The sequence below is a fragment of the Danio rerio genome, chromosome 18 (genome assembly GCF_049306965.1).
Source record: "Danio rerio strain Tuebingen ecotype United States chromosome 18, GRCz12tu, whole genome shotgun sequence".
In the NCBI taxonomy this organism is placed as follows: domain Eukaryota; kingdom Metazoa; phylum Chordata; class Actinopteri; order Cypriniformes; family Danionidae; genus Danio; species Danio rerio.
Window position 1 is genome coordinate 19932408 of NC_133193.1, and position 144179 is coordinate 20076586.

The following is a 144179-nucleotide window of genomic DNA, read 5'->3' on the forward strand; positions in this document are numbered from 1 at the left end:
TAGAATTTGACATATCAAAATGAAACATTTTCCAGTACATTAATTTATTTAAACATAATACATTTTTAATAAAATAAGCGTACTTTGTTTAAAATGTAGCTAAAAAAATAAACATGGAACCAAACTGGAACCATGTGGGATGGAAAGGGGAATATTCAGTTTGATTCGTATAGTTAAACATAAACAAAAAATGACGTTTTATGAACATTCCATATGATGTTTCCAATAAGTCATAAAAATACCATTTCTGAATGCTCAATTAAATTTTATTCCATTCAATAATTTCTGATTTTAGATAGTGTAAAAACTTTTTTTGTTATATAAGCATTAAAGGGATAGTTCACTTAAAACAGAAATGGCTGTCATCATTTACTCACCCTGCATTTGGGAGTTTCTTTGGAAACTCCAAGTACTGGAAAGCAGTATCCCTCAACATCCATTGTGTTTTATACAGATGTCAATGGCTGCTGGCTTTTTTTGTTAGAAACCCAATAAGGTTTGAAATCATTTGATAGTAATTAAATTGTGAGCAAGCTTTCCTTTTTGAGAAGAATTAAAAGGAACATTATTTATGAATATTATAAATGATTGCTGAAAGGTTACTTCTTAATGTTTTCTGAACAATCTAAAAAATAACCAATCTAAACCAATCTAAACTAACCAATACCAGAAGGCGCTGAACTAATCTTATTTTAAGTAAAATGTTTGCTCACATCTTTTGTCAGAGCTCTTGCCAATGTTCTGAGATGGTTTCCTGTTAACGGCAGTTGTGTCCAGAAAATGACTGGCTAAATAAATTGACCCACTGCCATACTGTCTCCACTCAACCATCTCAGATTGTTTATAAATGATGGTGGTCCATCAGAATATTGCACAACTAGTCATCAAGAACCAACGACACCTATATGAATGAAGAAAAAGCAATCAAGCATCACTTTTAAGCAGATCCAGAGTTTTCCCTTTGCCCAAATTCCCAGTAAACCCCATCCTCCCACGCACATTACTAATTGAATCCCAAAATTGACTGTGGTTCTGTGGCAGCAAGCTTGGCGCACACATTCCCTTCTACCAATTTCTTGACAAAATCCAAACTCTGAAGCGCCTCGTCTCACAACACAATGGACAATAGGCATATGGGCGACCAGCACATACTCCACTTTTTGGCGTAGGACTGCTTTTGTCGTGGCCACAATGGCCCTCTTGTTTTGTAGTACCTATAATCTCTTTTAGGGGAATAATCACTTGTCGATGGAGCCATCTTTGCCTGTCCTAACAAAGGCCAGAACCACTCATGAACCAAGAAGACAAATGAGAGGGACATTCCGAATCCCCCACCCAACCCATTCATAAAAATGAAAATAGCCAAAACACCATCTGTCAACCCAGATTACATCACATCAATATGGAAAGCCCCCCAAAGGAAGAGTGGGGAATGCAAACTTCCAAATGTGCCACTAAACGTCACCAGGTTACAAGCACTCTCTGAAATATCTCAACCTTCTTTATGTCCTCACATCTTCACCAGGGAAGTCTCTTCAATTCACGAAAGAATTTCGAGTGGGCAAAACATTCTAAGGATCCCATGAATTATGTTATCCCACAGAAGACCCCCAATCAACACAGACCCCAAGATGATACTCTATCCTAGCATCCACATCTATGTTTATTTTGAAATGTAATAGTTGACCATTCACTGGTGTTGCATGCAAGATTTGGATTACAAATTACAACTACAATTGACTTCTGGTGGTGCAGTCAGCAGTAATCTGAGGTTACTGCAGTTGCAGTTTTACATTTGCAAAACACGAAACTACCTGTATATGCAGTGCTCAGCATAACATGTCCAACCAAGACATAAAGTCTTCCCCATTTTGAAAATGTATTTTTATCATTTTTTTGTGAATATAGGCAATGTCTTTTGGTGCATTTAAACAAAACAGATTCATTAAACATATATTTATTAAAATATTATTTTAGTCACCAAACATACTGAGAAATTGAAAGATAATACAATTCAATTCAAGCAAAAAATAAAAAATAAAAAATTAGAATTACAACCTACAAAATTTCAACACATTTTTTTTTGCTTTTCTTGATTTTCCCTCTTTTAAATTGGCATTTTATATTTTTCAATAACATATACAGTTGAAGTCAAAATTATTAGCCCCCCTGAATTATTAACGCCCGTTCCCCCCCCCCCCCCCCCCCCCCCCCCCCAATTTCTGTTTAACGGAGGGAAGATTGTTTTAGCACATTTCTAAACATAATAGTTTTAATAATTCATTTCTAATACCTGATTTATTTTATCTTTGCCATGATGACAGTGCTCATGCTACGTCAAGTAAAATAATGACTTTATATTATTTGTTATTTATTAATAGTGCTATTAAAGTGATAAGCAGAGCATAGGTGTAGCGGAGACCACCGGTGTCGTTGACAATTGTGGGTTTTGGCGAGAACAGGACATAACTCATTCAAATTAAATAGTTAGGATAGTTGATCTGTGTTTTGGTTCACTGACTGCAGGCAATAATGAGAAAATGACTGAATGATGATTCATAGAGTGAAATCCTCTTTTGACACAAATAGGAATTTGCACGATAAGATTTCATATTTAGTCCTGTGACGGTGCAGAAATTGCTCAAGATTTATAAATAGATATTGAGATGAAAGTGAAATGAAGCTGTTAAGTAGAACACAGAGTAGGAGCCAAACAAAAGTGTTACATGATTAAAGGGACAGATCAACTAAAATTCCACCGTTCTTTCTGTTAAATACAAAAGACAATTTAAAGAAGGTTGGAAACTGGTAATCGTTGACTTCCATGGTATGTTTTTTACTACTACTATGGAAACCACTACTATCTTTTGCGTCCAACAGAAAAAGGTTTGCAACCAGTGGTGTAAATAGCGAGTAAATCCTCCCTTAACTATCCCTTTAAAAAACTGATTCATCAAGTTAAAGGGCACCGACTTTACCCCTTTTACAAGATGTTACAAGCCTTTTGTGTCTCCAGAATGTGTCTAAAGTTTAGACGCAAATACCCATCAAATGATTTATTATATAATGTAGAATTTGGCTATTTTGGTGTCTGATAAGTGTAGCTGTTATTGTAGTCTGTGGCTTTAAATCCAAATGAACTGCTTCTCCCCGCCCACTGCACCCACATGTATGTCTGCTTCTGCTGTGTTACAGTAGATAAACAGCAGTCAGTGATAGAGACAGACACGGATGAAGCTGAAATACAGCCCATTAGTGAAAAATACCAAGTAAGTTAATTTGAAGTATTTGTGGTAAAGTTTATTCAAGCTTTTCTGAAACAATAGCTTCGTTTACATCTATTTTTTATGCGCATTTAAGATAAAAAAAAAAAAAACAGTTGATGGAAATGCCAAGATGCGCATACATTTAAAAAAAAAATTTGGTTATGCGCATAAGCGAGTAGAATAAACATTTTTTATTCAATAAGAATAGATGTGCATGAACTGCGATGGAAACACTTTACTGAATAAATTCTAGTATGCACATTAAAATGTGATTTTGTTATAAGAGATCATGTGATGATGAAAATGTGTGTAAATGGATAAACCAGCAAACTGAGCACACTGTAAAACATCTGAAATGTTGATTTGGTCATTTAAAAAAAACACTTTAACCATTTTAGTATTAGAGTTATTATAATTTCAATGACCTCCAGAATCAAGAGCGTCTGTGCTCTGCTTCTGACACCTTCAAACGCCACCTTGCGTTCACTGTGTGTCAGGGTTGCCTCGTGAAGTCATTTATTAAATGAAAAAAAAATTGACGCAGCTTCTCAACCCACAGCAAATTCTATTTTTACTTTTGATATTTGCCGCCAGTTCATCAGGAAGTGACGATTTTGTTCTCTTAGACTCGTTGAATGGAAACGCTTCTTTATTCGCACATCTTTTATGCGATATTCCAATTTTGCACAAGAAGTTAATTCGCATTTTTGGATGGAAACATAGCTAATGAATCACACACAAATGCCATCTACAGTTCACACACACACACACACACACACACACACACACACACACACACACACACACACACACACACACACACACACACACACACACACACACACACACACACACACACAAGCGTGTTTACTGACACCATGTGGCCATGGTAATTTTAGCATTTAAGAATTACATAATGATTTTACTGTCTTTATTACAAACATGCTGTTTTAGAAAAGTTTTAAACTTAGAAAATTAATTATTGAAGTGCAGATGATCACCGAGTTGTAACATGTTTTAATCCATTTCTTTGTAAATGAATATTCTGTGGACGTGTATACATGACATTTTAGAAACATGGCACCAGTCAATAATTTCAGAAGGCAGGGAAAACAGCCCTCCTATGTCACGTTGCAGTGGGCCTCAAAATCACTGGGATTTGGGTCCTATTTTAGCATCAGGAAATTTTTTAAAAGAGACTAGGTTTATAGCACTCCAATATGACTGGACGCACTATACATATACACAGTTATGTCCAAAAGTTGATTTTCATCATAGGTGCCCTTTAAAGTAGTGGCCATGCAGCAATCTGAGAAAACTGTACCTAAAGTTTTTTTTTAAAGCTTTCTACACAGTATTTGGTGAGCCTAAAGAAACTAAATGCTTTAAACTTTCATCTTTTAAGTGACTAAAACTGAATAACAATTTTAAGGGATTGTACACAACATGACTCATCGTCATGAGAAAGATGCATGATCACTATTGGGCTTCCACCAAAAAAAGAAAAAAAAAAACAGCAGTAAAAACCTGCTTTGCCTGTGGGCTCAGTTACAGACAAACAGAGAGTCTTGTGACAGACACGGAAATACAGGACAAAGTAAAAAAAGTTTATTTACAAATTCTCACACTTTGACAAAAACAGCACGATTTCTTTTTTTTGGGGTTGTGGATATTTATGGCCTTTCCACAAAAAAGCAAGTTACAAACCACAAATTTGCTGTTTCCACGTAGAGACAAAAACTAAAGCTATTTTACAATTTCACTGTTTTTACAAGAGTGGAAACATCTTTTTATGCTTTGAGAAATTATTTAAATACCCGAGACACGAATGATGGAACGGTTTTATGCAGACTGATTCATACAGCAAAATGTGGATTGAGCTGGATTTCGTTCGCACTGTGGTATAACTACAAAATTAGTAATAGACTTTTATCCACACAAATAAAATTCATTCTTGTATATGGGCTGATGCATGAAAGCATACTTCTGAAAAGATTTGTATCTATGCAGCCACTCAGTATGAACTAAAAAACTGAAACGCTTTGTACCGAGTACAGTACTGACAGTCATTTCAAGCAGGACCGGGTCATTGACCACTGGGACTTTGACAGCTCCCATCTGGCCCCAGTTAAAGGGGGAACTTCCTTCAGCAGTCACCAGATTGCAGCTCCTATACTTGTGGTAGGAAAGTTTGATGCCCACAGCCATGGGAAGCCCGGAAAAACAATTGATTTTCTCATGGTGCGCCTGCCAGATGTGAAGATCCTAGAAGGCATAGCGTGTTCGGATGTCTTCCAGTTTCTTTGACACTTCTGGAGGTGTACGGTCCAACTCCTCAGAGACACTCTTCTGCTTATGAGGATCCATAGAGTTAAACTGCTCACACAGGTCTCCGTCAATCACATTCTGGAAACACACAGAGATGGATACAGTCATTCAGAAAAATTACCAACTTATGCTATAAGTGACTCAGAGTTATGGTACATTGGTAAAAATGTCTTTTAAAGGATACTACATTTATGTAGCATTCATGTGCTATGAAACTCTGATAATTCTGCACTGTACATTTCTTTTGCTTACTTAATGTTTTTGTTAAATTAAATTATACAAGTTGAAATGACTACAAAAGTTCTATCAAACCGACTAAAATATAAAACTCTTAGTAAAAAGGTTAAGTAAAACCTAAATGTAGTTGAAACCCGATTAACTTTAAGTTAAAGTAACAAAAACAGTTGTAGTCATGACTGTCATATCATTTACCATGTTTTTAATTTGGGCATGACATAAACATTGAAATGTTCTTATTTAGACGACACTTATCCAAAGCGAATTATAAATGAGGATAAAAGAAGTTAATTTAATACACAAAACAGAATAAAAACAACCAGAATATATATAGTAGTTGAGCTGTTTTATTATTATTATTATTAACATTGAGCCCTTGTAACAATGTGTTTGTAGGAAAGTGTCTAGCGCACATAGAGAAGACAAAGAAAAGTTTGTTTCTCTTCAAATTTTCCAAATCACTTTTTGTTGTTTAGGTAATTCTTATATAAAATCATAACCAAAATATGTAAAGAAATGGGTAGGAATAAACCTGGTGTCAGAAAAGCACTTGGTTGGACATGTAAATAGGATTAAAGTCGCGTTTTATATTGTGCCAGAACAAGCTGGATCCGAACCTCTGAAATCTGATCAGGCACCTCATTTTACAGATACCGCTTTGGTATGCCTTTCCTTGTTCTGAATACTGAAAGAAACCCCCCAAAAAATGATGTATAATGACTGTCAACTTTTAAATTACTTAAATTATTTCTGAGTAAATTTTGAAAATGGAACATATTCCTGATCAATTCTACAAAGTCAGGTGCAAGTGGATCATTTATTAAAAACTAGTTAAACACCAGTTAATATTATACCAGTGTGAAGTGTAACTGTGTGCTGGTTTACCTTGACAGGGAAATAGTATGAGCGGAAGCTGAGATGATCTCGACCACACAGAGGAGGAAACTCTGAGCGCATGTGCATTTCCAAGTGCTGGAAGAAATCGTGATCCTAAAGACAGATGAGACCAACACATTTTATTCTCAATTCAAAAACTTTGCATGACCGCAATTTTAATTATGATAAGCTTGTATTCTGCTAAATATTACAGTGCATTTGATAAGTTAACTGAAGCTGCATATTCTGTTGGGCTGAAGTTAAGCAATTTCCTGAGGCCTTCACCTCTTCTGCTTAAGCGGTTTTAGAAGAGTTGAAACACCACTGAATGTTAACATTATTCCTAAAGGCTGATTTATACTTCTGCGTGAAGCACACGCATATGCTACGGCACAGCCTATGCGTTTGATGCATAGCCCTACGCCGTGGCCGTCGGCGTCACTGACGTGCACCTCTCAAAAAATGCAACTACACATTGTAATGACACGTAGCGCAAGCTCTGTGATTGGTCGGCTTGGTAGCGCTGATGAGTCAGGGCGGGACTGAGAGCTGCGCCAGCCCGATGAAGAGATTGTTTACAAGTGTGGAGTCCTGTAAAGGAGCTGAGGATGGAAAGTTTTGTTTTGTGTTTACCTCATAGTTAAAGTTGTTGCATGTCTGCCGGTTTCTGCCTCAAAATGACCAAGTTGGAGCCATTTGTACATTCAGGAAGCGTTCAGAAAAAACAAAACACCAGCGAAGAAACTCGACACAGAGAAACATTAACACCTCACTGCCAACTAGCATTTCGGAAGTGTTAATGCAGACCAACAGTGACAGCGAGCAGAGGTATAAATGCACAGCTACGTGCGCTGCATGTGCCGTGGGTTACGCCGGTCACTTGACGCAGAAGTATAAACCAGGCTTAAGTGATGCCTAGCTATTCACTGTTTAAGGAACTGTACCTCATGAGAGGTGAAGGGAACAAGGATGCCAATGCCTCCAGATAGTGTGGTGTACACCAGAGACTCGGATCCTCCAGGGATGAGTGTGGTTTTCTGGAGCGACAGCACAGTCTCTCCTATGTGATAGTTGATGATGATCTCAGCCTGTGATTGGCAGGGAAGAAAAATGTCAACAGATGTGGATTAAAATTAAATCATAGTAGTCCATTTAGTTGCCCATCACGGGCAAGCAAAAACACGAATAACACTTTTTGAAGAAAGCAACTCACTTCCTCATACTAATGGCATAGTTCACCACAAAACAAATGTTATTCAATATATCATCATATCTGGGCAACATTGATTATTATATATTATTTTCATGCAGATACCTAAAATTACATTTAAAGTTTAAATGGGTATTCACCCCAAAAACAGTTATGCAAAAAGCACTAATATAGCATGGCAGAACCATTCAACCAATCCTAATCATTCAACCATTCTGAATAAAAAGAAATACATTTTCTCTTGACCCCATTGAAATCCATATTTTTTCCCCCAAATTGCATTTTATCCCCAGTAAAATTTATTTTCTGGGCTTTTAATAGTTAAATGATTTTGACAATTGAATTAAATGGTAATTAAAAAAAAACTAGGCTTGGTCTAATTCAAGTTACAAAACCTAGAATTTTAAACTAGTTTACCACTGCATTTATTGCAAACCTCTTTTACAACTATTACATTTCTACTAAGTCTATAAAATGATTCAGCTTTTCAAAATTATGATTCATTCCTGGTAGCCTGAATACAAGAAAGATGTTTAATAGTTCCACAACCTTACCAATGGTATTTAATTACAACTACCACTTTATGAAAATTATTGCATTATACAGTACAAATAGGCCTGTATTTTAGATACAAACTCTTAGTTAAACTAAACATATTATGGCGAGTTGTTTTGAAAACTTTCTTAGATACGACAATAAAAAAGATCCTGAAGTGACACTGGAGACGCTGCCCTCAAGACACTAGCATCAATGCTCAAGTATGTGTGTAGCAAATGGATTTTGCCGTCTTATCTAAGAAAGTCTTTGTGTGTGTGGTGTAAAACAGAATTAGATAAACAGTATTACACACAGATAACCCCTACTTGTTACTTTGTGCAAATCTTATGCAAACACTTTTAAAAGCAATAAACATGACTCATTGTAATGCCTGAAAATAGCTTTCATGTAACTAAAACCCAAAGAGAAACTTACAACATATGCTCTTTAAAGGACAAATGTGCTTAAAAAGAGCATCCTTATTTATCTTAATTTTATCTGATGCCGAACAGGTGGAAATGACACTAATATCAGTGATCAGCTAACTAATATCAGTTGATAACGGATCTGCTTATGATACACTTTGCACCCCTAGGCAGGTTCCACAATATGTTTAGTCCACCACAATCCTGATTACACATGCTTTAGGCATGTCCGTCAGAGCTAGACGCAAGTCATTGGTGTGCAAATAGGGACTTTCCCTTGTTTCCACCTAAACATTTCCATGCTACTAATCTGCACATAATGATCTCTGGCGAGAGGACAAGATTTGCTGCTGAGGTTTCAGAACCAGAAGCGGAGAGTGGACGCAAGCCAAATGTTCTGGGGTGCAAGTCTGAGTGTGAGCAAGGAGAACAGCAACCGCAAAACCAACCAGACAGACAAAAACAATGCAGGAACAAGTGGTTAGGACAGCTCAGTGCCAAAGGTCAGTTTCCGGGACCTGTGGGAAATGAGAAATTGAGGGTAGTAGAAACGTATACCTTCTGTGAAGCTCCGTTAAGCAAGCCTCTGTCCCACAATGCTTTGTTCCCTGTGGGGTCCTCATCAACATCATCGCTGGTGTTTGGGGGAAGGCGAACCTAATAAAGATTTAGCATACATTTAGTATGCCAATGCATGCCACTTTCATTCTCAAATGCATTTACTAAAAAATACAATGTTAAAATGTAATTATTTACAGGGGTATATTTTTACGTTTGTTTTGGTGATATTGGCTTGACAAACAGACTATAGAGCACACTGGTCTCAAAGGTTTCAAAACAAAGCAGGTGGCGACACTCACAACGCAGATATTTCCAAACTTATCCGCTGAAGCCATTGTGTCATAATCAAGCAGACAGGCAGTGGTGATCCACCGAGGATAAGTATCGTCAGCAAAGATGATGAGTTGGTTCTCATTGCGGCGATAGCGCACCCAGAACAGACTCTCCTGAACATCTGAAACAATCACACGCTGGCCGATAGTGTGGATGCCTGTCACTAAATTAGGAACATGCTGCAAGAACAAGAAAGAGGTTTTGGTCAACATGGCTCAGCAGGTTGTTCCTCTATTCAAACATAAAAATAGTCACAAAAAGAACTTTGTGTTGGTTTTTTTTTTTTTTCCATTTTGTGTTTATTTTATCAAATATGCTTAGTCTTCATGGTACATACCTGTTCAGGTCACTTATGATGAATACAAATTTCACACAAAACTTAAAATATATTTAAAGTGTTCAGAGCAGGTGTGTTTAATTAGAGTTGGAACTAAACTGTGCAGAGCTGCGGCCCTTTTGGAACCGAGTTTGAAACCTGTGGTTCAGAGGGTATATTATAAGGTTTTGAGGAAAAAATACAAGCATTTAAAAAAAAAAATTCTGACCAAACCAACTGCATTCACTCTGACTTGGCCAGAAAATGCACACAAGTTGTAAGAAATCAAAAAAAGAAGATTTGTAAACAAACTTTTCTTGGTATAGTAACAAAGCTAGAAACTCCAGTATATTATTTAAGTATTATTTTGAAAAAATACACAAATGACACATACTTTTCTTAAGGAAATCTACATAGTGTTTCAAGTTTTTTACTAAACCCTGTTATATACCTATAACACATTTGAAAAATACATGTATTGTATGAATTTTTTTTTGGATACTCAAAAGCTTTTTTTTTTTTTTTTAACAGCTTAACGCTGGTTGCCATTCACTACCATTATATGGACAAGCACAACATATCTCTTTTTAACATCTAAAAATGAAGTGCATGTTTGAAACAACAGCAGGATGAGTAAATGATGACAAATTTTTATGTTTAAACTACACGTTTAAACAAATCAGTCAGCTTTAACTTAAACATGTACAGTAAAGTCTCCAGCAAATAATGACTGCCAAACATTGTGGTCTGAACTTCTGTTTCAATGTTTTTCATGTGGTTATGCATCAACACCAAGCTGAAGAGTTGTGCGTCATAGACGTTACCCTCACATTATTCAATTCTCAAAGAAAAAAAAAAAAAAAAAAAACTTACTTCCTCTGAAAAAGAAGTGATCCTCTAAAAGTGACTTCTCACCTTGTTTTCACACTTGCGGAGAAGTTTTTTCTTTCCCAAATCATAGATGCGCAAGAGCTTGCCCACTCCAACCAAAACCCGTCCCTGAAATGGAGCAATAGCCAGGGGCACGTCCTCCACAGGGGTCTGTCAACAACAAATCAAAATGATTCATTTTCAAATGCATCACTTCAGACTTAAATGAGAAAAAGTACCTTTTAAACATGTGTCTTTGATACACAGCATGGACAAAGCATCATTAAACTGGACCATAAACATTAATACAAGGCATTTTGGGGCATGGCCAGGACAAAAAACGTGGTAAAGTGGTTTAATTCTGTAATTTGCTATGCTTAAACTGTGCATTTAATGATTTGTGGGAAATTCCACATTCCAGAGCCCCCATCGTGCACATGGGACCAATCAGTTTGATGCAAAGTAATTTCCTGTTCCACTCACCTTGTGCAAAAACTCCAGCTTGTCCCCACCTCCAACTATCCGATAGGTATAAATATATCCTCCGCCAACAGAGCGTGGATTGAGTATCATATCTCTTGCAACACCCACCAACACGTACCAGTCATCTCCTCCATTCAGAAAGCGGCAAATAGCCACACTGCAAGAGACACGCAAAAAGGAACTAAGATCAGAAAAAGATGAACTTAACTGTTAATGTGTTGCAAATCTAAACATGTGGTATGGCTGCACAATATTTTGTTTCAGCATCCATATTGCAATGTGTGTATCTGCAATAGCCACATCGCAGGATGTTCAATGCTCAGTTGGGATTATAATTAAGGTGCATAGTTCAGAAAAAGTGATATGTGAAGTTTAAAATAAGAGTGACAGTTGATTATTTTCATGTGTCTTTAAAGGTTCACGAAACCCTCGAGTACTTTTTTTGAGATTGTAACAAACTTGTGTGTGTTGAGCATAAGTTAAGAATGTTAGCACCTGTTAGCTGTAATTGTGGGGAAAACTGAATAATTTTGAGCTTTTGTAAGCTAATTTCAGCTTCCGGGTTTAAAATGATTTTTGGGTTGGGATCAAAATCAGTGACGTAGGACAAAACTGCAAGAGAAAAGATGGTTTGAAAAGATGAGTCGGTTTCTCATTATTATTCATAGCGGGGTTTTCTTATACTATGAGAACAGTCTGCTTCTTAATTATTCATGACTGCACATGCTTTCCGAAGGCTAGACAGAGCTGCCAGCGCCAAGCTGTGAGACACAGACCCACTGCACACAGTATTTAGCCATTCATACATGTTTGCTTCCATGATCCACGGTGTTTGTTGCATGTTTTTCTCTGCAATCCTGTCAGGGCCGATATAGCAAAGCTGTTTGTGTGCAGCAAGCATTTTTGTCGGGAGAGCAGTACGAGAATTGGAGAATGGCAGACGTTGTCTTTTATTAGGAGTTTGTTCACATTTAGACATCGCTGTCCTGCTGTTTGCCTTTAGACAGGGCAAGTGTCTCATTTTGTGAGCTAACTGACAACAGTTGTTCGCTCCCCTCCTTCTCCCCTGCTGGACACGCCCACTCCTGCCCTTTGCTCATGGAGCTCCACGCCCATTATTATGCATCTTTTGAAAAAATTCTGAGGTAGACCTGAACCGAAAGTGGGGGGTGTCATGGCCCTTGAAAGCCTGTGACAGAGCATTTTTAAAATTTAAAGTATTCAGGCACAATATATTGTACAATTTGTAATTTATTGTGAATTTGATTAAAATATTTATACAATGAAGACTTTGAAGTGTTATTTTTCATTGTTATTCAATTTCTGCACCATTCAATTTCTGAATACAGAGTCCTTGAAAACCCATGTTTATTTTACTTTTCTTTTGCTCTACTGTATTTTCTCTATGAGCTTGTAATTTGTTTATTATAATTTATGCATGATTCACTGTCCTATATAATCATCCCAATCAAAGTATATGAATAATCTTTTCAAACAATTCTAATCAAGTCATCTGGTGATCCTATTCATACGGCAACATATGTTTCAAAAACAAAGACAGATTTTACCAAGTGTGCAGCCCTAATTTGTGTTCAGAACTTTGATATATAAATATTTTTTTCCCGAATTCAAATGCAAATTGTATACACACCCACTGTACCCATGTTGTGCCCTTTAACTCATAATTCAGCCTTCTCACCTGAAAGCTGCCTCATTCTGCTCCAGCTGCACCAGGTCCAATGTGTTGCCCTGGATGGGGTTGATCAAGCGTACAAGTGAGGCCCATTGCCCAGAGCCTGCTTTAGGTGCCCCAAAGATGGCTTCTGGCAGATTCTCATTCAAGAAAGCTGCTGCCATTTCTGCTGCCAGCTCCCTTTCATCCTCTCCTGCTGCCTCCACCATTTCCTGTAGAGCAGAGATAGAATTTTACATTTCATAATACACTATACAGACAGCGTGTACACTAATGCTGAATACTTTCCAATTTTCACTCACACACAAGAAGGTAAGCAGTTCTTAAGTGACAGATTCTGTCAGATAGTTTTGATGACAAACGGTTCAACAGCAGCTAGAATTGCTCACCAGTAAAGCACTGAATAGGTAAGGATCTGTATCACTGTATACAGCGTCCTGACCTTTAAGAGAATTTGGACTTTAAGACAGCTGTAGTCAGTGAATCTTAGATCAAGAATAGCAGCAATTAGCATCAGATACTAGATGTCCTGTAGGAGACTAGTGAAGATTAGGGGTCTAATGGAAAATGTATTCATTCTGAGCCATCATGATACAGGGTCACAGTTTGGGTCAGATTATTGACATCCTGTGAGAGTCTAGTTCTTGTCACTTGTCTTGATCTGTGGAAGACTAGTCATGTCCTGTGGTTGAAGATGCCGTGAAGTCTTCACACCAAGGGCAGAACATTTCCTACTTCTTTTTAACAGCAGTAACTTTCAGAAATGTCTGTCATCTTTCTGCACTTTAACTCCTGCTTATAATATATCCAGCTGCAGAATATGATATGATCATTCCCAAGTCACATCGCAGGATATTGAGTTTGTATTAAAACTTCGAATTTGCATGCGTTTTCTGATACCTGTGATTGTATAATGATTTTAAAAGCATTCATAAATAGTTCCATTTGTGACTTCATAAACGATTAATTATATTATTTTTATCGTTCAGTTACTGTACTTGAAAACAGTTACACTCGGAAAACGATAAAACACTTTTCAATCTTTTTCTTGATTGTATTTAAAGATTATTTAAAAATTCTTTCCAAATCGAGATAAAGTATTCTGGTGAAATTGTATTCATATGACAATATACAATCAAAAATATATCACAATGTTAGATTTTGCCAATATTGTGCAGCCCTACTCCTGCTCTTATTTTGATCACTGCATCTTTCACAGAATAATGAGCTTTGCATTATCTGATAGCACCACAACTAAAACTCCTACCAATTTGCAATCAATAACACCATTTATAAACACTTTTTCCTTTAAAATGTTTTCCAATTTTGGTCTCCACTGTAAAACCTGGAAACATTCTTCAGGCATTTAGTACTGTTCGGACACAAGTGTTCACAAGCTCAGGTTTAGGTCACAGAGTTTGAATTTCTCCAACCAATTCTGTGGGTTTTTAGAGGTCAGAAAAGTTCTTCCACACCAGAACCACTAAATTATTTTGTGCACCAGGGCATTGTCATGCAGGAAAAAACATGACATGCGATGGTGCCACAAAATTGGAAGCACAAAACAGTCCAGAATTGCATTGTATGTAGCAGCATTATAATATTTCTTCACTGCAAAGAGCCAAACCAAACCCCTTAATTATAAAGGGCCATCCACAAACGTTTGGCCACACAGTGTATACAAGAATCTTTTTGAGACAATATGCAGTTAAACAAGAGAACGTTATGTTAAGCAATATGCTCAGGAGCAGTCATTTTACAGGGCAGTAGCCGACTGTTTATTTGACTTGAGCAGACTACTAGACACACTTAAACTTCAGCTGTACTACATCAATATGATTTAACTGTGAGGGACCACCACAAAAACCACGACCTGTACATTTCACAGCACTTGTCATTTTTACGGCTCGTCAACATGGAATTACCCTTGCAAACATGTGCCATGATGAGGCAGCCGCAAAAGACATGACGGAGAACTTCGGACAAGAAAGTAATGAAATTCCTTCTCAGTCTGTGATTAGATTGGGAAAATTAGTGCATGAGTCAGGCAGGAGAGAAAGAGGAAATGACAGACTGAGATAAGGCAAAATTCCAGAGGAGATAGACAACAAAAGCGCTGTTTTTTTTTTTTTGGTGAACACTGCCCTGTGAAGTCCAGTCTCACTGACCTCAGCCATCTGCTGCTTGCGCTGGGCTTTGGTGGCTTCAGTGTAGGCATTGTGGTCGGTTTCGATCAGGATCAGGTTGTTGGTCTCTGGGTGGATGACAAACTTGCGAGGCGTGTACTGCAGTGGGAAAGCAACCTGGTTGAAGACGGCACCCAGTTTCTCAAGAGCCAAAATCCTGAGAAAGTGACAGATGAGAGGAATGATTGGCATGCAGGAGTATGATTAAACATTATGGAACAGATTAATTATTAAAGCACGGAAGCAAAAACCTCCCATTTCCTGGCTTCAATATTAAAATACCACCCAATATTTTGTTTCATAAACCAAATCACTTTGATAGAAAAAAAAAAAAACAAGAGATCTCAAACTACAAAAGGAATGACTAACGCAGAGTTTCAAAACAATCATAAAATGTATCCCTAATTTTACAGCAATATAAAACTTTATTTAGATCACTTCATGACTAAACAAAGCAATTCTGTCCAAAAAAAGGTGCCAAGCGGCAGCTGGCCAGTAACAACATTGAAGGGAAGAGAGGCCCACACTTATGGAAGTTAACCACCCTCAAACTAAAGTCAACATTTACTCACCAAAATGTTAAGTAGAGCTCATATTTTATGCCAAAATGTAAATAAAAGGAAGTGAACGATTTTCAGTTAGATTTTACAATAAGGTTGAATGCCTTTGATTAAAATATGCAATGCTGAACTAAGCCTAAGTTTACCATTAGTTCACATTAAATAATCCATTAACCAATACATTAATATATGATTAGTTAACATAAACAAAGATTAAGTAACGAGTAACAGTGTTGTTCATTTTTAATTCATGATATCTAATGGATAAACTAACACAACCATATGTAGTGATAAAAAAGTTTATACATTCAAGAACATTTATTTTATATTGCGGGTCAGGGAAAAAAAGTACAAATATTACTTGAACATCTACTAGAAAAAACTTAAAAGGGTCACGAAACACCAAAACACATTTTTTGAGCTGTTGACAGTCGCATATGTGTCCCACACTGCTAAAAACACTATTAGGACACCTATATTTCACTAAAAAGTGTAAATTGGTTGTTTTTGCGTTATTTCAAGCAAATTCGTACTTCCGGTTTGAAACGAATTTTTGAAGCTGCGTCACGGTCATGACATAATAGCCTGTATTCCATCGTGCAGACTGGACCCCTGTGCCAGAGTGTGATGCATTAATGCATGAGTAAGGCTTGGTTCAAACCAATCAGCGCGCTCTATTGTGCAACTTCATTAATATTCATTACTGTCAGAGTGTAGACGACAGAGACGCCACGTTGTGTTGGCAAAACAAGCGTGAAGTGTTGCTTTTATAGTTTGCTGCCATTAAGTTTCGTTTTCATTTTCTCTCTGTGAGAGCTCATCTGGATCACGTGTGGATTAACAGTGTACGCGACGCTTGACAACAATAACTTACGTGTCTAAGGAGGATTATTGTTTACCTGAGAGCTGTTCTCATCTCCAAACGCTGAGATCCGGATTCGCTTGTAGTCTCCTCTTAATAAAGACGCGGCTCTAGTTGCTGGTGATTGTCCTGTCTCTACAGATTTGGTAAGTGAGCGACCAGTACTCTTTGTTTATTCAGTTTGTTCGTATCGAACTAAGTTAACTATTGCACTGAGTGCAAACACGTTAGCACCGCATTTAGTGACCGGAATAACACACGCGGCTTTCTGACGCTACCTGCCGTGTGCATCTAAGTTTCCAGAAAATGCAGTTTTTTTTCTCTCATTCGCCGTGCGGTATCAAACATTGCATGAAAAATACACGCTTAGAGCAGATCCTCGAGTCAAATATCTTGTTTGTCGCGAGGGGCATGAATGAATTCCCTGAATGAAAGAGCCAAACTGCAGTTAAAGTCCACCATTTAATAATTTGGCAAATAATTAGACTACAGATGTCTATGTAGGTTAAACACCATCACTTTCTCCTTTGTGTATTTTGACTGAAACTCGCGCGTGCCCAAATAGACACTCCCACATCCTCCCACTTTAGTTCCTCCGACACTCCCCCCTAAACAGAGCTGGACACGCCCACTTTTCTGACTTTTAGAGGTAGAGGTGTGAAAACACCCTGCTGAAACGAGGGGGTTTCATGGCCCTTTAAAATAATATGCTAGACAGTAAATGGTCCTAAAACTATGAAGCTTCACAAAGTTAAATCATGTACTATTCGCTAGGGCTGCATTATTCTGGCTAAAATGAGAATCACAATTTTTTGCTGAAAATAAAAACCACAATTTTTTCACGATTCTATAAATGTAAAATAATGGGTAATAGGAGTAGGCTATCATTATTGTTCTCTAAAATATATGATAAACAACAATAATAATATAAGGCTCATGTGTATGTCTACTGTTGGTTAAAGCGCTAAATTTTGTATAGACTTGGAATGGTGGACTTGAATAGACTTTGAATTTGTCCTGGTCATTAATGCACAGTAAAGTGATGACATCAGAACACAAATATTGAGAATTCTAAAGTTGAATTATTGTGTTTCACACATATGCTTGCAATCTGTCATTGACAACATTATTAATACATTTTTTTTCGCTGGTAAAAGGAAACCTGTCATTATCAGATTTATTTATTGCATTATATTTAACATTATACAGGCTAGAGCAGTTATACTGACACTGCTACACATTTATTAATTGCAAAACACTCTAGGTTCGGTTTCACTTTTACTGCTTAGTTTGGTTTATATGTCGCGACTGCTGGTACTTTGAGAAAAAAAAAAAAATACATGCAAATCATACTTCTCACATGGCTCCCGAACAATCGCTCAGTGCAACAAGCTAAACATTAATTTAGAACTTTATTTCCTGTTATTCACATCCTATGCAGGTTCTGTTCACTAGAGTAAACTTCATTAGCTGATGCACGCATCCTCTCTGGTGAACGCAGAGTTCAGTCTGCCCACGTGTGATTTCACGGCCTCGAATACACCATTACATGAGGACAGAAATTACATTTTTAGGTGAATTATTCTTTATAAATACAGTCAGACTTTTTTTAACATCATTTGGAGGTGTCTGTGTTGCTGAGCAATGTACATAAAAAGAAGTGAAGTTTTGTGCGACCACTTTTAGCTTCTCTCCTGACCTTGAAAACATAATTGGCTAAATCATAGAAATGCTGGATTAAGATTGTGAGTAGTGTCGATTCGAGATCCGTTTCAATTAATCTTGCAGCGCTACTATGCACACAGTATGAGTTGGTGTTTACCTCAGTGTGTTGGTGGAAATGGCAACGATACCCTCAGGACACTGCTCTGAAGCAAAGCCTGAAGCATACTCCAAGGTTTCGTATGACAGTGGCGTCAAGTGGAATCGAGACTGGTATGAGTAACTCAGCCAGGAACGACTGGACATGGCCAGAACCTACAGAGTTAAAGGGTGCATTTTAAGATCTAACATTTTGTAGACTGTGGGACGCTGCTGTAGATATTACACAGAGATGTGACTCACAGCTTCTTGGCCCTGCATCCGGACTCTAAAAAGCTTGACAGGACGAGAGCCGAGATACCGAGTTCGAGTATCAGACAGGTCCCCAGTTACTGGATCCAACACAGTACGCAATAACACTCCGTTCTAAAAAACAAAGAGGTGATTATGGTTAGTAAGCAGCAATGGAATGTACAGGAAAGTCATGTCACTCAGTAACAGGAAAAGACTAGCTATTTAATGGCCTTGTTCCAAATGATAAGTGATCTTGTGATGTTAACAGTGATCAAGCAAAACCTGCAATGTTAAGGCTTTGAAGAGATGCTTAGAAGTATTTTTTAATTAAAGTTATATTGAAGTAACTGAAGGAGTGACCACATGTTCAGTTTAAGTTCAAAGTATATTTTATCTTTAAGCTAATGTGCAGTTAAATGCACAAACTTGCAAAATTTATTCAATTTGACCGTATACACGTTTATATGCTTACTGGTTGAGAAAACGGTTCAACAAGGTTTGAGATTTTCAAAACGCATTGCTATTTAAGCAATTGTGAGCATACTTCAACAGCAGCTAGTGCTATAGGCTAGTTTTAATCACACTAGTGATGGAAAATTCAGATCATTTTACTGACTCAAATCTTACGAGTCTTGTTTATCGAGATGAACAAATCTTTTGAGTCATTCAGTTCAAAATGCTAAAATATTATTAAAATGTTAATTGCTTCCAAATCCCACATATTCAACGAGCTAAAACATTAATTACACTACAAACATGTCCTAACTAGAATGCTATAAAAAAGACAATTATTTATTGTTTATCTGGGTCTTTTGTCTATGATTGACTATAATCAAGTTCACCTCTTCTGACATGTCTTCAAATTGGGTCGTTCCTTCACATAACACTGACAGTCCCAAATAAGTTTACCAATGCACACAGTCGAAAGGACCCATAGTTAGTTCAACTTTTGAGTCTTCAGGTTGAGTTGTTAGTTATTTGACAGCATGTAATATGATGACTTAAAACAGAGAACTCAAGAAATAAATGGAATCAAAACAAATAAATGGAATCCAAATAAATGGATCAAATCTTTTTGCAGCTCTGACAGCATTTGATTAGCTTGTTTTTCACAAGACGAATAAACAACTTAAAGACTTGAAAAAATAAATAATCATATAACCCACCTGCACAACTGTGTGCATGCAAAAATAAACAAATCACTCCCGGAGAGGACTTATCGCTCTCACATCGCATAAAAGATTTTTTCAAAATTAACGAATCGTTCGAGAATGACCCATCACTAAACACTCATAAGACAGAGTGATTGTGCATTTAGCAGAGTCATGAAAGTTGGTTATGTCATAAGATTAACGTAAGCAGCTCATTATGAACACTTGTAAATTAAGGTAAATTTTTCCTAATTTTAATAATAATTATTTCACGATCAAGTGGTATATGAGGGGAATTTAAATGCATGCAAAGCATCGACCACAATCTGCTGTTAAAAAGTAAACTCAATCAATTCAAGAAATTATAGCGATGCTCCATTTAAAAAAGATGCAATGTCAAACTATTTTTCACCACAGCTGTACAGTCATCATGTCTGTTTTCAGTGCTGCCATCTTGTGGTCAAACTAAGTCATGCAAAATCATAGCGTGTGCATGTTGTTCTGATGATGATGATTCACGCCATTCCCACTGCACACGGGCTCTCACACTTTATAAAGATCAGATTGTAAAATAAAAAGGCTCAATATTCTTATCCAATAGTTGTTGAATTTAAATAGATCTAAAACCAAACTGGCAGTCATTTGCAAGAAGGTTTCTTACCTGCAGGCCAATATTAAGGTACAAGAAGCCAATGGTGCCCTTTTCTCCCAGCTCATCCTGTTTTTCCACTCCACCCATCTCCACAATACAAAGAGACTCTGGCTGGGCTGGAAGAGCCTGCATACTTAATGGCTGCAAACAGTCCTGTGCAACAAAGACATTACACACTTGACACAAAGGACCATTAAAGAACGCGTTTAGTGGGCACAGTGACTGAAGTCCTTGTTTGATACCCAAATCAGCTGACAAATGCAAGAAGAGCATATTGTTGCTTACGGATGGATCCAGAGAGATGATGCGGACGGTATTGTCCACCAAACCAACAGCCAGGAAACGGGAACGCTGCTCACCAGGGGGCACATTTGCCAAACTCATGCACACAACATCAGCAGACATCTCCTTCCTCTCTGTGTATTCATTCAGCTGTCCAGACTGTCAGGATAAAGACAAATATTGAGGAAAAAATCTAATTTTCACACAAAATATCATATCATCAAATATAAAAATTCAACAAACAATGCAAGATCATCAACATACCGGATCCATCTCAAAGTAGACCAGTTCTCCGCCAGTCAAAGCAATCACCACCTGTCTCTGATTGACAGCACATCGAATGATTGTTTTCTTTCCCGGAGTCTTCCATTCATTCACTCTTTTATCCGCGCGGATGTGACGGATTCCATCAGGGTACACCTGATACAAACAAATCAAACAAAAATGTTATTTGCATAAGTGTTTTTTCTATTCTTGTTAGGGAGAAGAATAAAAAATTAAAAAGCTTAACAAACAACAAAAACAGAATTCAATTGCATATTGTGCTGAAATGTAGGTCAGAGAGACATCGCTCACTTGAACAAGTGCATCTTCCCCAAGCAACGAGCAGGACAGGGTGGGTGTTGTTCCCAAGAAACCAGAATCTGTCACTTCCTCCACAGTCTCACCAATCGATAGTACCAGGGTGGCATTGACGAAGGAGACAATGATGTAGGCATCAAACTCATCTGTGAACAATAAAACCACAATGCTTAAATGGTTCTTTGGTTGGAAACCAGTGCTGCATATTAGCTCATATGAAACCATAGCAGCAAACAAAACAAATTATGTATACATACACTACATGACAAAAGTCTTGTCATCTATCTATAATAACTTCACTTAAAGTTGATCATTTAATATCAGAAGTGGCTAATGTGAAAGGTAAAGGCCTCTAGATAATAGTTATTTTACCAAAATAAAATATGATCATGCCTTAATTTTAAAATTATTTAATTATGACAGTAAGGTCTGACTTTGCTAAGACAAAGGTCTTGTCACTTGACATAAATAAATGTACAGTATAGAATAAAAAGTCATGGTGCAGTTGAAAAAGAATTATTATTGTGTCCTATGAGCTTGGAAAACTGCATCCATACATCTCTGCAATGACTCAAATAACTTATTAATAAAGTCATCTGGAATGGCAAAGAAAGGGTTCTTGCAGGACTCCCAGAGTTCATCAAGATTCTTTGGATTCATCTTCAATGCCTCCTCCATATTACACTCGACATGCTCAATAATGTTCATATATCTGGTGACTAGGCTGGCCAATCCTGGAGCACTTTGACCTTCTTTGCTTTCAGGAACTTTGATGTGGAGGCTGAAGTATAAGAAGGAGCGCTATCCTGCTGAAGAGTTTGCCCTCTCCTGTGGTTTGTAATGTAATGGGCAGCACATATGTCTTGATACCTCAGGCTGTTGATGTTGCATCCACTCTCTCACATCTTCTCTCACACGCCCCCATACTGAATATAACCCCAAACCATGACTTTTACATCACATAACTTGACAGATTTATTTCTGTGAGAATCTTAGGTCCATGTGGGTTCCAATAGGTCTTCTGTAGTATTTGGGATGCAGTTCAACAGTTGATTTATTGGGAAAATCTGCCACTTTTCCAAATGATTCACTACAGGTTAAGTTTTTTATTTGTTGTTCTTAAATTTGTAATTGATTGACAACAAGACTTTTGTCAGGTAGACTATGTGTAAAATATATGTTTGTCTTGTGATGTTGTTATTCAACAATTTAGTTTTAAACACAATTCTCAATTTTTACATAAACCATTAATTTTATGCTGTTAATCTGCAGTGAGTGAACAAGGCTCTGTTGAGAATGAAACCGTAACTTAATATTCGCTTGCTTCTCACAGACTGAAGTCAAAATGAAACTGATGCTATCAGACACTGGTACACAGACCACAAAATAAACTTTGCAAAGCTCAAGCTGCGTGCAGAGGCCAAAATCTAACAGCAAAAATCACATGATTTCAGAGAAATGTCTGGCAGTGACAGTTCCTGAGAGCCCAGCTTACACCTTGCCTGCCAAGCAAATACCAGCTGAAGCCGTTGATTCAGTAAAAAAAAAAAAAATGAATTGCTATGCAACCGCTACACATGAGAGCTTGCTGAAAACATAGTTTGTTTTTCAATAATGCATGAAAACTCTAACTTAGTTCAAAGGATATCTCAAACAAAATGTTAAATGATTCTCCATTTACTGCTTCACATACTGCTTGTCGAGTGCAAAATATGATATCTAGAGAGAAATAACTAAACTAAAAGAAAAAAAATTTGATAGCCCTTGACATCCATAGCAGGAAAAACAAAAACAGGTCAATGGCAAATAGTTTCCAAGATTATTCAAAAATTATTTGCCGTTATACACAGAAATGAACTGGTTTAGAACATGAGGAGGGCAAGTTAATGATGACATGTTATTTATGAGAGAACCATGACTGCGTTTAAAATTGTATACTTCCATACTATTTAGAACACTAAAAACAGTATGCAAGTGAAGTAGCATTTCTGAATTCATGATATTCAAAAAAAACATTAGGCATGAACTACCCGGACGCCCTACTATTCCCAGCAAGATTATGAAATTCGCATTCAATGGAGGTGCTATCCTATAATGCAATGCGAGAGAATTCATGAATGGGAGTGACGCAACAGACACAGGTAGGTCAAGTGATAATGACAAAAAGCAAATGTAGCACATCAAAATTTCATTCATACCACTCACATTCATAATATATAGAATAGGCTTGGGCGATATTACGGTATTATGGTATACCGCGGGATCTAAAAATAGCAACGGTGTGAGTTTCAATACCGTTATACCGTCATAAAATATTAAATATCCTTTATTTAATGCCTACAAAAACGTATGTGTGGTTGCCAACACGGGACAGTGTGGAGGAGAGAGAGAGAAAGAGGGAGGGGGTGAGGGAGAGGGTGAGAGGGAGGGGGAGATGTCCTGCAGTATGGGAGTTTCGACTGAACAGAAGGGAGACGTGGTTAATATGAACGAGGGGTCTGCATTAGAGCTGAAGATCTTTGACCGAACCCGGCGAGACCCGAAAAAATCCAAATCCCTGCATTAAAATCCATCCCTGCAAAGGTGAAGCAAATGATGACGAAGTAGTAAAAAAAAGAGAATTTTGACGGCGGTCAAGTCAGTCACTAGTTCAGAAGGAGCGGTTATTCCAGCCGCAGGTATTTCGCGGTCGCTCAAACACTGCGTATTACGGTAGAGCCCTAAACCGCAAGCTGACAGGTAAAATGACGAGGCCACTCGCTACCCTGAAACTGCTGTCATAGGAAATTAAATGGATGTTCCTGACTAGTAGAAGATGAGCAAACAATCCTTCCCCAAAACTTGCAAAATCAGCCGGATCAGAACTCTGCATCTCGACCTGTAGCCGCAGGAAAGGGTGTTCAGCTGCTGGAGCCCGTGAGCGCGAGACTGCGCTAAAGCCAGTGGATTTAATAATGTTCCTCCACAAACACACGTAGCCTAATCTTGGTGAGTAAAGGGTTTAAAATTATAAATAAATATTAATTAAACCATATAATCATAATGTAGACAGAGTATACAGACTAATGGTGGCATTATTCTTTTAATATTCAGCTTCACCGCCGCCCTAATGCCAGATTGTGAAGAGAAGTGGAGAAACACATCTTGCACAGCCTTTAACTAAATTTCGTTATTGCCAAAATACCCGTCATCATTTAGAGTTTATTTTAATTTGATTTGTTAAGCAAGATTTCTTTTCTTAATTGTGTTAGCCAATTTAAAGGCAAAGTGTTAGAGTGCTGAGATGTTACGATGTTTCAGAGGACTTATTTTATTTGTTCCAACTTCCAAGTGGCCTATAGTCTACGTTTGTTACGAATAAATGATGTTAAAACATATAAATGACTCATTCTTGAAAAAAATGCAATAGAGCTGTGTGCATGAGCACATTTGAATAATGTCGGGCTGTAAATGGGTTCCGGCTTTATAAAGCTGTCAATCAAAATGTACCTGTCGGACTCGGGACCTATCGGGTATAATTTTTATGGCCCGATTACAGCTCTGCATTCCCGCTGCAGTAACGCGGGAGCCGGCCAGATTTCTTACGGTGTGGGAGTAAACTTCTGAATAAATCGCGGGAGAGATGTGTGTCTGTGTGTGTGTAAGAGAGAGAGAGAGGTGTTGTGCGTCGCCCCCCCTCTCCCTCTCTCTCTCTCTCTCTCTCTCTCCCTCTCCCCCTCTCTCTCTCTCTCTCTCTCTCTCTCTCTCTCTCTGCCCGCAAGCCTAAGGTCGCATAGAATGTATTCAGTTTCTGAATGGTTTAGGCTCAAGCCAACAGTTTGGCGACGCTGTCTGAGCCTTACGTCATAATTTTTTTTTTATTACGCCGGTAATACCGGGGTAAAATATGGAGGCGGTTTGACGGTATCAAAATTTGGATACCGCCCAAGCCTAATATAGAACATACTTTCCTAATGGCCCTGTAGTAACTTCAAATTCAAATGTAGTACCTACTGAACTAGTTTGCAAATTTGCACGCAGCTAATGTCTTTAGCACCTTACAAAGATTTAAAAATTTGGAAAGCTCAACAAAAACACTTTCTTTGGTGAGTGCATGAAGATCAGATATCACAAATCTCTCTTCACTAAACAATCAGAGAAGAGACATGAAGATATTCATCATTTCTGGCACAACCAAAACATCACTCCAACTGTTCCACATCTAATATGAGGAATAGTATATGTAGTAAAACTTTAACCCTTTATTGAGCGAAAAACAACAAATAGTAACTTTGTTGACATTTTTTACAGTGTGCAAGTATATTAGTTATATGGTTTGTGTTTATGCTAGTTTTACATGAACATTTACCTTCAACATGTCTTCTGACGGTCCACACAGCATTGGGGTTACCAGGGAGTTCTGAAACAGCCATTTCCGACACCTTAAAAAAAAAAAAAAAAACAGTACCATTTAACACATCAATATATTAATAGTCTCTGGAAAACCTAGAATAAGAAGTGTAAAACCGCAGAAGCTGCAGAGGATGCTGTGGGTGTCACATTTCCATTTTGCAACCCTGCCTGAAAAATGCAACTCCAAGCAACACAAACCTCCAGTCCGTGTCTCAAAACCCTCAATGTAGATCTGGGTCCTCTGCCACACGCCACATACAGCTGCGGGGTGTCTTCATTAGCCAAATCCGCAATCTGCAATAAAAACGTAAATAATAAATAATAATAATAACAACAACAACAACAGAACACTGCTTTCAGGGGGGCTACATTATGTAAGATACTCAAGAAATGTTAAAAGCAGAAAAGGAGGGGAAAATTCTAAAGCGTGTACATGCTTGACTACCCATATTTATGACTAAACTGAAGAATTTGGTAACAAGCAGTTCAGTAGTGCATTCATCCAAGTAGTGATTCATTCCCAAACATCTGCTGTCGTATCAAATTATAATCCAGCTTCCCAGCAGTAGTTTTCCACTAATATATAACCATCAGCCTTAATTTATTAAATTAACTGCAAAATACACATTTACAAACCTGGCAGGACATGATGGGTGAAAGACTTTCTTGCTCGTCCACCAGCACTAGGTTTTTAAGGGGACGAGGTTGGAAAAAGAAGGTGTCTCCCTCCTCCAAAGGCATGGCAGAAGAAAACTCTGGTTCTTCATCATCATCACCCAAGTGGGCAATCTGATACAGGTAGCTAACAGAAAAAAACATATTATGGTAACACCTCCAACGCTGCTTAACACACTGTGCAGATTACTAATAAGCTCTGGACTAAACAGAACATGAGAACTATGGGTAAAGTCAGACTACATAGGTTTCAGGTAACTGAAACCACAACTCCCACATCCCTCCCTTTTTTAATCAGCTTCTATCTAAGCTACTTAAAGCACTGAAACTTGGGGAAATGCCATCAAATCAGAAGTATTCCATTAGTCTTAGATGAATGATAGATTATGCAAGATAAGATTTAAAAAAAAAATAAATAAAAAAACTTACTGGTTTCCAAACTCTGAAGATACAAATAAGAATCCAGTCTTCAGAACACACATTGCTGTGGCCACTGGGATGGTGTCAAAATATTTCATCCTAATCTCTGTCACCTAAAAGATGGATAGAAAGTACAAATAGTACTTCATATTATTTCTTCTCATTTTCTTTTTGAAAAAAATAAATCCACAAACACTTTCTTTGATAAGTGCATGAAGATCAGATATCACAAATCTCTCTTCACCAAACAGTCAGAGAAGAGACATGAAGATAATCATCATTTCTGGCACAACCAAAACATTACTCCTTATGTTTCACATCTAGTTTAAAAAATAGTAAATGTTGTCAAACTTTAAGCTAGGGCTGGACGATATGGCAAAAATTTATATCACAATATATTTCTTAATTTCGGTCGATAAGATATAATTCCGATATCAATATAAACGAAAATAAAAAGCCAGGAAAAAACTGCCAAGAACGCACACAATAGATGTCTGTACCTACAAATGTCTGTAAACTGAATATGCAAAGTCTATAATAACTGCGGGCTCTTATAAAATTTTTTTCAAAAGTAAAAAAAGTACAAAAATTAATTAATGAATGTTCACTTTTTATTTGTATTTAGCCTTTACAAACAGATGAGTATATTCATAGTTCTGGTTGCTTTTCATCTTGAACGTCCTTTAAGGGTTCTATCTGTCTATTTATATTTGTTCTTATACATTTTATATAGTCTATTTATAAAGACTAATAGTTTATATTATTTTATATAACACACTTTGATTATTTAACAAAATAATACCTCTGTTAATCTCATTCTTTATATTTCATCAGCTTTGCAATAACCTGATACCTGATAAATATGTTTGTAAATTTTATTTTGTAAGTTTGCTCGAGTGCTAGTGCAGCGAGTTTGTGTGTGTGTGAATTTGGGTATGCGCAAGAATCAAATTTATATATATATATATATATATATATATATATATATATATATATATATATATATATATACATATATATATATATATATATATATATATGTATATGTGTGTGTGTGTGTGGGTGCATGCATGCATCAAGTTTATATGTATATGCGCAAGTTTTATACATGTTTGAAGTATAGTATAGGTTTATATGCAAGTAATTTATAGGTGTATATGCACGTGTTGATAAGCGAAGTTTGATTTAAATCCTACTCGGAGGGCGCAGTTTCATCTCTTGATCAGGCTCATTATCTGATTTACTCCGGTTTAAAAAAAATATGTATATGTATGCTTGACTGCCTCTGGCACTTTTAAGAATACATGCGTTATTTAGTAGGCCACTATGTCATTACTTATTTTTGCTGCTCATTGTGCGGGAAACAATAATCACCAATCAATGAGTGATTGTAAACGTAAAGGCGTTCCCCACACAAGCTCCCTGTCATCTGGCAGCGTAAAGCCTTCAGTGATTGACAGCTGATATAGTGCCAATATAATAGTCTTCTTGCAGATGTGGCTATAAGCCTCCCGGCTGTTGTCAACTACTAGGCCAGTCTTTAAATCTTGCGTCCTCCAACCTGAGGTCCGAAAACTTGCATTTCCCTATGTTTTAACTTTTTTAATGAATCAAAGGCGAGCTCGCCTATATGGTTGGCAGCAAGCCAGCCGGTTATCTACTGGTTTGCTTCAGCGCGCGCGAACTCGACCTCACACGACAGCGCTAAGGTCCTACTCTCAGCATATAAAATAAATCCACGCAAAATTAAGAATAAAGGTCTGCACTTTTATCTAAAAAATGTATCTAAAAAACTGGGCTCGAAAATTGAATACCCTGTCAGATGACGTTTATTACTTTTCAATACTTTTTAATAGCCTTAATTTTGGCTAATTTCATTTACTACCTTTAACTACCTTTTAAAACCCTGCAGACACCCTGGTTCATCTTAATCAGGCGTGTCCAAACTACGGCCCGCGGGCCATCTGCGGCCCGCAATCAGTTTTGTCGCGGCCCGCGAGGCTTTTTATAAATATCAATAGAATCTGGCCCGCTATACAAAAATGAACGTAATTCAATAAATAACCACCAGGTGTCGCTATTACATGCATTCAATTAAGCAGCAGTTCTTGATATGATCTATCTATCTATCTATCTATCTAATATTTTTTCTTCTGGAGAAAGACTTATTTGTTGTATTTCGGCTAGAATAAAAGCGGTTTTAATTTTTTTATGAACCATTTAAGGTCAAAATTATTAGCCCCTTAAGTCTTCAGAACAAACCATTGTAATAAAATAACTTGCCTAATTACCTTAACTTGTAACTTGATTAACCTAGTTAAGTCTTTAAATGTCACTTAAAGCTGTATTGAAGTGTCTTAAAAATATCTAGTCAAATATTATTTACTGTCATCATGGCAAAGATAAAATAAATCAGTTATTAGAAATGAGTTACTAAAACTAATATGTTTAGAAATGTGTGGAAAAAAAATCTTCTCTCCGTTAAACAGAAATTGGGGAAAAAATAAACGGGGGCTAACAATTCTGACTTCAACTGTATATATATGTATATATATATATATATATATATATATATATATATATATATATATATATATATATATATATATATATATATATATATATGCGTGTCTGTGTGATGTGTGTAAAATTTGGCCCGCGACAACGTTGTTTTTTTTGCATCTGGCCCTCGGCCCAAAAAGTTTGGACACCCCTGATCTTAATGCACTACAGTTTACCAATAAGAATTTCTTGTAAAGTGCTACCTATTGCACATTATTATTCTGATAGATTGTACATTATTATTTGCAATTACTCAGAACATGTATATACAATAAGCAATACCACAAGTATTTTGGCTTATTATACCAGTTAAAATATTTTTTGCAAGCTTAGGTCAATAACATAATATCATATATCAGGATAAAATATTCAGCAATTAAATCAAGTTTTTTTATTAGGCAGATTCTAAGTATAGCCATATATAGACATAGATAAATATGGATGTATTCTGGGTCCTGTAACTATTAACCCTTTATAGTGTTACTGGGGTTATGACAAGACTTTTGAACTTGAATTAAATGTGTGTGTATTTGTTTGTCCATGTTTGACTGTCAAAAGGGGCACATTTGTGTTTAGCCAAAGTGAGAGGTGATTCTGTCTATTGTGTGAAAGCTGCAGAAGAACTGCTACAGTGTTTGTGGTGAAGGAAATTATGCATCATACGACCACTATGTTTAAGACAGCCTGTCGCCTATATTTGAGCTGCTAATTTTAAGATGAGAACAAACTCTTTGTCAGCAGTTGAAGAGGAAAAGAAAAATCTTTGCCATTAGCAGTGCCAATGATAAGTGACCAAAAGATCAAACCAATAAGTGTTACTGATGCACAAACAAACCGCTATCTTGGAAACAGTAGAAAATCTTTTGTTTTAAATATATTTGATTTCAGCGCATCAATATACATTGGGCATTTCTAACACACATGGCAAAATAAATAAATGTTCTATGTCGCCGTAGTTTACTATGGCAAGGGAGGCTAGCGCGGGTATTTACAACACTCCAACTACCTAAAAACGCAAAAACTTGGCACACAGAAAATGGAAGTGAACTCTCACTGTGGCCCATTTGACCTGCTGGCATGACTTTTCCTTTCCTCTCGGCTGTTAAAGCAGTACTTGTGGATATTAGCATAGCGAGTTTTCTCCACCACGACTATCATGGATCAGCTGTGATCACTCCTGCTGTTTATTAATGTCATTTATCGGTGAACAGCGCAAAAGCGTTAGAGCAAATCGCAGCCTTTTCTTTTGAGCGTGTGACCAATCACAGGGGTGTGAGAAAGAACTCGCTAGACAGGACTCAATAAGCGAGCTGGATATTTATATTTGTTTATTTTCTATAAATGCTCATGTTGTTCTGTGCATGTACTTGAGTTTTTAAAGGTACAGTTTATATATCTGACCGTTTGTATTAAAAGCAGTGGTCCCCAACCTCCGGGCCGCTGACCGGTACCGGTCAATCTTCCTTCTGCACCTTCAAAGGTCTTTATGTGTGAAAGGGGCTTTTGTCTGCCATTACCCCTAGATGGGACCATCTCGTTGCAAAGAAACAAGCTCAGGGCTCCCATTGATTTAGCGTTATGGATAGTTTTTGATGTTATAATATGTTATATTGTTGGAGCAATGTGTTAATAAAGTTATTACTTTCTAATGTTATAATAGCATTGTAATGTTGGAGCAATGTGCTAATAAAGTTCCACATGAGTACACAGTAGATTCATGTTTATTATTATTATTTCATGCCACACACCCACACTTGTTTATAGCCTAGGCTGAAAGTTTCCAGATCCACCTCTAACTAAAGTTTTATTGCACTTTTTCCAAGTAGGACAGAGTTCTAACTTTCCACGTTAGAGATAATTCACCCAGAAATGAAAAAGTGCTCACCATTAGGTAGCTTCAAATCTATATGACTTTCTTTCTTCTGTTGAACACAAAAGATACTTTGGGGGGAAAAAAAGCTGAAAACCTGTAGCCACTGCCTTCCAAAGTGGGAAAAACAACTACTATAAGTCAATGGTTACAGGTTTCCAAGATTTCCAAAATAGCTTATTTTGTGTTTATTAGAGGAAAGAAACAAGTAAAGGGTGAGTAAATGAGGACAGAATTTTCAGATTTTGGGTGAACTATACCTTTAAATAGAATGTAGCACAACTACATAAGTTTAAAAGCAAACATGATTGAAACTCTGTACAACCATAAAGTAAATGAACAGGTGACAAATAGGTCATTAGGCCGCACTCACCATTTCCTCATCGGTTTCCAGTGTAACCTTAAAGATGTCGCCCTGTTCAGTCTGGGCTAAAAAGAAAAACATAGATTTGGTCTTGTGGGTGGCAGAGCAGACAAAGATCATGCCTCGCTCAGGGTCATCCAGGTCATTCTGAAAGATGTGGAAAAAGAGAAAGGCGCTGTGGTTACATCTCACATCTGCGTTTAATTTATTCTGCAAACACAATGACTAGAAACTAAACAACCATCGGAATGCAAAAAGGAATATTATGATCAGAGGTCTTTATGCGTCTCCAGTCAAATAGTCAGAGAAGAGACATGAAAAGCTCATCATTTCATTACTAAGAACCTCAAAGCAATGATTAGTGTATGGTGCTCTTAATAATAATAATAATAAAAATAAATAAAGTAACTCACTCTCCTGCGTGGGATTGGGCAACGGATGTCTGGCTGGTCACCGAAATTTTTGTAGGTGATATAATTCTCAGAACAAATGAGCACACCACTGGGACCATCCGAACCACCGGGAACTACAATACACATGGAGAGAAGTCTAATTAACACAAATTCAATCCTCTGAAAGAAAAAAAGTTCTTTATGTATGCATGAAAATCAGATATCAAGACAATCTCTCCACCAAACAGTCAGAGAAGAGACATGAAGATATTCATCATTTTGACAGCACAGTAATAAAACATTACTTGTAATCTACAACTTTTCTTTCAGATGTTTCTTAAAGTTTATAAAATAATTGTTACATTATAATAGCATTTACTGACACTTAATTAATATAAAAACCTTACATATTTACAGGAGACCAAGTGCTGAATGACAGAAGAGCTCTGCTAAGGTTATTGCAACATGGAATCTTGTAAATCCCCATTTAGCACAATCTATTTTGACATTCTGAAAGTTCAGAACCTGTGATGAGGAAGTTGCCATGTTCCTCCAGAGCCTCGCTGTACTTGCGAACCACATGGTTGAGACCCAAGTCCAACTCATAGAAGGTCAAAGTCTGCTGTGTGTTTGCTGCTGCTTCTCCAGTGGGATCATTATCTGCTTCCTGCAAAACCATTTACCGCTATTGGTTAGCCACATACTTCATTCAACTAAGGGTATTTGTAAAACTACAAAGTTTTTTTGTAAATATCACAGCACTGACCACATACAAATACACAGATAATAACTAATTCATAAGTGTTACTAGAAGTTAAGAGCTGTGTTTTATTCAATTACCAAAAAAAAAGTAATTTTCAGTTTTCATCTTGAATTAACTTTATTTCAGACTAGATTTTTTAAAAATAAATAAATTCACAAAACAAAGTAAGATTTTTCTTACTTTTTACTCACAACTCAAAACTTTTTTTTTTGTTGAACACAAAATAAAACATTCTACAGAATGCTGGGATATTTTCAATGTCAACCTACAATTAACAATCTTCAAAAAAAAATTCTTATTTTGTGTTCAACAAAAGAAAAATGGCTTTTGGATGAAATACACCCACATCATTATCATGGTTTCTACACATTTCACAAAGTCAAATTTAAGACCATTATGAATTAAATTTTAGACTTATGCTGGACTTTTTTTTATTATTTCTTTTTAAAAACTATAATTAACTAAATCTATGCAAAACAGTCAGTCCAGGTGTCCAGTGTCCTTACCATATATGGACTATAAATACACAGAGAACTTTTAAACAAACATTTTTGTAAGGACGATATTTAAACCATATTGGTAAATAGAGTTTTATTAAAAGCTCTATTGAGATTGACTGTTGGTGATTGAATGCATGTTGACCCGATTGTGTAGCTTTTTATGGACAAAAGAAATTACAAAATGTTTACAATTATTTAAGACCCATGATTCATAATTTCAATGAATTTAAGACTTTGAGGTCTTAAGTTTTGTTTTTGAAAGTAAGGACATTAAGACCCCGCAGACACCCTGAGGATTCATGTCTTTTACTTAAACTATTAATAATATAACTTAAATTATCTTTATTAGAGTTGTCAAAAATTTTGACTTTGATACCAATTGGTGTTTAAATTTAAAAAAACTTTTCATTTCCCACTAACAATAGAGTGCACTCTTAAAACACTGCTGATTGGCTATTGTGTCCATGTATTTAACAGATATGATGGTAATTGGCCTTGAAAGTTATTGGTTTACCACTCTTTACCAATCAGATGTTTAAGTATGTGCCCAAATATTAGATTTTTAACATTTCTGCACGATTTGACAATACTGATCTGAAGTCATTTTGTGCCCCACTTGGAATCTTTGCTCAGCCTACAACACAAAGCACTAGGTTTATTAATAACAACACTGACCTCATAGTCCATCTCCAGGCAGGCAAACATGGGGTTCTCAAAGCCCACGTCCACACCAACCACATGGTAGACAAGTGTATTAGCCTTGTGAGCCTCTAGAGGGGAGGAGATGGTAAGGCGAGCTGCTGCATCTCTATTCAGGATGTAAACCAACTTCTGTTTCTCTGTGGCACCTGGAAAAATGAAAGGTGAAGAGTGAGAATGGGAGATTGGGCTACATAAAAAAAAAAAAAAAGTACTGCAGACTTTACTACACACAGATAGTATTACCTATCATTACAGCTCTTCCCTTAGGATCAACAGCAAGAAACTGCCCAGGCACAATGCGTCTGCAGCCACTCTTGCCAAAGGTCTCCTGGTGGATCTTTTCAAACATGTTCTTGGAAGGATGGTACTCCAGGATCACAATACGACCAGAGTCACTGCCCACCACAACGTAGTCTAAAAATCAAATCCAAATTCCAAAGTATAAAATACTGATTTCCATTATATTTTTAAATGATATACATTTGAAAAATGATATTCAATAAAACAGCTTTAAGATTAACCAAATCTCCAAAAAACTCAAACGTAGAAAGAACTGACTGTACCTTCAGTTCACACTACAAAAAGTATTGCCTGATTTTTGGGGGAAAGTCTTCAGGTATTTTTCTGCAGTTTTTTCATTATCAATAGACCCAAATCCCTTAACGGCACTGTTTGGAATCCTGCCAGAATATGTTGAATTAAATTCATTACAGACTAATATAGGGCTGTGCGATTTGGTGAAAATATCTAATTGTGATTTTTTTGACAGATTTTGCGATTTGATTTTGTAGTGAAGCTTCAGCTCAATAATCTGTAAGTCGTGGCAACAATTCTGCGACAGCTCTTAAAAATGACCCGTTTTTGTTTGGTGTCTGTGACTTTGAAACCAAAATATTCCCATATTACCAATGCTGTTTTTTCTTTCATACCAATTTATTAATAATGCTTCTGAAACAGCAGACACCATGATCCTACTTGTCTGCATTTTCTTATTTGCTTTCTTTTTTTTTTTTTATTATTGGCGTTCCGCAAAGTTCAGTAGTGCAATTCTGATTAGGCATAGCAAAAATGTGCTCACTCAATTGGCTTGAAAGACAGTCGCACACAGAGGGCAGTCACATTTCCTCGGGGGCGAGGAAATTAAATATTACATATATATTTCAAAATCGCAGCCTCTTGCGATTCACTAATCGCAACACTTAAAATAGCAATTTGATTTATCACTCAGCCTTTGGCTGATAGTGTAGCCTTTGCAACTTTACTGGCTAGATGACTTATTCTTATGAATGGCAAGTCAGCAGATCCCCCTTCTAATCAGCAATGGGTTTTTGATTTCCTACAGGCTCTTAGAATGAAAAAGATTCAGATCACAATAAAACAAAAACCAAAACAGTGCCAGAAAGTTCAGAGCCCTTTTCTAACTTTTTTTAAAGGAGACACCTATATCTTAAATGCTTTTTTTCTTTGTGATTTTAAAATTTTTATTATTCTAATTTTTATGTTATCTTATGTGTGTATATTTTTGCATACTGTATATGTGGTATTTTACCTTATTATTTACATACTTATTTAGTGTATAATTATGTTTTCCTGATAATTTCTTGTTTAGTGAATTGTATTAGTACATACAAATATGTATTAATATTATGTAAATTTTATTATCTGAGCTAAAATGAACCTAACTAAGACAAAACAAAAAAAACAAACAAAAAAAAGTAATATATAAATAATATATAATTAGATATTATATAGTAATATATAATAAATACATATATAAATACAATCACATTTAGAAATTTTAAAAAAGCAACATTTAATTTCCTTGTTTAGCATCAGAATTAAACACATCTTGATTCAATGATATCTGAATCGGAAAAACAAAGGTTGATTGTTTATTTGTCTGTTGCAGTGCATGCAAAATGTAATGTCACATCTTTATTTATTATTATAATTATTTAAACTTTAAGATCTTCAGAACTCCTGTTAATGTGTGCCACAATTAGACAAACTTGCTAACCTTTAGTTCCACCCGTCAACCTGAAGGCCATGAGTGAGCGGACGACACCAAACACCTCCATAGTGAGCAGTGTGTGAACTTTCCCGGTGTTGGCATCAGGACGCAGCAGCTCCAGAATTTTTCCTCGAGAAACAACAATCTCCTGCTGCTTGGTTCCTAATAAACGGGGAAAAGCACTAGTATTTTATCTTCATGCTATCTTCATGTTTGGTTATGTAATTACAATGTCACTACAGATTAAGCACGCCACTATCAAGAAATTGTCCAGGATATGGTGTTCCTGTGGCATACCTGAGAAGTTTCCATGGATGGCATGTGAGATGCCAGTTGCCCTTTGCAGGGTGATGTTGTACAAAAACATGGCTGCTGTCACTGGACCTTCAGGCTCAGGACAAAGAGCTAAAGCAGCACCTGCAAAACATACCAAAATAAACAAACAAATACACTATGGGAACGATGATGACGACAACAACTACTTAGTTAATTCATTTATGTAGCATAGAAAAGTCGCACTTAAATCAACGAATAGCTGAGCAATTCCATGCAAATGTCAGCCTTACCAAGATAAAATATAGTTTTCACCAAAATAACTTAATCCTTTCAATGATTTTTGTGTAGCCTTGTATTTTACAGCACTGCAGAAATACTGAAAAATGTCTCTGTCAATGTTTTTAAACAATTATATTTAATTTGCCAAAGTCACAAAAGTGGCAATTTCACATCTGTGACATCTATAACAGAGAAGAGACACATCTATAAAGCCTTTTCCTCATAAATGCAAAAATGTCAAATAAAATGAAATCAACCACTGTAGTTCTATAGGGAACCAGCTCTTCTCCATGTAATTAGCATTGTTTCTTTGGGGTTGTGCAGTTTAATTCACAGGATTTCTACAAAGTATGTTGTATCCTGTAAACTCACTGTCACATCCATTATGCATGTTTATTTTATTTAGAACAAAAAAAGTTTACGGATATTTTTCTGATCTCATAACTCTGTGGTTAGTCGTTTTGGAAAATACAAACAGATGTTTCGTTTACATAACATTATACTTAACGTTAGTTTCTCTGTCAATTTATGTTTTAGGTTTTTACTGTAAAGGTCACATTTATAACGTCGGAAGTGCTAACTGTTACTAATAGTTTTCAGAGAAGACCTACAAGACCAACTTTGTTGAGTGAAAACTATGAAATATTGAATAGGACGAATTTCAAGCAGTTTACAGCAAACAATTAGTCTCTTCGCTAGTTAACCAGGAAAAGACAAAGCTAATGACTGCACTGAGAAAGCTAACAGCAAAGTGTCTATTTAGACAGTTCGTCGAGTTACATGCATAAATAAATTCGCTAAATAAGTTTCACTATATTTTTCCTTAATGTAAATTATATTTAAATAATAATTTACTGATAACAGCACTGGATTTGACAAGCTTTAGTGAATGGTCCATTCATCATTAGCCAGCCGGCTAACAAACTTTATATTCAAAAAAATGGTTTAAACTGTCGATTATGGATACAAATTTTACAATGACAAAGAAATATGGATTATCCGCGAACTGTATGAAAATAATTTACCGAAATAGCAACCAGGATGTTGTAGATTTCAATCAGATGAGAAACTTTTATTTTTCATTGGCCTGATCGCTCGTTATTTCAAACGGCGCTGGAACGACAGAGGGCCTCGCAGTTCTGTTGGCGCACATCAGTACTGTCCGAACATGTGCCTGAGTAAAAAGATCGACAACAGACAACTAAGTTTAGTTAAAAAAAACATTTTAGTGTATTAATTTTTAAATGTCTTTTTTATTGATTGTTATGTTATTAATTCATTAAGAATGTGGTTAAAATAAACATATTTTTTTCTTATACCCTGCTGAAAAAACAGCTTAAACCAGCCTAAGCTGGTTGGCTGGTTTTGGCTGGGCTCCCAGTCTGGCTAGGCTGGTCAAGTTGATTTAGTTGGTCATCTCCCAGCCTGACCAGCTAAGACCAGGCTGGAAATGGCTGGAAACCAGCCTGAAAGTGGAAAAAACCCCTCTAAAACCAGCCTGGTTGACCAGCCAACCATGCACCCTAGGCTGGTTTTAGCTGTTTTCTCTCAGTAGGGAATTGACTAATTTAAACGTTAAGTGACAGAAAAAAACATGTCCAACATACATGAAACATACAATCACAATAATAAACGTATTGTTCAACAAACTGCATGTTTTCTTTCAAAAGAAATTAAACAATTGTGCTTTATGTGGTTTAAACATAGACTGTAAAAAATAAAAACAAGTGCGCTCTCTCTCTCTCTCTCTCTCTCTCTCTCTCTCTCTCTCTCTCTCTCTCTCTCTCTCTCTCTCTCTCTCTGCGCACGCGCGCGTATGTATGACATCAGGACACAGACATGAGTATGCCAAAGAATGCATTTGGAAACCTATGTAACGTCCCCATAATTCACAAAAACAAACCCGTGTGTGCTGTGCCTGTGGAAATCCCAGAATATTACCGCACCGTTAAAGGCAAATATTGCTTCATTCTTTCCATTACAGTGTAAAACAGTGACATAATTTATATATCACCATCTCTATTTATGACCAAAGAAACTATTTAGTTAAATTATCTTTCACTTGTCAAAGTTTTTAAACAATATTTTAATGCTATTTTGATATTTCATAGCTAAATAATGGTGTGATAAGGGAAAATTATGTTAAGTTAAAGTTAAGTTAAATTTATTTATTTATTCATTTATTGCAATTAAATGAGGGTGGCATGTTATTTGGTTATTTCTGTTATTGTTTTGAGTTGATGAACAAAATAATTGTCTTTAAATTCATTAATTTTCTTTTAAGCTTAGTCCCTTTATTAATCTGGGGTCGCCACAGCGGAATGAACCGCGAACTTATAGCATATGTTTTACGCAGCGGATGCCCTTCCAGCCTCAACCCATCACTGGGAAACACCCATACACTCTCATTCACACACACACACTATATGGAAGTTTTTTTTAGCTCACCCTATTCACCTATACCGCATGTCTTTGGACTGTGGGGGAAACCGGAGCACCCAGAGGAAACCCACGTAAACGCAGGGAGAACATGCAAACTCCACACAGAAAAGCTAACTGACCCAGCCGAGGCTCGAACCAGCAACCTTATTGCTGAGAGGTGACAGCACTACCTATTGTGCCACCGTATCACCTTGTCTTTAAATTATTATGTAAATTTAATAATTAAAAAATAAATAAACTGACCCCAAACTTTTGACTTGTAGTGTGAGTGTATATATATATATGTGTGTGTGTATAACTGAATTACCTGGCATAAAAATTAAAAACTGTTTTTATTCTAGCTTAAATAAAACAAATAAGACTTTCCCCTGAAGAGAAAAGACATACTGTGAAAACCTCCTTGCTCTGTTAATCATCATTTGGGAAATATTTAAAAAAGAAAAAAATATTCAAAGGGGGTTTAATATTTCTGACCTTCAATTGTATATATATATATATATATATATATATATATATATATATATATATATATATATATATATATATATATATATATATATATATATATATATATATATATAGACAGACAGACAGACTGACAGACAGGTAGGTAGATAGGTAGATAGATCAGAAGTCTGAATTATTAGCCTCCTGAATTATTATCCTGTTTTTCCAAGCAATCCAATAATTTCTGTTTAATGGACAGAAGAATTTTTTCAACACTTTTCTAAATATAATAGTTTTAATAACTAATTTCTGATCATTTATTTTATCTTTGCCATGATGACAGTAAATAATATTTGTCTAGATATTTTTTAAGACATTTCTATACAGCGTAAAGTGACATTTAAAGGCTTAGGTTAACTAGGTTAACTAGGCAGGTTAGGGTAATTAGGCAAGTTATTGTATAACGATGGTTTGTTCTGTAGACTATCAAACAAATATTTATAGCTTTAATGTGCTAATAATTTTGACCTTAAAATGGTTAAAAACTGCTTTTATTTTAGCTGCAATAAAACAAATAAGACTTTTCCAGAAAAAAAAAAATATTATCAGACATACTGTGAAAATTTTCTCGCTCTGTTAAACATAATTTGAGGAATATTTCATAAAAAACTAAAATTTAAAGGGGGTTTAATATTTCTGAGCGGTGTATATCAATTCAATATATTTATACATAAATCCACATGGCGGCAGTAGCACATCAATTAGAATGCATATTGAGGAATACTCAAATTTTCATGCCACGTATGTAAACCATTATGAAGAATAACAGTCTGAAAACTATTGATGCCGCATTTTAATATTAAAAGAAATTAATGATACGATTACACGAAAATCAATGTAAAACTAACTATAACTAACTGGCTATTTGAACCGACGTTTAATTCATATAAAGCATTTATATATACAAAGAGAGAAATATAGCATCCGCTGCGTACAGTTTGTATGTATGATAGTTATTCCCCGAGCATCCTCAATCACAGCACTTAGCGGTCTGCCGTGAATTCCATCTGTTACAAATGCATCATGGGAAATGTAGTACAAAAAGGCAGCGGACTCACAAGCGACACCTGACACCAAATTCACAGCACTTTTTAGTTCTTGCCTATATATATGCATAAGACAAATCCATTACACACATCACTGGAGTAAGTGCTCAGGTGAAACAACGGCTCGCAGTTCACTTGCACATAATTAAAAGAACTACATATCCCACTAGACATAAAACGCGATTGGAGAATACGGGGTGAGGGTATCTTGTTAAAGGGGGGCAGCACACATACACTCACAGTCACACACACACGGACTGCACGCAGCATGGTGAGAATTACATTGTTGCATTTTATCCAAGGGCTTAGAGACGATAAATAGCAGGCAGCAGGACAAAGCCCTACTGCACATCTGCATCAGCATAGTGTGAGGACGCTGGGAACGACCACCGACGAGGAATTGATCTGAATAATCATATGGAGGCTGAATGCTGCTCATTTAGTGCAACATCTACAACAGTCTGCAGAAATTTACATTCCAGAGAGGGGGTGAAGTGGCTGTCTTTACATCCAGAAACTGCCCCAACATCATGACGGAGGGCTGTGCATCCTAAGAGGCTTTACAAGGTATGGAAAAGCACGAGCATCACTGAATTTTGTCATTTGTGGTCATTGAAGTAACCTGTTGTGGACTGTGCTGATGTGGCTTTCACTCCATTAACGTCTCACCCCTTTCTTTGTTTATTTTGAAAGCAGTGTCAGATTTGTGTAGCTCGAGTGGTTCCTGACCCGCATCATGCATATAGAAGCACTCAAGAGGGGGGACCCGTGGCTTTGTGTCCAAAAAACATCTCTCATTGATGTGAGGGTCTCATTCCACTCTGAACCCACCCTTACCGATCTGCCAGCGTTGCTTAGATACAGGAAAGAAAGAGAGGGGTAGTAAAGGATTTTCTTGGGGTTGATGTGACGGGGTGACCTAATCAAGCCTTTGTCTCATCCTTATGCGGTTTCTTCAAAGTAGACTTAATCCAACTCCAAAAATGTGGACGGAAACTCAGTGAAGTATGACGTGTGTTATTCAGAAAGATGCTAACACATGTTTTTCTCAGGGAAAAGTGCAAGGTTTACTGAGTGGAAACACTATACTAACACATACTAAACATTCTATGCACCACTCTAGGGGGATTTCAACATCAGTCGCGCAATAATAAACCCCAGACTTTAAAAATTGGTCACAATTTATCGAGAAGCATTTATAATGTTTATCTGCTCAAAAACTGTGCATTTAGATCAGTTTTCATAGATAATATTCTACCAAAAAGAGAGTTACTTGTTACTAAAACTGCACATATTCATTGCACTTAATGATCTTGAATTGTACGTATCCACTGCACATATAAGAATCAGAATCAGCTTTATTGCCAGGTATGTTCACACATACGAGGAATTTGTTTTCGTGACAGAGCTTCTACTGTGTAACAGAATTACAGAAACAGGACAAAGTACAGATAAATATAGCAAAAATATAGATTTGCAATTAAGTTCATATCTATCTGCATACCTCTGATTATTAATAGCAACCTGTACAGGCATGGGCTGGTATAAGATTCTGATTGTATGATAATCTTGAATAAAAAATATCACAGTGTTGTGATTACTGATCCAAAATAAGTTCTTTGTAAATATCTGGGTAAAAAAAAAAAAACTTTTCCCCCCACTGAACACAATATATTTTATTTTAAGAAACATTTAAAATGTTTTGAACCAGTAGCTTTTGATGTAGACGTTCCTTTTCTGCTGAAGATGCTGTAAAGATTAACGTTGCTGTAAAAAACTGAAAAGGATAGTTATAAAAAAAAAAAACTTAGAGAGTAATTTCAGCATTATGGATGTGACCTTTGCAGTAAAATCTCAAAACATGAATTCACAGAGAAAGTATGATAACATTACATTGAAACATCTGTTTATAATTTCCAAAAACACTAACCACAGAGTTATGGGTTCAAAATATATAAATCTGTAAACATATTAATATTTTAAAAGAGGAAAATAAGCATGTGTTATGTATTTGACCAAAATAGTCAGCGAGTTTAGAGTATAAAAAAAGCTTTGTAGAAATTCTGTGGATTAAACTGCACAATACAAAATAAATAATGATAATCAAAAGGAGAAGAGCTGGCTCACTGAAGAACAAAAATGACTTATTTTTTTTTATTTTACACTTTAGCAATTCTGAGGGGAAAGCTCCGTTATGTGTGTAACAGATGTGAAATTGCCACTTGTGTGACTTTGGTAAATCAGATATAACAGTTTGCAAACATTGACAGAGATGGAAAATAGAAGCAAATTTAAAGAATTGAAAGACTTTAGATATAGAGTGTTTGGCTGTAGAATAAAGTACAACTGATAAATGGGCATGCTTTTTCAAATATTACTTTTATAATAAATATATAATCATCTAAAAAAACTATTTAAATCAATTTCATTTAAAAACTTCTGAAATATGAATTGGGTGTGCTTTTTTTCAATGATAGTAACTTATATTGTTAGAATCGTTCCAATTATTCCTTTGGTGCTGATTAATGTTATGTAAAACCAATAAACCTGATTTGCACAAATATCTTACAGGATCATATTGAAAGGATTAGTTCAAAGTCCTGATGGATATTTTTCTGAGAAATTGTAAGTTTAGTTATTTACACTGGACACTATATATTGGTCTTAACTGCCTTAAGTTATAAGGTTTACTGTAATTTTGTTAATTTACTAGTATTTGATGCAGATGTACACTACTTGACAAAAGTCTTGTCATCTTAGCAACAAATAACTTGACTTCTAGTTGATCATTTGGAGAAGTGGCAGAAAGTAGATTTTTCTGATGAATCTTCTGTTGAACTGCATCCCAATCATCACAAATACTGCAGAAGACCTATTGGAACCAGCATAGATCCTCACAAAAATCCGTCAATTTCGGGGAAGGAATAATCATGGTTTGGGGTTGCATTCAGTATTGGGGCATGTGACAGATCTGCAGAGTGGATGGCAACATCAACAGCCTGAGGTATCAAGACATTTGTGCTGGCCATTGCATTACAAACCACAGGTGAGGGCAAATTCTTCAGCAGGATAGCGCTCCTTCACATACTTCAGCCTCCACATCAAAGTTCCTGAAAGCAAAGAAGGTCAAGGTGCTCCAGGATTGGCCAGACCAGTCACAAGACAAGACATGAAATTTATTGAGTATGAAGAAGGAGGCATTGATGATGAATCCAAAGAATTTTATGAACTCTGAAAGTGCAAGAACACTTCTTGCCATTCCAGGCATTGCAGAGATGTATGGATGCAGTCCTCCAAGCTCATGGGAGTCATACACAATATTAATTCTTTGTCCACTGCACCATGACTTTATATTTTAAACTGTACATTATTCTGTTAAGTGACAAGACTTTTGTCTAAGCAAAGTCAGACCTTACTGTCCTAATTAAATAATTCAAAACCAAGACATGATCATATTTTATTTTGGTAAAAAAGCGTAGTCTAGAGGCCTTTTCCTTTTATTTAAGCCACTTCTGATGCCGAATAATACTAAATGTCAAGTTATTATTTTTGTTCTGAAAACTTGGATAGGGGACAAGACTTTTGTCAGGTAGTGGATATGAATTCTGATAGATATTCCGTTGAGGCACTCTTGTGAAAAAATATGAGAAAATATCGCTGTAAACACAGTAAACAGCTCTTGCTGCAACACCTTTAACTTCTGGTTCTGTCATGACATTCAGTTTGCCCTTTGCTAATTGGCGCCTTCTCAGTGACAGAATCTTTTGGGTAATTATATGGCACTTATTTTGAGGCAAGGGAATTTTGATAGAAAATTAAAATCCTATATAAGTTTTTGGTTTAGGAGTTCCTTTCTCACACACAAAAAATGTATGTACATTTTATTTATTAATGAATAAAAAACATCAAGGACATAAAAGGTTTAAGTAAAAAGAGTGAAATACTTTTTATACTGCAGTTATCTTCAATAATATTAACAGAGCTTTGAAAAGTCATTTATTACAATGGTGTGTACTAATCAGTTTTCCTGCTTAATGTGGAGCAAATGGCCAGGCTCAAGTTTAATATGAGCAGTTGTAGACATCCAGTATAGTGTTTCACAAGGCATAATGGAAGACCATCAATTTCTTATTATATCTGCTGCGACATTAAGTACAGTGACTCAGTGCTGAAACCCTACAATGAATAAATCATCGCGCTGAATATTTGAATCACCTGATGTGTTTCTTAAACATGCATGTCTTTGAGGTCAAACGACGGTGAAAACGATTCAAATGTCACTAAAGCATAAATGAAATGATACAGAAAATAACACGTATCATAAAAAGACTGCGAACTTGTGATGTTTGAGCAACTGTGCTATTTGACAGATGTTCATCATCTTCTGGAACTAGGCTAACACAGTACCTGGGGAATTTCAGGAGCCAGCAAAAGTCCTGCTGACTTAGCCTTAACTAGGTTAGCACTGCATACAGCGAGAGCACGCTGTCATCGACTCACATTTGAGAGCTTTAAAATAGGTTACTCTATGGGAAACCTTTTTTTTCTACCTGGGGCTGAATTGGTTAATTCACAGTGCTCTGACAGCGGGGTAACCTGAAATCCACTTCTGCTGACTTTAATATAGCTCAACTCAACATTTACTGTTGCAAGTTATGTTTGCTGCTTCATTTAGAGAACACTTGGATTGAACAGAAGTAACAAATAGGGCACCTGCTGCTGATGTCTGTAGATTGTTTTATACCTATGTGTGTGTGTTCATGCTTGCATGAGTTCTCTGGGTTTCTCTTCTCCTGAGAGCCCTGCTCCCGAACCCTAACAGATGGAAGACTTTTCTTTAGGTGCTTGTTTTAGCAGATTGCCGAAAATTGAATGTTTGTACAAACAGTCCCCGGCCTATGCTCTTAAAAATAAAGGTTCAAGAAGTACAGTTTTAGGTTCCCAACGAGCTTTGAACAGATTGTTTAAAGAATCTTTATTTTTTTTCTTAGAGTGAAAAACATTTAATTAATCTGCATAATCACTATTTTCCACTATTAATATTTTACTTTGATTTCCAGAGATGGGTTGCAGCCGGAAGGGCATCCACTGCAAAAAACATGTGCTAGATAAGTTGGCGGTTCATTCCGCTGTGGCAACCCTGGATTAATAAAGGGACTAAGATGACAAAAAAATGAATAAATTAATATTTTACTTTGTTAATCCCTTTAAAAAATTAAGCAAGAAAGTCTGCTGGCATAACCCTGATTTTTATTCACAAAAAAGAAAACAACATTAAGATGAAAATATTAGGGCTTTTAATAATCTATTAATCTGTCGATTATTTTTTCGATTATTCGACGAATAATAATAATAAACGAAGTAGTTTTGTCCTGTTTTCAATCCAAATATCTAAACAATTTTAAATCAAGATACATACTAGACACATAAAATAGCATAAGAAATGATGTCTTGTTTTCTGAAAAAAACCCCACCTTAAAATTAATTAATTGTTTGCTTAAAACAAGCTAAATTATTTGCGAATTGGGTTAGAGAAATAATCTTTATGAGATATAATCTCAAACAGAAGTTTTACCAGTTTACATAAACTTGTCAGTGATTGTGATCAATAATGTGAGATGGGCATCGTCATGTTACTTGCGGCCTCGCGTTTGTCTCATTCATAAAAAGCAGAACACGCTTTAAATTCACCAGTTTATCCCCAAATTCTTGCAAGTGATTGGCTGATGAACTTAGAGAAGAGTAGATTCAACTTTATAGCTATACACTATGTGTAATGTGTATCAGATATGAATAAAACACATCGGCAAATTATATTTGAATGGATTGCTAGACTTTCTTGTGTGTTTTACAAACTCTAAATGTTTAGTTTTACTAGTACTTGTGTGTATTTACATGTCTAAAACGTCAATTAAGCATTAGGCGGTTAAAACGCTGCAAAATTGTGATAATATGACACCACTTTCTCACCAGGGTTTAGTTGGTTTTGTTTTCAAAAAAAAAATTGCATGTGTTGTGAGTATTTTCATGCATAACAATCTATACACACAATCAAGGAAAAGATACAATTTAAATAAAGTGTTTTGTCGTTTCCTGAGTCTAACAGCATTCAAGTACAGTAACTGAATTGTAAAGAAAAATAATAATTCAATAAAGGTAATCGTAGTTAAGGTCACAAATGGTGCAATTTTTCATGCCTGAATGCTTTTAAAATCATTATACAAACACGTGCATCAAAAACACATGCAAGTGATAAATTATAATACAAACTCAAAACTGCATATCCTGCGTTGTTACTGTTGCGAATGATCACATTGCGAAATCGATGCTAAAACGATATATTGTGCAGCCCTAGTGTGTGTGTTAAGCACAGTCCACATTCTTCTGTGCTGGTCTCTGTGAGCTTCTTCTTTCTAAAACAGATTTTTATGACAAGAGTAGACATGAATTTTGTATATTCCCCATCCTGTCTACTGTCTGCACTGCAAGTCCCATTTGAGAACCATTTCATACCGTTTTTCAAGCTCATGTCCGCCTATGTTAATCTACCAACTCCACTGTGTGGTTTGTTTATTAGACCAAATGGCAGATAGCAATGATGAGGGCACAAAATATTGACATTTATGATTAGTCAGAACACTCATCAATCAAACTCTGGACCGACTGTCGATTTGCTTTAAGTTCTCTATGACGAGCTTCTTTTTTATTTTTGAACTCCTGCAACAATCTTCATTTTGGCTAACACCAGTTTGTACTTGGCTTCCGCTTGAAGTAAATCGGGGCTTTTATGAATGCCAACCTGGAGGGCAAAACAAGGTTGCCTTTCATTCTGAAGGACTTTTCCCTATTCTCTAATCCCCTCAAAGGGTTTACCTTTCAGAGTGAGAGCTTTGAAAGGATGAAGAGTGTAGGGAACCAAAAAAAGGAAGAATCATGGAAGCTAAAGTGTCTATTATTTGTACCCTTTTGATTTTCCTTACTCCGAAGGGCCCTTAAAATTGGCCAGTTGAGCACTTGGGTTAAAAAATAACCACTTTTCAAAATGGCAGCTATGATTGTTTTTAATACTATATTCTTTCAGAAGGCACAATTGTCTTTTTGGGAACAAAGTAAAAGGTTTTCCTGCATTGACTGCCATTGAGTACCTAAAGGCATAGTTCACCCCAAAATGAAAATTCTGCCTTCATTTCCTCATAATCCACTTGTTGCAAACCTGTTTAAGTTTCTTTTTTTATGTTGAACACAAAGAAACATTTTTTGAAGAATTACGAAAATTGTTAGAAAAAAGCAGATGTTGCCCATACAAACAGATTTGCCAAGAATTTGCTTGCAATGCCATAAAATGAGCTAAATAATAATCTAAAATGCTTAATATGGCATAATGCATTTACAATCCATTCATCAGTAAAGTGTATATTTGATTTAGATTCTTTAAATATTGCTTTTACCTTATGCTTTTCTTCTGGTAAATTGACTTGCTCAAGTGCCCAACTCATTTTCAAAAAATGGATAAAGATGCATCTTTTTTACTTGACCCTCTAACTCTGACATTTCGTTGCTCTTTTGTTGGTTTGATTACTTCTAGCGTCCTCATTTGTGTGTCACTTTGGATGTAAGCACCTGGTAAATGATTAAATGTAATGCAAGTGGTTGAAATATTGCAGCAGATTATGGATTTCAAGTGGCCAAAACATGCTGTTTGTTTACATATATTCATTTTGAAAGGGCATTTAATTATTCTAATAGAAACTTGACAGGTTGTGTTAATTAAAACAGAATTGAACCATCATTTTAAAAAGTGTAGATAGTAAGGGAACATGACACTCTCAGCTCTCACTGTTTAAACACATTGGACGGATTAGATTATTGCAATGTGACATTGAACAAGTACACACAACTGTAGCGTACCTCATTTGCTAATTGTAGGTTAATCCAAATTGTATGTTAATGAAATAGCTGTGAGGCTTGTTTTAATTTTTGAAATTGACAGATTTAGGAATGGTGTAATATATGGAAGACCATTTCTGCAATATAAAATAATAGATCTGGCATAAAAATGTCAAAATTATAAAAAGTTATAATTATGAATTAAAATGTAAAAATCATTGCTTAGGTAAAAACTCTGGCCTTAAAATAATAATATCTTCTAAAAAGTTGAAATGATGACTTAACTTGAAATCACGACTTAATCGAAATTATGACTTACAAAACTTAAAACTATGATTTAAAAAGTTAAAAAGATGACTTGCAATTCTGACTTAATCAAAATTATGACTTACGTTAATTAAAACTATGACTTAAAATTCTGACTTAACAACAATTACAAATTTATTGATATCATGAGTTACGAATATTATGACTAGAAAGACTAAATTCTGGTGGGCGAAGCAGTGGTGCAGTAGGTAGTCCTGTCGCCTCATAGCAAGAAGGTTGCTGGTTCGAACCTTGGCTGAGTTGGCGTTTCTGTGTGGAGTTTGCATTTTCTCCATGCATTCGCGTGGGTTTCCTCCGGGTGTTCCGGTTTCCCCCACAACCCAAAGACATGCAATTGGGTGAATTCGGTTGGCTAAATTGTCTGTAGTGTATGAGTGTGTGTGTGTGTGTTTGGATGTTTCCCAGGGATGGGTTGCCGTTGGAAGGGCATCCACTGCGTAAAAACGTGCTGGATAAGTTTTCTTTACTTGTATAGCAGAAATGGCCTTGACGTATACGATATATCAACGCGCAGCACTTGCATGATAATTATAAAATATGGTGGTGAGGTAAGGGTTAACTGGACCAGCAATAGAGCTCTGCTGTGGCATTTGGGAGCCAACGTTGCCCCTGCTTCTCCTCTGAATCGATGGGCTCTGCGACAGGCCTTGGCATGTGGCCCCTGTCTAGGTGGCCTGAGAAGATCTCCACTTGATGAGTGAAGGAGAGAGAGAGATTTCTGAGCACAGGAGACCAAACACTCTGTCACGCAGAGAAAGTGATGAAAAACATTGTTGAAGGAGGATAGCATGTGAAGGATAGTGATTGAGAGAATGGATCGGATAAGGAAATGGTGCATCTGTCTGAAAGAGCATGTTTTTTTACTTGCCAAATAGAAAGAGATACTGTAGATGGAGGAGATGTGAGGTATAGCCACAGATGCTTGGATAATTCATAAATATTCTACAGGGAAACGGTGAGGAGATGCGAGGCGGCAAACGTGTAGCTGAGACAAGGTCAGTGAGTAGTGGGAAAATTGAGGTCAGATTGACAACACTGAATAAAATTTCAAAGTGCATCAACTGAAAATATTAAATTCACTGCGAAAAATGTGATCCACCATACAATGAAAAAACTTACTTTTGCTAGTAGCTCTGAAACTTCTTATTTAACGAGTTGAGCCCACTTTATTTGAGCCCATTTTTATTTGGTGATAACTTATTTGTTTTATGTTCAGCTCATTTAAATTGGTAAAAACGATTAAGTTAACTTAATCAATTTGTGTTGGGACAGCATGAAGGTATTATGTGGAACCCTGCGTTTTTACAGTGTATCAGTGGAAAATGCAATTAACTAGCAATAAAACAATGAAAAGAAATAATAAAACACCACAATTTATAATCATTGATAATAATATTTGGCTGCTCCAAAAAGAAATACTACAATAAAAATGATTTAATGCTACAAATAAAGTATTCATAGTGCACGACATATTAATATGATATTATTCATTCATTTTTTTTCAGCTTAGTCCCTTTATTCATTAGGGGTCACCACAGCGGAATGAACCACCAATGCATCCAGCATATGTTTAATACAGCGTGTAAAACACATGCGTGTAACATATTACACACATACACTACGGACAATTAAGCCTACCCAATTCACCTGTACCACATGTCTTTGGACTGTGGGGGAAACCGGAACACCCTAAGGAAACCCACGCGAAGGCAGGGAGAACATGCAAAATCCACACAGAAACGCAGAAACTGAGCCGAGGTTCGAACCAGCGACATTTTTGCTGTGGGGTGACAGCACTACCTACTGCGCTACTGCTTCGCCACTAATAAATAACTAAATAGGATTATTTTTTAATGGGACAAGCAAACAAAATCTTATCCACCGGATATTAGAAAAGATTCCATTCAGCCCTATATAAGTCTGAAATTTAATTCATAATTAAATTAATCAATTCATTAATGGTCTTTAACTTAAATTGATTGTAATGCAATAATGTGCACCTTTTGTAAAGCTGCTTTGAAACAATAATTATTGTAAAAAAAGTTTTACAAATAAACTTGTACTTAATTAAAATGTTTTAAATTTGACTTTAATCAACTAAATGTACAACTTTGTTTTATTGCCACTTAATTCAATTTAACATTTTATTTTTTCTTTTCAAAAAAGTAATTTTCAAAAATATTGATATAACACAAATCATCTCTGTTGATGCCTAAAATCAAAATCCATGTTCCTGTATTGGAACACCTACACACACACACACACACACACACACACACACACACACACACACACACACACACACACACGTCTTTGAGAGGCCTGGGCTAAGATGCGCTGCTGAGTCAGACACTTGGGCATCTGCAGCTGTTTAAAGCTCCTACAGCAAACAAACTTTCTGGTGAGGCAGTTTAAGCAGAAATAATAGATGGTGACTGCACCATCCGTCGCTGCTGTGACAAACCTTCCTCTCCTGCTCTGTATAATCATTTTAAACTCCTTATCCTACATGATGTGCTGGCTTCTTTGTCGATTTCTGCTTTTATTTAGATTATACAGACTTTTTGGCTCTTTCGTAGTGTCTAAAGCTTGATCGTAATAGACCAGTTTCTCCAGGCTGGATGCAGAGGACACGATTATTGGTTTCCCTTGTGGATTTCTGTCAAAAGAGGCACAAAGAAGGGTCAGCAGTTGCTCAATGAGGGCATGTAAACTCAACGCCTTTGGGCACAGTCACAATTCAAGGGTACAGATTGCTGTTAACAGATCCAGTGCCTCCTCGGGGATATGACCCAATTAGCATGTAGATGAAATATTGTTCAAATAAAGGGTTTGAAATGGATTTGATGTCTGTCACGAGATGTTTATTTTAGATTATTTTAAATTTAAGCATGTATGTGAAGAGATTTTTATTTTTTTTTAATCTATGCCCAGGGTAATTCTGACATTAAGTTAATCATGCGGAAACTCATTCAGATGAGTCAAAATGGCACCTACGGTTAAATCTAGTTCTACTTTCATGTTAGGTGCATGAGCCTAAATTAATCTTCCCTTGAGAGGGGGAGAAAATAAGATGAAAAGGCAAAGGAATTAAATGAAATTGTGATCTCCAGTGTTTTCTGAGGGGCAGAATAGGAAATAAACAGGACTGATGCTTAAGGCTTCATAAAATGAAGCTGAATTTGGATTTGATTGGAGAAATTTGACTTGTTTTCCATCTTTTAGCTGGTTTGAGGCTTAAATTGTAAGGAGTTGTATTGCATGGACACTACTTTTTTGATAGTCCTCTTTAGAGATACTGTGTTGATTAAATAGAGCTTTGCAGCAATATGCCAACTGACTCTCATCAGATTATTAGTGCTGGACGAGTAGATTAAACTTAGTTGAGATTGTCGCGAAGTTACTTACAGTATAGTCAGCAGCACATGGCACAATAAAAGCCTGCAGTGCCCCAATAAAAGCTTTGAGCTACTTTTTACTTATTAGTGTATTAAGCAAAAGCTGATCTGCAGTCAGAGTCCTCTCAACTGATGCATACATGCAAAAAAACATTCATGTGAGTGTTTAACAGATCATTAGTAAAGCATTGATTTGAAATACCAAGAGCTCACTAAAACATGGGAAAGAAAGGAAAGTGATAAGAGTAATGGTGTCCTGTGCCCCAGTTTTATGTGTTACAATACTCTTGGTCAGGCTACACTAGGAAAAAAAATCCATTATGTTCCTAGGAAGTGTTTTCAAATGAAACCCGCTACAGTTTCCTGTGATTTGTAAGTGTGTTCCATTTATTTATGTATTTAAATTGCATTTGGGAATTTAGCAATTTTGGTCTCCGCTCCAACATCTTTTGCTCTTGTTTACATGTGCACAAACACTTTAATAAATAAACTTTAATTGGTATTTTTAGTATAGATAAAACAAGATTCATTCATTTTCTTTTCAGCTTAGTCCCTTTATTAATCTGGGGTCGCCACAGTGGAATGAACCACCAACTCATCCAGCAAATGTTTTACGCAGCGGATGCTCTTCCAGCTCACCCATACACACTCTTTCACACACACACACACACACACACACACACACACACACACACACTCATACACTACGGATAATTTAGCTTACCCAATTTACCTATAGTGCATGTCTTTGGACTTGTGGGGGAAACCAATGTCAACACGGGGAGAACATGCAAACTCCACACAGAAATGCCAAATGACCCAGCTGAGGCTCGAACCAGTGACCTTCTTGCTATGAGGCGATTGTGCTAACCACTGCGCCACCGTGATGCCCAAAAAACTATATATTATACAAAAAATAATACACAGAAATAAATCTGCAGCAAAAATTATACCAACATAAAATATGTTTAAAAAAACTAATGCTGCCAATGTTGTTGTTGGTAATTAATTGATTTACATTCATTTACATTTTAAAAGACTGATTAAAATTAGATTATATATATATATATATATATATATATATATATATATATATATATATATATATATATATATATATATATATAATGTGTGTATATAAAATGAAATTTTAATCAGTCTTTTAAAATGTAAATGAATATGTATATATGTGTGCGTGTGTGTATATTTATATATGTATGTATACAGTATGTGAATCAAGTCATACAGCACAAAATCAAGAGAAAATAAAAAATGGAAACCATTTTTTTTGGGGGGGAAGGGGGTGGGGTGGGGGGGGGGGTCACTTAATATGATTCTAAATTAAAAGGAAGCTGACAATGTAGACTAATTGTGAATAAGCAAATTATTTTTACATTCATTATCAAGGTCTAACAAATATAGCAAAAGGATTTCCATCCCCATTAATGGTATGTTAATATTGAAATACATTTTGACACTTTATATGAAAAATAATGGTCACCATGTAATTAGGATTTTGGCCGAATCACCCTCCCTGAATGAAAATATTAGCATATATGAATTAAATCTATTAATCTTCTATTTTTTGGAAGTACAAATGCATTTACTCTGGTGGTGGTGTGGAGAGACCCCCCTCATGAATGTGAAAAGCTTTGGGTGTATGGCCATACACAATAAATGCGCTATATAAATACACACATTACATTACATTACATTACTTCAAGAGTTCACACCTAGCAGATGATTGATTATAAAGCTTGTTTGGCATGCTGTCCAGGGAGAGAGCCCCGAGCTCATGAGATCTTTGAGCCTGGGGCTCCATCCCGTTTGCGAGGCGAGAGAGGAGTTTGAACTCAGGTAGATCTCGAGAACTCCTCTGCTGCAGTAGCTAATGAACAGATAGTGATTGCTCTTAAGATATCTCTTAAGATATGCTCTTAATATCTACTTACTAGGAGCACGTCTATGGTGCCGATTTGGATTAGTTAATTAACTTTAGTTGCGTGTTGGACGGTGAAAGGAAACTGGGGAACCCGGGGGAAACCTATGTGAGCACAGGGAGAACGCGTAAACTCTGCACAGAAACGTCTGCTGGCTTGTTAAGGATTAGAACCAGTGACATTCTTGCTGTGAGGCAACAGTGTTAACCACTGGGCCTCAAAATCGATGTTATATGAAACTTAGGGTATATATTTATAGTGGCTTAGGAATCATCTGATTGGTCAATCATACATTTAATAACGCAGGGTCGGCTGCAAGCAATCATAAGCATGTAATCCTCCCAAAAGTCAAAATTAACTTTTATTTATTTATTTTAATGACCACGAAAACATAAATTTAGGTTACTGCTGATGCAAAAACTGGACCCAAAGTTTAATGTCACAAAGCTTCTTTAAATTAATCTCAGTATTGTGATCTCTGGAAACCACAGTCATGAACTTATTTTGGGATCTGAAGAATGGCTTTGTTGCTGATGATGACGTACACTAGCACTAAAAGCGGTCAGCAAGATGGCCCATTTATTATTAGGCCACATTTTCGGGAATGAAATGCAATTCCTCCAGCTTTAGAAAGTCGATTGAACAAAGAATCATTGAATGAAGGCGTCTGAGCGAGGAGGAAAAAACGCATTGTGCTGACACCAGATCACCTAGGAAGAAAATGTTGATTAAAATAGCTAAATCATAAATGCAGACTGCTTTTAAATGGAAAAAAGGAGAAAATGACACTATATTCACACATTTTCCCCAAGAGATGCCTAACAAGCAATAATGTATCCAGCTTTAAAAGGGTTTAATTCATTAAACATGAAATTAGATTAAGCCTTAGGGCCAAGCCGTTGCAAATTACTGTTTTATGATTAGATTAATCCTCAGTCGAGAAAGAGGGGCATGTTTTGTTAGTATGTTACCCCAGAGTCACTCCATTTTTTTCACCATCTTTGCCTCAAATCAAATCATAGAAAATGTATGTTAATAGATTTTAAAAACTAATAGTTATCAATATAGAGCTGAAGTCAAAATTATTAGCCCTCCTGTTAACCCCCCCCCCCCCCCCCCAATTTAAGTTTAGTGAAAAAAAGATTTTTTTCGACACATTTATGAACATAATAGTTTAAATAACACATTTTTAATAACTGATTTATTTTATTTTTACCATGATAACAGTACACACTATTTTACTAGTGCAATTAAAATTCTTAACTAGGTTAATTAGGCAAGTTAGGGTAATTAGGCAAGTCGTTGTATACCAATATACAATGTTAAAGTTTGTTCTGTAGACTATTGATATATTAAATATTGCTTAAGGGGGCTACTAATATTAACCTTACAATGGACTTTAAAACTGCTTTTATTCTAGCTAAAATAAAATAAATAAGCCTTATTTCCCAGAAGAAAAAATATTATAGGAAATACAGTGAAAAATTCCTTCCTCTGTTAAACATCATTTGGAAAATATTTAATATAAAAGAAAATAAAATTCAGTGGGGTACTAGTTTTGACTTCTGTAGTTGACTTTTGAAAAGTGATTTTTAATCATGCAAATGTGACATTATTTATTTAAATGTGCTGTTTTACATATAATTCTTGCACAAAAATCTGAAAATGTTACGAAGTCCCTATAGGTTTCAATTTATATGACATATTGGAGTCAAAGGTTTTTACAACTTTTTTACATATTTATCACTCTATAATTCACAAGACATTGTAAACAGGCAGAAAAAATACTATATTTTTTTTATAAAATGTACATTGAACATAGAAGTTCTAGTAAATTGAAACAGTGTCAGTCCAGTTTTCAGAGTTGAAGTTCAGTGCAGTTCAGTGTGTTTAATTTCACTGCTGAAAGTCCAAACATTAAAGAGCAAATCCATCAATGCGCAGCTCCACAATTCTCAAACCAAGCAAGCCAATTCTGACAGTAGCGAGGAACAAAACTTCAACAACTGGCTCTATGCACAGGTAGAATTTTAATTCCAATGATAAACTTCCGGTTAATGTGACTATTTTCAATTTCGAGGTTCCTTTTACAGCAATTACAATGTAATTACAATACATTCAGTTAAATAGACTTAAGCATTCATTTAGTTGTTCAAGAGCAAAACAAGATGAAGGACTGCTGTAACCACTAGTGCCGTCAAAAGCAACAGGCTAGCGCAGAAATTCCATTGCAAATACTAGGGTAAAATAAACTCACACAACAAAATAAAGTCACATTTTAAAGACAGGATGGGGAATAATAGAATTGAATGCAGTGCTTCTTGTGCGATCTGAGACACACTTTATATTATATATCTAACAGGCAGTAAAGATCACTGATTTTTAAAGAAATCTGATCTTAAATGTGACAATTTTGTAATGCAAAGACAGTTCACTGCAAGCTCTTAGACTACCTGCCCGAAAATTAAACGTCTGTGTGCATAAAGCCCAATGATGAAAGTAATAAAAAGAAAAAAAGGTAATGTAAATATTATGTACAAAGTTACTCCTCTTCAAAAACTTTCAGAAAACAGATGAGAAGAATACTGAAGTGGAGATTTACAATATATAAAATGTCATTTTGAAAAGTCTTTTAAAAATGCTGCAATTTAAATCTACATACCCAAATTGATCAAATGTGACAAAAGTGTATTTTGGATGTTTTCTTTTTTATAGTACACTGGGGGAAAACGCTGTAATGAAAGACAATTTATTTCTTAACTGGCAGGTGCATAAAAGCAGCATCCTTGCCTGCAGTGTTTCGCCTAAATTAATGCCGTCGACTGTTGAATATATAAGAACAACCTGTCCAGCGGCGAGTCGGAGCGCATTCGAGCCCACCCAGTATGTGAATGTCTGCTCTTCGCTTTCAATTACATTTCCATTGCAGCCAGCTGTGAGGTTTTGTTGCCAAGGCAACTCAGACACCCACTCTACAGTGTTCGGCTCACCCTTGCTGAGCAGGCACATTGGTCAAGACCCACTAAAAGCGGCTGAACAACAAAAGAGAGGAGTAAAAGAAAGAGTAAGCTCAGGTCAGTGGATGCTTTTGTGTGCGATACCTGCGTATGAGGCTGGAGAAAGGAAAAAAAGAGAATTTGGTGGTTGTGTTTCTCTGTCTGACTTTGTCCTAGAGAAGCAGGAATATATGAGTGTTAATTATGTTAACATGCATGATAGAATATGTTGTTATGGCTATGCTTAGATTTGTTGACCAAAAGCGGAAAAAAAAGCTTACAAACCTCGGCTGCCTGTTGTTTGATGGCTTCATAAATGAGAAGACTGTCATTTTGAGATATTTGATGGGGACAGAAAGAAATGATGCTTGGCTAGAAAATGAAGCATGAATTGGATAGACTGGGAGCATAATTCAGCTTTAAGAGGACTTCGCCTCTCATTTGAGAATTTATAGCTTATGTGTGGTGTGTTGACTTGCATACTTTTATTTTAGATGGTGTTAAGGAAGTACATCAAACTTATATGCTTGTGGTGAATTTGAAACTGCTCTTTATTGCTGTTTTTATGTTGGAACTTAAGTATGAAAGTTTGTTTCTGCTACAGGTTAAAAAAAAGGTTATTGCTACCTTTAACAACACAGTTATGAGTTCGTATCTTGACTTTTTTTTTAAATGCTCATTTTTATGAGCATTCTCTTGATTTGTGAGTTTGGAAGTCAAAATAGAGAGATATAAAGTAAACTTGCAAGAGCTTTAAACTTGCATTATACTATATATAATATATTATTACTATTATTATTATTCATTTTTAATTCAGTGGTGTAAATTCATGTAAGTGCAATCAGTGTAATGCCATTAATGTTAATGAATCATTTATCTACACATTATTTTGAAAAAGTATAAAGGAAAAATACCAAAACTGCATAGATTTTGATTTTTAATTATTTTTAATGAACCAGTTCATTTTAATTATTATTTTTTTTAAAACAACTTTTCATTAATTTTCTTTTGGCTTTCTCATGCCCTTTATTAATCTGGTGTTGCCACAGCTGAATGAACCGCCAACTTATCCAGCATATGTTTTATGCAGCGGATGCCCTTCCAGCTGCAACCCATCACTGGGAAACACCCATACACTCTCATTCACACACATACACTACAGACAATTTTAGCTCACCCAATTCACCTGTACTGCATGTCTTTGGACTTAAGGGGGAAACCGGAGCACCCGGTTATATAGAGAGATTACTAGGAGTTTTCTGGCCTTCAAGAGTCACTTTTACGTAACCAGCAAAACTCCTTAGTTTATTGGGATCAATTTACACTGAAATAAACAACTACCAAACTGGTCTCATGTTGCATAGGTATAGGCCTATTTTTGACTTTAGCCAGTAGCCAAAAATACATGTATGGGTCAAAATTATTTTTCTTTGATGTTAAAAATGAAGATTTTAATTTTTTTTTGTAAATGAAAACTTTCTAAACTTTCTGATTAGTAATGTGCATTGCTGAGCTCTTTAAAGACAACTTTAATGGGGATTGTTCAGTAGATCTATTTAAAATTCAGATATTCAAATAGTTGTATCTTAGTCAAATATTGTCTTGTCCTATCAATCTTATTAATGGAAGGCTTATTTATCAGATTTTAGTATATGAATAAATCTAATTTAAAAAACAAAAGGACATTTATTAGAGTTTTTTGTGGTCCAGTGTCTCATGTAAGCCTTCTTTTATCTATCAACTGCCTCAAGCCCTCAACACCTACTGAATGATCTTAAAATTTTGAATGTTACAGAGTAATTTGCATACTAAACTCATCTACTCGATATGGACATTTTATCAAACAAACTGTTACCTTTTTTATTCTTTTTATTGTATTTTTACATCAGTACAAATTGTAACTTTTACACACATTACTGGTCAAAAGTTTGGGGTCAGTACTATTAAATAAAATAAGTTTATTCTGCTCATCACGGCTGCATTTATTTAATCAAAAATACAGTACAAATTGTAAAATTGTAAAATGGTATTGCACTATAAAATAACTGACTGGTAAACTTTTGACCAGTAGTGTATTTCAAATTTTTTTTTTTTAACATTATGTTAATATTATACGTATAACAAAAAAAAAAAAAAACAGAGAAAATAAGGGGAAGAGGAAAAAGAAAGAAATAAAATTAAGGGGGATTTAAGATGTTTCTACTAGGGTTTAACCAATGCTCTATTGTTAAAGAACTCAATAGAAGTATTCCATATTATATAGCAATTCTTAGGGAAAGTCTGGGTTTTAAGTTGCAGGCAGGGCATGACTTTTTTATTAATGTGGAATGGCAGGGAGCATCTTAAGTCTAATCACTGTACATTGATTTTTAGATAGTTCTGCATCCCCAAAAATAGCTAAAATAGGCCCGGAGTATATTTGCTTTCCCACCACTTTTGATATTAAAAGGGTGTTCCAGAGTGTAATTCTAAGCCTTGGTTGTGTTTATAAGATGAAAAGCAATGTGTGCTCATGCTTCACTGGTAAAAAACATCATGTTATCTTACTTTGGTTAAATACAGCTACTCGGCTAACATGAAAATGACATTCATATTTCCTAGTTCCTCTGAAAGGCCCCCCTCAAGAGGCTCTGATTGGTCAGCTAACATAATGTGCTGTAATTCGCAGATTGGCTCCACATCACCAGAAAAAGCGTCACGCCTTTACAAGCACACACTGTGCCTCTGCTGTGTAAATACTTTCAGTCAGAGTAGCTGTTAGCCGTATCAGTTTGAACCTGAATCAGACAGAAAATAGAGGCGTTTTTTTGAACCTGAAAATCTGACACCGCTGAACCGCATGCCTGCTCTCTAAAACGAAATATGTCTCTCACATAGGGAAAGTGGCTGCATAGAGTGAAACTGCAGCGTTGCTGAAGATTGCGGCTGTTGTTTGACTGATAAAGAAGAGTTTGTAGTTAAATTGTTTGTGGTGCCAAAACATTTCCCATTGTTTACATTCTTGTTTATGTCCTTGCCACAACACACTGTTAATACTAGAAACTATCCATGTAGTCAATTTTAACTAATAAAAATACTTACAGGTTGTGGCTCACAATCCACAGCTTCGTCTATTATGGTTGAAGCTGTTCCTTAGTCTTTAACTGAATCCAGCACTGAATTGGGTACGATTCTGGAAGCTGTCCTTTGTCAAATGCTAGCTATATATTTTTTATAATTCTCTGAAACAAAATTAAAATTAAACTGTAAGCACTTCTCTCTTTGTGTCTTGTCCTTTGGAAGCCCAAATACAGAAACAGAAGAAGCTCTGGGGAAATAGCAGCGTTTAGACAGCATTTTAGCTGTTTCTGCTATAACATTACAGCGCCTGTGGCCACACCCCTTCACTGCGCAGGGTGTATGTACGTAGTGAATGCACGTGACCTTAAGCATTTGTGATCTCACTAGCACAGATATATTTATATGTAGTCCCCAAACTCGTTCGCTGTAGGCTTTGCTAAGCTAACTCTGTAAAAGCCAGTCCCCCTTTGCATTGAACTTTGAGCGTATTACATTCAGAGATGTTGTTTCTGTTCACACAGCTACATTACACATCAACTAAAGTTTAAAATATGATATCATAGTGGACCATCACTTTAACTGAAAAACTCAAATCCAATAATTAACTATTTTAAGATAACTCTAAAACATTTGACAAAAATAGTTGGCGCATGCGCACACAAACAAGCAAACTTGAAATCTTTGAGAACGCCAAACCCATCAAGCTCCTGTCTCATCACCAGATTTCAGAGACTTCTGGTAAGAAAAACGACCAGCTACATGAACGCTTGATGAAAAGGGGCAAAAACATTTTCAAACAGGAATTGTTTTAGAAACGTTTAATGACTGTGCCTGCAGCCTCTTTCATGTTTTTTTTCTCCTTATATTGTAGGCGTCTGAAAAGAAGTAGCGGGTTTAAGGATGAGCACATCTCAATCAAAGACGCGGGCATTTACAGCTGCCTGGAGAAAATGAAATCTGAAATTCATTTTTCTAATTGGAATGGAAGGGGAGAGAGTATTATGTGATCTCGAGCGGCTCACCCACGCATGCAATCACAATCGCGTGATTTAATCTGCGGCAGCCACAGTGAAAGCAGCACGAGCCACCTGTTTGTTTGATATGTCGATATCCTCCTCTAAATCCCTGATTGAACTCTTGGCAACACTTTTATATGTTTAATACGTTACAAAATTGTTTCTGCTGTCAAAACTATACATGGCTGTGTGAGTACTTCTCTCAGACATGCACTCAGATTAACCTGTCTCAAAGCATGCAAGCGTCCACACATCGCTTGGCTTTATTTTGTGATGATAACTTTGAACTATGTCCTCGTGTGGTGCCTTGCTCCACATATTCAGTTTGATAATTTAGCTCAGCAGATGCTCTATAGAGAGTTCAGTAGAAATCGGCGGTCACTAGAGAGACTCAAAGATAGAAACACTTTAACTGTGGTGCTTTCACAAAATTGTATGTGAGGGACAGATATTGGTGAAGATGATGAAAATGAAAAACTGAGAACAAGGGGATGAAAGGATCGAAAGACAGTATTATGAAAATTGACGCATGTAAAATGATTTTTGTTGTGCCTTTGGAAAGCTAGTGATTTCTGTTTTATATTGCTGTGCTGCTTCACTTGTGTTTTTGTTTCTCATAATGACATCCAAAAGTCTGACACCACTTGTAAGAAGATGCACATATTTAATACAATATGTTTTTGAATGCAAGCAACATTATTTGGTAAAGTCTGAGTGAAATTAGAATAAAATATGAGTAGCAGAACCCTCTTAATGTGACCTTGTGCTCTGGAAACATTGAACAGTACTTTTTTGATCAAAAGGCATCACAGTCAATGTTAGATACTGAAGAATTTTTAAAAAAGAGTAAATTTGAGCTTTTTTATATTTATTTTGCCATATCTTTTGTCTTATGATGTTGTTTTTGTTAGTTTTTAACTAACAAATTAATTTATTGGGTCTTATGTGACTTTCCTCCACATAACAAATAAAAGGTGTCACATAGTGCATTGGTTTAATAGGTTAAATTGTTATCTGATATCTACATAGTAGGCTCATGGCTCAGGTAAGTAAAAAAAAAACTTCAGAAATGGTTTTGTAAGCTCATTTATTACTCCATAAAATAGCCATAAAATCATCAGAAGGTCCATGATTGACCATATATGTTTCGTGTCGCTGACGTGCTGCTCTTACAGACACACATACAGCATGATGTACGCTGAACACATACAAATATAAACCCAATCATGGAAACGTTAACCTATTTTGTTCATCAGATCTGTTGTGGATAAAGGCTAAATTACAGTTAAACTTGTCAAAAGAGAATGATACTGATGTATTGGGTTGTATTTTGAAGCTACTGTCCAAAAACAAACAAACACAGGAATTAATATCAACCTCTGCATGAACATACGCCAGTTAAGCTAAGTGATTTGATACTATTCAGCAGTTTACATGTGTTTGTTAAAAAATATGCATTGAATTTCACAAAACACACAATAAATTAACAAAAGATGTAATTAAACAAATCTTAGGCCTCTTCAGAGAGAAGATTAATAAATGTGTAATCTGTAAATCTTGCATTTTGCATCCTTAGGCGAGTTTGAGATATGTCTCGTGCTGTCGTTACCCAGTAACACAAAGTAAACAATTTAGGGCTCACTTTTTTAAAATAAAAGTTCCACATGCATAGTTAGTGAAACATGTATGCTTAAAATAACTAATTGAGGAAAACTACTATTGTTGTATGACTATAACATTCGGCTTATCAAACGCAGCCTGAGGTGTGCATAGAATATATGATTTCAGTGCTTCTTTATGATCTCCGAGCTGCAAATGAGTCTGTGTGCTCCCGATCACATGGCTGCTCGTCAGGTCTGGATAAGTGACCTAAAGTAGGCATACATGTAAATGCAAAGGGCATGGCCCATGAGTCTCATAACCGTTTGTTTTGTCCACTGATTGGCCTGTTGTCCACCGAGGTTTTACATTTGTGGAATATACATTAGAACAAGGAAACAGTGGTGTCTGAGTCTCACGGTATGCCCATTTCCACATAAGGATCTCTTATTATGATTCTGCCTTGGTATACACAGATTTTTATTATAGACCATTTTGACATATGTAAACAAAAACAATAGTCCCAGTGTATTTCCTGTTTTACATTTTTAATTTTTATCGCTTCAGAGAATCCAAAAAGAGCCATTTATTGATAAATAATGTTAGGATAGCTGTTTTAACATTTAAGTTATGATTAAATAACCTCTTGCTACAGTTATGAAATAGTTTGATAACAAGCAGGAAATGTTCATGGGCTATTTATATGACCACATTGAAATGGTCTATAGGGCCATACCTTTTAAAATTCTTTTGCTATTTACAGTAAGTATTGGGAAAAATGACTCCAAAATGAGCGCAACACATTTTGGCATGTGTGAGTGTGAAATAATTTTTTAAAATCCTGCATGCCAAAATTCTGTGCCTTTTGACAGTTTTTTGGAAGATTTAAATCCGAGGAAAAATGTCCACACTAAACAAATCTACATAAGTGTGAAAAAAAAGCTTATAAAAAATAGCACTGTGAATGACATCACTGTTTTGACATGCAGTACATAATATTGCAGTTGTCTGTGTTTGTGTTCCTGTAGCCTGGAAGGTCGCCCTAAATCAAGAAGAGCAGCCGTAGACACCAACATCTGGATTTCACTGTGATCCTGATGCACGGCATCCTCTCTGACTGACGGGTTTTCTCTGGCAGCGAACTGGCAGAGAGAAAAAGAGCTCGCACAGGTGCGGCAGCAGCAGCAACATCCCAGAGATTATAGATTTGGAGATTACAGGACAACAGCAGGTCAGGGCACATTGCCTTGTTGAAATCCGAGTTCTCCACCTCACCAATTCTGTTAAGAGCTGTCATCGTGAAATTGGCAGGCAAGTCCTGCAACCCAACACACGTTCACAGGCACACAACTCTTATTTGCTGCTATACAGATGTCGTGTTGGAAGAAAGTCTTTTGTCAATTTGCTTTTTGTAGTTGAGTCGTTAAATTTCCTTCAATCACCTTTGTTGACATATTCTCCCCCGGTTTTCATTTCATAGATTTTTTTTTATCTACTGACTTGGAGAGGCTGTCAAATGATCAAAACACGTCCTTAAGTTCTTATCTAGATTGGAATGTTCAGATCCCAGTGCTGTTTTCCAGACAGTTGGAAGTTTGTCACAGTTGAATCTGCAAACAGCTTTCATTGAAGAAACATTAAAGGCAGATAGACAAGGGCTTGTCTCTGCACTAAAAGTAAATCACAGTATACTTGGCTACAGCAGAGCGATGGAGATGGAAATGAAAACAGTTTGGAGAGCGTTGTAGAATGTGAAGCTTTTCAAGATGTCTGCAAAAGAGCTTCATTACAAATCTGTCAGAAAACTCCACCCGTTCCCTCCTCTGGCTGTGAAGTTCGGCATAGCGGCGTGCTAGACTGAGCGTAAGGACAAACCAGATTACAACGACAAACTTGGGCTCCTAGAGGACTGTAATGGAACAGACACGGATGACAGCCTAGCTTGTCTGGCACTGAGATGTCAAAACCACAGAGGGGGCTTTTCCTCCAACTGTCACTGCAGGGAGAATAGAGCCGATCACACACAGACGCCTACAAGGAGAGGCGAAAGACTGGTGCGTGTTTGAACCGTTTCTGTACAGACAGTTCAAAAGCGTGAAAGAGGGAGCTGGAGGAGATCCCATAGTGTAGGGGGAAGAAAGCAAAAATAAATAGCTGTAAAAAGCTCCATGGCAGCGGTGACACATTGAAAGAGAAGACTGACAGACGGGAGACCGGCGGTGGCAGTTCACAGGCACATCGTTTTGGGAGATTCACACAATTTTGGGTTTAAAGGCTGTGTCGCTCAGTACGCCAAGTAGTACTGAGTTCAGGTTGGGCACAGTGGCAGGGGCTGGTTCATGGCAGTGGGGCGGGCGCATGCCGTCTGTGCCTCCGCAGCGAGAGGGACGCTTGGGATGGGGTTGGGCTGCATGGGCACGTGCTCAAAGGATGGCTGAATTGAGGCCCTGGGTTCCTGTCGGAGTCGCAGCAGGAGCGCCAGCAGGAGAACGTGGTGGCAAGCGATGCTCGCTGCGCTTCTGCGTGGTCTTGGGATCCCTGGCCCTTCTGTTCATCACTTCACTCTTCTTCTCCTTCTCGCTGAGAGGGGGAGCTGGCCTGCCTTACTTGGAACCCCCGGGATGGGAAGAGTCGCACAGGGTTAAGCTGGTGCCTAGTTATGCAGGTTCCCACCGGGTGATCCCAGCCGAGAGTGCTCAGCAGAAGACGTGTGCCTGCTCTCGGTGCGTGGGCGACCCTGGCGTTTCCGACTGGTTCGACGAGAACTATGACCCAGATATTTCGCCTGTGTGGATTCGAGACAACATCCAGCTGCCTTCAGACGTGTACTACTGGTGGGTGGTAAGTGATCTTACAGTTACTCACTGATGCTTTCAGCATTACCAATACAATTCTTTGATGTGCTAGACTGTGTTGAATGGATTTTGTGACCTCTTGTATGAACTAGATGGGGAAAAAAATCTAACGTTGGTGTCTTAATTAAGAGACCTTTTTTTTTTTTTATTGTGTTACTCTCTTTCAAGAACGGTTTGTGCTCTTTAATTGTGCAAACGCATCTAGTTTAAACAACAAGAAGGCAAGAGAGTGTTTTAATAAAGGGAACATTGAGTAATGTCTGAAAAAAGTGTGTGTCAGCTGAAAAGTGTAAATCTGTAATACTTGTGCCGAGTAAATTAAAAGCATGGAGAGTGCCAGACTGCATTAAGTAAAGGAGCCAGATTTGGGAATGTGGGTTTTGAAAATGCCTTCACTTACAGAATTTTACATTATCTGAATGTGAATGTCATGTCTGTGTCAAAACATGCTGTGACAAGCTCTTATATAAGTGGTTGCTTAGAAGAACTGTTTTGCTAAGTGTTTTGGCAGTACCTAACTAGATTTCAGATTGGAACTAATTTCCTAAAAAATGTAAATAGTCTTTTCATGACACTTTGAAGGTTTAGAATTTTTCTTACTGCATTTAAATGAAAAAACATTTTTGCCCAAACCTGTTATACAGATAAAAATGCACATTTAACATAAACTGGGTGGGTAGGATTATTCTTAGTACATTATGCTCATTATCACTGCATTTAATTATATCAAATGTTAAATAAAAGTGTTAATACACAGCTTTCTCTATTAAGCAATTAACATTTTAATGCAACAATTTTAGAGAATGCACTTGAGTATTTTTAGAACATCTAGTATCAAACTGCGGTAGGCAGCTAATAGGTTATTCCACATCAAACAAACCAATGCAAATCTCATGCAATATGAGGAGGAAGTAGATTTCTGAGTGTGAAAAGCATGAATGGTGCAATGTCTTGCAAAAGGCATGAACACAAAGATTAAGTGAAAGCTGAATATAGATAATTTAACTCAAAAGATTTTTGAGGGGATTGGAGAAAACAGGAAATTGGTCAAGTAATGGCTTAGGGAAAGTTTCTGTCATAACAAATTAATTGTATAAAAAATTGTATTAAAAACTTTCTTTCTCTCTTGTGACTTGAAAATGTGGAACAATCTTTTTAAGTAGCTTTTCATTATCTAAGAAGTCCTGCCAAACTTTTAATAAAGCTGTCTGAGACTGATTTTACAGAAAATCTACTGAAATGCCTTTTGCATGATAATTTAGAAGACCGTGTATTTTAAAACAAGTTTATGCGATGGCGTACACTTGAATATTTAGCAGTTATTATTACTCCAGTTTTCAGTGTCACATGATCCTTCAAAATTCACTCTAATATGCTGATTTGGTTGTCGGATACATTAATCATTATTAGTGTTGAAAATGTTTGTGCTGCACATTTTTTTTCTGGGTTCCTCGAATAAAACATCAAAACGTAAAGAATTTATTTTGCATAGTTTTTCAAATAAATCTTCACTGTCAGTCTTTTTGCATTCATGCTGAAAATATATATTACTGTGGTACCTTTCTACAAACGTTTGAATGGTAATTTATGCATTATTTTATTTGTTGATGTCTGAGTTCTGTGTAATGTTGCAGCAATGATGCCAAAGCTCGGAAGACTGATTTAACACTTATTTTCCTGAGATGTTTTTAAGGCTTTTTAGAGTAGTTTTTCAGTTTATGAGTGAGAAAGTCTGAGGTAAACACAACTTCATAATTTAACCTTAAAACGGGGATTACACACACACACACACACACACAAATAAGTAACTTGATTAAAAAAACATTGAGGTCGCTGAAGGTTTTTAGTATGTGCAGTTTTTATGTTTCTATCCAAAGATGCGAATTAAATTTATGCACAAAACAGGAATATCGGATAAAGGCGTGAGAATAAAGCAGTGTGCACCATCCAAGTACTCAAAAATAACAAAATCGTCACTTCCTGATTATTTAGCGCCAAATATCAAATGTAAAAACTTAATTTGCTGCAGTAGGAGAAGCTGCGTCAATCTTTTCTTCATTTAATAAATGACTTGCGCCTCAGAAGATAGTATGCCGACGCACAATTAACGTATGGTGGTGTTTAAAAGCGTGAGACGCAGAGCACAGATGTTATTGACTATTCTGAAGGTAATTAAAAATATAACAACACTAAAAATTAGATGGTTAGGCATTTTAGAATGACCAAAAAACATTTCAGATGTTTTACAGTGTGCTCAGCCTGCTGGTTTGTCCATTCACACACGTTTGTATCATTACATGATCTCTTATAACAAATTCACATTATTTTTTTATGTAATTTGTTCAGTAAAAGTGTTTCCATCATAGTTTATCCACCTATTTTTTATGCACATTTTGGATATTCGCATAAAAAATAGTTAATTGAAACTAAGCAAAATATTGAAGTATTGTGAAGTTACCTTTACCACAGACTAGGGCTGCACAATATATCACAAAATGATGGTTATTGTGATAATAGTATAGGCAATATGTATTGCAGACATGTGGGATAAATTACATTTATGCCATTTTTTTTTTCTATCTACTGTAAATTTGACCAATTTGATTAATCAGGACTGGAGTCAATAAAAGAGAGAAAATTGACCACCGCAAATCAAGAGAATATCAGAATATCTGCTGAGGTTTTACTCATTCATAGTGTTTTAAAGACAAAATGTTTGCAACTTGACATGGTTTTATAGTCTGAATTAGATCAGAAAATATATATTTTACCTCTTTATTGTAATATCATTAAATAAAAGATTTTAAAAAATGATTTATAAAAAAATAGCATTTTTTTTTCTAGGGAAATGTTATATAGTGAGAAATTGAGTATTGCAGTACTCCATGATATCACATGTTTCCCAGTATCCTGCAGCACAACTACAGACCTTTTTTTCCACGAGAAAAAAAACATTTAAAACCCCTAAAAAAATTGCAAGGGAAACCAATGGTGAAATAGTCTTCCGGGCTTTAACATCATCCCTGTAACACTCTATTAAGCACAAAGTCTTCAGTCATTTGGATGGGCTCAGAGTAAAATCAGTGGCTGGCATCTGCATCCAGAAAACATCTGCCAAGGATTATTAGGTCCAGTGGAGACGTAGTAAACTCTGCCAATTACTGGCATCAGGGACAATGAGCAGGAGAAGAAGAGAGGGAGAGAACATGGAGAATGAGAGAGAATGAGGTTTGGTTGGAAAGAAGCCATGTCATGGAGAGATGTCAGCAAAACACAAGGAAAGGAAAAAGAGGAAAGATTGTAGGTCTGTTCTTGCTTTTCAGAGCTTTTTTGTAGGATCTTTGTGGGTTTTTTTTATTTTCATTTGTCAGAGCAGAGGGCTTCAGTGGCTAATTGGCTGCCTGGATGTTTATTTTAGCATGCATGTGTGCACAGGCAGGTGTGCAGATGGTTTGAAGTTAAAAGAAAACTGCTCAACCTTATGTCGGTTTCTTTCTTTGCCTCTTTCCTCTGGGCCTTGTACAGATGTTGCAGCCTCAATTTAAACCCCACAACATCCAGCAAGTTCTGCAGAGGCTTTTCCAGGTCATTCCAGGCCGTTCCCCATACGGTTCGTGGGACCCTGCTCGCTGCTTGCGCTGCGCCGTTGTGGGCAATTCAGGCAACCTCCGCGGGGCAGGTTACGGTCCGGTGATTGATGGCCACGACTTCATCATGAGGTGAGTCTTGAAATGGCACTGGGAAAAGAAATAGGGAAAGAACGATTTTTAACTACTCAAATAGGATTAAGGGAATGATTGTGTTTTGTATAAGATAAAATAAGATTATTGTTCTTCTATTCCTAATAAGTTTGCCTAGCAGTGTTATTCTAGTGTTGTTTTTATTTTAATACTATTAAAGCAGGCTGCCTTCTGTCATTTGTTTTTGTCATTCACTAGGTCTGAAAGTGATTCAGAATGTATTGTTTCTTTGTGCCCTAAAGGTATGCAAAACCCTAAAAAGTATTAGCTGTTAATTTAATTGCTCTCAGGTCATCCAATAAGTAGCTACATTTTTGTTTGGTGATTAACAAAATGCAAGTCAGTGGTACTTTCTAAAAAAAAAAAAAGAAAGAAAAATAAAAAACTAAAATATACACTTTCAAAGCTAAACTAAATATGATTGTGTGACTCCTGGTGATACATTGAACTCTTAAACAGTTTAATAAGCATAATGAGCTAAAAAATTTTGGACTGAGTATCCTTTAACTTTACCCTTATCTTTTAATTTAGTTGAGGTTTAGACAAAATGTTACCATTGATCCTATATTAACTACAAGTGGTCCAAAAACGCAGCTGCTAGACTTCTTACTGGCACTTGTAAATCTGAGCACATTACCCCATGTTACTCTCTCGACACTGGTTGTCGGTATGTTTTAGAGTAGAGTTTAAAATTTTACTTTGTTTTTAAGGTTTTAAATGGTCTGACACCTTCCCAGAGATGGGTTGCGACTGGAAGGGTATCCACTGCATAAATTTGTGCTGGATAAGTTGGCGGTTCATTCCGCTGTGGCGACCCCGGATTAATAAAAAGACTAAGCCGACAAGAAAATGAATGAATGAATGGTCTGACACCTTCTTATCTTTCTGAACTTGTGACTGTTTACAATTCTGCTAGATGTTTAAGGTAATTTGAAGGAAATTGTTAAAAGTTCCCAGATCAAAATTAAAGGAAAAGGGAGGCCAGGCCTTTTTTATTGTGGGCTCCCAATTGTGGAACGGTCAACCTCTCTCTATTAGAATCATTTCTACTGAATCCGTGTTCAAGGGGAAACTAAAACTTCACCTTTTAGAAAAGGCTTTTAATAGCAGAGTTAGCTAAGCTTGCTGTTTTTTTGTTTCTTGTTGTATGTATTGTATGTTTTTCATTCCTTTGATCTTATTTGATAATTTTTAACACAATTTGTGTACAGCACAATGGTCAACTACTGTTATTATATTGTTTTTTTATAAGTAAAGTAACTTCAAATGTAATGTATTGGATCAGAACAATGTTTTTAAAGCATGTCAATGGTGTTTATTTTTTCATTGGACATAATCTTGCAAATATATTACCAGCTGCTTTAGAAGATTTCTAACAACAAGTAATCTGACATTTCTAAAATAACATATTCCACTTTTTTAAGAAACTAAAGTTTCTGCCAATAAAAAAGCTTTTTCTTACTTGGATTTTTTTGTTGTGTTTCTAGTCCAAATATCTAACAATTCTTAAATCAAGAAGCAATATCTAAACAAGCAAGCAAAACATATCAGGTTCATCCCAAATCACATACTTGTGCACAATTCCACACCATTTTGTAGTATAAATAGTGTAAGTAGTGTGTTCACACTGAAATATTTGTTTTGTTCCTGGATGATGCACTTATTCAACTGTTAAAAATGAAGTGTAGAATGTTGGACACTTCACACACTCAACAGTCGCAGCTTTGCTCACGTAGTGGAAGGGGCAAAGCTTTCGGGTACTGATGTTGAATTACTTTATTTATTTTGGATTGTGGAAGCAAAATTCTCCCACGAGAGTGATTATACCACCTCCCGATGGTGAATGTAGTTATAGTCATGGCAGGTATTATTTGGTCATTTATTTTACTATTTGGGAGCCATCAAATGTCATCTGGGAAACTGTCAATGGTTTGAATTTCCACTTAGTAAAAAAATGTGTTCCATTTAGGACGACACTACATACATATACTATGCTGTTGAGTGTTAGAGTACATAGTGTGCCATTTGGGATGCAGCTATTGTCATTTTAAGTAGTAGTTCTTCTTTAAAACAAGCAAAATAATCCTAAATTAAAAGGAAAAACAAGATTATATTGCTTGTTTTAAGGAAAAACCCACTTAATTTTGACATATTATCTCATAAAACAACACATTATTATTTTTGGCTTGTCTGGAAAATGCTTCTTGATTTAAAAATTAAGATTATTGTAAGATATTCAGACTAGAAACAATGCAAAATCGGCTATGCAGTGGGTAGCGCTGTTGCCTCACATCAAGAAGGTCGCTGGTTTGAGCCTTGACTAGGTCAGTTGGCATTTCTGTGATGAGTTTATATTTTCTCGCCAAGTTCACAAAGGGACTAAGCAAATGAAAAATGAATGAATGAACAATATAAAATCTATATAAGTGAAGCATTTTTGCAGTGTGATTTTTGCATTCATCTTAGTTGTAGCATGCGATAATAGTCCTGTTTTCTGGGAGACTGAGCACAGTCAGTTATGGTGGATTGACATTTGCAATTGCAGGTTTCAGTCGAGTGAACATAGAAAAGGGCAGAATGTGCGTATTGCTGCTTAAAGAAAAGAGTAAAATAATGGCCTGGGGGAGACGTGGAGGAGCAGCGTGTGTTTAGTAGAGATCAGAGAGACGGAGAGGCTGAGCGAGACGGAGGTATAAATTGAGGTGCTATTTCAGTGGAGCCTTTATTGATTGAGCTCTGAAATCTTAAATTAATCCGGTCCTCCTCCATATCCATCTTTCCTCTGCCCTACAGCAGCTGTCTCCTCAACGCTTTATTTGTTTAACTACTGTCTGCTTTCATTTTTTGATACCGTTTAAGAGAAAGTCTGTGCTTCTCGAATCAGTCAGATGAGTGTGTTTCAGCTGTTTATTAGCTTAAATAAGCTTCCACTGGTGAAAATAAATAATCAGTGCTTGTAGCATAGAAAGCTATGTTTATATTACATGCATTTGTAGTGTGAATTTTGAGTTCGAAAAACTTATATTATCCTTATTTTGAGTCCATGGGCTCTATTTTAACGATATAGGCGCAAAGCCTAAAGGGCATAGAGCAAAAGCATTAAGAGCGTGTCAGAATCGACTTTGGCTATTTTGAGAATGGAAAAATACAGTTTGCACCCTGGTGCATGGTCTAACAGGGTTGAGCTTAAACTCTTTATGGGTGTGTTTTGAGCATAATGTGCATTAAACCAATCAGAGTCTCATCTCCCATTCCCTTTATGAGTCTGTTGCATCGTTCCATGGCGTATTTGCTATTTACATGTCGGACTTTGTAAGTGAAAAAACTTAATGCTTTACTAGCAAGAAAACAGTGTACCAGACCATCTGCAGTGCGAGAATAAAGAACGAGCCTCCTCCATTCAGCCTCTTTACTTTCTCTTTACTTTACTTTTACTCTTTACTTTATTCCTTTACTTTCATGGAGTAAGGAAACAGTGTTGTACGCACTCCACTGAAGACATCCCCATATTTATTTAGTTAAAGCACAAAGATTAGTTTTAAACCTATTTCTAAATTAAGTTATATTTTCCAGCAAATAAATGAGCAACATTAATGAAGTGTGGTTAAAAAACGAGTTATATCCAAACACACGTCCCATTTTTATGCCCAAATGGTGGTACATACATCTCCAAAACCCAACAGATGGACAAATCTAAACTTTTTTTTACTAAAACAAATGTAAAATTGAGCATAAAAATAATACTGCTAATAATAACATTATAATAAAAATGCAAATTGTCATGAATAAACTGAAAAAAGCCTCCAACATGAAGGCATGAAAGTAGTGATTTTGCTTTATCTATGCAGTAAATAATAATTTTTGTAACATTTGAATCCTTTATTTTTTCATATGTAAAGATATTTGAGTATTGCTTTACACCCTGTGTGTAGTAAGCGTTTGAACCCGCATAGGCACTAAACTAGTGAATTCTGCGCTGGACTTTATACCAGCTTTTAATTGGTCAACGGCACAGTCTATTTCAGTTCCTCAAAATAGCAACGCGCCAACAATGCGCCTTAACACACCTCCTTGATAGACCGGCACACCCATGAGTCAACAAAGTGGTGCAAATAGATTTGCTATTTAAACAATGTGGCGCTAAACGTGAAAATTAAGGGTTGCACTGGTCTAAAAATAGCAAGAAATCACGCCAAACACATCTTGCGCCTCGTTGGGCTGGGTGTATGATAGGGTGCCATGCTGTGTTCAAAATTAAAGTATCATCTGTATTAAAACTACTAGCTGTAAAAGAACAAACATTGTTTGCATTTAAAGCTTTTTTTCTTATTTAGTCTCTGTCATAGTATGCCAGTCTAAAATTGTAAAGACAAAAAGTTTTACATGCCTCAAGTAAATTAGTTATTCAGACACTTTAAATCAAAAAGAAATGATAGGTTTTATTAATTTTATAGGTATTATAGGTACAGATTTTTATCATTGTAGATTTAAAAATGTATTAATATTATTATTTACATTTTTATATATTAATCTGACATCTCACTCTAAGAAAGGAATAAAAAGGTCATAGAACAAATTAATTCATTCTTCAGTTCAGTTCCACACTGGATCAAGAAAATTAAAGTTTATCACTGCTTTTTTATTTCTAGAAAAACAAACTAAATCAGTTACATTTTTATTTTTAATGTATTCAAAAAAATAAAAGTCATTTTAATTTAATATTATTTTCAATAGATTTAGTTTAAACTCATTTTACCTTAGCGCTGATGAGAAAGTCAGCCCACGGTTCAAATGAAATCATAGTAATGGTCCCTGGAATACTTGATTCTGATTGGTCGCTTGCTGCATCCTAAAGTGTGTTATTCCCTGATAACAGCCAATAATAACTGATAACACACACTCCTCCCATTAACCGCAGTGTGTGCTATGTACTTAGTAGGAAATGTTCTTCTTTAAAATAAGCTGTGCTGAGCTAATAAAAATATTAAATCTCAAATCAATATTTGGTACAGAATTATTTAATCTGGTTATCTGCGAATCACAGACTTGTTCTCGGTTTCAGACAAACACAGCTGCTCAAGTATTAAAGGACTCAAGTAAAAAGAGACAACTCATGCAAAAAAAAAAAGATAATTTGCTCAATGTTTATGAAGTGTCCTTGTTTTTTGTTGGACAATAAAAATATATATTTTGAAGAAATTTAGAAACACTTTTGTCTGTCTCCATTTGACATCAACAGTAGGAATAAATTACACTATACTAATAATATGATAGTCAGTGGCTGCTGGTTTCCAACAATTGTGTTTAGCACTAAAGATCTATCCCTTAAATCACAAGTCTCAAACTGGATTCCTGGAAGGCCGCAGCTCTGCACAGTTTTGCTTCAACCTAATCAAACACAGCTGATCCAAATAATCAAGGTGTTCAAGACTACTAGAGACTATTAAGCAGGTGTGAGTTAAAGGTGGTTGGAGCTAATTTATGCAGAGCTGCGGCCCTCCAGGAATCGGGTTTGAGACCAATGCCTTAAATAGTACTGCAATATTGTTAATATGTTAAATCAATGTCTTATATCCCCATAATTAAAGTGCTATAATTGTACAGTTTCACTAAAGATTTGTATAGTTTAAACTTGTTAGCATCATCTTTCTTATTGGAAACCTTGGGTTCACTGACCTAACAAAATATTTGGCATCCAGTTATTAACACATGTAGGTAAAAGTTGTATATCAAGCAAAATAAACCATGCAAATGGTTACTAATGACTAATACTAATTACTAATGACTGTTCTACTACATAAAAAGCCAGAAGTTCCTTTCAGTTTCATTAAAAAAATAAATAAAAGTGTGTGTGTGTGTGTGTGTGTGTGTGTGTGTGTGTGTGTATGTGAGAGATTATTGCGATTTGCAGTTTAAGCCATCTCCTTTGGCTTTTGTTTATGATGATATAAGAAGGAAAACAACAGAGATTTGATAATCTCTTTGGCTTTGAGACTTAAGAAGATAAAGCAAAGGAGAGACGGACGTGTACATTTGTTGTTTAGCATTAAAGTCTCTAGGACTATTACATCTCAAGCTGTTTTAAATCCCGAGCTTTTACAGATTCCACAGATTGCGAAACCTTTGTGACGTGAGGCATTTCTGTGAATTTGAATGAATGCAGATAAGAGAATGAGATGGTTTTTCCTAATCAAAGTGTTTTGTTCAGAGGACATGAGCTGTGAAATGGGAGACGTCCATCGGAGCATCAGACGTGTCTCCTGAATAGACATCGGCGCTGTCTGTCTGCCTTACTGTCTCCTCCACAGCCTCTCCATCATCTCACTCTCTTAAAGAGGTCGTTCACCCCCAAAAAACAGTTGCTGTTAATTTAGGCCATCCAAGATATGTGATTTCATTATTATTGTTTCTTTGGGAGAACATTCAAAGGTCCCCTGAAATTCGTCGCTTTGCTTAATGTGTAATGGTTCGATGATGTAGCTTCAAGTGAAACAAAAAGGGCTATAAACAGCCAATAGCATTTAGTTTACTGTATAAACAGCTCTGCAAGCCTGAAGCTCAATTTATACTTCTGCATTGAGTGAATGTTGAGCTAAAATGCATCTGCATAATGACAACAGCAACGCTGAGGCTTTACATTTTTAAAAGAAAGCATTCAGTGTATAATTCAGATGGGTTGGATGTTTTGTGTTTGGTGTTCACTTGTTCATATCATCCGCTCTGTGCTGTCGGATCTGTCTGTGTGTGTGCACTCAGTTACATGTGAATAATTTACCAATTTCAGTGACGACTTTGTTGGAGGCAGGACACATTAGATCCTAGAGAGCATTATATTGGTCAAGAGATGTAATGGGAACTTAAAGTTCTTTAGGTTTATTGATTGATGTTGGTAGAAGTGAAGTACTTATGACAAATTTTGTCTCTGCTTTGGAGCACAGTAGCTTATAGATAATGTTCTAACAAGCATTTTGATACTAACACCCAAACAACTTATACTTAGCTTTTAGGGGGACTTTAAAGGGGTTATTGGACCCTCACAATCCTGGGTTTCTCAGCAGCGAATGTCATCACAAAGTAGTTGGGTAAACTTTAGAGCGCAGTGAATGAGAGAGTACTTTCATTCATTCATTCATTTTTTTAGGCTTAGTCACTTTACCAATCCAGGGTCACCACAGCAGAGTGAACCACCAACTTATCCAGTACATGTTTTACGCAGAGGATGCCCTTCCAGCCGCAACCCATCCCTGGGAAACACCCATACACTACGGACAATTTTAGCCTACCCAATTCCACTGTACTGCATCTCTTTGGACTGTGGGGGAAACCAGAGCACCCGAAAAAAACCCACGCGAACGCAGGGAGAACATGCAAACTCCATACAGAAATGCTAACTGACCCAGCCGAGGCTCGAACTAGCGACCTTCTTGCTGTGAGGCGACAGCACTACCTACTGCGCCACCATACAACTTATTATTATTATTATTTTACAATCCTATTTTCTTAAATAAAAAAAGAAAAACCCAATGATAGTGTTATCAAGATTTCAGAAAAAGGAAAAAAACATGTGAGACTAATAATGGCAGAACAATGTCAAATTTACTGTCCTGCTCAAAGACAGGTTTAGAAAAAGACAGGTTTAGAAAAGGTTTAGAAAAACCTTACCCAAGCAGTGATTAGTCTTTTGTAATTTGATGCTAAGATGATGTAATATATACAGAAATTCAAATTAATAGACATATGTTAAAAGTCTAGATATTAAAAACATTGAAGGATGCTGATGATTATTAAACGAGTCATAAAGGTCTTGTAAAAAGGGTCCATATACATGTTTCTCTTGCGGCTCCCTCTTGTGGTTAAATGAAATTACCTGTTATCGTAAAACCAATAATATCTGGATGCAGACTTGAATTTGGAAGCTGAAACTGCATATCTCAGACTTGCAATGTCAGACACAGTGCACACACTGAAGCTAGTGATATCTCTGTGAGGGTAGGGTTAGAGGTGGGGTTAGGTGTACCCATTAAAAAGCATTGCTTGTAGCTCACATTGCAACGGCATCCAGACCCCTCTTCACAAACATGGTAATTTTAAATATGTTGCACTGGTAAACATATGACTAACCTGACAGAACCACTGTAATCTGATATGTCGATGTTCACTAAACGGGTAAAATAGCTTGTTACACTACACTGTGTTCAACAAATAGCATCACATGGAAGCCAGTTGCCTTTTTCAGATCGCACTATCCACTGTAAAGCCCATCCAATACAAATTCATGTTCATACTCTTGTCCGATCTGTCTTTTTCTCCCTCCGACTAAACCATCTTGGTTTTATTTTGTGGGTCACTCATGATGTTGACGATGGTTCTATTTTGATCATCTCAGTTAGCTTTTGGGTAACTTCACTACAAAAACAACATACGACAGGCCTTGAAGCAGATCTGTTCCACTCATAAACATTTGAATACATGTCCATGGTTCTTCTGGCAGGGATAGACAGGGCTCCATGTACCAGGTCACTCACCCAAAGTTGCAAGCATGATTTCAGGCAACGGGGCAGGTCTAATAGCCACAGTAGTAGAATTCATCTAGCTTAAAGTTATTGTAACACTGAGATATATATATATATATATATATATATATATATATATATATATATATATATATATATATATATATATATATATATATATATATATATATATATATAAAAACTTTTTTAAGCTAAAAAAAAAAAACGTATAAAGTGCTGCTTAATTTTTATTATTATTATTATTTATTTATTTTTTTTACCTAAAACCTTGGTAATTCATGAAATACAAAAATTTTGTCAATGGCTGAGAGGAATGGTGCCCAAACTTTTTTCTTGAAGGGCCAAAAACCATACTTGATTAAGGTGCAAGGGCTGAAGTAAATATACCAAACTGTATTACATTAAATTTTGATGTATGAGTAATTTCCAAATTTTTAATCCAAATAATTTAATTTCCTAATACCAAAAAACTAAAAGAATATTGTTTTAAATGTTATCAACTAATGCTGTACACTTTAAAATTTTATAATAAACATATTATAGTAAAAACATTAAATAAAAAATCCTATGAACACAATAAAATTCAATGCTGAATACACTAAATCACACATGCCTTTGCCTTGATTTGCCTGCCAATTTCTTGTGTATTGCCCTCTATCCATCGAGTCACAACCTTTACATTTTTACAAATCAGATTCATTTACAAAAAAAGAAATGACAAAACAAACATGATGTAACAGTAAAATCGAAAAACGATCTCTGTCGACGATATTCGCCCTAACCAGCTCCCCATCATTCTCATTTTCCTCTCAAATGGGATAGTGAACCAAATCAAAGATTTGCCAATTCATTGAAGAATTATAACCATTATTTACAACTTTTTTACCTTTATTTCTGTCTGTTTATCTACACTGTGGCTGCCTGAATGCACGCTCTGTTTGTTCATCATGGTAAGAATAGTGAAATGTAATGATGCTTGTTTGAGTAAAAGCGAGGGAGTGTTTTCACGGTCTAATTCAGCTGAATCTGTGTTTTTCAGGATGAATCTGGCCCCCACTGTAGGGTATGAAGAGGACGCCGGCAGCCGTACCACACACCACTTCATGTACCCAGAGAGTGCCAAAAACCTGGCAGCCAATGTGAGCTTTGTTCTGGTGCCCTTCAAGACTCTTGACTTGCTGTGGATCACCAGTGCCCTCTCCACCGGACAGATCCGCTTGTAAGAACAATAACACAAACACAATTTAAACAGATTTCAATATGTGTGTGTGTGTGTGTATATATATATATACATACATACACACACAGTTGAAGTCAGAATTATTAGCCCCCCCTTCAGAATTTTTTTCCTTTTTTTAATATTTCCCAAATGATGTTTAACAGAGCAAAGGAATTTTTCACAGTATGTCTGATAATATTTTTTCTTCTTGGGAAAGTCTTATTTGTTTTATTTTGTCTACAACAAAAGCAGTTTAGAATGAAAAAAACATTTTAAGGTCAAAATTATTAGCCCCTTTACGCTATATATTTTTTCAATAGTCTAGAGAACAAACAATTGTTATACAATAACTTGCCTAATTACCCTAACCTGCCTAGTTAACCTAATTAACCTAATTAGGCTTTTAAATGTCACTGTAAGCTGTATAAAAGTGTCTTGAAAAATATCAAGTCAAATATTATTTACTGGCATCATGGCAAAGTTAAAAAAAAACAGTTATTAAAACTATTATGTTTAGAAATGTGTTTAAAAAAATATAAACAGGGGGACTAATAATTCAGGGGGTAATAATTCTGACTTCATATGTATATCAGCCCCCCTGTTTATTTTTTTTTCCACAAATTTTTGTTTAACATATTTCAAAACCGAATAGTTTGATAACTCATTTCTAATTACTGATTTATTGTTATCTTTGCCATGATGACAGTAAATAATATTTTACAAGACACTTATATAAAGCTTAAAGTGACATTTAAAGGCTTAAATAGGTTAGTTAAGTTAACTAGGCAAGTTAGGGTAATTAAAGTTATTGTATAATGATGGTTTGTTCTCTAGACTTTCAAAATATATAGCTTAAAGCGCTAATAATATTGACCCTAAAATGTTTTTTGAAAAAATTAAAACTGCTTTTATTCTAGCCAAAATAAAACAAATATGACTTTCTCCAAAAGAAAAAAATATGATCAGACATACTGTGAAAATTTCCTTACTCTGTTTAATATCATTTGGGAAATATATGATTAATGTTTTTATTTTATTTTTTATTTAGATTTATTTTGTGGTTTATTTTATTTAAACGTGCAGTAGGTGATTGTCTTCAGAAACATCATTTTTGTTGTAATGGTTGAAAATCTTTTCACATTCTAATAGTAATGATTAAAGTAAATGATCTAAATATATTTATATGTGTTTTACATTTTGGGTAAGGCATAAGATTAAAAAATCTTCATCCGATTATATTTTGTCGGGTCGATAATTCCCATAATTCTGATAAGTAGCTCAAACTGTCTGTCAACAACAGTAGACCTGTACATCTGCGCACCCGTTCACACAGCTCCGCAGTTTGTGCGTGCATGCAAGCTGCGTTCACCTGCCCATGAGAGGGAGAGTGACAGTAGTAAAAACAAATGCTGATTCCGCCCAGCCTGCTTTACTGAGGTGAAGTTGGTTTTATAGTCACATTGGTTCATTTTTAAACAATTACAACCTGTGACGCCCTCCATATTTTTTTACCATGATACTCTGAATATTTAGTTTGAAATAGCATTTGAGTATGGCTTAGTAATGTGTAATTCCTGCACGCCACCGGCCAACCACTAAGCATAGTCGCTTTAGGATAGCGTGTGTTATGACAAGTTTTGCCTACAGTTTTTTTTTCAGAATTGTAGTATTATAAAGTCTTCTAACTGGCGAATGACATGATCTATTGGGTTGTCTACTGTCTTCTTTACGGTGCGTGTTTGTAATTTGAGGAGGCGTGGCTTTGGATGGCAGGGGACAGACAGTTTTTTCAAAGCTATTATGCTAACGGTTAGCATTTTGACAACACTAACTGCACCCTTAAGTCGTATTCATTTCAAGACTTTTATTTATTTTTTATATTTATATTTAAACATACATGCGTAAAAAAACCTTAATGTTACATTCCATATTAAAATTTGTATTCTGTTCAGTTTTCAGACACTATGGAGATTTCATTAAAAAAATGGCTGTCAGAACCCAAATCTAAATTTTTGCTTTGTTTTTTTTTTTTTTTTTAAAGAATTGTTTTTTTTTGAAGATATTCTTTTTATATAAATATTTTACTTTATTTATTTAGCATTCATTTATTTCTAAGCTATACTATGGCACTCTTAACATATTTTAAAAAGTTGATTAGTTCAAAGTTGACATGATTAGAGAGACACTGTGGATTTAATGATAATCTGATTGTCAGTCACTGCGTTTCAAGTAAATTTAGTCGACTGTCATAGAAACTGCAGTGAGACCTTTAAATTTTTTCCATGAACATGCTGCAGTGTTGCGTACCCACTATGCATCATTCAAAGCACAAACACTGCCACACATCACAGCACTTTATCAACAGTCTGCACTTCACTGAAGAACACTCAAAAGTTAGCAGCAGTTCATCTAGCAAGTTCTTCTGAAAAGATGAAAAAATGTCAGAAGTTGAAGACTTTATCTAACTTGATCTCTCCAATTCATTCTTTATCTCTCTCTCTCTCTCTCTCTCGTTCCATCTCTCAGTACTTATGCTCCAGTGAAGCAGTTTCTGCGTGTGGATAAAGACAAGGTAATATATTCCTTTCTGTCTCTCACAGATTTATATTCTCAGAGTGCAGACAATAAAACACTATCAATCTCACGTTCGTCTTTATCGGTTTTCTCAGTGCTGCTGTAAATTCGCATACGTGTCAAATAATGTCTTGTAGGTTCAGATCTTCAACCCGGCTTTCTTCAAATATATTCACGACCGCTGGACACGTCATCATGGACGTTACCCATCTACCGGCATGCTCGTGCTGTTCTTCGCTCTACACGTATGTGATGAGGTGAGACTTTAGCATCTAAACATGAACTCTATTATTAGTTCACATCAAAATTACATTTAAATATAATATTTTACATTGTATTTTGGGAAATGGTTCTATTTTTTTTTTTTTACTCTGGATTACTTTAAACAGATGTGATAATCATTTATTCAGTCATTTTCTTTTCGGCTTAGTTCCCTTATTAAAGCCATCAGTGGTTGCCACAGTGGAATGAACCACTAACTTATCCAGCATATGTTTTACGCAGCAGATGGCCTTCCAGCAATATTAATTAAGCTTAAAATTAGTAAAATAAGATTATTTTAAAAAGATTTTTCTATAAAAAATGTTCAGTCAGTCATAAATTAGCCATAAATCTGGCATGAATTACTTTTATTATTATATTAAATATGTGTACATTTACCTCTAAGCAAGTTATTTCATAACAATATAAAAATGTTTACTTTTGCCTCTGGAAAATTCAAAGCTTCTTGCATTAATTAAAAATTTTAATGAAATATATATATATTTTTAATCATGAATTTCATTTAAAAGACTAAAAGCATTAACTGATTAAAAAAAAAGTCTTTAAAAAGTCTTTTAAAATTTGAAGCATTGTATTAGTGTACGCACACAGATGCTGCCATTCGACTTCTGTCCACATCACTTAGCAATATACAGTGAATAAAACAATGTAAATACATGGTGCCCTTTAATCTCCCTGACTCTCCTATTTTCAATATGAGTCGCACAAACATAGTAAATTTATATAGTCTTAGAAAAACGAGAAAAAAGGGAAAACAATAATCATTGTTGTAATCATTCTATGATAAGTGGCAGTGTGGGGGTAAGTTACTTTCGAAAGTAATGCATTACAATATTGAGTTACTGCTAGAAAAGTAACAAGTTGCATTACTTAATTTTCTAGAATGTAATGTGTTATGTTACTTTTGAGTTACTTTTTCATACCTGCCTGAGGCTTGATCTCTTTCAGAACTTGCACACTTGCAATTCTGTAAAGCTATTTTTCTTTTTTTAATAAAGGAGCTCTGCAATTAACGACATGCTGTATAACCTACACCTTCATTTACCAATAAAAAAATTAAAATAATGTTACCTTCTGAGAACTTCCTGACCCTGTGCATGCTGTATATAAAAATTAATGAAAGTTGAAAGCAATGTGTTTGCTACTTTTGTATTTTTGTCTTATTAGTTCAGTAAAATCACCTATCTTTGAGAATATCCCATTTTCTTCCATGTGTTCAAAATAACGAACACTTCCATCACAAAAATGTAATGCTCTGCCATCTCGATTTTTGTCTGTTCCCACAGGGAGCTCATTCTCTCATAGAGTAATTTAATGTGGTTACACTAAGTTCAATTCAGCAAATTTTTTTAAAGCTAATTAATTCATCTAAAAAGTAACTCGAGTTACATTTCTTAAAAAGTAACTCAATTATTATTACTTTTTAAAAGTAATGTGTTACTTTACTCGTTACTTAGAAGAGTAATCTTATTATGTAACTGGCATTACTTATAATGCGTTATCCCCAACACTGATGAGTGGCCAATCAATAGTCAGCAGTCAATCAAGTCTTTTTGTTTGATTGGCCCGTTGTCCCACTAGGATGTTACACTCACGGGATTAACATGAGAACAAGCAAACAATAGAGTTTTAGGCTCATGGTGTGGCAATTTATTCTTATTATGCCTAGGGTTATCTTAAGTTCTATCAGTAAGGTGAATGTGTTTGTTGATTTACCTCCACAGGTGAATGTATTCGGTTTTGGGGCGGACAGTCGGGGAAACTGGCACCACTACTGGGAGCAGAACCGCTATTCTGGAGAGTTTCGCAAAACAGGCGTCCATGATGCCGATTACGAGGCCCAGATCATTGACAAGCTGGCCAAGGCTGGCAAGATCTCAGTCTTTCCTGGAAAGTGAATCTGGGCACCAGGTGCATAGAAACTGACCAACTGATGGACTACCATTAACAAAACCACCCATTATCCACTTGACACACTTAGTGTGCCTGTTAAACATGATCAAGAAGTAATGTTTCATGATCTTATAACCATTCGACGCTGTCCCGAGCGGACGGGATCCTGGGCATCATCTTTCCATGATGTGGTGGTTTTGAGACGAGATGCCAGTAATTGTGCTTTTCCTTGCAGGCGTACCTCAACTAGGACAAGGAACTTGACTTGGCAAGGAACGCTAATGTTTCACCACTAAACAGCATGTTAGGTTTATGTGCTGGGAATGGAATTAACTCATATTTATGACATTTGCTGACTAGTAATGATGCAGGAGCTCTTTCCCATCGGTCTAATAGCCAGCTAGATGAGTGAGACCAACGGTCACCATAGTGCACCATAGTAGTTCTCTGTGATTCATTAAAGCGAGAGTTCACCCAAAAAATGAAAACATAATTTACTCACCATTATGTCTTCACAAACCTGTAAGATTGACTTTTATCTTCAAAATACCTTGCTGTTTTGCAGATTAAAGCAGTTTTTGTCTGTAAAACTCAATGGTTTGAAGTATCATAAAGATGAACAAATGACATAATTAAAGTTTTGGGATGAACTGTCCCTTTAACTAAAAGCTTGATCATAGTGGTGGGTCTTTTCACTACCAATATAGTGTTGAAATTAGACTGGACGTATATGGCTGAGGGGATGTTGCAGTCCTGCTGTTAAATGGAGCTTTATTTTGTCCTAAAGGACAGTTTTGGTTGTTTGTGTCCAGATGATCATGCTAACAGTTTGACTTAGTGTGTGCCACAGCAACAGCTTTGTCTTTCCACTTGGTTTTTGCTAATCACATTTGGGCATTGATCATTCCTCTGCTCTGAGGAGGAGGGATAGATTGATACTCAATACCAGAAACTGAAAACCACTGACACACAGTCCAATGTGAACACACTCGAGCAATATATTCAGTATACTTGGAGTACTTTTAGAAAGTGACGCTAATAAAACTGTGGTGATTGTTTTAGAGATGCACTGTGAACAGTGGTAGAGCTTGATTCCTGGTCTACACTACAGCACACTACTCTCTTTATCTAATAGTGTTAGGTGATGAAAAAAGGGCGAAAGGCATTCCATTGTAAAGGCTGATGTCATTTTGCGATACAGACTAGCTGACAGATTGGTGGACATCATCGATTGAGTTTTTTTGAAAGCATGTAGACACTACTTTGCTGCTGTTCAGTCGGTTTACATCAAGTTTATATTATAATTTATTACATTCTTTTGTTTAAAAGGAAAGCAGAAAGATTAAGAACGTCTGCAAGAATGCCTAGCGCTTTCTGCGGAGCCCCTAAATGGGACATGCTAGGGAAAAATATGAGGTGAGCAGGAAATGCTGTCTCTTCTAAATATTTTGTTGTGTTGAGAAATTTGGAAGTGGCTTGCAAAAGGTTAGCGTTCCCCTGAGAAACTGTGCTTTGAGAGTGAACACAAATTTTGAGAAGTGATGCAGTTATTGTGATAAAAGGAAACATTTTGTGAGCTATTGCTAATTGTAATTCAATGCCTTGCAAAATATCTATATATTGAGTGAAAGTTTGCGTTCACTCGCTAAAAAATGTAAGTTCTTTGTGAGGTTTTGTTTATAAACATTCAATAATAAAGCAAAGAACTTCTGCGGTAGTCTACTTATTTGCAATCACCACTTTGTGAGCAAATACTGTTTCTTAAGAGGATTTCTCAAAGTTTTGCATACAACTAGAAAGTTTTAAGGGGTAAAATGCATTTTGATGATTTTGTGTTTCCCTAGAGAAACTTTCCCCTGATTCGTTCCCCAAGAAACTGTTTCTGTTTTCTTCCCATCATGTCCCTTGTTCTCTAGCTTTCTGCTTTGGCCTAGTCCGAGTATTCAGGTGCAGTAGTTGTTGTTTTTTTTTCAAAATGTAAACATATCAGCTACTTCAGTGTGTAAATGCGCACACATGTTACATGCTTGCGTGCCTTGTCCTCGCTTCTGGACACATCCTTTCTCCAGAGCACAGCTAACCTCATTATAAGACGCATAAACACATGCTATTGTTCCTTTAGTCTTCTTACAGAGCATTTATTGACACACATTCACGCGCACAAATCTGGGCTCTAAAATAGGGCACGGATCGTCTACCCACCAGCTGTCCTCCACCCACACATGATTCACGGCTTCTCCTGTGCGCCACCATCCTCGTGTTTGTTCTACTTTAAGCTAAGCTGAAGCACCGTGCCTTCGGGATCAGGGTGGGAAAAGCTCTCTCACCTGAAAACCTTCTCCGATCTTGATTTTTAAGAGCTACCTAGTTGTATTCAATGGAAAAAAGTCTCTTGAACCCTTTGAAAATCCAGACCTGTGGCACACTAAGTGCTTTTATACATTGTCAGTAAAGCGTAATTGTCTTTGGACGAACGTATACCAGAATACTATTCAACACCGAATGCTGCAGTGGCTTTATTATATTTAAGCCTATTCTGAGGGATTATTATTGGGCATTTCACAGTGAAATTCTAATATCATGGATATGTAGGATGGCTGCCCTCTCATCACCAAAGAGTTTTATCCCATGACTAAACCTGTTTTTTTGGGGTTTTTTTTGGTTGCTGCTGTTGTGCGACTTTTGTCTTTGGATTAAAGAAAATAAGTTGGCTCGTGAAGTTCTCGTATTAATCTTTAAAGCATTTATTAATCCTGGATGGTATTAGTTGGCAAGGAGAAATGTTTCTCGTCTTGTTTTTGTGCCACGGGAGGATTGTAGCCTGCTGCAAAGCAATTTATGAACGACTACATTGTCCACCACTATTTGAAATGTTCTTTAGGCCAAATTGCGTGAAGAGATCAATTCCAAATAGTCTTGATTTTCTTTATGCTCTTGCCAATGTGCTTAGCACTAAATTATCAGTCTTTGTGCATCCTTATTGTCACATTGAGAGAGCTTTTTCTTGGACTTCGTATCATCTTTGCTGAATTGTTTGCAGGATGCGAAGGCTGTGAAATATTGAATGAGATGAAGATTACAGAGCCTGTGAAATTTAACTGCTTTTTCATTTTCTTTGCTGCTTTTTCCACAATCATGCACATGATTGTATCATCAAGATAGAAACGCTGAGCGACTGATGCGTCGCTTTGTTTTCTTAACATTTTTTCAAGGCTTTATTTTCCATTTAAAATAAAACGGCAGCATAAAATCCTGATATGAAGTATAAAAATGAGGCTACAGTTTTTCCGAACAGACTCCTCTATCAACTTGAATGATGTTGAATCCTGTTCTTCATGTGAAGGAATTCTTCAGCACAGACTGTACATATCCTCACTGTGTTTGCTCTCATTAACTTCTCATTAGTGTTGATATCGTGACTATTGGTCAGTGCTCTTTCTTTCCTTTCACAACCTCAGTCTTTGTGTAATTATGGACTGTTTTTATCTTTAATGCTACGGTAAGGAATAAAAATGTTTAAAATGGTGGGTCTTTTGTGTCCTTTATCGCACACCACACTGAAGCAGACGAGCCGTTAGGCCCACAGCAGCCGCAGGTCACAGCAGTGACAAAAATCATGGAGGAAAACCACGAACTGTAGCCAAGTGACTTTCTTCAAAATGTTGATATTTTCCATAAGTGATATCTTGAAACAGTTATGTTTTATGTTAACAGAAACGAATGTTGTTTTAAGCGCGTCAGAAGACTGGCGGTACAAAAGCTGCAGCGGAGAAGTTTCATATTCAAGCTGTAATTGAGCTTTAAATAACGAAACATTAAGTTTATATAACGATATCGCTAAGCTAACACATAATACGAAGAGGTTTGCCCCATTGTGTTCGCTCTAGCAGGCTAACCGCTGCCTAGGTGGCCTATTTAGAGTGTTTAGGTATGTTTTATTCGGTGAGTAACTTACATTTCACAGGTGACGTTATAAACTCCATCTGGAATGCCGTAAAAAAAATATTTCCATGTTGTCAGGCGTGCATAAGCTTCTGTTTTGCCTGCTTTGTCGAAAAACTTCGTAGTATACACTAGGGATGTGCACATCAATGCTCGAGTATCGATACTCAAGATTTTAATTTAGTATCGATATATTTTTTTTAAAGTATCGATATTTTAACTATATTTTAATAATTTCTGCATAACTAAGTGTTTTAGTGCTGTGTACAAACACACGTTACACAAGGCAATTAAAGAGTGGAGGTTGGAATATAAATAATTTAAAGAAATTAAATAATTTTTAAATAAAAAAACTATCAGGTGGAGAACAGAAATGTATTTTTTGGGGGGTGAACAAGATTAACACAAATCATAAAAATATGTTACTGGAGAGTAAATGTAGATGTAAAAGTTTCAGTAAAGTATGCAATGGGTTAATCAAATTGTCTGGTGATTTAGTTCCACATGGTAATGTCAGAAAGTCAAACATTTTTAGTCAATGTATAGCTTACCTACATGGTTAACTTGACCAATTCGGTTTTTAAATTCTTTAATATGAACAGTCGCATAGGGCAGCATTTATTTTACAAAACAAATATCATTGTTTTTAGTATTATCCAAACAAAGTAGAAAACACAATAATATATAATGTAATTTAGCCAGAATTTAAATATTGGATATATTGCTCTGCCTATATGTAAATAAGCATTTTAGGGAACTCTGTTCCTTTAATCACATTATGCAAATATATTTAATGGTTTCACCTTAAAATGCTAAAGTACGGTTAAACCTGAAGATGCCAGCCCTGTGTCAGCTCAGTCTGAATCCCTCACTAAGCAATAGCTAACTTTAGCTCTTTATTTCTGTATTTTCCCCTAGCCATTGTGCAAACTTATAATTATGGGTTTGAGCTTGACTGGAGCATTTATTTGAGAGTCTGGTAAATCCATTTATAGAAATTACAACGCGAGCATGTTCTGCTTTTGTGCTCAGAATGTATAGTGCAAGGATGACCCACTAGTAATGTTTGTTCAAAATAGTGCAAATTCTAACTTGTAAAATCTATGACAGTTAATAACTGACTTAAAGGTTTGATTTAAATGTTAATTTGTGGATAAACTATCCCTTTTATTAGCCTTTGCATTTAATCCACAAGATAGTATGCCAAAATAATAATGAGTGACTTAAATTACAAACAAATCAATAAAAAGTCATTTATGAATTCGAAATCATTGCGATTTATTATTTTTCATGTTAACTATTGATACATTTGACGTGACATGAATGATGGCTCATTTCCCCAAAACAGATGCTAGAGGAGCTAGTGAAAGTTTAACAGTTGACAAATTCATTTAAGACATCCCTCCTTTTTAAAGAGACAGACCAGCAAATCCACAAATGTATTGGAAAACCATGATAAAGACTTGTACTAGAATGATAATGACAAAGATTTTTCCTTTCCCTTTAGTATGTTCAGAAAAATGACCATGAGGAGGATTTTAGCTATCAGAACAACATTACGCTGCCAATCATAATGCAAGAACCCAATCAGAAAGCATGCACAGTCCTATGTGCTTTTACATCAGCGAGTCAGGACGGTTTTATGGATCAGCTGATATACTCGTTTCACTCTTCAATGCCTCAGTTAACCAAGAGAGTCTAATCATTTTCCATCCTATTCGTATTAGACACATTTCTGTACAGTTTTTACATTTATCCAGCATGGAATGTCCAGTTTGAAAATTTAGCAGGCACAGCTGGAACAGAACAGGAGGATTAAGACTAAACTAACAGACCTCTTCCCAGATTTGACCCATCAACACTAAATTCAACTCTTGGCTCTTAGTTTTCACCCAGTTTGAGGCGGGCAAATTCAGATGCCAGCTGCAGAGCCTCCTGTATGCATTGTGTGTTTCTGCCCGTGGCCTGTGCGGACATGTCTTTACCACCTCCTTTTCCATCCAGCAGAGGGCAAACTTCCTGAACCCACTCGCTGGCCTTCAAGCCCCGGTTCGCAACATCCTGGAAACACAATATGGGATTTAAAGTGGATACTCATGTTTTTATTTGTCTAGTAACATGCAAGTCAGCTAGAATCAAATGTGTAAGTAAACATAAAACAGCATTCAATTCTACCTCTGAGGTTGCTTATTTCAGAGGAAATGGGATGAATCATATACATACGGCATTAAATATGAATTAAAAACGACACAATTGCATTTGAATAGATATATACATATACATTTTTCTTTCCATAGTTCTTTATTTGAATATATTTTAAAATAGAGATTATTCCAGCGATGGCATCATTTAAATTCTTAAGTGTCATGCAATCACTCTGAAATAATTATAAAATGGTCATTTGTTGTTCAAAAATATAAATTTTTATCAGCATATTACATAATAGATAGAAGATTACAACTGTGAACACAAGTGGTTTGGGATTCTGCCCTTTTTTGGTCATCTTGTGACATCATGTCCTGTCTTAGGTTTGTTTAGATCAGAGGTTCTCAACTTCGGTGTGCCTTGAGGGCCAAATATCAACCACATAAGATACAAGGGGCCACTTATACACTGGAGTCTTGGGTCGGTATGTACCTTGGTTTTGTCAATATCTTATATTTCTATTGTTTACAGACATGCGTGAATGTTATACACTCGAGTCTCTCGCAGCACTGAATGTTTAGAAGAGAAGAGGAGTGGACCAATCAGAAGAAGCCAAAGGCGGGACTAGTGTTTCGGCCTATAGTTTACATGTAACTATTTGTCATGACACCAGGAAAATAGCTGAACCACTAGTGAGCGCTGCTGTGTTGCGTTTTTTTACAGAGAACTGCATTTTTTGTGAATGTATTCTGTATTTGTGAACCGAACAGTGACCATTGTACTGTGACAGTTCAAGACAAATACATGTACCGTTACAGCCCAAGTGCTTTACTATATGCAGCAACATGAGAGCTGATCAGTCTGCACAGCTGCGGGCCACATTTAATGAGCAACGGGCCGCCTGTTGAGAACCCTGGGTTTAGATGGTCTGTTGTTGTCACACTAAAATTCATTTATAAGCAGGCTTTTCAGCAGTCTTGCTCTGTTTGTTTGGTGTTAACACTTTTTCAAATGAACCACACTAACTAAGAAACTGCATCCACAGCTTTTTTTTTTTTTAATCAAACCACCCTGAATGTCCAGTGTCACTTTTGATCAATTGAATGCATAAATGCTGAACAGAAGTATTGATTTCTTACAAACTGTGTGCTTTAGCTCTTTAACTTGCAACTTTTTTGATCAATTTCTTTTGTTAAACTGTGTTCCTGACACAACTCTAAGCAAATATTGAGTTTAAAAAAACTGAATTATTGAAAACCTTTGCAGCAGGCAGTAATGATGTAATGATGATAAAGACATTGTTTTTCAACCATGTTCCTGGAGAACTACCAGCTCTGCACATTTTCTGTATCTCCTTAACCAAACACACCTGATTCAGATCATCATCCTATTAGCAGAGACTGAAAGACTTGTAATAGGTGTGACAGACAAAGGAGACATCCAAAACACCCTTATTTCTTTTCAGAGGGCGCTCAGCAACTTTGTTTATCACCCTATCCTTAAGATGGTTCTCACTGAAAGCTGATTTAGGCCCAATCCCAATTCTACCCCTTAGCCCTTCCCCTTACTTCTACCCTTGTTTTGCACGTTCCCGTCAAGGGGTAGGGATGTCCCAATCCTCTTTAGCTTAAAGGCGTAGGGCTAAGGGGAAGGGGTGAATAGCCCTTCGAACGAATATTTTTCATGACCACATTCAAAACCAAGGGGTAAGAAAATTTCCCAGAATACCCCAGCCAGAACGGCAGTATTACTGAACCCGGAAGTAAGGAGATCCACAAATGAGTATTTTTTTGTCATTATTACAAATTTTTACGACAAACAAGCATATGTTTTAATATATTCATAATTGCGTTTGTTTTACCATCATGCTTAACAAAATGCATCTAGTAGTCCAATACAGCCTTGTATTATAGTTTTGAGTCCCCATCACTATACTAGGGTATTAGGAACCAAACAAGACCACATGAAAAGCACCCCCTGCAGCTCTTCCTACATCCTAATTTTCCCATGTAGTCTCCCATCCAGGTACGAACCAAGCAGAAATCTGTTTAGCTTCAGTGAGCAACCACGTGACAGCCGCAGAGAACACTAGCAACCTAACTCTTACAGAATGTTTTCTTGAGCTCATTTACCTGAGGCACTTGGCACAAGCAGATAATTTTTCCTGCATCGTTGTCCACAGTGAAAAGCATAGCAGCGGTCTGTGGTGAATTTGTCTTCAGCATCTTCAGAGACTCATTCAAAGCCTTATGGAAACAGACAAATGTAGACTTTTTAATCAAAGGCACTTACTAAAACTATAGAATTCTTCCAATTTGAGAAGATGCGAGTGTTACCTTTGCTGATGCTCCACTCTCCATCTCCATCACGATCAGAGGCTGGTTAGGGTTGCTATCGATGATCTCCTTTGTTTTTTCCAGAACCTAAATTGTAAAGTTATTTGAGTTCTTTTGTTTTCCAACAAGTCTCTGTGCCTAAGGCTGCATTTACACTGCATGGTTCAAGTGACTCAATTCCGATTCTTTTCTCCCACGAGGCACAGATATGGCCCATTTACGTGTAAGCATGGATTCCGACTTACTCAAATCTGATTCAGACCTTGTTCATATGTGGAAATTTATCTGATATGAATTGGATTTGTGCCCTCATGTCTGCAGTGTAAGCAGGTAAATCGGATTTTCACCTGTCAATGCAAGTTGCACATCATTCAAAACCATAGAGAATGACGTCAACTTTGGCGCTTTCATTTCAGAACAAACATCAGCAGAGTCCCAAACCTTAAATCTCATACACGAGAACTTAAACTGCTTTTATATTGTCAAGTAGCACAAGTATTTAAGCATGTTAAAGAAAGAGAGAGAGAGAGAGAGAGAGAGAGAGAGAGAGAGAGAAAGAGAGAGAGAGAGAGAGAGAGAGCGAGCGCAATGTTCACTACTTAACCAATATAAACTAATGTAAAACTGTTGCATACAGTACATCACAAGCATAAATCACGACATGGACATTAAAATGCCTACTGGTTTAAAAAGGCCTAGATTAAAAGATGGCCAAATCAGAACTTTTATCATAAACTATAGTAAAACAACTTGTCAAAAAGAATTAAAAAAAAAATAAAACCCTGCAAACAGATTAAATACAGGAACAGAGAAAAGGGAGCTCTTTTATCATCAGCTGTCAGTCAGCACCCGCTCTTATTTTCCTGGTCATTGCGCCTTTGCTGTGTAAATGAAGATAATTGGATACTAGTCACTTTTAAAAGACGATGTAAGTGGGTCATCAAAAAAATAAAAAATAAAAATCGGATAGCCACAACTGACTGATCAAGGTCTGCAGTGTAAATGCAGCCTAAATGCTAACATTCAAGCATCTTTACAAAACTGGAATGCTTTACATGCTGGCCTAATATGAGAAAATAATCTAAATGTTTTTATTGAGTACTTAAAAAGTGGTTAAAAACAAATCAGCAGTGTTTACATAAATAGTTTATTAGTTTATTGTTTGATCATGTTGCCTTTGCCGGTCCCACTTTATATTAAGTGTCCTTAACTACTATGTACTTGCATCAAAAAATAAATACAATGTACTTACTGTGTTCATAAGAACACTTGTGGGGCTCTTGAGTTGGGATAGGGGTTGGGTTATGGACAGGTTTGGTGGTATGGGTAGGTTTAAGGGTGGGTTAAGGTGTAGGGAATGGTCAGCAGTGTATTTACAAATGTAATTACAGAAGTTTATTACATATGTAATTACATACAGGTATTCATTCAATCATAAGTACACAATAAATACATGTATATTTGAATTGTGTTTTTTTTATTGTCAAGCTTAGTCTGTTATAACACTTAAACAAAGGGTGTGCTCCCACTATGGTATCCAAACTGTTCTCAGGCCCGTTTCGTTTAAGAAGTGTGAGTGCTCTGAATCGGGCTCGGGCACGGTTCAGTTGGCCGGCCCTGGCCCGGTTGGAAGAGGTGTGCCAGAGTGCGGTTCACTTGGGCTCAGGCACTTTTGTAGTGTGAGTGAAAAACGCACATGAGCCCGAAATTGAAGAGGAGATGTGACTTTTAAGGGACTGCACAAGGACTCTATGATTGTTTATGAGCGTCAAAAGTGGCTGATCTGTTCAGCTAAAAATCGGACTGCGTCACTGCATCTCAAACAACTAAAACGATATAACTGAAGAAATCTCCACTGTGCTGAGCAAAAGCGCTTCTGAACAGCGCATCATCAATTTTTAAAAATCATCACATACCCTCTTCTGCACATCAGCCTTGCTGGCACGATCCAGGTCATCCATGATCTTCTTCAAGCCCTTCAGAGATTCCCTCATCTCGTCTTTGCGCCACTGAGAGATCACTGCAGTGCCCAGAGACTGAATATACAAACACACACACAGATCCACTAGAGTTTAGACAAAGGGTTTATTCCAGTTAGACGAAAGCAGAACATGTTTGAGTTGAGCTCACCTCTGTCATATCAGCAATCTCCTTTTGGACGTCTTTGTTTGGGATGCTCTGAGCTTTCACTTTCTCTGCCAGAGCATCGAGACTAAGCTTCAGGGCATCAGCCTTCCTCTGGGCCTGACATCACACAAATAGAAACAACTGTCAAGAAATAGTAGTTTTGCAGTATTTACAACCCACTATTCTGAACATGTATTTGTTTTACACATACATGACGACAAAAGTAAAGTACATTACTTGCGAATCTTAATAGTTGATTTGTGTAAAAGAACTGCCTCAACTGAATGAAATGTTTCTAAATCAGACTATACTAACAAGTAGGAATTGATAGTTTTGACATGACTGTCGCAGAGACCTAGAGGGTGAGACCATAAACAACTAAATGCTGAAACTGAAGAAAAAGATTTAAGATTTTGAGATGTGTGATCTTCAGTGATTCTAACCATCTTATTGATTGGGGGTGTAAACCTACACTGGTCTCACGGTTCAGTTACGATTATCATGTCATCGATTCGGCCCAATTCAATATCTCAGTACAGTACATAACGGTGCATTGACGATGCTTTCCATACACAATTCTATATTTTAGTTCAAAGCACAACAATTCTTGTATTAAAATGATTAATTTAGAAATAAATTTATGTTTGTTTATTCTTTGTAATAAAATTTTGTCCTTTAATACAAGCATTCAGATATATTCAATTCAATTCATGTTCATTTATATAGCTATTTTACAATGTAGATTGTCAAAGCAACTTAACATAGTTCTAGTAAAGTCCAGTTTTCAAAGTTGATGTTCAGTTTAGTTCAGTTCATTCATTCATTCATTTTCTTGTCGGCTTAGTCCCTTTATTAATCCGGGGTCACCACAGCGGAATGAACCGCCAAATTATCCAGCAAGTTTTTACGCAGCGGATGCCTTTCCAGCTGCAACCCATCTCTGGGGAACATCCACACATTCACACACCACGGACAATTTAGCTTACCCAATTCACCTGTAACACATGTCTTTGGACTGTGGGGAAACCGGAGCTAGTTCAGTTCAGTGTGGTTTAAATTTCACTGCTGAAAGTTGATGATGATATATGAACTGTACCTTTAATTTTACCTGCTCAAAGAAAACACTTAATGTGTCAAGTACAAGCACAGAACAACATGTGCATTTATAGCAAATAAATCAATTTAAATATTATCTTGCTTGCTTTTTAAGCGTTGTCGAGCTAGTTCCTAAACGCTTGTGATTGGTTATTGGCTCTGACAGTCAGCATGTACATGTTTGAAACAGGTTTATCTGAAATATCTGAAAACAAAGATAATAAGGTAGGTTTTTAAAATATTAAAAAAATTAAAAAGGTAAACAAAAAAGCCTCAATTTCCTCTAGCAATCAATGTTAGCACAGACTAATTATTATAGTATGGTAAAAATGGTCTGTGAAACATGAAGACACATTGTACTCTACAAAGCACTGACTTTCACATGAAACATTATCTAGATGAATTAGAGGCACACATTTATTAGAATACAACGGTTTTAAAACTGATGTGTACGTTATGGGTTTGTCTAATTTATTGTTTAACAAAAATGTTTACCAAAGACGTTATAAGCCTATTGCAAAACTTCATATGAAAGCCTCAAAGGAATCATCCTGTAAAAGGTGTGTCAGATTAAAACTATGAATTGAAATATTTAATCCTTGTATTGTGTCTCTCTCACACACAACTCAAAAAACAGACAGCAAGAACTGGTTCTGGATTCCCAACCTACACATCACAGACAAAAACAATAATAGCTTGCATATCTATGATCTCCTCTAACCTTCTGAGCCTCTGCTCCAGTCACTGCCACAATCCTCCTGATTCCTTTAGCAATGGCCTCCTCTGACACTATCACAAACGGTGCAGCATGACTTGAATTCTGCAGGTGCCTGTGGGTAAAAATATTAGAAATTAGACAAACTTCATTCATTATTTGTTCACTTGGGTACGGCTTGCATGAACAAAAGGGCGTATACTGTTTGTATGCCGTTACTATCATTAATACTTTAATAACAGACATTAAAAACAGTCAAAACTCAACAATGCTCAAGTCAAAAAAATGTATGGAAATTCCACACAAATTTGCAAATACAATGCAAAAGGACACCAAACTATGTACATGTATAGTTCTGCAGCAGTATATGGGTAAAATCCTTTAATTAGAAAACTTAAGAAATGTGACCCTGGACCACATCCAGTCAAAAGTGTCAATTTCTTGATATAGAATAAATATTTGTATTGATGTATATTTTGATTGAAAAGGAAAATAGTAACAAAATTCTATTTAAAGTTGTATAAATGAATTGCTAGTAATGCACATTGCCAGCAATCTCAATAGAATTTTGATCAATTTACAGAACAAAATTTGAAAAAATTGTAATTCAGCATGATCTTTATTTAATTTTCTAATGATTTTCAGGATAAAAGAAACTATAATTTATTAATTATCATTTAGACCCGTTCAAAGTATTTTTGGATTGGACTGGTTTTGTGGTCCAGGATTACAAATATTCTACTACGCATAAAAAAATGTAATTGCATTAGTAAAAACTTTTTAATTTAAAATGCAATGTTGTAATTGTAAAATTGTAATATAAATGATTAATATTGTATTCTGCAACACAGACAAAAAAAATACTGATTTAAGCTGATCAGTTTTGCTTACATTTCACCCACAAAAACAAAATAGAAATTGTAATATTCATACGTTCCACCGCAGAACTCGATGGAGGTAAGTGATCCTGCAGGGCTGTTTGGGTCAGCCAGCAGTTCCTCCACTGGGACACCAATAGACACCACTCTTACAGGATCAGGGTATGTCTCATCAAACACTGCTCGCAGACCCTGAATGGCTTTAGCTGCAGCAAGAGGAGCATCCAGAGCATAAACCCCCTAGAGAAAGACATGCACAGAGCATAATCAACAGATAAACATTTAAAAAAATTAAAGTTATTTTTGTTCATGCAAATTATTTTTGACATGTGATATTTCATACAAGCAATTAGAAAATATTAAAAATATCTTTTTTTATTTTATTAAGTGCCTGCTCATTTACAGTATGTTTGGACTTGCATTGTCATGCATTTTATTTATGCATTATATTTACTACGCATGCTTATTTCCAATATTTTAAAATTTACATTACTTATGCTGTCGTGTAACACTTGAATATTTATTGTCTATAAGAATTTGTAAGAAAAAAAATCTAAAAAAATCATAATGTAATAATAGTAAATGTAGCATTAACTATACAGTATATTTATAGCACAAACTCCTTTCCTTCATTTTCATTTTAAATTACCTTGGCAGTCAACTACATTCAATTCAATAGATTTCCATTCAATTCCAGTTAAAATGAATAAACCCAACAATATTTATTAATGCTAATAATTAAATCAATATAAAAAATTAAATACATAAACAATTAGAATTTTAAAAAATGGAATCTTGTGAAAAACTTGTTGAATAAATTGAATATGGAGAAGTTTCAAGCAGTAATAAAATAAAATGGTTCAACTTTAGAAAAGAACAAGTCTGACCTTGGCGTCTGCAATCATGGCAGCGGCGATCTCTTCTGTGCGTCGCACTTCATCTGTGCTCATTGCACCTTTAGCTGTGAAGTCAAAGCGCAGCCTGTCTGGAGCAACCAAAGAGCCTCGCTGATCCGCTTCTCCGAGAACTGAACGCAGGCCGTAGTTCAGGATGTGTGTGGCTGTGTGGTTACTCATGATCGGCCTACGACGAGCCTGAGAAACAGACACAGGAAAAGAAAAGGAAATAATGTTGCATGCTGGGCTCTTTCAATTAGAGCTGTAAAATAGCCTGAATTAAAACTGATGATGTGAGTTGGCTTACTACGATTGTCTTAAAAATACTTGTAAGGCATTTTAAATACTAGAATTGTTTGCCGACATATTAAAAGACTTTATTTAAGGATCAGTGTAGTTCCTGCAACATCATGTCATGTTTAAAACTTTGTAATTTGCCAATATCCTTCAAACAACTCAGTTTTACCTGTTTGTCAGTAAGATGTTTTCAATGATCCCAAATTTTAAACAGTTTAGTATGGCCACTTATTCTTTTGTTTATTTATTAAATATAGATCAGAATGAGTATGCTTCTTATCCTTTACATGAAAATACTTGTTACGCATAAAGGTTCAGGACACCCCGGAGAACTTTTTTTTTTTTATATTAACAGATGTGTGTGTGTTGAGCATCAGTTAAGACGATGTTAGCACCTGTCAGCTTTAATTGTGGGGAAAACTGGATAATTTTGAGCTTTTGTCAGCTAATTTTAGCTTCCGGGTTTAAAATGATTTTTGTGGCGGGATCAAAATCGGTGACGTAGCGCAGTACTGCAAGTGCAATGATGACGCGTCGGTTTCTCATTATTATTCATAGCGGAGTTTTCTTATCCTATGAGAAGAGCCGGCTGCTTAATTATTCATGAGACCTGCCAGACCTGCCAGTGTCAAGCCCGAGCTGAGAGACACGGAAACCACGGCACAGTATTTAGCCGTTCATGAAGGCTCATATGCGTTTGTTTCCATCATCCACGGGGTTTGTTGCATGTTTTCCCCCGCGATCTTGTCAGGGCCGATCATACAGCAAAGCTGTGTGTGTGCTGCTAGCATTTTTGTCGGGAGAGCAGCACGAGAATTAGAGAATGGCGGACATTGACTTTTATCAGGAGTTCGTTCACATTCAGACACATCGCCGTGCTGCTGTGTTTGCCTAAATCCTCCAGATTACCAGCAGGGCTAACGGTTAAAATAGACAGGTCAGGAGACCTGCTGCACTGAGTCTGCTGGATACCGGGGATTGAGGGAGAAGTCCTCATTTATAGGGTTTACATGAACACACTTATCTTTATAATGATATAAATTGTGGTTATGTGTATATGAAATTTTGAATGACAAATGTAGCAGGGCATTAAATCACTGTTCATTTCTTTGCACTTTAACTTTGTAAACTATAAACTCATGCGTCTCCTCTTTGTGTCTCATTTTGTGAGCTAACTGACAACAGCAGTTATTCGCTCCCCTTCTCCCCTGCTGGCCACGCCCACTCCTGCCCGATGCTCGCGGAGCTCCACGCCCATTAATCATGCATCTTTTGAAAAAATTCTGAAGTAGACTTTAACCGAAAGAGGGGGGTGTCATGGCCCTTTAATGACAAGGTCATATATTACATATAAATGGCTTGATAATGCACCTTTTGAAAATGAAAAAAAAAAAAGTATTTTTCTATTCCATTTTATTTTAAAGTATTGAATTATTAATATTAATGTCATATATTTTATCTTAACATATTTAATAAGAATGACAAGATTGTTATTCTTTATTACCACATCTGTTATTCACAATGACTTAATTAGAATGAATTGGATTAGTCAAAAACAGACTTGTTCACGTTATGGTCATTTTAGTATTATTTTCCATGTCAACAAACTGGCCAACAATAGGTCATCCCACACTTCAAGAATGACTCATTCTTTCCAAGCACAGCTATTCAAGACACTTCCTGTATTTTTCGATATCAGAACGTACCTTGCAGAAAACTTTAAATGTCAGAGTGTTTCTTAAATGTCAGACTGTAATTGATACAATCTTTATTTGAAGCGTCAAGTTATTTTTAAATGGTGATTCACTTCATTTTGATTACATCATGTTTATATCCACACTTTCATCCCTGGTATTTTTAATAATGACTTTTTGTATCAAGATAATGATATGGTATTGTACAAAAGTCTAAAAAGGTTTTAGATCTATACACGACAACTGATTTGAATGTTTGTTGTGATCATACATGTAAAAAGTTTGGTATTTTAGCAATATTTGCACAATGACTTAAAATTTTCCCATTAAGTCCAAAAATGGCATTACAAAATCACCACATTTAAGATCTGATTTCTTTCAAATCAATGATCTTCACTGCCTGATTGACATACAATATAAAGTGGATCTCAGACCAGACAACAAGAACTGCATTTAATTCCATTGTTCTACGCCATGTCTTTAAAACATGGAAATGTATTTTTACCCTGGTATTTTCAAATGTAGCTTCTGCACTCACCTGCTGCTCCTGACAACATTTGCAATGGTCTTTCATCACATTTTACGCTTCAAAAACTATGAAAAAAAGTTACAAAAAGTTATAAAAATGTCACACACCTCATCTACATGTAGAGTCAGGCGATCTCCAACCTTCAGTGTGCCGTAAACCGTACCAATATGCAGCACGTATCCTCCACGCACCTGCGTATTCTTCACAGTGAACTCCATCCTCTGAAACAGCCAAAATAAAGCATAACAGAAACATAAAGCACAAAAGAAATGGACTATTTAGCATCTTCAGATGACCACTGTCTGTTTCTTACATCCTCAGCAGAGTCGTTTTCTCGAAGCATGTAGCCCTCATCAAAACTCTGGCCACCTTGTTCAGCATAAAACGAGGTCTTATCAAGCAGGACGCCGCATTCCTGACCAGTGATCACCTCATCCACAAACATACGCTCTCTCCTGAGTGCCAACACTGTGCCCACCGCCTGTTCAAACTCTGAGACAAACAAACGCAGAGAATCATAAGCACAGGAACTAATGTGAAATTAAAACCATAGTGATATAAATAAATACATTCTTACCATAGTTGCCATTATCATCGGAAGTGTACTTGTATTTGGGGCTGTCATCTGTGGCAGCGACACCTTTATTTCTGAGCTCATCGATGGCGTAGATGTCAAGCATGATGTGGTCTTCATCTCCAGAGCCTTTGCCTTGAGACTTCAACTGTATGTAACAGTCATTATTAATAAGACTCAAATATTCACATACAGTGCGCTCATAGTTACAAGTGAATTTTGAATATATGTCTGTGATTATTTCAGCCTGTCTACATTTGTATTAACTTGGCCTTTACCAATTCTGTATTGTAAATTTAATCAGTTTTATGTAGAATTCAGAAACTTATGTTAGTAGCGACACTGGTGGCCATTAAGTGAACTGCAACCAGCAAATTATTATTTGTGCTCACACTCTTGCACACTGTGTAAAAACAGATACAGTGACACTGGAACATTTTAAAGTCACAATTCATCAGCAGATCGCTTGTATGTCAGCTTATAGACAAACCAATTCATCGATGTTACTTAGAAATGCTTCAATGTCTCTGTATCTGTAGTTACAAGCAGTAAACAGTGGTGAGTTCGGTGAACAGATGACCTTCATGACCAATCACAGTAATTTCTGTTTAGCACGTAAACATAATGGCAAAGCAGTGGTGTTTAAGATCGTGCTTAAATGTTTGCGGGAAATGGACGTTTTTAACATTTTCAGTACAGATTTGTATCAAATTCCAGTATAGTGATTACCCTACTTCATATATCATAAGTACATTATATGTCTTCACATCATATGAGAAAAATACGGTCATGTGAACCAAATAGGAAACCCAAAAAATAACAGTCTATGGGAAATCCGTAGTGTTTTTAGGATAAACAGAAGCTTAGTTAGTTTACTTATTACTTTAAAGTTACTTATTAACTTTATTTGAGAAATGTCAGCTTAAACTGCTTTCATTTTATTAAACGGGATTGAAAAACATGACCCCAACAACATATGGTTTATTGAAGTTCGTATTATAATTTTCCTTATATTAAAGAATGTATGGCGGTTTACTCTGCTGTGGCGACCCCAGATTAATAAAGGGAATAAGCCAAAAAGAAAATGAATAAATGAATGAACAAAGATTGAATTGATGCAACGCCTTTGTCACTGATTAGAATGTTATCAGGAAACACTCTCACCGGCCACTTTATTAGATACGCCTGTCCAACTGCTCGTTAAAGCAAATTTCTAATCAGCCAATCACATGGCAGCAATTCAATGCATTTAGGCATGTGAACATGTTCAAGACAATCTGCTGCAGTTAAAACAGAGCATCAGAACAGAGAAGAAAGGTTATTTAAGCGACTTTGAACATGGTGTGGTTATTGGTGCCAGACGGGCTGGTCTGAGTATTTCAGAAACTGCTGATTTTTCTACTAACTACTGTGATTTTCACGCACAACCACTTCTAGGGTTTACAGAGAATGGTCAGAAAAAGAGAATATCCAAGCCGGTACGAGTAAGGTTTATCTAATTAAGTGAGCGGTGAGTGTATGCTGCTTGCTATAAAGCTATGAAGTGAGTTGAGTAAAATTGTCTTTATATTGTTGATTTATGGAAAATGCATTGTATGAAAAAATGAACTGATTTTAACCTGAGCAGCTTTCTTCTCTTCTTCAAATGCCAGCAGATCGACCCCCATTCCTCTTTCCTCAGCAATCAGGGCAGTGAGATCCAGAGGAAAACCGTAGGTGTCATACAGCAGCCAGGCCGTGTCACCTACACAAAACAACATTTATATAAAAGAAATAAATGTAAAATGACAATATTATGGATTTACAGTTGATTTGAGCACATACAAAAATAAAACATTTATAAATTCTTTGAGCTCTCATAGTTAAAAATATGAGTTAAACTACCTATATTTATTTGATTAAATTAATGATAAGTTAGCAACATTGCTACGGCAATAACACCATTATAGCATAAAATAAAAGCATTTAATAATGATTTCATTATACAGAACTGTTAAATTACAAGGTATTAGAGCTGGGTCATATGGCAAAAAAATTATCACAATAATTTTTTTTTCATATCAGTCGATACCGATAATTATCACGATAAATGTCAAATCTATCATTCTATTCTATCTATTCATCTATCAATTTTATAGGATTTTAAGCATGTCAATCGCTTTGTGCAGCTGATTTAACACATTTTGCAAAATGTTTTAGCTGTCTGACAATATAAATAAAAAGATAATAAACAAAAGAACAATCTTGATTTAGCATTTACTGTTCAAGTTTTCAACAACCAAAGACATTACCAACAAGTTATTGGATATTGTTCAACATCAGAAAAAAATAAAACCAGTTTGGAACAAGTAAAAGGTGTGACAGAATTTTCAGTTTTGGATGAACTTTTCTTTTAATGGTGAATTATCCTTTAATATATTTTATTTAGGGATGCTAACGATTACTTCATATATTTTCAATCACCCTTTAATTAATAGACCATATCAATGACTGACTAAGCTTGGACATTTAAAAGTTCAGGTATGCTTTGCACTGTGAGACGCATACATTACATAATTGTGTGCAATTTAACTTTCTTATGCAGTCACACTCTTGACATCGCAGATTGCAGGACGCATATACGCAGATCTCTGTTATATCTGCGGGTGTTTTAACCAATTTTGTTTGACAGACTGGCACAAATAGGCCTATGCAGACTGTCATTTTGTAAATTGCACATCACGTCAAGACATGAGGGAAGCCTCTCCATTCACTCAACAAGCTTCTAAGCTCTCTCATCCTTCAGATGGAGTTTATTCTTCCGAGGTAATCTAAGAATACGATAAGTGCTGTAGCTTGTAAAGACTGTCCAGCTCATGCTGCTCAAAGCGCTTCTTTAATTGAATTAAACTGAAATTGTGAAAACAGATTTATGGACGGCACTAAAGCATATTGCCTTTAGCGGGCTTGTTTTAAAGCGTTTCGCCTCAGATGTCATTCGCTCTTCTTGTTTATGCTGTAGATAATTAACCAACAAAATATACATAAAAACTAAGTTACACATTATACAAAACAAAATTTGTTGCAAAAAATACATTTTTAAAGATGTATATATATGCTTTTTAGTTTGTGCCCATCATCTTAAACAACTAAGGGTGGATGATGCTTCGCTCTGTGGAAAATAAGGATTTAATGAATGATCCACTGATGTTGTAAACGTTTTTCATGTATTTGTTGCATTTTTAATGTCATTATTTTTTAGATTTTGTCTTGAGCATCCGATTGCTCCTCAGTGATTATGTCCTTTAAATATATAAAGGCTGGTTGTTTTACCACCGATGACGGACAATAGAAGTATTACAGATTTCAAAACAAATATCTTAATATTAAAAAGGCAACATAAGCTTGAAAACAAAAGAATGTCGTAACAAATGCCCTTAAATAATGCAGCCTGTAGTTTACAGAAAGCATCAAGTGTTCATTGAGATTGTGTTGTCTGTCATTTCTTCTGTCTTTCCGAGGTTTTTTTTTTTTTCTCGTAAGCCACGGCTTTAGAAAATGATGACATGACATTTTGTTGGGTAGTTGTGCTTGTTTACAAACGCTTGTTTGGGTCTGTAATTTCTCAGCATCTTCATAAGTGTGGTATTGTTTTTATCGTTGAACTAGTTTGTGGTGATGACTGCTTTTGATGTCACTAGTAGTCTGCGGTTTGCAGTGCACGTTGCTGTTTTGTGTAGGATTTAAAAAAAAACTATATAGCTCAAGACTACTGAAGTCCAGTGACGTTTCTGGTCAACAATGTCTGTGACCTTTTCTTACCTGATTTAAAAAAAAATTCCTGCTCTTTGAAGTGCAACTAACACTGTATCGCTGTAAACTTGTTTACTGCATGCAGCATCCGGAAGGGCAGGCTGCAAAATGCTTGCGCAGCGTTACGCATAGTGCGTAAATATTATCGAGCAAGTATCGAACTGTCATTATCGTTTTATTGAAAAATTATATTTCGTAATAATTATCAATATCGAATTATCACCCAGCCCTACAACATATAGACGATCAAAAGTGCCTTTCAGTCAGATTTTCAGCAGCTTTAGATTAGATTTATTTGTAATGTAGCTTATAATGAATTTCAAATATATCTTTTTTTGTTTTGAATGTTTTTTTTTTCTGTGTTGAAGTATTACTTACATTTAAGCCGGAAGCTTTTTTTTTCACTTTTCTTTAATTCCAAAGAGAGAAATTGATTTTGTTTGTTTTTATTATTTTGTGCTGTATTACTTGGTGACTGAGCAGCAACAACACTTAAAATTATAAATGTAATGAACATAAAATAATTGTGAAACCGCAAACTATAATTGTTCCAACAAAATCTAAAATCATTGCATCCTTACTCATGTGTATTTAATATATAATATAAAATGGGTGTGTATAAACTACATCTACTATTAAATTTATTACAAAAAAAGAATTGTGGAAATTTGTACATGGTGTAAAAGCACCTATTGTTATCTTCCAATTGGCGTTAACAGCATCTTGATAATAAATCTCTAAACACAATCCATTTGCATTTAAATTCCTATACTTCTTCAATAGTAATAACGGTGGTAAAAACTCAGGGGGGTAATAATTCTGACTTCCACTGTACATGTTAAAACTGTGAAACAGTACAAAGTCTGTTTTAGGAAATAAAGGAACAATATGTTAACGCATAAAGTATTTATTTGCTTTAGTACTAATTGAACAATAAGTACATGATTGTTAATTTGATTAGTTTTTTCTTTTTTTTTCCCCCCACAATACTACATTGAAAGATCAAATCTTAAGAGAAAGCCTGTACAGTACACCAAGGTCACAATACTGTACCTAGGGCTGTGCATTATATATATAAAAATATTGTTAGAGAATGGTATATGCAATACTCATTTCACAGAGAGGTACACTCAGAGGTACACCATTTAAGTAATCAATGTGCCTATAATTGTTTTATGCAAAATAAAAATAAAAACATCACATTTTTAAGAATGCTTTATTTACAGCAGATCAGAAATATGAAGCAAATGACATTAAAACACAAAATGAGGAATGAAGAAAGACATCTGGACTCCAATTTGTCACCAAGCGGACAGGTGCAGGAGACACATAGACAGTCCAGGAAGAAGCCGGAGGGACCGGAGCAGTAGACACCTCAGTAAAGCTGTCCGGACTCAAACAGGCAGAAGCTGAGCCCTCTGTAATCCAGTCAGGCGCCAAACAGGCAGAATCAGGAAAGTCCTCAGTGCAGCAGTCGGTATTCAAACTGGCAGCATCAGGAGAGTCCTCAGTGAAGCAGTTGGGACTCAAACTGGCAGAATCAGAAGAGTCCTCAGTATAGCAGTCGAGACTCAAACTGGCAGAAGAGTCCTCAGTATGGCAGTCGAGACTCAAACTGGCAGAAGAGTCCTCAGTATGGCAGTCGAGACTCAAACTAGCAGAAGAGTCCTCAGTATGGCAGTCGAGACTCAAACTGGCAGAAGAGTCCTCAGTATGGCAGTCGAGACTCAAACTAGCAGAAGAGTCCTCAGTATGGCAGTCGAGACTCAAACTGGCAGAATCAGAAGAGTCCTCGATACAGCAGTTGGGACTCAAACAGGCAGTACCTGGAGAGACCTCTGTATTCCTGTCATGAGTCGAATCAACAACACCAGAAGAGAACTCCGCAGAGCAGTTGGGAGTTAAACAGATAGCAAAAGAGACCTTAGTACTTCTGTCGGGACTCAAACTGGCAGCAGGAGAGACCTCAGTATTGCTGTCAGGACTCAAACTGGCAGCAGGAGACTCCTCAGTACTGCTGTCGGGACTCAAACTGGCCGCTGTATGAGATAGGGCAGCACTGTTGTCAGGAGCCAAACAGGCAGCAGGAGAGACCTCAGCACTGTGGTCAGATGAGGCCTTGGTGTATTTTTTGCCACCTCTTTGATGGGAAAAGGCCCACCTCCAAATTGATTTCTTCTTTTTAGAAGAACGCTTCTTTCCTCTTTCCACATCTCTCTCTAGATGTAAATTGTTTTCCACTTCATCTGTGGACGATTGTGGTGGTGTACAATGATAGTAGTCCACACTGCCACAATCATTTCTTGACGGTTTACAACTTGAACTGAGCTGACCCATATTTGAATTGTCAGAGCTACAGAATGAACAAACCAACAAGAATTGCAGTAACATACAGTGTGATGTCACATATAGAACTCACAAATAGAGGCCAGCATTCTGTGGCTTCCGGTTTCTACGGTAACCAATTCCATTGTGTCCCACTGGCCTATGTCACCACGTTTAAATCATTAAAATCTCAGTTTTTACTTGGTATTCTACTTTTGACATAAAAATAAAGTAATTTATATTAATAATAGGTATTTATATAAACACTTTTAAAAATATTTATTATTGCTTAGAATATAAGAACTGATTAAGGGTTAATATCTTGGTTAAAGTACAGTATCAATATTGCTTTGTTTATTTTATACATTATTTTTTATATATTAGAAGGTGTTATGTGCAATTTTTTTGTTTTCTGAAGTAAAAATTATGTAGATGATGATTTACCAAAGACACACTTAAAAGTCATCAAGTGTAACAACAGTGTGTATTCCAGAAAAATCTTGTCAGGCATATTTACAAGAACCATTTTATGACATAATTAATAAGTAATATACTCACGTTTGAGCTCCAGATAAAAATACAGAGCAATGTTGTAATATGTAACGCTGGACCACAAAACCAGTTGCAAGTCAAATGTGTATAAAAAGATTATAGATTTTTGTATTACACCAAAAATCATTAGTATATTAAATAAAGATCATATTGCATAAAGAGATTTTGTTACTTTCCAACTGTGATTTTAAATTTCAAAGTGTAATTTTAGTACATGCATGTAGCATATAGGATGTATTATTCAGAGACCATCTTCACAAAGGAGGATGTCATGGAAGATGACAAATTTGCTAACAGTTTAAACCGTAACGACTCCATTTAAGAAAATTTCAACATGGAAAAACACAAAGTTTTTCACTGAGGAAAGAAAAAATGATTTAATGTTCAGGGGAGTCAGTCACAAAAATTCCTAAATGTCTTCAACAAAAACAGTGAACTCAATTAATCAGAGATATAAGCTGAGGTGTTGTGGACTGTTTAAAGCTAGCTCATTCTTGATTGAGATCAAATGGATAAAATGTGAAAGGTCAAGTATAAAATGTTTTATATTCGTTGTAAAATATTTGTATGAAATTCCATTCATTTCCATTTAATACTAATATGTGTTGTTAAGGAATAAATTTAGACAAATTTAAAATTGATTTTCTTGATTAAATATAGCAGAATATTTCTGGTGACAACCAGATATTTAAACAGATCTCATTACAAATTTGAAAAGTTGGTTCTTTTCTAAAAATGCAAAATCTAACAGATCTATAATAACCATACCTCAATGATTTCTTATTGATTTAAAAACAATTATCATCTGGTTTTTAGGGATGTAAAAATTCATCTGACACACGATTCGATAAGATTCACCATACTAATCTCTCAATTCATGATTTAGTTATGATTTTTAAGCAAAATTATTTAAAACAAATTGAAGGTGAAGAGTGCTTTCATTTCTTTCTTAAATGCAGCACTTTTTTGCTAAATATAAAATATTTTCTGCCATACCTTAATTGCTATTTTATAAACAAAACAAGAATAATACAAACTAAACACTCATTAATAAAACAAACTAAAGTAAAATTAATATTACTCATATAATTAACAAGTAATAGTATCAATGTGATACAGTTAAGAAGAGATAATCTTGAACATTTATAAATATTCAATAATAATGTGCAAATTATTAAAATATGCATAAACCAATTTGAAAAAGAGAGGATAAAACTAATCTAATACCTGCTTCTGTCAAAGAACAACCCTCTCTTTTAGTCTGAAATAGATCTGCACACTTTCGATATAAAAACACTGCATAAGCTAACATGGACACTAATAATTTGATTTTTATGCGATTAAGACAATACTCTGATTAAGAGTCTACAATGTAAACAGCGATTTTTGATTAATTTAATCCGATTAAGGTCATAATCGAACTAAAGAGAAACCGAATTAAGACACGTGGACTATGCCGATTTTAGTTGCAACCGTCATGTAGAACTTTTCGCCTCAGAATAGTCCACGAACGCACACGCGCACACACACACACACACACTGCAGTTAAAGTGGACAAAATAAAAAAAATGAAACACCCAAATTTACATGAAACTCGAGGAAATGAGGATAGCATGGTAACGCAATGATATTAATTGAATGATCAGTCATAAAATGTTAACGGGATCATGAAAGGATCATTCAAAACGCAACTCATTTAAACATCTTAATCCTATTATTGTCTTAATTAGATTAAGGCAAATAATTTGATTACTGATGTCCATGTAAACATAGTCACTGATGTACCATCTGATCTCCATAGCACTTGCCAAGGCAAGTGGAACTGCAAATCATCTGGTCCACGTGGTTTGGTTTATTAGTTGGTTAATAGTTTTTTGGTAATAGACGTCTGTGACAGTAGTTTTTCATTGTGCTGATGGTTTATGTGCATCATTTTTGTCAAAATAGATGTGTTTTTGCAGTATTTGCACACTCTTTGTGTTTTGTCTGGCGCACATCACCGCTGTCATTTTACTCTGTCGCCAACCTCTTGCTCGCCGTTGATGTGCAGGTGAAGTGAGCTTGCACCAGTAAACAGCATCCCCTCTGTTCAAAACATGTATCACGATTCACTCAACATTTTACCCACATTTGAATCGTCACATATTTGAATCGATTTTCAACTGGCTAACGGTGAATCATTAAATCCCTATTAGTTCTCATTTTTTGTGGTATCATGTGCTTCACCTGGTATAGTCGTGCTTTCTCCGAGACTCTGGATCTTGCGGTCTAGGATGCGGCGTCCTCTGCTAAGGGTTTTAAGGAACTGTGCCTCTTCCTCATTGATGATATCCTTTACCATATCAGGATCTTTCCGCAGCTCTGGAAAAGCATCACCCTGAAAAGAGCAATAAACTATTAAATGGACATGAGAGAGTAAGTATTAGAAAACTATATTAAATGAAAGTGCATTTAAACGGTACACTAGCTGCCACTTTAAATTACTGTCAAAAACATAAACCACAGCTTTATGTACAGTAAAAAAAAGTTTGAGAGGTAAAAACCTTACCAGGGACTTAACCACCACATCAACTAATGAGGCAAAGAAGCCCCTTTGTGCACCCAGCTTTTCATGAGAGTATCGCACAGCACGACGCAGAATCCTCCTTAGCACATAACTGTCAACACAAAAATGTGGTTACACACACAAACACACACAACATAATATGCATGTAAGTGCAGTGCTTCCCACAGGTTTGAAATATACTTGCGGTAGTAGCCGAATTGAAACACACCATTTACCCGTATCACATAAACAGTTAATTATATGCCACAAACAAAACATAATTAAATTTAACAATAATTTTATTTATTATTACTATAAAGTTCAAAGAAAAAAACTTGAATGCCCAAGCATTTTAGATATAAACAGCCTATGTAATATAGCCTAATAACATCATCAAATTAATAAAATATACAGCAAATGAGAATTAAATGACAGAAAAAGCAATTGCAGACAAGATCTCTAAATTTAAAATAATTTCAAGATTAAAACATGTAGATTATTTAAATAAGGCAAATGCCTTGATAAACCGTTACTAATAATGTACATCTATTTTGTAGCCAGTTTAGACTAGTTATTTCATCCTCTTTGTAGTAAAGATTTTCTGAATCGTTTAGACTTAAAAATGAATTATTAAATGTTTCTCTCACTCTCTCGACTGTGCAGGTGCACAGACAATGCAAAAACGCATATGACTAACAGCAGCTTTAAAAGGCAAAAGCCGAATCCCACACATTTAAGGAAATTTAGAAACCTGCTGGACAAAATGCCAAAAAGTAGCATCTCTGGGTCTGCAGAGCATGTGAGACTGTGTGAATACTAACAAGTTTCGTGCAGACAGAACAAAATAGAGAAACAAGAAAGATTTTTCCACTACTTAATCGATCACAGATACAATATAGTGTAAAAGAATAATAGAAATAGAAAAAAAATAAATAAATAAAAATAAACAAAAAAATGTGTCACTAAATATAGTTGGGTGGTGGGTAATATACCCTGGTGGCCCGCCCAAATAAAGTCTGTGTGTGAGCTTGTGATTGTAGCTCATGAAGTATTGACGTTTCTTGTCAACAATGTCCGTGACTGACCTTTTTTACCTTATTTCTTTCTTACTCCTTTCAGTGCAACTAACACTGTATGGCAGGCTGCAAAATGCTTGCGCAACGTTACCCATAGTGCGTAAATATTATCGAGCAATTACCGAACTGTCATTATCATTTTATCGAAAAATTTTATATCGTGATAATTAAAGATATCGAATTATCGCCCAGCCCTACTCCCATCCCTCATACAAATCAATCAATAACACCATCATCTCACCCTCTGCCAGTGTTGTCAGGTCTGCCACCATCAGACAAGGCGATTGTAATGGTGCGGGCATGATCAGCCAGGACACGGTATGCCATATCGATGCCATCGGTGTCTTCTGCACCAACCTTTCCTGTGTATGCTCTTGCACCTGTGCCCTGAAAAGCGAGACAAGTTGTTCAATTGCATAAATAAAATGTCAATCCATGCTTTCTGTGAGTTTACCTTCTGAATGGCTTCAAAATAAGGAACGAAGAGGTCAGTGTCATAGTTAGACATCTTGTTTTGTAGAACAGAGACCAAGCGCTCAAGTCCCATCCCTGTGTCGATGCTCTTCTTGGGCAGAGGCTTTAGCACGGTCTCTGATTCTCTGTGCAGAAGCATAGCCATACGTTAATAACAAATGTGTGCAAACTTGAAGTTTCTTTGTGCAAAAATTACTATGCACTAATATTACTCTGGTTAATTAGTATGATCCAAAATGAATGTTTAATATTTAAAATACAAATTAGTAAAAACATTTTAAAAGGATACTTATTCATACTTTTCAACAACCATTAATCATGATTCCAGTGTCATATTATCTCTCAGGCATCACTGTAATATGCTGATCTGGTCCTTAACCAACTATATTTATTAAAATGATTATAAAAAAAAAAACTGCCAAATAATATTGTAAACTTGATGTTAAAAAAAGATATTTGATGAAGGGAAAGTTCAACAGAGCATTATTTCTTTCATATGATTTTATTTATACTAAAATTAAATGTATTTATTCCTGGCTGATGCCAATGGTCATTTTCTTTAGATTGATTTATTTTTTGAATCTAAAGTGCAATTAGTTATAAATATACAATAAAGGCTGCTTTAACTGCCTGCTCAACCAAATGGTTGACCATATTTTGACTGTTTTAAATAAAGACTGTTCAAGTCATTTAAAGAATGACTGTTTTAAATAACGGTTTACACTACACAGCATTCTTGGTTTACAAAAAAACAAAAACAAACATAGTCCTGTTGTACTACCACATTTGATTTAGGTTTTATTGTAAAACAAAAAAAGAAAGAAAAAGTTTTAAATGAGAATCTAAAATACTTTATGGCATACTATTCAAAAATGATTTATTTTGATCATTATTTAAAATAAATTCTTATTTTTCAGATTTTCATAATATATTTATTAATTCCAGTACTTTTATCATAAACTGATTTATCAACCATTTGGTAGAGGTTGCTATTTTAAAAACTATGGGATGTGCTGAAAAAAAATGCATTGAGTTTGTTAACTAGTGACATGAAGTTAAGAAATGTAATATAGAAATGTTTTTCTTGGTGGGGCAGTTAAAGGGATAAAAGCCAATGCCAATAATCCACACGGTAGTGGTATTCTGTGCATTTCTATGGATGAATAAAAATATCTCTTATACAAGACAATAACCAACATAATATATCTTATTTTTCTGTGCATTCCTATGAACAATACATTATATAAGTAGCAGTAAAGCTATTATCTATTTGTATGTGATTTATTTTTACCTTTGCTAGCTGTACAGTAGCAAAGAGCTTTAAGTTTACCTGTTGAATTGGATGAACACCAAATTCCAGATTTCAAGCACATTTGGGTCATCCATGTTGACCAGGTGTGCAGCATCTCTGCCTCCAATGCGATCATAGTGGATCTCACTGCACGGCCCACATGGACCAGTGTCCCCCATCTCCCAGAAGTTATCCTTCATGCTGCCAGGCAGAATACGGCTCTCCTCCATTCTGATACAGAGAGAATATAAACACATTTACATCAATTCTACAACTTATATTATAATTAGGTGTGCACCAATTTGGTCATTTTAACCCATATAGATAATCTAATCACAGTCATATCACCCTGCAGCCCAAGACCGGTTACTCACTGAAGCTAAGCAGGGCTGAGTCTGGTCAGTACCTAGATAGGAGACCACATGGGAAAACTAGGTTGTTGTTGGAAGTGGTGTAAGTGAGGCCAGCAGGGGGCGCTCAAAGTGCAGTCCATGTGATTACTATTGCCCCAGTAAAGTGAAGGGGATGCTATACTGTAAGTGGATGCCATTTTTCAGATAAGTTGTTAAACCAAGGTCCTGACTCTCTGTGGTCATTAAAAATCCCATTTAAAATTCACTTCATCGGCCCTTAGCCATCATGGCCTCCAAATCATCCCCATCCACCGAATTGGCTCTATCACTATCTCTCCACTCCATCTATAGCTGGTGTATGGCGAGCAGACTGGCACCGTTGTCCTGTAGCAGCAGTCACATCATCTAAGTGGATGCTGCACCCTCCCCCTCATGATTATGAAGCATTTTGAGTGTATGGCCACACATATGCGCTACAGAATACACACTACATTACATAATTCATTATATGTTGTGAGAAAAATTCTAATAAATATAAATTTTAATTTTTTTAGCTTGATTACAAAAACAAAACACTTTTTTTTTATTAAGAAAACCTTACCTGCGGAAAAAAAAATTAAGGAAAATATCTAGGTTTGTCTATTTCCAAAAACATTCACAACCCTGCAATTAAGAAGTCCTCTTTTTCCCCATACTGAAACATTTCCACATTGTGACAATTGCTGACAATTATTATTATTGGCCAACACTGATTTATTGTGCATTATTATATATTTTGTACTCACCCCAGGTCCAGCCAAATCTGCTTACACTCCAGGTCAGGCTCCAGGCCTGCATCTGCATGACCACCAAAGTAAGTCACATAGAGTCGTTCAATAGGAATACCAAACTCCTGCGTCAGCAGTTCCAGTGCCATCTTGCAGGCCAGGTGCTAGAGACAGAGTGAGAGAAATCCAAAAATAAACAGCTGCAAAAGAAAAAATGCCTACATACAATACAATCATTTTAATCCCATAATTTAAAAATAGAGCCTCAGTACGATAGTTATTCAAAAAACAAGATATAATTTTACAACATCTTTTACCTTGAAGTAATCTCCAAAGGACCAAGAGCCCAACATCTCAAAGAAGGTGTGATGGTATACGTCTTTGCCCACATCATCGAGGTCATTGTGTTTGCCGCCGGCACGAATGCACTTCTGTGTGTTTGCAGCACGACGGAGTCTGGCCATGGGGTGGGACGGGTCAATGGTGTTCAGGAAGATGGGCTTAAACTATAAAAAAAAAAACAGATGACAATAAAAAAGTGACCATTTCTTCTTCTAGGAAACAATAACAATTATCTTTGACATTGCAATTTACGGTGAAACTCTGCCTTCCTTTTACATTCACAAACTGAAGGTAATATCCAAAAAAGCAAATAGATAATTCACAAAAATATTATTAATCAGGTCACCCTTAACTTGCTCTAAACCCTTTATGAATTCCTTTATGATTATAAATGCAAAAGCAGATATTTTGAAAAATGTTCAAAACAAGTCAATAAGCTACCAGTTTCCAATATTCTTTACATCTTATTTTGTGTTCTACAGTTTAAACTAATCAAAATAATGATAACATTTACAGGTAATGTTCTTCAACCAATTAGGCACATACATTCACTTTTTTTTGCTAAACTTTTACATATATATATTTTTTTTACTTTGTTCAAATCTCCTTACTTGGTTCATTCCGGCATTGGCGAAGAGCAGCGTGGGGTCATCCAGTGGAATGGTGGCTGACGAGTGGACATACTGGTGTTCATGGCGGCGGAAGAAGTCGATGAACTTCTCACGGATCTGTGCAGCAGTCAGTGAAGAGTCCATGCTTGTTGCCTTTTTCACAGGAGACTAGTGATAAACACAAACACGGCGAGTCAGAAACCGGTTACACAAAAACAGCGGGTGGGGTAAACCCAATGTAATGCAGCTGCTTTGTGGTGCTATTAACCGGCAACAATTAGAAATCTGTAAAGGACACCTGCGGCCTGAAGAAACATCAGGTACACCACACGAATCATTAACACTGCATCAATACCGGCACATGCCTGAGATTAATACGGTTAGTAAGGAGGCAAGTTTTAAATTCATCAAACAGACTAAATTTGATCTATTTAGGAAAATGTGCTGAGAAAGTCTGCCACTACCTTCTTTATGTGGAAAAAAAATAGACTGAAGAAATGTTGCATGATGTGGAAAAGAAACTGATGTGATTTTTTTACTGTTTTTTTCATATATGTTGTGACATAAATCTAATTTCAAAAGATGACTAGTAACACTATTTGGAAATGGTAATATTAGATTGAGATTATTTTGTATTTTACATATTACTACAAAGCACATTACAATAAAGATGCAAATGAAACAAATTGTCTTTTATGGTTTTCTTTAACAGTATTGAGGCTCAGAAAATTCAGTCATATTAAAAAAAATTCACTGTTTAGTCTTCATTGTATAAATAAATACATTTAATCTTTGTTTAAGCACAGGTCTTTAGAAACACATCCAAATGAAAACCTTTCACTATATTAGGGTTAAACTTTGCGCAGACTCCACTAATTACGTTCTGAACTGTGGTGGCTGGTTATTAGGGCTATTATTAGGGTCATTAGGACGATTAATCAAAAGGTAATCCAACTCAACATTTAGAAACTATAATCGAATTAATTTTTCCAGGTCATTTTTTTCAGTTACTTTTAGTAATAATTTTTTGACAGCTCTTTTTAGGAAATATGAGTTTTAATTTTAGTAGTTCAACGTTTATGTTCAATACATAATCATAGATAGTAGATAGTGTGTGTTTCCTCCAATTATTTTAAAATCAAGTAGTGGACCCTTTATTTAAAAAGCTCTCACTTGTAATATGTGAACATATTTACTGTACAAAACTTGTCAGTAACCTATAAGGACAAAACAAATAAATAAAATATTTGTTCATTAATGCAATGTGAATAATGCAAATTTACACACAGCGATATGGATGCTAAAACGATATGTGGTGAAGCCCTGGACTGAAGTCATTTAAATATAAATGAAAATTAAAAAACACAAGTAATAAAATGCAACATCAAAGCACACAACATATCTAATAAATAGGTTAAAAAAACTGAGAAATGCTCTAATAAGAAGCTCCTCAGCAGGTGGAGCCAGCAAACAGACATCCCTGAAGTAATTATAGTGCCACTCCCATAACAACTAATCCAAAACATAAAGATATTTTTTTAAATGACATCTCATAAGCATTCAAGACAAGCCATGCATGCCAGAAACAGCATCCTCCATGAAACAATCAATCAAAATGCTTCAACATTTGCACAATGACAGCAAGAATTTGTTAGGACTAAAATACTACATCTACAAAAAATGAAAAACATTTATTAAATAAAAAAAAGGATGGACGTTTTATTTGTACCGTCAATGAAGTTCATCATGACCTATTACTAAAATAAGGGCTGCACAATATTGGAAAAATCTGACATTGCGATATTTTGTTTTGCTGTGATATACATTGTGATATAATTATATTTTCATCAGATGATTTGAACAGCCCCATTTAAAAATATTTCATTAATTAAATCGACTGGGGTGATCAAGTCTTTTTCTATGCAGTGCATCTGCAAAAAACAATAAATTACAAGCATATAAAAAGTGAGAGCAAAATTAAACGTTTTCTTGGGAGTCTAACAGTACATAAATATATAAATTGAACATTCAAACACAAAATAACATGACTATCAATGGGTAAATAATTTATACAACAATATTTAATAACATCTTTATTCTTTGATAAATGATCAAATCCTGCGTCGTGACTATTGCGAAGACACACATTGTGATATTGACGCTCATTTAATTTTGTTCAACCCTAATAAAAATGATATGCTAATTATATTAAATAATTTTTTGTTAATAAAAATTAACTAGAAAAACAAGATACTGGAAATAATTCAGGCTACTGTACATTATGCTTCCTGAATTATCATAACAAATTACATTTCATTGATAATTTATTTTTCTTTAAAAATGTGTGAATTATCATTAAAATAAAAACACATACATAATGACTAAATGCAAGATTTATTGATGTACTTGTGCCGCTTCAAACTTTTATATAAGCTTGAATAAAAGAATCTGCTAAATGCACGCAATAAGTGTACATATATAATCCCCACCATCTTAATGGCAACCTTGACAAATAAGGTTCCAATTGTGCACCTAAAAAAAACCCTGCTAATTTTACATATAATGCTGATGCTAAACTAACTAAACTTAGATTGTAAATGTGCTAATTCATTACTAATTTAAAAATTATATCTATTATAATATAGTTTATTATATTATAAATAGAGCTAACTAGGGCTGCTCAACATGTCGTTTCAGCATCGATATCACAATGTGCGCATACACAATGGTGACATCAGGATCTACAATGTTGAGTTGATATAGTTTTCCAGAATCACAATTGCAAAGTGTGAAAATGTGTCATAACAGAGTAAAAAATTATCACATGAATTTGTTTTAAAACGTATTTTAGATTAATTTAAAGCATTCGGGTACAAGGAATATTAGAGTTTGTAATTTTAATAAAGGTTGTATTTATAGAATTATTAATATCATGAAGGGCTGCATGGTGGCACAGTGGGTAGCACGTTCGCCTGACAGTAAGAAGCTTGCTGGTTCGGGGCTCGCCTGGATAAGTTGTCATTTCTGTGTGGAGTTTGCATGTTCTCCCCATGCTTGCATGGATTTTCTCTTGGTGGCCCGGTTTCCTCCACATGTCCAAAAACATGCAGTACAAGTGAATTGGGTAGGCTAATTTGTCCATGAAGTATGTGTGTGAATGATTGTGTATGGATGTTTCCCAATGATGGGTTGCAGCTGGAAGGACACACGCTGCCTAAAACATATGTTGGATAAGTTGGCGGTTCAGTACGCTGTGGCTGGGACTAAGCCGAAAAGAAAATGAATGAATGAATAATATCATCAAGAGTATTCAGTGCAGTTTTACATTTTAATATTCGATTTCAGTAGCTGAATACTATTAAAAATCCAGAAAAAAAATTGTAAAGCACTCTTTTTCCACTTGAAACTTTGACCCATTGTATTCCTCAATGCTTGAAATTAGTTTAACAAATTTTATGTAAATGATTCAATCCCCTCCAGAATCATCCTAATCAAACTAAATAATGAATTATTTCCAAATAGAGTAAAACAAAATATTGCAAAGTCATATTTTCTAATACTGTTCAGCCCTAGAGCTAACATGAATTAACATAAACAAGTAATAGCTCTATTATGGAATAATACTGACATAAGGAACGATGCAGAAAGTAATTGTTCCCAAACGTGATTAGATTTTACTTCAATTTCATTTTAGACGATTTAGATACATTTTAATTATACAGTTATGGATTAGTGTTCACTTTAACTTATTTATTATGCAGTAATGTATGTATGGTGAGCTCTGCTGCTGTGATATGAATTTCCCCTTGGGGCTAATATAATCTTAACAAACAAATAGTAGCATTACTATTTCTTTAATATTGTCAAAAATAGATTACCAAAAAGCATAACAAAGATAACGTCAATAATAATCCATGGAATTTACAAATGAATACATTTTTCCTTTGCTATGTTTACTATGTCTGAACTACTGTAAGTTATGCTTTAAAGACTGTTAGGTCATAACTTTTTCTCAATGACATATTTAAAATTGAATTGTCAAAAAAATGGCAAAAGCAAAACTTTATATTAACAAATGAAAGACATAGTGATGCTAATCACTTTCGCTATTTAACCTTAAATTTAGATAATCGTGTCTGCTAGATAAGTACAAATGTAGTGATGACACCAAACTTTTTCAGTAACTTAGCATGTTATTGAAAGCCATAAAATAACTACAGATAGAGATAACACATATTTAAAGTAGACTAGACAACTAGAGAGAAAAAAAAACAGCTTTGTTAAGGCCATCAGAAACAGAGAAAGTGAGCAGAGCAATTCTACAGAGCAAGACCTGCACACAGAGCAGTTCACCTGACAACAGAAGAAAGCTTTGGCACATAAAAATGTGAGATGAAGAGCCATAGATGATTTGCTCTATGATCCTAGAGAAGATAAAGATGATATGATATTTCATAGCTGCAAAACCTCATTCTTAAGTACAGAGAACCATATGAAGAGAAGTGACAGGAAAATTATGTATATTATAATATACAGACAATATATGCATCTCATGGGCTAAACTGCATTGACACTGCACTGGCACAGGCCAAACCCCTATAGACTAGAGTATGATGCAAGCTAGTGCTGACTTGTACACATCATATCCAGCCTGATTTGCATTATCAGAGTGCTGCATAATTAAGCCAGTGATTATGTGAAGGTATTTTACCAAGAATGGATAATATAGTTGTTTTATTTATTCGTTGTACAATAGCATGCTTCCTCTAAGCACGAGACAAGGCTAAGCTGACAATCCAGTCATTCACTAAACACCATCTAATTGGATTCATTCTGTCCAACGAGAAAGGCCACAACGGCACTATAGAAAGCAGTTTTATACAACGTCATGAAACGCATAAAAAGTTAAAGAAACTTACAAATATTATTCTTTGAACCGCTTCAGATACCCGTCACGCTACTTCCCCCACGCCGGTTGAAACCAAAAAGGAGAATGAAAGTACCGCCCACAACATAGATGATTGGTTCAGGAATGGTGATGTTTCAGTATGTGCGGTTTCTATTGGTTTAGAAAGCTGTCGATCAAGACAAAGACGCGACTGGATATGTCGACGATGTAAAGGACGAATTTGGATGATGCAACGATAAAGTAACAGTACGTTTTTATAAAACTGATTTACAATGTTGTTTTTTTTCTCCTGCTTTATAAAGGTCTCTTATTTAGGAATCAGGCAAATTTACAACTCTATATATATTTTATATATATATATATATATATATATATTAGAAGTCTCAAATAAAAATGCAAGTTAACAAAATATTTGCTGATATGGGATATTATGTTGATGTTTGGTGAGTGCTTAACCATGATAGTTGGTTTTACTAATTTTTCAGGTGTTCATGAGACTAGTTCAAGAAGTGATTATTTCTTTACCCCTAAAGCTTTGTTATCCACATGAAAAGAACCTACTCTATACGGGGACATATGTGCATATATGAAACCTATATGCAGAAAATGTCCACATATGTGATAATAAATATGCTGTATATATGTGATATGCCACACACAGGCAAAATTAAGGTGCATATACAGTATGTGCATATACAGGAAAGTTTTCTGTATTGCTTCTTTATATCCACATTATAAGCCCTAAATGTACATACAAGGTCTCCTATATAGCTCATATCCCACTTTGGCAGCTGTCATATATGATGCCTAGCTCATATTTTCTATTATCAAGGCAATAACTAAGAACAAACAAAAAACGTATGTATGGGGGAAAATTTGAAATTTGTTTAACATGTAATTGGCATGTTAGGGAATTGAAATATTGCAAATAAGTGAGGAGATGGAAAGCTATGATGTCTACACATTTTCCTGAAACATTTACAATGTCAATTCTTTCTTGTATGAAGATAGTAGGAAATGTATACCAAAATGGTTGTCGCTTTTTTTATTTAGTTTTTTTTTCCTGTTCATTTTTTTTTTGTCTTATTTATGTTCTTAACTATTTTATTGTTCTTGAGTAAATAAAACATTTTATTTATATTGTCTAGCAGCTATGGATTTTTATATTTTTACCAATATATAGGTAAACATAGGTGAACAATTATGTCCATATATGCACAAGTATATAGGTACATGTAAGCAGGTATGTACACATGTAAAGTTGAAGTCAGAATTATTAGCCACCCTGAATTATTAGCCGCCCTGTTTTCCCCCCAAATTTCTTTTTAACGGAGAGAAGATTTTTTCGATTCATTTCTAGACATAATAGTTTTGATAACTCATTTCTAATAACTGATTTATTTTATTTTTGCCTTGATGACAGTAAATAATATTTTACTAGATATTTTTCAAGACACTTCTATACAGCTTAAAGTACCATTTAAAGGCTTAACTAGGTTAATTAGGTTAACTAGGCAGGTTAGGGTAATTAGGCAAGTTATTGTATAACAATGGTTTGTTCTGTAGACTGTAGATAAACAATACAGCTTAAAGAGGCTAATAATTTTGACCTTAAAATGGTTTTACAAAAAAAAAAAAAGCTTTTATTCTAGCTCAAATAAAACAAATAAGACTTTCCTTGCTCTGTGTAACATCATTTGGGAAATATATTTAAAAAAAATTCAAAGGGGGGCTAATAATTCTGACTTCAGCTGTATATTCACATATATATGTATGTACATATCATATAAGAAAACAGCCAATTTTATATATGTCACATATATTAAAAAACCTATATCAAAACCTATATTAAAACATACAGTTGAAGCCAGAATTATTAGCCCCCTTGAATTATTATTAAAATAATATCAGACATACTGTGAAAATTTCCTTTCTTTGTTAAACATAATTTGAGAAATATTTAAAAAAGAAAAAAAAATCAAAGATGGGCTAATAATTCTGACTTCAACTTTGTTTATATAAGGTTTTTCTGTGTGGGTATCCTTGGCTGTTTCCTGTGAAGTTGGCAATATAACTATCTTGGATCATGGACCTTTATTATATATTGAACTATTGCATGGTGAAAACTTGCTGCATACTTGTAGATGGAGATTTCATCATTATTTATTGGAAGACCATGATTTTATTTCATACTTCACACAATTAATAATATTTCTCGGAGGTTTTCCTGTCAATATTGTAGAAAACTTGTACAGCTATTTCTTGGGGCCTTATTATTGCATATCAAAGTAAGAATAACAAAGAAAGCCTAGTAAAACAATGAGCACTTGAATCACAGCTAGATGAGGCAGAGAGGGGGTACTTAGAAAACCCAAGTAGTATTAATAAAACTTTAAGCACTAGAACTGCATTAAACTCCTTTCTTACCCAGAAAGCAAGTCCGAATCTTTGTTTTATTAAATAAAAATTAAATAAGTTTGGCAACAAGCCAAGTAAATATCTGGCTTAAAAAAGAGGGCTATCTCACAGAATATTTCATCTCTTTTAGCAATAAACAATTTGACAGTAAAAGTATCAATAATATATAAAATAAAAAGTATATTTCTTATACCAGAAAAAATAGCAATTAGGGATGAACTAATTTTAATACATTTTCAAAAATTACCAAAAAAATAAAGAAAACAGCTAAATGCATCAATAGGTAAAGAGATTTTATGAAGGCCTTAGAAAGGGTACATTCAGGGAGATCACGAGGACCTGATAGTTTTAGTATAGAATTTTATGTAGAATTTCACACTCTGGTGGTAATGGAATTACTGTTTCCGAGGTTAAAGGGCACCTATGGTGAAAAATCTACTTTTCAAGCTATTTGGACAGACATTTGTGTATAGTGTATAGACCATCATATCGGGGTGATATAAACACACACAGTCCTTTTTTTTTCAATTTAACAACATAAAAACAGTGGGGCGGTTTTCAGACCAAGCACTGACATGTCCCGGTAGTCACGTGTAAATGTCAACAAGACCACACATACGCAAAGCAACCGGGAATAAAAGGTCTGTTCAGTTCGCTAGGATCAGCAATCATCATCAAATGGGATCAAGAGTGAGTTTCACATGTTTAAAATGTTTTAAAACAGAACATGTGTGGAATTAATTACAGCGATTCACTTCAGCTTTACTTCATCAGCACAGCCGTGTGTCAGAACAATTATAAAGGAAGACGCTTCAATCACGGTTTGTAGAAGTTAAATCAGGTTTATTGTATACAATAACATAACAGATATACACACAGCAGTGGAGATTAGCCTGTATTCTGTCACATTTGAGTGCAAAAACAGTGGAAAAAAGTATAAAACAGCATCTTGTAAAAGGTATAATGAAAAATCTGATGAGTGTTTTGAGTTGAAAATTTACATATTCTAGAGACGCAAAAGACTTATATTAAATCTGAAAAAAGGGGTAACCTAGGTGCCCTTTAAACTTTTCTTTTGAAACTAAATCTTTGCCTAGATCTCTTTGAGAGCTAATTTTAGCCTCATACTTGAAAAGAGAAAACCAGAAGAAGAATGCTCTTCATATCAGCCTTCTCAATAAGGATTTTAAATTACTGTTTAATGTGTTAGCTTTGAGATTAGAAAAAATATTGCCTTTGATTATTGAAGTTGATCAAACTGCGTTTATTCATGGACAATACTCTGGTGATAAAATGTGAAGGTATTAAAAATATGTAATAATGACAAAACACTACTCTGTGGGTCTCCTTACTTCTGGGTTTAGCAATGCTGCCGTTGTGGCCCCAACATTATGAAGCTGCTGTTTTGGAGACCCAAACACATGCTCAAACGGCTAACCCCGCCAGTCCTACACCACCAAACCCATTCCGAGCTGGGATCGAACCAGCGGCCTTCCGCATGGGAGTTGGTTGCTCTACACATATAATACACATATAATACAGTGTAAATTCACTAATGTTAATACCTGACCATCATAAACATTTTAATTCTGTGTAAACTCACAATTGTTGATCCTTGACCATCAAAAACATTTAATACAGTGTAAATTCACTAATGTTGATACTGGACCATCATAAACATTTTAATACAGGGTAAACTCACAATTGTTGATCCTTGACCATAAAAACATTTAATATTGTGTAAATTCACTAATGTTGATCCCGGACCATCATAAAGATAGTAATACAGTTTAAAAACACTATTGTTGATCCTGGACCATTAAAAATATTTAATACTGTGTAAACTCACTAAAGCTAATCCTGGACCATCATTATTTTAATACAGTGTAAATTCACTAATGTTGATCTTGGACCACCATAAACATAGTTTTTTTTCTGAATATCTTTAGAGTTTGATCATTTATATTACACAAGACAATTGAAGAGGAATAGTCTGTGTGAAAGCAAAGATCTGCAAGACACATGAGGTTGAAATTGAACTCAGGTCACCTTGAGCAAGTCAGTGTTAAAAGACAGAGAACTTTACCACTAGGCCACTGGCATTTAATACAGTGTAATTCTACTATTGATGATCTTGGACCATCATAAACATTTTAATACAGTGTAATTTTACTATTGTTGATCCTGGACCATTAAAAACATTTAATACAGTTTAAATACACTATTGATGATCCTGGACCAACATAAACATTTAATACAGTTTAAATTCACTAGTGTTGATCCTGGACCAACATAAACATTTAATACAGTTTAAATTCACTAGTGTTGATCCCGGACCATCAAAAACATTTAATACAGTTTAAATACATTATTGATGATCCTGGACCAACATAAACATTTAATACAGTGTAAATTCACTATAGTTGATCCTGGACCATTAAAAACATTTAATACTGTGTAAACTCACTCAAGGTGATCCCGGACCATCATAAAGATTTTAATACAGTGTAAATTTACTAATGTTGATCTTGGACCACCATAAACATTTATAGTTTTTTTTTCTGAATATCTTTAGAATTTGATCATTTTTATTACATAAAACAATTGAAGAGGGATAGTCTGAGAGAAAGGGAAGATAAGCAAGACACATGAAGTTGAAATCAAACTCAGGTCACCTTGAGCAAGTCAGTATTACAAGACAAAGCACTTTACCACTAGGCTACAGGCAATGGTTATAGATCATACTTTGAATTCCTTAGTGGTGATCCTGGACCATCATAAACATTTAATTACTGTGTAAATTCAGAATAGGTGATCCTGGACCATCATTATTTTAATACAGTGTAAATTCACTAATGTTGATCCTGGACCAACATAAACATTTTTTTTTCTGAATATCTTTAGAGTTTGATCATTTTTATTAGATAAGACAACTGAAGAGGTGTAGTCCAAGAGAGAGGGAAGATCGGCAAGACACGTGAGGTTGGAATCAAACTCAGGTCACAATGATCAAGTCAGTGTTACAAGAGAGAGCACTTTACCACTAGGCTACTGGTGATGATAATTGATCAAAGTTTGAGTTCCCTAGTGTTGATCCTGGACCATCATAAACGTTTTAATACATTGTAAATTTACTATTGTTGATCCTGGACCACCAAAAACATTTAATACAGTTTAAATACACTATTGATGATCCTGGACTAACATAAACATTTAATAAAGTGTAAATTTACTCTTCTTTATTCTGGACAAACTACATTTTAATACAGTGTAAATTCACGATTGATGATCCTGGACCACCATAAGCATTTATAGTTTTTTTTCTGAATATCTTTAGAGTTTGATCATTTTCATTACACAAGACATTTGAAGAGGGATACCCTGAGTACTGAGAGAGAGGAAAGATCGGCAAGACACATAAGGCTAGAATCAAACTCAGGTCACCTTGAGCAAGTCAGTATTACAAGGGAGAGCACTTTACCACTAGGCCACTGGCAATGATTATAGATGACGCTTTGAGTTTCCTTAGTGTTGATCCTGGACCATCATAAACATTTTAATACAGTGTAAATTCACTAATGTTGATCCTGGACCATCATAAACATGTTTGTAAATTCACTATTGTTCATTCTGGACCATCATCATTTTAATACAGTGCAAATTCACTATTTTTGATCCTGGACCATCATCATTTATTACAGTGTAAAATCACTATTATTGATCCTGGACCATCATAATCATTTTAATACAGTGTAAATTCACTAATGTTGATCCTGGAGCATAATAAGCATTTAAATTAGTGCTGTCAAAATTAGTGCCTTAACGCATGTAATTAATTTGAAATATTTACCGCATAAAAAAATTAACCCAAATAACCTATAGTTGCAGTTTTTTTTTTCCTGTTGTGGCCGACGTGTGTTCAACGTGCAACGAAATATGGTTAAGACCAAGGAAGCACTTTTAGAAGAAAAGTTTCAGTATAAAACAATTATTGTTGTATCACCAGGCTATACAGCGTTTTCTCCAGAGTTTCATCTAATTCCGTATGTTGTATTTTTAATCCTCCGACATTTGTTTTAATGGAATTTAATACCGCATGGCGAACGGAAAGAAAACTTCCGCATTTTGTGACTCGGTGGTCCTTTAAGGTAATCAAAAATTGCTGTTTACATGGAAGACTCTTAATAAGAGTATTATCTTAATCATATTAAAAGCAGAGTACTGGTGTCCATGTAAATATACTCATTGAAACTCAGATGATGTCACAAGCTGTTAAAGACAACGCATTTTGTCGTGTTTCCCCCTTAAACTTAAACTTTTGTAAAGCGTCTGCTTCGCATTGTTGTGTCAGAATCCTTAAATACAGCTAGACTTAACAACGCTTAGTTTAAGCAAATTTGATGAACACGATCATGCATGTTGAATCTGAAGGGAGTCTTGTGCTGTCCTGCGTGTGTGTGTGTGAGTGTATGTCTGTGTCTATGTCGTTTCCTAGTAAAAAGAACAAAAGCCTAAACGACACAGATTTCGCCGTCCATATCCCTAAAAGTTGTTTAAATGTTTAGAGATGTTGTGACCAAAGTCCCTGCAAGAATTAGTCTTTGGTGCGACACAACGCATACTTCCAGTGCGTGCCTTTTATGTACTCCTTTGATGCTTCTTACATCCCTGTCGCAGAACTAGTGGCAACAAAATTAGGCACCAAAGTGCATATGCTGATTCAGTGATCCTGCTTGTGATCATGCCTGTTCTCACTCTCAGCTCACATCATTCAAAAGAAAAGGTCCACATTAACACAATGTCCCCTGATAATGTCAACAGACTGGACTGTCTTAGCACCTGGCTGAATGTAAAGGAGGACTAAGCAAAATAGTTTTTTTTGCAGTCCACTTTGAATCCAACATGGAAATAAATTTTTTCTTTATTGGCATTGAATGTTTTGAAATTCACATGGCACTAACATGCCTGTGTTTTTATTTCTGTAATAAATATGGCTGTCAAGCTGGGATCTTGCTGGTTTATTGTGGGTATGTTGTTTACATGAGGAAATCTGTGTTACAAGTTAAACAAAAATTCTAACAAACAAATATATTTACAATTTAAATTGTTTTTTGTCTGGCGTTTACATTAATTTTACTTTTGAATAGCTAAAATGACAAGTTTCAGTCTTTTAAATGTGATTAATCATGATTAATTAGGTTTTTTTAATCGATTGACAGCACTAATAATATTTACATACATACATAGAAACTTTATTTCTATATATATTCAGAAGATTATTAAGGGATATCATGTGAGAGGTGAATTTAGGAGTTTTACACTCGTGAATATTATTATTTTTTCAACTCTATTCAGTCAAATATAAATCACTCTTGCAGATAGGTTTAGTGCTGTGACCGAATATCTTCAGATAAGAAAATGTCCCACACTCAATCCTTCATTAAATAAACTGAAGCAGCTGAGGAGACAAAGGTTTCTGCTAAAAGCTTCTGTAAACCAACAGAAACTGGTTATTTTCAATAGATACCAACACACACACAGACAAAGTCAATGCAGAGGGTGCGGTTTTCCGATTATTTTATTGGCTTGACAATTGTTACATATGTACCTCCAAAGCATTTGTGATGTTTACATTATATAGGACATATAAAAACAATTAACATAGTAGTGGTGGTTTTTCTAATGAATAATAATTAAGAGCACATTAAACAATCATCTTTAGGATAAAACAATAGTAATAAATACTTTATCTAATACTTAACAAACTAAGATTCATTTATAAACAATTTAGAATCCTGTGTGTGTGCATGCGCTTTCAGCTGATGGTTGCTTAGCAACGACAGTCACAGAATGTGTTCTATATTAGTGTTCCATACTAGAACAGCGCATCAGCCAGCATTCAGGACGGTGACTTGGTGGATCACACAGCTACTGTACGAATAGACAAATCTGTGATTGTGAAGGACTCGTTCGCTATGGATGCTCACTATAATCAGTCTTCAGACAACCATAATCGCGAGTGGTCATTGGTTGTTCTGACTTTGGACCCAAAGGTGAACGTACAAGAACTGATTGAGTCAATGAAACAGTTCACCCAAATCCACTCTTTGGATCTGTCCTATGATGAAGACAATAATTGCAGATCCATTTATGTGACTTTTGAGCATTCAGGACGGGAACAGGAACCTCATCCTGGGCTCCCCACAAACCACTATATTGAGCGGAAGACACTGCTTGTGAGCAATCTGCACCCAATGGTCACCGAACAACAGCTTATTGAAAAGTTTGGTCCATTGGGGTCCATCTCGACTGTGCAAGTGTGCAGAAACAACATCGTCTCTCCTGTGTATGCCTTTGTGACTTTCCATCATCGACTCGATGCAGTGCGAGCACAAAAAGCTCTGAACTTCACTCATTTACTGAATAAACCTCTGATCATCATGTGGGGCCCAGACAAGACAACTGAGGTCCTCTCAGATTATGACAGCAGCTCTCAAAGACAAACAGAGGAGAGAGAGGCAGCTGGAGAAACAGAGGAGAAAAAGACCAGTGGAGAAACAGAGAGAGAAGCAGCTGGAGAAACAGAGGAGAGAGCGAACAGCGAGTCTTCATGGAGAAGAAGGATCTCCAACAATGTGAAAAGTGCTGTGAAAGCCACGGTAAGCAGTCCAGCAACCTGGGTCGGAGTCGGCATAGGTGTCTGTGCTGCTTATGCCTACTTCAGGAGCAGGAGCTAGTGTGGACACATTCTAAAAGGTAATTTATCTCATTTAAGTGACATGACATCTGACTGAGCTTAGTAACACATATGTTTATATAGAATTCTCTGTGGGTCAGAGGTCATGTTAATTCATACTCAAATTCAGGTTCATTTAGACATCGACACTGATTTTCTTGACTCTGTTCTTTTCCAGACGAGAAGGCCTGCCTCACAATCTCCACTCATCATCCCCAGAGTGACCAATCACTGCTCCAGAAAGAAGAGTGACCGATCACCGCTCCAGACAGTGTAGTGTGACCGATCACTCATTCTGACTGAGAACAGTGATTGGTCACTCACTTGGCAATTTCAGCTTGATTTCCCCAGCAGGCCAAACACTTGCAATAAATGTGAATTGAATAAACTTAAGTCTTGTGTGTGTCTCATTCAGCAGTAAAGCTCAGCCTGTTGTAATTTATATCCATCCAAGAGAAGCATGGCAGCACTTTGTTCCAGACACAGAAGTAAACAACAGGATTTTCTTCACATCTATTGATGTGTTAGACAATAATTTATCGACCGTTTGAAAAGAAGGACTGCATCAAAGAACAATCAAATGTAGAATTGCCAGCTTTAAATCAGGACTTCCATTACAATGTGCAGTGGGTCCTAATAATGTCAGTACAGGAAGATATTCTGAAGAATGTTGGAAAAAAGCAGCCGTTGGCTTCCATAGTATTTTTTGTTCCTACTATTGTGGGTTTTTTCTGTACCACTTTATTTTGATGGTCCATTTGAGTATTAGTAGACTGTCTGCCCAATACCTGCTGATACTGCTGCTTTAATAGACATTTAACTGACTATAAGAAACTCTGCAAGTACATGTCAACTTACCCTTACCCCAACCCAACGGTCTACTGAGAATTACTGTAGTTGGCATGTACTGTAGATGTAATGTAACTTAAATTCAACAAACTGACCAGCAAAATAAAGTTTGGCCAATTTTTTACAAAATTTTTCAAAATACCTTCTTTTGTGTTCAACAGAAGAAATTCAAGGGTTTGGAACCACTTGTGTGTAAGTGAACGAGTAAATGTTCACTTCTGTGTTAACTGTCCCTTAAATGCTGGCTTAACATATGTAAGATTGAATCTGAAGGGAGTCGCTCCGGCTGCCTGTGTTGAGTGTGTGTCTGTGTGTGTGTGTGTGTGTGTGTGTGTGTGTGTGTGCGCGTGCACACGTTTCCTAGAAACAAGAACAAATGCCTAAACATCCGATGTTGCTGTCCGTATCCCTCAAAGTTGTTTAAATGTTTAAAAATGTAAGAATTCTTTGAAGTCTTTGGTGTGATACAACGCGTACCAGTGCGAGCCTTTGATGTACCACTTGATGCTTCTTCCTTTTCGCAGCACCAGTGGCAACAAAATTAAGCACAAAAATTCATAAGCTTATTCAGTGATCCTACTTGTAAGAGACTGTTCTCACTCTCAGCTCACATCATTCAAAACAAAAGGGCCTCATTGTCCTCAGATAATGTCAACAGACTGGACTGTCTTAGCAACTGGCTGTTTGTATTCAATACTTTATTAGGGACCGAGCACCGAAACGGTGCGTAGGCCCTATTGGAATTGCTCCGTTTATTAGGGACCGAGCACCGAAACGGTGCGTAGGCCCTATTGGAATTGCTCCGTTTTTAGGGACCGAGCACCGAACGGTGCAAGGCCCTATTGGAATTGCTCCGTTTATTATTATTATTATTCTTCTCTCCAATGAATCGCGATTTTGAGGGCCTTACCATGCCCGAAAACTCACGCAACTTTGCACACGCCTCAGAAGTAGCGAAAATTTACGTTTTTTATGGGCTTCGGAAGTGGGCGTGGCAAAATGACTCGACAGCGCCACCTAGAAAAATTAAACGGACGAGCCCCCGATCCACGAATCACGCACATGCACGAAAATTGGTACACACCTCAAACACACCAAAACATACGAAAAAGTCTCTTGGAGCCATATCTCAAACCCAACAGGAAGTCGGATATTTTTGACTTCCTGCCGCGAAAAAGTGGCGTTTTTGCCATTTCCAGGCGTTGTATTTTAACGAACTCCTCCTAGGGATTTTATCCGATCGACACCAAAATTGGGTTTTGTCATCTAAAGGCCTTGGCGATGTTAAATTGCGAAGCTTTAGAGTTTTTGTTGATGGGCGTGTCCGTGGCGGCCTCGCAAACTTTGACGATTCGCCACAAAACAGGAAGTCGTTATAACTCAGGCATGCATTATCAGATCTGCCTCAAAATTCACACGTTTGATAAGAGTCCTAACCTGAACACGTGTACTTGCCGATATCCAGATACAGTTATAGCGCCACCTGCTGGCTACAGGAAATGACATGTTTTACATCGTAACAAACTCCTCCCACAAATTTTTTCGTGTCCGCACCAAATTTGAGTGGTGTTATCTGAAAGCCCTAGCGATGATATATTGTGAAGATCTAGAGTTTTTGCAGAGGGGTGTGTCCGTGGCGGCATGACAAACCTCAACGCTACGCCATGGAACAGGAAGTTATTATAACTCAACCACACAATGTCCAATCTGCCTAAAACTTCAGATGGTTGATAAAAGTCCTCTCCTGAACACATCCCCATAACAAAATTGAAGTGGGCGTGGCAAAATGACTCGACAGCGCCACCTATAAAAATTAAACGGACGAGCCCCTGATCTACGAATCACGCACATGCACGAAAATTGGCACACACCTCAAACACGTCAAAACATACGAAAAAGTCTCTTGGAGCCATATCTCAAACCCAAGAGGAAGTCGGATATTTTTAACTTCCTGCGGCAAATAAGTGGCATTTTTGCCATTTCCAGGCTTTGTATCTTAACGAACTCCTCCTAGGGATTTTATCCTATCGACACCAAAATTGGGTTTTGTCATCTAAAGGCCTTGGCGATGTTAAATTGCGAAGCTTTAGAGGTTTTGTCGATGGGCGTGTCCGTGGCGGCCTCGCAAACTTTGACGATTCGCCACAAAACCGGACGTGATTATAACTCAGGCATGCATTATCCGATCTGCCTCAAAATTCACATGTTTAATATAAGTCCAGACCAGAACATGTTTACATGCCAATATCCAGATACAGTTATAGCGCCACCTGCTGGCCACGGGAAATGTCATGATTTACAGAGTAATAAACTCCTTCCACAAATTTTTTCGTATCAGCACCAAATTTGGGTTGTGTTATCTGAAAGCTCAAGCGATGATATATTGTGAAGATCTAGAGTTTTTGAAGAGGGGCGTGTCCGTGGCGGCATGACAAACCTCAACGCTTCGCCATGGAACAGGAAGTTCTTATAACTCAACCACACAATGTCTGATCTGCCTGAAACTTCACATGGTTGATAAAAGTCCTCTCCTGAACAAATATACATAACAATATTGAGTCAGTCATAGCGCCACCTGCTGGCAGAAGGTAGTTTGGCTTATAACTCAGCCACACAATGTCCGATCTGCCTGAAACTTCACATGGTTGATAAAAGTCCTCTCCTGAGCACATCTACATAATAATATTGAGTCTTTAATAGCGCCACCTGCTGGCAGAATGTAGTTTGTCTTATAACACAATCTCCACACAATCTCATATCTGCCTGAAACTTCACATGGTTGATAAAAGTCCACTCCTGAACATATCCACATAACAATATTGAGTCAGTCATAGCGCCACCTGCTGGCAGAAGGTAGTTTGGCTTATAACTCAGCCACACAATGTCCGATCTGCCTGAAAATTCACAGGTTAGATGAGATGCCTCTCCTAAAGACATCTACATGCCGATCTTGAGTCACAGTTATAGCGCCACCTGCTGACAGGAGGAAGTTTGGCATAAATCTGTGATTTTTCTCAGGTTCTTTATATATATCGGCTGAAATTAATATTGTTCGCTGTTCTCTGTCATCCTGAGGCTACCGGGTGGCGGTGAGCCTGGGTGCGAGGTCCCTTTCATCGCTGCTTGCAGCTTTAATTTATTATTATTATTATTATTCCGCCCCCTATCGGGGCACTTTTGAGGGTCTAAACATGCCCGAAAACTCATGAAAATTTGCACACACACCAAACGCGGTGTAAATAGCAGGTTGATATGGGTCTCGGAAGTGGGCGTGGCAAAATGACTCGACAGCGCCACCTAGAAAAATTAAACGGACGAGCCCCCGATCCACGAATCACGCACATGCACGAAAATTGGCACACACCTCAAACATGCCAAAACATACCAAAAAGTCTCTTGGAGCCATATCTCAAACCCAACAGGAAGTCAGATATTTTTAACTTCCTGCGGCGAAAAAGTGGCATTTTTGCCATTTCCAGGCGTTGTATTTTAACGAACTCCTCCTAGGGATTTTATCTGATCGACACCAAAATTGGGTTTTGTCATCTAAAGGCCTTGGCGATGTTAAATTGCGAAGCTTTAGAGTTTTCGTCGATGGGCGTGTCCGTGGCGGCCTCGCAAACTTTGACAATTCGCCACAAAACAGGAAGTCACTATAACTCAGGCATGCATTATCAGATCTGCCTCAAAATTCACATGTTTAAAAAGAGTCCAGACTAGAACACGTTTACATGCCGATATCCAGATACAGTTATAGCGCCACCTGCTGGCCACAGGAAATGTCATGATTTACAGAGTAATAAACTCCTCCCACAAATTTTTTCGTATCAGCACCAAATTTGGTGGGTTGTTATCTGAAAGCTTAAGTGATGATATATTGTCAAGATCTAGAGTTTTTGCAAAGGGGCGTGTCCGTGGCGGCATGACAAACCTCAACGCTTCGCCATGGAACAGCAAGTCCTCATAACTCAACCACACAATGTCCGATCAGCCTGAAACTTCACATGATTGATAAAAGTCCTCTTCTGAACACATCCGCAAAACAGTAATGAGTCAGTCATAACGCCACCTGCTGGCAGAAGGTAGATAGGCTTATAACTCAGCCAAACAACATCCGATCTGCCTGAAACTTCACATGGTTGATTAAATTCCATTACTGATGGCATCTACATGCCAATCTTAAGTCACAGTTATAGCGCCACCTGCTGGCAGATGGTAGTTTGCATTATAACTCAACCACACAAAGTCCGATCTGCCTGAAAGTTCACATGGTTGATAAAAGTCCTCTCCTGAACACATCTACATAACAACATTGAGTCTGTCATAGCGCCACCTGCTGACAAAAGGCAGTTTGGCTTATAACTCAGCTAAACAATGTTCGATCTGGCTGAAACTTCACATGGTTGATAAGATTCCTCTCCTGGTGACATCTACATGCCAATCTTGAGTCACAGTCATAGCGCCACCTGCTGAGAGGAGGAGGTTTGGCATAAATCTGTGATTTTCTCAGATTTTTTAAATAAAATGGCTTAAATTATTACTGTTCGCTGTTCTCTGTAATCCTGAGGCCACCGGGCGGCGGTGAGCCCGGGTGCGAGGTCCCTATCATCGCTGCTTGCAGCTTTAATTAGGGACCGAGCACCGAAACGGTGCGTAGGCCCTATTGGAATTGCTCCGTTTTTTATTATTATTATTATTATTATTATTATTCCGCCCCCTACCGGGGCACTTTTGAGGGTCTAAACATGCCCGAAAACTCATGAAAATTTGCACACACACCAAACCCGGTGTAAATAGCAGGTTGATATGGGTCTCGGAAGTGGGCGTGGCAAAATGACTCGACAGCGCCACCTAGAAAAATTAAACGGACGAGCCCCCGATCCACGAATCACACACATGCACGAAAATTGGCACACACCTCAAACATGCCAAAACATACGAAAAAGTCTCTTGGAGCCATATCTCAAACCCAACAGGAAGTCGGATATTTTTGACTTCCTGCGGCGAAAAAGTGGCGTTTTTGCCATTTCCAGGCTTTGTATCTTAACGAACTCCTCCTAGGGATTTTATCCGATCAACACCAAAATTGGGTTTTGTCATCTAAAGGCCTTGGCGATGTTAAATTGCGAAGCTTTAGAGTTTTCGTCGATGGGCGTGTCCGTGGCGGCCTCGCAAACTTTGACGATTCGCCACAAAACAGGAAGTCGTTATAACTCAGGCATGCATTACCCAATCTGCCTCAAAATTCACACGCTTGATAACAGTCCTGACCTGAACACGTTTACATGCCGATATCCAGATACAGAAATAGCGCCACCTGCTGGCCACAGGAAATGACATGTTTTACAGTGTAACAAACTCCTCCCACAAATTTTTTCGTATCAGCACCAAATTTGGGTTGTGTTATCTGAAAGCTCTAGCGATGATATATTGTGAAGATCTAGAGTTTTTGCAGAGGGGCGTGTCCATGGCGGCATGACAAACCTCAACGCTTCGCCATGGAACAGGAAGTCCTTATAACTCAACCACACAATGTCCGATCTACCTGAAACTTTACAAGGTTGATAAAAGTCCTCTCCTGAACACATCTTCATAACAATATTGAAGTGGGCGTGGCAAAATGACTCGACAGCGCCACCTAGAAAAATTAAACGGACGAGCCCCTGATCTACGAATCACGCACATGCACGAAAATTGGCACACACCTCAAACGCGCCAAAACATACGAAAAAGTCTCTTAGAGCCATATCTTAAACCCAACAGGAAGTCGGATATTTTTCACTTCCTGCAGCAAATAAGTGGCATTTTTGCCATTTCCAGGCTTTGTATCTTAACGAACTCCTCCTAGGGATTTTATCCAATCGACACCAAAATTAGGTTTTGTCATCTAAAGGCCTTGGCGATGTTAAATTGCGAAGCTTTAGAGGTTTTGTCAATGGGCGTGTCCGTGGCGGCCTCGCAAACTTTGACTATTCGCCACAAAACAGAAACTCATTATAACTCAGGCATGCATTATCAGATCTGCCTCAAAATCCACATGTTTAATATAAGTCCAGACCAGAACACGTTTACATGCCGATATCCAGAAAGAGTTATAGCGCCACCTGCTGACCACAGGAAATGTCATGTTTTACACTGTAACGAACTCCTCTCACGAATTTTATCGTATCAGCACCAAAATTGGGTAGTGTCATCTGAAAGCTCTAGCGATGATATATTGTGAAGATCTAGAGTTTTCGCAGAGGGGCGTGTTTGTGGTGGCATGACAAACCTCAACGCTTCGCCATGGAAAAGGAAGTACTTATAACTCAACCACACAATGTCCGATCTGCCTGAAACTTCACATGATTAATAAAAGTCCTGTCCTGAACACATATACATGCCAATATTGAGTCAGTCATAGCGCCACCTGCTGGCAGAAGGTATTTTGGCTTATAACTCAGCCCTACAATATCTGATCTGCCTGAAACTTCACATGGTTGATTAAAATCCTCTTCTGAGGATATCAACATGCCAATATTGAGACAGTCATAGCGCCACCTAGTGACAGAAGGAATTTTGGCTTATAACTTAACCACAAAATGTCTGATCAGCCTGAATCTTCACATGCTGAATAAAAGACCTTTCCTGAACACATTAACATAACAATATTGAAACAGTCATAGCGCCACCTGCTGACAGAAGGTGGTTTGGCTTATAACTCAGCCTAACAATGTCCGATCAACCTGAAATTTCACAGGTTAGATGAGATGCCTCTCCTAAAGACATCTACATGCCAATATTGAGTCGGTCATAGCGCCACCTGCTGGAAAATGGATATTACTTATAACTCAGCCAAACAATGTCCGATCTGGCTGAAAATTCACATTGTTGATAAGATTCCTCTCCGTAAGACATCTACATGCCAATCTTGAGTCACAGCCATAGCGCCACCTGCTGACAGGAGGAAGTTTGGCATAAATCTGTGATTTTCTCTGGTTCTTTATATATATCGGCTTAAATTAATATTGTTCACTGTTCTCTGTCATCATGGCGCTACCGGGCGGCGGTGAGCCCGGGTGCGAGGTCCCTGTCATCGCTGCTTGCAGCTTTAATTATTATTCTTCTTCTTCTTCTTCCGCGGAATGAATCGCGGTTTTGAGGGGCTAAACATGCCCGAAAACTCACGCAACTTTGCACACGCCTCAGAAGTGGCGAAAATTTACGTTTGTTATGGGCTTTGGAAGTGGGTGTGGCAAAATGACTCGACAGCGCCACCTAGAAAAATTAAACAGACGAGCCCCCGATCCACGAATCACGCACATGCACGAAAATTGGCACACACCTCAAACACACCAAAACATACGAAAAAGTCTCTTGGAGCCATATCTCAAACCCAACAGGAAGTCAGATATTTTTACCTTCCTGCGGCGAAAAAGTGGCGTTTTTGCCATTTCCAGGCGTTGTATTTTAACGAACTCCTCCTAGGGATTTTATCCGATCGACACCAAAATTGGGTTTTGTCATCTAAAGGCCTTGGCGATGTTAAATTGCGAAGCTTTAGAGTTTTCGTCGATGGGCGTGTCCCTGGCGACCTCGCAAACTTTGACGATTCGCCACAAAACAGGAAGTCGTTATAACTCGGGCATGCATTATCCGATCTCCCTCAAAATTCACACGTTTAATAAGAGTCCAGACCAGAACACGTTTATATGCCAATATCCAGATACAGTTATGGCGCCACCTGCTGGCCACAGGAAATGACATGATTTACAGAGTAACAAACTCCTCCCACAAATTTTACCGTATCAGCACCAAAATTGGGTGGCGTTATCAAAAAGCTCTAGCGATGATATATTGTGAAGATCTAGAGTTTTTGTAGAAGGGCGTGTCTGTAGTGGCATGACAAACCTCAACGCTTCGCCATGGAACAGGAATTTCTTATAACTCAACCACACAATGTCTGATCTGCCTGAAACTTCACATGGTTGATAAACGTCATCTCTTGAACACATCCACATAACAATATTGAAGTGGGCGTGGCAAAATGACTCGACAGCGCCACCTAGAAAAATTAGACGGACGAGCCCCCAAGCTACGAATCACGCACATGCGCGAAAATTGGCACACACCTCAAACATGGCAAAACATACGAAAAAGTCTCTTGGAGCCATATCTCAAACCTAACAGGAAGTCGGATATTTTTAACTTCCTGCTGCAAATAAGTGGCATTTTTGCCATTTCCAGGCGTTGTATCTTAACGAACTCCTCCTAGGGATTTTATGCTATCGACACCAAAATTGGGTTTTGTCATCTAAAGGCCTTGGCGATGTTAAATTGCGGAGCTTTATAGTTTTTGTCGATGGGCGTGTCCGTGGCGGCCCCGCAAACTTTGACGATTCGCCACAAAACCGAAAGTCATTATAACTCAGGCATGCATTATCCGATCTGCCTCAAAATTCACATGTTTAATAAGAGTCCAGACCAGAACACGTTTACATGCCAATATCCAGATACAGTTATAGCGCCACTTGCTGGCCATATGAAATGTCATGATTTACAGAGTAATAAACTCCTCCCACTATTTTTTTTGTATCAGCACTAAGTTTGGTTGGTTGTTATCTGAAAGCTTAAGTGATGATATATTGAGAAGATCTAGAGTTTTTGCAGAGGGGCGTGTCCGTGGCGGCTTGACAAACCTCAACACTTCGCCGTGGAACAGGAAGTCCTTATATCTCAACCACACAAAGTCAGATCAGCCTGAAACTTCACATGGCTCATAAAAGTCCTCTTCTGAACACATCCCCAAAACAGTAATGAGTCAGTCATAACGCCACCTGCTGGCAGAAGGTAGATAGGCTTATAACTCAGCCAAACAACATCCAATCTGCCTGAAACTTCACATGGTTGATTAAATTCCATTACTGAAGGTATCTACATGCCAATCTTAAGTCACAGTTATAGCGCCACCTGCTGGCAGATGGTAGTTTGCATTATAACATAACCACACAAAGTCCGATCTGCCTGAAAGTTCACATGGTTGATAAAAGTCCTCTCCTGAAAACATCTACATAACAACATTGAGTCTGTCGTAGCGCCACCTGCTGACAAAAGGCAGTTTGGCTTAAAACTCAGCTAAACAATGTTCGATCTGCCTGAAACTTCACATGGTTGATAAGATTCCTCTCCTGGTGACATCTACATGCCAATCTTGAGTCACAGTCATAGCGCCACCTGCTGAGAGGAGGAGGTTTGGCATAAATCGGTGATTTTCTCCGATTTTTAAAATATATCGGCTTAAATTATTACTGTTCGCTGTTCTCTGTCATCCTGAGGCCACCGGGCGGCGGTGAGCCCGGGTGCGAGGTCCCTTTCATCGCTGCTTGCAGCTTTAATTATTATTATAATTTTCCATTTTCCACATCTGCAATGCCTGTATTTTAGCATTTTTTTGCAGTTCACTTAGAATCCAACATGGAAATCATTGTTTTCTTTATTGGCATTGATTGTTTTGAAATTCACATGGCACTAACATGCATGTGTTTTTATTTCTGTAATAAATATGGCTGTCAAGCCGAGATCTTGCTGGTTTATTGTGGGTATGTTGTTTACATGAGGAAATCTGTGTTACAAGTTAAACAAAAATTCTAATAAACAAATATATTTTGAGTTTAAATTGTTGTTTTTTTTGTCTTGCGTTTACATAAATTTTACATTTGAATAGCCAAAATGACAAGTTTCAGTCTTTTAAATGTGATTTATTGCGATTAATTGCAAAAAAGTGTGATTAATTAGTTAATTTGTTTAATTGATAAACAGTACTGATTTAAATACAGTGTAAATTCAATATTGTTGATCCTGGACCATCATAATCATTTTAAAACAGTTTATTTTTCTAAATATATTTAGAATTTCCTCACTTGTATTACATAGGACAGTAGAGACCAGACAGGAACATTAAGAAGCTGTGAGAGTAAAAGGATCAGCAAGGCCCACGAGGTGGGATTCAAACTCAGGCCACCTTAATCAACACAGTGTTATAAGCCAGTACGCTTTACCACTAGGCTATATGCAATGATATTTAATTAAAGTTTGAGTTCCCTAGTGTTTATTCACGAGTATCATAAACATTTTGATATAGTGTAAATTCACTATTGTTGATCCTGGATCATCATAAACATTTTACAGTTTTTTTTTATTGTTTTGCCACAAATTTCAGATTCCTAATATCAATTTTCAAAACTCTAGACACAAAACTCTAAACAGTCACTACTTCTAACACAGACTCTCCAGTGCTCAAAACTCTGCATGCTGCGTTCATTTCATTAAAGAGGTCTTGCATTTGCAGGATTATTGAGTCACATAATCTTTTTATCATACAAATTCTACAGGAACACAACTTTCAGTCAACAGCACTCAAGAAGCACATCGTTTCAATAAACAATCTTTAATAATCATTAAATATTGTTGTTTAAAATATATGATACAGGTTTCATTATGGTTTATACATAAGTGTAGAGGGAACAGTACAGACAGTGGACACACTGAACTACTTCTACTCATTCCATCATAATGTATGTTTACTGTATTTTTGTTTTTCATTGCACATCCCCAAATAGAAAGCTGATATATGGCAACATATGCAAATTACAACTGTACAACAATTCCACATACTGTATATGAATTGTCATAATAGTCAATAATTTGTCAAAATCAATGTTCATATACAGCCATATGGACACATATACAAATTATAGGTATTATATATTGCAGGGGTAAAATATATAAAATAATAACTTATATTTACGTAACATGCATGTACATATTTGTAATTCTAAAAGTTGAAAAAAATGACAATATTTTGACATGTATAACATATTTTATATATGTAAATCTATATGAACTAATATGTTGCATGTAATTTGCATATATTTCTATATATCAGATTTCTATTTAGGGATCTGTGTTTCCATCAGTCTGGTCTTGTGGATTTGGTCACAGGTTCTCCTCTACATCACAGTGGTGTTTTCATTACTCAAAAATCTTGGAAAGAACCTTCAGTCAATGTGTATCCAGGCCTGACAATGTTTTGCTGTACTTTCAAACAGTACAGTAATGTTAAATATGAAAACATTGTCTGTAAAAGTGGCACATGGAACAAAGAAAGCATAAATATGGAATAAGGATGAATAAAGATGAAATCTATAGATAATGTAGTCCAGTTGGGTCATCTTCTGTGGTAACTGATGTCATTTGATCTATCCTGAAACTTTCATCATCTAAACATGTAATATTGTACATCAGTTTCCACGCATCAAGAGTAATCAAGTTATTTCTCATTTTAAGTGCTTGTATCAGTTGATAATAACATCATGTAAAGTAAATAAATATGCATTTATTTCAAATGTAATGTTTGAGTTGCATTTTGAAATGGGATCAATTTGATGTTTAATGGTATTCTATTAAAAATGTGATCTTAATGAACAAAGTAGCTTTGACTTGTGTGTGTTGTATCCAAGCATTTGAAAAAAAGAGTTAAGAGTTTTGCAAAAACGTAAAATTTTAGCAACAGTTGTGAATTTTGTGTCTAGAGTTTTGAAAACTGACACCTGAGTTCTGAAAGTTGTGGCAAAAAAATTGTAAAAAACTGTAATACAGTGTAAATTCACTATATTGTTGATCCTGGACCATCATAAACATTTTAATACAGTGTAAATTCACTATTGTTGATCCTGGACCATCAATATTTTTTTTCACCTTCATTATGGAGGACAGAAGAGATTGGACAGGAATACGAAGAGCAGAGAAAGAGGAATAATTGTCAAGGATCTTGAGGTGGGATAAAACTGGGGTCACCCCGAGCAACTCAGTGTTATAAATCAGCACACTTTACCACATGGTTATCGGCAATGAAATTTTATTACAGTTTGAGTTCACTAGTGTTTATCCTGGACCATCATCATACATTTTCTTTTAATATCTTTTAGGTTTTTCACCTGTATTATAAGGACAATAGAGATGGGACAGGAATACACAGGGAGCAGAAAGAGGGGAAGGATCAGCAAGGGACTTTGAGGTGGGAATCAAACTTAGGTCACTCTAAGCAACTCAGTGTTATATGACAACGCACTCTACCACTAGGCAGCTGGCAATGATTTTTTTTTTTTTTGCAGTTTGAGCTCACTAGTGTTTATCCTGGAGCATCATCATCATTTTAATACGGTGTAAATTCACTAATGCTGATCCTGGACTATCATAAACATACAATCGAGTTTTTTAATAAATATTTGCAGGGTTATTTCACCTTTATTATGTAAGACAGTAGAGATAGGAGAGGAATAGGGAGCTTAGAGAGAGGAAGGATCAGCAAGGGAACTTGAGGTGGGAATTGAACTAATGCCACCCGAGTAACTCAGTGTTATAGGTCAGCACACTTTACCAATAGGCTAAAAATGTTGAGTACACATGAGAATACAAAAGGGATAAGTATTATGTTTTGTTTTTTCACTCAACCTGAGGCATTCAAGTTTTGCAGAGAAAACCTTTCAGTTGGCAAAACTTAAAAAGTTTTGTTAGAGTAGTTCACCACTTGAGAAAACTAATAATCATCTGTTAACCTAACTAAATGTTTTTTGTATTGCGTACAAATAATTTAGGTCAGTGCAGCAGATGTTTTTGAAACTTGAGTGAACAAGAAAAAGCGAAAGGAAATAAGGATTATGTTTTTTTTTTTTTTTTTTTGTACTGACTTAAAAATATATTTAAGAATTAATTCCTGTGAGTGATGACATCATTGTTGACATCGAAAATTGTGTAATGCAAAATGCTACAACAGCCCAAAGTGTTAAATTTTTTGATTCATTTGACACAATTACACTGGACAGCAACGCATTTATTTAAGTGTTTTAGTAGACTTGCTAATTCTCAACACCTATTCACAGGAGGCTTGACATAAAATAAAAATAGAATAGATAAATATACACAACATTATAATTCTTTACATTAAATTGTAAGGCAATAGCAAAGGCGGCAGTATCAAACAATCTAATAGACTATTTGTGCAAACACTGCTGTTTGTTTTTAACCACTTTTTAAGTACACTACTTAAAACTTTTAGATTACCTTTTAATTTTAGGCTAACAGGTAAATCATTCCAAAATTTGGTTGCCTTAACAGAGAAAACCGATTGATCAAAAAAGTCCATAATTTCAATTGCTTGTTAATATATCAAATCAATAGGCTTCAATGTGGTTAAAGAGGCTTGTGACCATGATGTAATGCAGTAAGACAAGCATACATTGTAATAATTAGCCAAACCTAAAACCTAAATATATGCTAAAATAGTATTTATAAACAGTGATAAACAACAAGGTGAACAAATATGGCTTTCATAATTAAAAGTATGTATTTTATTTTCAAATCAAACACAACAACATTATACAGAAAGTACAAAAACAATTACTTCTCAAATTTCTTAATCAGATTAACATTTTATATAATAAAAGCAAGCGTGTATTCACATAACTCTGCATTTTACAAAAATAGCTTTTGTGGTTCTTATATTCAAGGTCTGCATGAAAGAAAGCATGGTAAAATATCATAGTGACGTCATAAAGTAATTATAAAGAGAACTCCTCAAGAAAAACAAACAAACAGCCAACAAATGATGTAATAAGCAAAAGAGCTGTCATTAAGTATATCGCATTAACTACATTTACAGTGAAGTATTCTGATGTGCACTTCTCTGAACTGTGCATGCTTGTCTAAATTTCTGGGACAGCATTTACATGTCGCATTCTTGTCCGAACAATGACAGAGGCTTCTCCCTTGACATCTCTAAGTCTGTCCGAGTCAAAGTCCACGAGCAGTTTCCTCAGGCCAGCGCGGGTGGGTTTGAAGGAGAATTTAACAGTCACAGTCTGCCCAGATTCAATCTTGCCACTATA

At 36.2% G+C, this 144179-nt stretch overlaps 5 protein-coding genes and 3 non-coding genes across 16 annotated transcripts in view; 2 read left to right on the top strand and 6 right to left on the bottom strand.

Moving 5' to 3' along the window:
- Positions 1-4852: 4852 nt before the first annotated feature.
- sf3b3 (splicing factor 3b, subunit 3) lies at positions 4853-37747 on the bottom strand. Its single transcript, NM_213503.1, is given in 27 exon segments — positions 4853-5672; positions 6717-6821; positions 7652-7795; positions 9438-9536; positions 9740-9952; positions 11005-11130; positions 11443-11599; positions 13142-13347; positions 15304-15478; positions 18566-18720; positions 18808-18930; positions 20611-20754; positions 20887-21042; positions 21148-21303; positions 21460-21611; positions 25814-25886; positions 26056-26151; positions 26494-26659; positions 26962-27065; positions 31758-31895; positions 32162-32274; positions 32666-32807; positions 34079-34251; positions 34349-34519; positions 36123-36278; positions 36414-36533; positions 37697-37747. Coding segments are annotated over 26 exon segments (3654 nt in total). The 5' UTR covers positions 36484-36533; positions 37697-37747; the 3' UTR covers positions 4853-5531.
- LOC137488388 (small nucleolar RNA SNORD111) lies at positions 25555-25636 on the bottom strand. The gene has a single exon (XR_011007404.1). It is a non-coding gene; the product is annotated as a small nucleolar RNA SNORD111 (small nucleolar RNA).
- LOC137488387 (small nucleolar RNA SNORD111) lies at positions 27161-27242 on the bottom strand. Its single transcript, XR_011007403.1, has one exon. It is a non-coding gene; the product is annotated as a small nucleolar RNA SNORD111 (small nucleolar RNA).
- On the bottom strand, positions 32346-32426 carry LOC137488389 (small nucleolar RNA SNORD111). The gene has a single exon (XR_011007405.1). It is a non-coding gene; the product is annotated as a small nucleolar RNA SNORD111 (small nucleolar RNA).
- Positions 37748-40904: 3157 nt separating the features above from the next.
- On the top strand, positions 40905-87511 carry st3gal2 (ST3 beta-galactoside alpha-2,3-sialyltransferase 2). Of its 5 annotated transcripts, none has more exons than XM_068214758.2 (8): positions 40905-41233; positions 63918-64200; positions 64370-65730; positions 69270-69463; positions 79058-79237; positions 81764-81809; positions 81949-82068; positions 83818-87511. In XM_068214758.2, exons 3-8 carry the CDS (start codon positions 65248-65250, stop codon positions 83989-83991), a joined length of 1197 nt encoding a protein of 398 aa, XP_068070859.1. In that variant the 5' UTR covers positions 40905-41233; positions 63918-64200; positions 64370-65247; the 3' UTR covers positions 83992-87511.
- Positions 87512-89181: 1670 nt separating this feature from the next.
- aars1 (alanyl-tRNA synthetase 1) lies at positions 89182-120360 on the bottom strand. 3 transcript variants are annotated; one of them, NM_001044310.2, is made up of 22 exons: positions 120262-120360; positions 119696-119766; positions 115343-115510; positions 114707-114895; positions 114408-114553; positions 113309-113500; positions 111959-112103; positions 111746-111891; positions 110432-110540; positions 110110-110260; positions 102834-102958; positions 101218-101362; positions 100954-101132; positions 100748-100861; positions 98112-98318; positions 97280-97464; positions 96353-96461; positions 94540-94653; positions 94326-94445; positions 92410-92496; positions 92206-92319; positions 89182-89989 (listed from the first exon to the last, which is right to left on the bottom strand). In NM_001044310.2, the coding sequence occupies exons 2-22, from the start codon at positions 119744-119746 to the stop codon at positions 89810-89812; spliced, it is 2976 nt and encodes a 991-aa protein (NP_001037775.1). In that variant the 5' UTR covers positions 119747-119766; positions 120262-120360; the 3' UTR covers positions 89182-89809. The 3 variants fall into 3 exon arrangements, with proteins under 3 accessions (NP_001037775.1, XP_005159107.1, NP_001035124.2); XM_005159050.5 differs by lacking the exon at positions 119696-119766 and having other exon boundaries at positions 120262-120334; NM_001040035.2 differs by lacking the exons at positions 89182-89989; positions 92206-92319; positions 92410-92496; ... (8 more) ...; positions 102834-102958; positions 119696-119766 and adding an exon at positions 109319-109968.
- Positions 120361-124781: 4421 nt separating this feature from the next.
- On the top strand, positions 124782-129797 carry LOC110438089 (uncharacterized). The gene is made up of 2 exons (XM_021467793.3): positions 124782-129425; positions 129584-129797. Exon 1 carries the CDS (start codon positions 128645-128647, stop codon positions 129404-129406), a length of 762 nt encoding a protein of 253 aa, XP_021323468.1. The 5' UTR covers positions 124782-128644; the 3' UTR covers positions 129407-129425; positions 129584-129797.
- Positions 129798-143619: 13822 nt separating this feature from the next.
- tgm2l (transglutaminase 2, like) overlaps positions 143620-144179 on the bottom strand; it is a 170631-nt gene continuing 170071 nt past the window's right edge. For all 3 annotated transcript variants that reach the window (XR_012394020.1, XM_073929967.1, XM_073929963.1), the window contains one exon: positions 143620-144174. Coding sequence is in view for 2 of the 3 variants with exons in the window: in XM_073929967.1 (XP_073786068.1) it covers positions 143997-144174 (178 nt within the window). In the remaining variant the exon portion in view is untranslated. The remainder of the gene's footprint in view (positions 144175-144179) is intronic.

Bases quoted from the DNA above. Each gene is read 5' to 3' on its own strand.
- st3gal2 (XM_073929035.1), top strand. From the start codon at position 65,248: ATGCCGTCTGTGCCTCCGCAGCGAGAGGGACGCTTGGGATGGGGTTGG. The intron at 65,731-69,269 runs GTAAGTGATCTT...GGCCTTGTACAG, and splicing joins ACGTGTACTACTGGTGGGTG to ATGTTGCAGCCTCAATTTAA. The intron at 81,810-81,948 runs GTAATATATTCC...AATGTCTTGTAG, and splicing joins TGCGTGTGGATAAAGACAAG to GTTCAGATCTTCAACCCGGC.
- aars1 (NM_001044310.2), bottom strand. From the start codon at position 119,746: ATGGCTCTTCATCTCACATTTTTATGTGCCAAAGCTTTCTTCTGTTGT. The intron at 115,511-119,695 runs GTGAACTGCTCT...GTTTATCACTAG, and splicing joins AAGCTTTCTTCTGTTGTCAG to TCTCCTGTGAAAAAGGCAAC. The intron at 89,990-92,205 runs GTAAATGAGCTC...TTGTGTTTCCAG, and splicing joins GCTTGTGCCAAGTGCCTCAG to GATGTTGCGAACCGGGGCTT.
- LOC110438089 (XM_021467793.3), top strand. From the start codon at position 128,645: ATGGATGCTCACTATAATCAGTCTTCAGACAACCATAATCGCGAGTGG.